The 135841-nt window shown below is 37.0% G+C and overlaps 2 protein-coding genes and 1 pseudogene across 2 annotated transcripts; all 3 read right to left on the bottom strand.

The window, feature by feature from the left end:
• Positions 1-17651: 17651 nt before the first annotated feature.
• LOC138813697 (vomeronasal type-2 receptor 116-like) lies at positions 17652-74908 on the bottom strand. The gene is made up of 9 exons (XM_070002080.1): positions 74793-74908; positions 62633-62921; positions 60115-60912; positions 58699-58926; positions 57634-57757; positions 55613-56512; positions 48509-48618; positions 23368-23491; positions 17652-18337 (listed from the first exon to the last, which is right to left on the bottom strand). Exons 1-9 carry the CDS (start codon positions 74906-74908, stop codon positions 17652-17654), a joined length of 3375 nt encoding a protein of 1124 aa, XP_069858181.1.
• A 3905-nt stretch (positions 74909-78813) lies between these two features.
• LOC138813696 (EEF1A lysine methyltransferase 2-like) lies at positions 78814-98434 on the bottom strand (annotated as a pseudogene).
• A 2358-nt stretch (positions 98435-100792) lies between these two features.
• LOC138813694 (vomeronasal type-2 receptor 116-like) lies at positions 100793-126123 on the bottom strand. Its single transcript, XM_070002079.1, has 6 exons — positions 126008-126123; positions 107716-108001; positions 105821-106627; positions 104182-104409; positions 103107-103230; positions 100793-101715 (listed from the first exon to the last, which is right to left on the bottom strand). Exons 1-6 carry the CDS (start codon positions 126121-126123, stop codon positions 100793-100795), a joined length of 2484 nt encoding a protein of 827 aa, XP_069858180.1.
• Positions 126124-135841: the final 9718 nt, after the last annotated feature.

Below are 135841 nucleotides of genomic sequence, written 5' to 3'. Positions count from 1 at the left end.
GGGAAGGCGGAGGGCGGAAGCTGGCACCATCATCCAGGTGCGGCCTCTCGCAGCTCTCTACAAAACTTCAAGAATATGCATGTGCACAAGAAAAGATCTCATCATTGGCTCATAAAATTGTCCCCAAAGGAATCTTTCATAATGTGGAGCAGACTGGTAACACCTGGATTGTGGAACCTATCTGACATGAAACAATGCCACGAGGCTTAATTTGGAAGAGTAACTGCTTGTGTACACTAAGTGTGTGTGTGTGTGTGTGTGTGTGTGTGTGTGTGTGTGTGTTTGTGTGCGTGTGTGTGCATGACAATCCTAGGGCATATACCTTGACATTGTTCTTGAGCTTTTTGTCTCAAGGCTCACAAACTGCCTCTTCAGCCAGAGCTTCATTTCCAGCTTAATAAAAGCCTCACATATTTTCCTGCCTGGGTTGGTTTCAAACCTCCATCCTCATAAATGCACCCCAGGATTAGTTAGGCTTACAGTCATGAGTCACCCCAAGAAAATTTATCAAGGTTCACAAAATATAGGTGTTACTACACAATGTTCTCAGACTTCTGGTCCAGGGGGTAAGGAAAAATAGTTGCAAACTTTTATATTTTATTTTTTATTAATAAGTTTTTATTGTGAAAATACTGTACATAGGGGTTACAATTACATGAGCGAGGTTATGAATACATTTCTTATCAAGCATTTTTGCCTCCTCCTTTGTTTCTCAGTTGCATCCTTTTAATACAGAACTCATTCCAGTAAGTCACATTCATTTTAGGCACAGCACTCATTTTCCACTGTGACAGCTGAAATGGAAGAGATACAGGCATGCTGGAGTAAAGTGAAGAACTTGTAGACCAGGAAAGAGGAGTTACATAGAAATAAATAGAGTCCTCTTGTGCTAGCAGACAGACAATCACTTAAAAGGAGATGTAAAACAACATTATGAGACTTAGCTGCTCTGGAAGCAATAGTGATGGAGGTCACTGTAGAGAGACAGAGATCATTGATGTGTACACCTAGAGTTCCCTCACTCATCAAACCTCTTGAGAATAAAATTGTAAATGGAAATAAAATATTGAATTACTTATATCTTGTTCTCTTCTTGTCTGGAAGCATGGATGTTACTGTGATCTTTCCCAAAGTATAGAGAGGGAAAAACCCAGTGATCATCACATCTGTGTCCCTATGTGCTCGGTGTTTTATTGTTGAAAAGCAGCTATTACCAGCCAAAGACCTGATAGGGAGGGGAAGAAGGAGAAGGAGGAGTGTGAAAGCCAAAGAGCACATCCTCGAAGGATCTGCCAAGCAGAAATGCTGGCAGGAAGTGATGCCCACAGTTACAGTTATGTATATGTGCATTTGTGTCTTTTCATTGACAAAGATCTTCACTCTTGATCACCATTAATGAAAGAGTCTTATGAGTCCTCAGAAGTAATGTGTAAGACTATCCCCAGGGGCTCTGCATTTGTAGCCTTTCCTCAGGAAGAAAAACATAAGTTAGAAAAGATGTTTGCAGATTTGCCTTCTTCACCGTGCTGGAATTTCATCCAAGACCACAGATAGTGAGAAGCCAGAGGTTGAGCAATCCAAACTCTATTTCAAGAAACTACTTGTTTGAAAGTCATTTGGGATGATGCAACTCGATTGTATGAGATGTTACCAAGGAATGGTGAAATGGCCAGAAAATGTCTGTACCTCTAAGTCGTCTAATAAAGTTATGAGGGCTTCTACTTAGAGGGTCAATTCACACACACATACCCAGGTAAACATCTTCTCTTTGCAAGTGATATCTCATAATTTCAATGCCATCAAGATGCCGCAGAAGGCTTAAAGCAGATTCCAGATCTTGCTTATAGTGAATATGGTTGTGCAGGTAGCATAATTATATCTTACTTTGTAATCTTTTGGGTAAATGCCCAGGAGTGGAATTGCTAAATAATAGGGTAGTACTTTCTTGCATTTGTGTTGTTGTTCATAGGGTATCAACTCAGGGACAGAGAAGTCAGTGTCCCTGAACATTTTTGCTCAAAGTTTATGCTGTAGCAACTTTGAGCCAAAGTGCCACTTCTGGTTTTCTAGTGATTCATTGGAGATAAGGGGCTCTTAGACTTTCCTTCCTGTGCTGGCTTGGAAGAACCATGCCCAGATCTCAGCCTCATGAGTAGCTAGGGTTTCAAGTATGAGCCACAAAATGCATGGCTATGTTTAATTTTTTGAGGAATGATAAAAATTGAGGAATAATGGTTTTTAAAGAACTTAAAATTATTGTAATTTTGCTGCTGTTGTTATTTTTACATTGGATATGCCAATTTTCTTTCCTCCCACCAGAGGCTGGACATTTGCTTTCTTCCATTCATCAGACCTTTCTATTCTATGCTATCCCTTCAGGGGAGAACTATTTGTAGTTTTTCAGGAATCTGCATACTGCTTTCCAGGGTGTTATTACAAGTTTACATTGCCACCAGCAGGGTAGTAGTGTTTGCTTTTGGCCACATCTCCTCCAGCATCTGTTGTTAATAGATTCCTTGACTATAGCCATTCTAACTTGGGTGAGGTTGAATCCCAGTGAAGTTTTGATTTGTATTTCTTTTATGGCTAGAAAATTTGAGCATTTCTTCATATGTATATTGGCCATTCTTTTTTTTAATATATTTTTTATTGTGAGAATACCATGCAGAGGTGTTACAATTACATGGGCAAGATAATGAGTACATTTCTTATCAAGCATTGTTGCCTCCGCTTTGTTTTTCCTTCCCATCCCTTCCCAATCCCCCCTTCTTCCCCTACCGGATCCCCCCCACCAAAGTTGTAAAGTTTGTTTTTCGACATAAAGATTTGTACATCTCATTGTTGCAATGGGTCCACCTGTATCCCTAGTTAAACGATTATTTTGCCCTTCCCCTCCACAAATTATTATTTCCTCTTCAGAGTAGTCTCTCTTTAAGTCTTTAGTGCACTTATACATCAGGTGATTGTTTCTTTGAGAATTTGTTTTTGGGGGATTTAATTTTTTGAGTTATAAGAATATTTTAAATATGAGGCCTCTGCCTTTTGTATGGCTAGTGAAGATCTTCACGTAATCTGTGGGCTTTCTATTGATGTAGCTAGCTTTATCCTTTCCCATGAAGAAGTTATGCAGTTTAATACAATCCCTTTTTTTCCAACATTTCTTTGACTTGTTTCAATAGGTCAGCCAGTGTCAGCATCTATATTCACCCTCCTTCCTCCATCTAGTGCCTCCTAATGACAGCCTCTCAGTTACTCTGATATTATTCATTTGATGTATATAATAATTCTCCAAGGAACCCTCACTGTGATCATGTCATTCATGCATATGTTATACTTCCACTGCCCTCATACATTACTCTTTCCTCATCTTGTCTACCCTCCAACTTTTACTGTGTTAGCCCATATTCATGCATATATATTATATAGTTTGATATTATTCACCTTTTATACTTTTATTTTTTTCTCTCTCCCATATTCTCTTCAAATGGTCTCTTTGATTACAAGCAAGTTTTGTGCATACACAGTATGTATTTATGTGTATGGCCTAGCTTTCCAACATTACAAAAAAGAAAACCTATTACTTTGTACGTCTGAGTTTGTCCTTGACTAGAAATGAGGATTTGCAAATCCACCAATTTCCCTTCACATGACAAAATTTCATTTTTCTTTGAGGCTAAGTGTAAGGGGTGGCCTGATCAGGATATACATAAATAGACATATTTAATTGAATCAAATTCTACAATTATTTTTTGTTTTATTGTAAATAAGCTATACAATAAGTTAGTGACATGAGTAAGGTAATGAGTATATTTATTGTCGAACACAGTTACCCATTTCTTCATTTTTCTTCCATTATCCTTCCTCACCCTTCCTCCAGCCATCCCTCCCAAAGTGGTAAACTCTATTTCTAACTTAGTGTCTTGTGAGTATCATTGTTGAATTAGATCACCCTTTGTTCTTGTTTCAGCATTTTGTTATTCCCTTACCTTCCCAAATCAGATAAATGTATATAGAACACACAGGGTATCAGAATCAAACAGAGGGACTGAGTAATTGTCTGTTCTTTCTCTATAATGTCTAGGCTATGTTCACTCACAGAGTTTCAATCTTCTGGATGGGCTAGCCTAGATTCAAGGATTTCTACTTTGGTTTTTATTTCCCTTCCTTCTAATGGGTCTGTTTTGATATCCTAAAGTTCTTTGTTGTAGCTTTGATTGAGATTTTTTATGGAGTTATTTATTTTATTTTAATATGTTTTTTATTGTAAAAATTCTGTACAAAGGGATTACAGTTACATCAGCAAGGAAATGTGTACATTTCCTATCAAGCATTGTTGCCTCATACTTTGTTTTTCCCCTACCAATCAGTCCCTCCCACCTCCACAACAACACCCCTCCCACTCCATATAAATTTTAAGTTTCATTTTTCAATATAGTGTCTTGGATATCTCATTGTTAAAAGGTATCAAGCTGTATCTCTATTTAGGCATTTGTTATTTCACTTCCCTCCCAAATTACTGAACTGTATATACAAGATGAAGGGCACTGACATCACATACAGTAAAAACAGGGTTTATACCATGGGGGAGGAACATAAACAGAAATAAAAATCACAGGGTATATTATAAATATGTTAGAAACAATAGCAAAAAAGAAAACAAATCATGTGTCCTATCCTGGGGTTCATTTTGCTTAACATCATCTTATCTGGTCATAAGTACATAGCTTTTGATCTTTTCTGCTTTTCCAAGACATATACTAGTTATTACAAATAAGAGAAAACATGGGACCTATGTTTGGGCCTGACTTACGTCACTTAATATAATTTTTTTCAAGTCTTTCCATTTCCTAAAAAATGGGGCAATGCCATTTTTTCTGATGGAGGCATAGAATTCCATTGTGTGTATATACCACATTTTCTTGATCCATTCATCTACTGAGGGACATCTGGGTTGGTTCCATATCTTAGCTATAGTAAGTAATAGTGCAATAAGCATAGTTGTGCTGGTGGCTTTTGTATGGTCTTGTTTATAATCCTTTTGGTAAATGCCCAAAAGTGGGATGGCTCAGTCATAGGGGAGCTCTAAGTGGAATCTTTTGAGGAACTGCCATACTGCTTTCCAAAATGGTGGAAACAGTTTACACTCCCTCCAACAATGCAGTAGGGTTCCCTTCTGGCCACATCCCCTCCAGCATCTGTTATTATTACAGTTCTTGATTGTGGAATCTCAATGTTGTTTTGATTTGAATTTCTTTTATGGCTAGAGATGTTGAGAATTTCTTCTTATGTCTATTGGCCATTCTTATTTCATCTTCAGAGAAGTTTCTCATTTACTATTTAGGGTCTTTTATTGTTTCAGATGAATTTTTGGATTGCTTCTTCTAATACTTTGAAGAATTTGGGGGGAATATTGATAGGCACCACAAGTGAACGAGAGACTGCACCAAGAGACTGTTTACACATAAGGAAGATACAAGATCTTCTCCCCCTCCCAAAAATCAAATAACTCATTCTTCACCCTAATTTTTTTAATTAAAAAATTGTTTTCAAAAGAACAGATATCAGGAACAATGGAATAGAATTGAAAACTCAGAAATGAACCCACAGACCCATAGCCATCTAATTTTCGATAAGGGAGATAAAAACATACAATGGAAGAAAGACAACTTCTTCAGTAAATGGTGCTGGCAAAATTGGTTAACTACTTGTAGAAAACTAAAGCTAGATCCTTATATATCTCCCTGCACCAGAATCAAAGGGATGAAAGACCTCAGAGTCAAAGCAGACACTCTGAAATCATTACAGGATGGAGTAGGAGAAACCCTAGGTCTCCTTGGCACAGACCGAAATTTTCTTAATAGAGACCCAGAAACACAACAAATCAAAGAAAGGTTGAACAAATGGGATTGCATGAAATTGCAGAGCTTCTGCATGGCAAAGGACACAGATAGCAAGATCAATAGAAAGCCCACGGATTGGGAGAAGATCTTCACTAGGCATAAAACAGACAAGGGTCTCATATCTAAAATATACTTGGAACTCAAAAAATTAAATTCCCCAACAACAAATCTTCAAAGAAACAACTGCCCAATAAATAAGTGGGCTAAAGACTTAAAGAGAAACTTCTCTGAAGAGGAAAGAAGGATGGCCAATAGACACATGAAGAAATGCTCAACCTCTCTAGCCATAAAATAAATGCAAATCAAAACATCATTGAGATACCACCTCATCCCAGTTAGAATGCCTATAGACAAGAACTCTAATAACAACAGATGCTGGAGGGGATGTGGCCAGAAGGGAACCTAACTGCATTGTTGTTAGGAGTGTTAAACTTGTTCAACCACTTTGGAAAGTTGTATGGAGGTTCCTCAAAGACTTCACATAGAGCTCCCTTATGACCCAGCAATCCCACTTTTGGGCATTTACCCAAATGGTCACAAATAAGGCCATACTAAAGCTACCAGCACAGCTATGTTTATTGCAGCATTATTTACAATAGCTAAAATATGGAATCAACCCAGATGGCCCTCAGTAGATGAATGGATTAAGAAAATGTGGTATATATACACAATGGAATTCTATGCCTCCATCAGAAAGAATGACAATGCCCCATTTGTTAGGAAATGGAAAGACTTGGAAAAAATTATATTAAGTGAAGTAAGCCAGGCCCAAATAAACATAGATCCCATGATTTCCCTTATTTGCAATAACTAGTATATGTCTGAGTCAAGCAGAAATGGTCAGAGAAATGAACCCTAAAATATTTATTCAATTGTTTTTTTTCATGCAATTGTTTCTAACACATGTATAAGATGATTTCTTTGTTGCTTTATATGTCCCTCTCCCACGGTATAACCCCTGCTTTGCCACTATTTGATTTTGGTATAATTTGTGGAGGGAAGGGAAGAAACAAATCGTTTAAATAGGGATACAGTTGGATCCATTGCAACAATGAGATGTACAACGCCTTATGTCAAAACCAAACTTTACAACTTTAGTGGGAGATGAAGGGGGGAAGAAGATTGGATAGGGGGGTGGGGTGAAGAATAGGAAGTGATGCGAAGCAGAAACAAAGGAGGAGTCTACAATGCTTGATAAGAAATGTACTCATTAACTTGCCCATGCAATTGTAACCTTCTGTACAGTATTTTCACAATTAAAAAAAAAGACTTGGAACAAATTATATTAGGTTAAGTAAGGCAGGCCCAAAGAAACATAGGTCCCATGGTTTCCCTTATTTGCAACAATTAGTTTATGTCTGAGTCAAACAGAAAAGGTCAGATAAGTTGATGTTAGGGAAATGACCCTAAGATATGTATTCAAGTATTTTTTTTTCTTTCTTGCGATTGTTTCTAACACATTTATAAGATTATTTCCTTTTTGCTTTGTATGTCTGTCCCCCACGGTATAACCCCTAGTTTCACTGTATTTGATATTGTTATAATTTGTGGAGGGAAAGGGAAAAAAATCGTTAAAACAGGGATATAGGTGGACACATTGCAACAATGATATGTACAAGTCATTATGTCGAAAAATGACATTCACAACTTTGGTGGGGGCGGAAGGGGCAAGAGGAATCGGTGGCGGCGGTCAGGGGGAAGATGGGAAGGGATGAGAAGGGGAAACAAAGGAGGAGGCTACAATGCTTGTTAAGAAATGTACTCAATATCTTGCCCATGTAATTCTAACCCCTCTGTACGGTATTTTCACAATAAAAAATTGTTTTGTATTTTTTTCTTTCATAATTTTTATTTTATCTGTGTGTGTGTGTGTGTTTGTGTGTGTGTGTTTGTGTCTGTTCTTCTTTTTTATATCTTTTAACCTTTGGTCCTTTTTTGTGTGTGACTAATTGTTATTCTGCCCATCCCCAAATATATACACATTGTCGAATTCTAGACCTTCTCTTTCAATTTGTACATAGTTAATTCAGAAATTGATTACTCAATTCACATCCTCTTAGCCTTAACTTCTTTAACAATAGTATTATTTCTTTATACCTATATAATTTTTAAGTATTCCATTTAAAAATTTTTTATTTTTTATTTTTTCATTTTCTTTTTCTCTCTCTCCTCCTCTCATATTATCCTCTTCTGTCAGTATTATTTATTTATACTTACATAATTTAAGTGTTTCATTTTTTAAATTTAATTTTTTTCCTTTTTTTCTTGTTTCTTTATATCTCTCTTTTCATTCTGTTCTAACCATTTCCTTTCTGAGATCAGGACTTGATTAAATCCAAACTTTCTATTTACCTCTACACATCCCTCTAATCCTATTTTTCCCAAAATTCTCCCTATCTCTAAAAATTTCTGGTCTACCTAATCCCTTTTTATGTTCTTAGCCCATTAATCCATAGTTGTTTGATATTAAATAGATTGTGTTTATCTAGATTATATCTGCAGCCATTTTGACTGTGCAGTTACCACACTCTGGTTGATGCTTGTCTTAAAAGAGCGTTCTAGCATGAAATTGGTGTTACTTTCATACCAAATGGGCAGAACAAGCCAGAAAAATGGCAAGTCCAGGCATCCCAAATCCTACTCATGATAATCAGGCAACAGAACATTTAATGAATAATTCAAATGAGAGTTCCCAAAAAGTTCTACAAACATTACTGGTAAACGTGGTGACTGAATAGATTGAAAGCCTGCAAAGGACTCAGTATGAGTGTGATAGGGAGCTAACCAAATATTAATACATGAACTTCACGAGCATGATAAGGGTAACCAAAAATTAATACAGGAATTGCATGAGTGTAAGGAAGCTAATGAAAGAGTAATACAGAAATTGTGTCAGCTGGATGAGAATAGACAAAGATCAATAGAAGCATTTGTGGAATCCATAAACAGACAGTTGAAGGAATCCAGGGAGACCACAAAAGGTATGCACAATGAAGCCCAACAGAAGGAAAAGGACTCCAGTGAAACCATAACCAATCAACTAAGGGATTTGAGAATAAACAATGAACACCAAATTAAGGAAGTAAAGAAGTCCATACAAGATCTAAAACAAAAACACCAGCAAAGAATTTGAAGCCATCAAAGCTGACCAATTAGAAGGAAAGGAATTAAACAACAGTAAAAGTCTTGACAGTAGATTAGACCATGCAGAAAATTGAATCTTGAGAATTGAAGACAGCCTAGATCTTAGAGAGGAAGAACTGACAACTGTCCAAAACAAATCCCAGAAATATGATGGATCTCTTCAACATTTAGAATACACCATCAGAAGGCCTAATCTGAGGATAATGGGTATAGGGGTGCACCTAGAGACAGAAGTTAATCATATAGGAATTTATTTAACAGGATCTTAGCAGAGAACTTCCCAAACTTGCAAAAAGACAGACCTATTCCTATACAAGAAGTTTTTAGAATCCCAAATAGACCAGACCAGAACAGAACATCTCACAATCACATTATAATACACACAGAATAAATTCAGTCCAAGGAAAGGATCCTAAAGCTGTCAAAGAGAAAAGATCAATCACTTATAAAGGGAAACCAATTAGAATCACCTCAGAATTCTCAGCAGAGACGATTAAAGCAAGAAGAGCCTCGAATGATGTATGTCAGGCCCAAAGACAAATATCAACCAAGAATTCTGTACCCAGCTAAACTCTCATACATAAGGAAAGGCCAAATGAAAACCATTCCATAGCAGATAATCTGAAACAATGTATCTCCACCAAGCCATCCCTACAAAAGATACTTAAAGATGTCCTACACATACAAAACCAACAAGACCACAATAAAGGCCAAGAAACAGCACCCAAACGGAGAAACCAAGAACCAGTGGAAGAACCCAGTTGTCACAGCCCCCAAGAACGTGGATAACATGGCAGGAACTAGCAAACACCTCTCAAACTTAATGACTTAACTCTGCAATTAAGCAATATAGACGGTCTAGTTGGATTAAAAAGCAAGATCATTATATCTGCAGCCTTCAGGAATCACACCTTGCCCATAAAAAATTTTTGAAAGTGAAAGGCTGGAATAAAATGTACAAAGCAAATCCCTCCCCCAAAACCGGTGGGAGTTGAAAGCCTAATTAATATAAGATAAAATATACTTCAAATTAAATTTAGTGAGAAGAGATAAAGAAGGTCATTATATACTAACTAATGGACCTCTCTTTCAGGAGGATATTATAAATCTAAATATTTATTCACCAAACAAATTTATCCAAATTTATCACCCAAATTTATCCAAGAAACACTACTTTCCCTCAAATCCCACATAGATACAAAAACATTAATTGTTGTGGATTTTAACACACTACTATCCCCACTAGATAGATCAACAGGGCAAAAACCCAACAGAGATAATGCAGATATAAACAACTGCATAGTCAACTAGATTTATCAGAATACAGGTTCTTCTCAGCAACAATGGACCATTTTCCAAAATAGACCACATTTTAGGTCACAAAGCAAACTTTTCCAAATTCACAAACATTAAAATTATGCCCTGCATTTTCTCAGACCACAAGGGAATAAAATTAGAACTCAACACCAAAAGGCACCAAAGAAAATCCTGTAACGCATGGAGGCTGAACAACCCACTGTTGAATCACACGTGGTTCATAGAAGAGAATAGAAAGGAAATTCAAATGTTCATAATATTCAAGAAAAATGAGCACACAAATTACCAGCTCTTCTGGGACACAGCAAAGGCAGTACTCAGAGGCAAGTTTATACCTCTGAGCTCCTACATTAACAAATTGGAGAGATCTGAAAGCAACAATTTAATGAGACATCTGTAGCTCCTTGAAAAAGAGCAGCAGCAGACAGAAAGAAATAATTACATTTAAATCAGAATTAAATAAATTAGAATCCAAAAAATAGAATCAACAAAACTGAAAGTTGGTTCTTTGAAAAAATAACAAAATTAACATATCCTTAGCAAATCTTATCACATAAACAAACTCAGAGATGAGAATGGAAGCATCACCACAGAAACAAGCAAGTTTCAGAACAATATTAGGGAATACTTCTCACACCTTTATGCTAATAGTTTTTAGAATCTGGAAGAAATCGACAAATTCCTAGTAAATATTGATTGTCCAAACTAAACCAAGATGAGTTATACTAACTTAACAGACCCATATCAAGGATTGAAATAGAAACAGCAATAAGCCAAGGACTAGATGGATTTACAGTGGAATTCTACAAAGCCTTCAAAGCAGAACTCACAGCCATACTCCTCTTCTTCCAATGAAATTGAAAGCAAAAGTTCACTACCAAACTCTTTCTATGAAACCATCATAACCCCCATCACAAAACCAGGCAGGGACTTATCAAAGAAAGAAAACTATAGACCTATTTCGTTGATGATCATCGAGGCAAGATTTCTTAACAAAATTTTGGCCAATCCACCTCAAAATTCATTAAAAAAAACATGCATCCTTATCAAACAGGATTCATTTAAGGGATGGAAAACTGGTTCAATATAAGCAAATCAATTAATATAATTCATCAGACCACATGGTTATCTCAAAAGATGCAGAAAAAGCATTTGACAAAATCCAACATCCCTTTATGATGAAGGCTCTGGAAAAATTAGGAATCCATGGAACCTTCCTCAATACAATAAAGATTGTATATGAAAAACCTACAGGCAGCATTATACTTAATGGCAAGAAACTAAAGCCATTTCCTCTAAATTCAGGAATGGGACAAGAATGTTCCACACAAGACACAGTTAAGGAGAAAGCCCAGTAGTTACCATAGGCTGTGTATCAGGGAATGAACAGGAGAGCAATTAGGAAGAAAATAAAAAAATGGGGTTGCATAAAAAGAAAACATGCCAGGTGCTGGTGGCTCATGCCTGTAATGCTAACTAGTTAGGAGGCTGAGATCTGAGGATACTGGTTCAAAGCCAGCCCGGGAAGGAAAGTCCCTGAAATTATTATCTCCAAGTAACCACCAGAAAACAGGAAGTGGAACACTGGCTCAAGGGGTAGAGTGCTAGCCTTGAGCTGAAGAACTGAAGGACAGCCCCCAGGTCTGGAGTTCAAGCACCACAAGTGAAAAAATAAAGAAATTAAAAAGATAATATAAGAAACAGAAAGGAAAACTATGTAACAGAAAGAAAAAAGTTTTAAAAAAGAAGAAAAAGAAATTAAATATATGTATATATAGTATAATAGGGAAGAAAGAATTCTATTTATTTGGGGGATCTTGTGTCATCCCTATGATCCTCTTTCCAGTCTCTTGATGGTGTCTTTGGTTTGCTTACATTAGTTGGTTGTTCTTGTAGCTTGGTTGGTTCGCCAAATCAGATTGTTAGAGTGTTAGCTTTATGAGATTGGGTCTTTGGGACCTTCTTTCCAGAATACTTCAGTGGCCACAAGATCTGCTTTATATGTAATGCAGAGAGGAGGTGGCTAGCTTCTATGGTTTGTTGCTGAGAGTGACCTTGATGTGGGTGGGTTTTGGGCTTGGTTAGAATCTTTGGCTTTATATGAAGCTGGGTAGCACCTTTTTGGCTAGACCCTAGTTTGGCCCAACCTGGAGCCACTCTAGGCTTTTATAGCCTGTATACCTTTTTAAAAAAGTGTTTTTTAGTGAAATTTTACAGATTTTTGGCTTTGTAATTCCTGGACCTATCTAAGCTACAGGTTTGGCTGTTCACTGCAGGGGGGCAGGGCTGCCTCTCTGAGCTCACCAGGTAGAGAAAGTTGTTCAGCCCTGGCCTTGTGAGAAATTTCCTTCTCCTGAACCTTCCCTGGGGTGAAGCTGAACCTCACAGGTCCAATTTCTTTGTCCTGTTGAAAAATGTTTGCCACAGTTGCTGTTCCTCAGCTGGAGCTATCCGGTAGCTGTTATGGCAGTATCTATGCCAGTATCAAATACGGCGTTCTTCTCAGGTGGCAGTAGGGAGAGGGCTACCTTCCTAAAGCCTGTTCTGTGAGAAGGAGTGGGGTGTCATTTGTGGGATGCTCATGGTTTCCCTTGGCTTTTTAGACTGTCCTCATCCACATCCCTCAGTGGCCAGCAGGATGTTCATTTCCACTCCTATTCATCCAATTGCCACTAGAGATGAGAGAAGAGATGAGCACTCTTGGTCTCTGGCGCCTTTGCAGCAGCTTTATCTGGCTACTGCTGCCGTTGCCACTGGCAACAGCTTGTACTCAAATCTGTCTTCTCACAGAGATTGCCTGACTTTTTCCTCACTGGGAAGATTCTCTGTACTACTACTTGTCACTTGGTGTGATTTTCCAGTAGTGGCTTTTGTGCTGATGTGTGAAAACTGGTTTCTTGGAGAAAGCTCAATTAGGTCCCAGCTACACCTCTGCCATCTTCCTGCTGGCTCTTGTGGTTATTTAATATAACAAAAATCAAGTAAGTGTAATAAAATCTTTGTTTCATTTTATAGTTACATTAATTGAGGCTGAAAGAAACAATGACCTATGTTTCATCTTCTGCATGTACCTATCCAGTTTTTGGACTTTAATCCAGTGATACAACATAAGTGAATATGTGTGTGTATTTGTGTATGTGTGTGGTGGGTTCCACTATCAAACTCATTTTGAGGTCATATGATCTCTTCTGTTGGTCTTCATGTCTTTGTGCAAGTACAAGCCTGACTTTAATACTAGGGCTCTGTGATATAATTTGAAGTCTGGTGTTGTAATAACGCCTGCATTACTCTTTATGCTTAAGATTGCTTTGGCTTGGGGAGTCTGTTGTGTTTCTGTGTGTATTTTAGGATTGAATTTTCTATTTCTATGATAAAGGACTTTGGTATATTTATAAGGATGTCTTGTATATATGTATGTATATATATATATAATTTTGAGTGATTCAGATGTTCAAAACTTAGTGCTTTTCCTATTTTATGCTCAATAGAGACTTTTTTTCTTATGTCTTGTCCTTTGTGCATAAAACTATGGTTTTCCTTGTAGATCTCTTCCACTTCTTTGGTTGCATTTATTGCTAGGTATTTAAGATACTTTGTATTAGGTGCTATTTGGAATTGGATGGTTTCTCTGACGTATTTCTCAGTCTGGTGATTGCTAGTGTATTGACTGCTTTGCTGAATGGTTTTAACTTAATCTGTGATTATTTGTCACATTTCTAATTCCATTTCTTGGGAATGACATTTTTAACTTAGTAGGTGGCATTTGAGAGATGTCACTCCAGAATTGATTCTATTAACTAACCATTTTCCAGCATAGGAGTTCAATGAAATTTTCAGTAAAATTATTAGGGGTCTGAGCATTTAGGCCCCCAGCTTTACATAGTTTTTACCAAGCCTCTGTCTTTCTTTTCCTTCACCCAAATCAACCACCATCAAACAATTTATTCTGCTCTGGCCCATTTTTTCCCTCCTTAGAAGCTGCTGAGCTGTGGTTTTACACACAGCTAAAAGGAAAGGTTCGAGATTTAGCTGGCCCCAATATCATGCCATTCTGAGGATTCTCACCTTTTTGTCACTAGCAAATTTTTTGTAGTTGTGTTCATTGTTTCTCTGCTAAGGTCAAATCTTTCCATGGGTTTGTGCTGAAGTCTGTTCATATCTGGGATTTCAGAGGATTCAACAACTGTGATGGTCATTGTATTTACCCTATCAAAAATCCACCTGGGCTATTGATTGAATTCAAGCTACTTTGCTTCCCACCCTCAATTTCTTAGCCCTTCTGCTTTAAGTCATGTGTGAGACTGACTATTTTACTACATGATTCCCACAATGAAGAGTAAAAAGTAATGTTACCCCATCCCAATACTGCAAAGTGTCTTCTAGTCTGTGACTTAGGAGGTTTTTGTTCTTGTTTGGTTTTTAACCTTGGTACTGATTCCTGGGCACTAAGTGTCTGCACACTGTTCTTGAGATGTTTGGTCATTGCTAGTAAATTGCCATTTTTAAGCCAAAGTGCTATTTCCAGCTTTTTTGGTAGTTAATTGTAGGTAAGTTGCTCAACATCTTTCCTGTCCAGGTTGCCTTTAAACTGCATTGCTCAGATCTCTGCTTGGTGAATAACTGGTATTATAGACATGAGTCACCAACACCCAGCTCCCTCTGTGTAATTTTGTGATGTTTTCACTTCATGGTTGTGCAAACAAATGGATCTCAATGCTTTTTTATGTTTCCATCACAGCTGTGATTATAGGCATGCATCACTGTTGTGAGTAACATCCACATAGGACTGCAGTGAACTCTCATTTCCTCAACCTTCACCTCTTACAGAGCTGTGATCTGATCACAGATATCTGCCACTCCACCCAGCCAAGGCATCCCAGAACCTTTTTTGCCCCACCTGGTTTCACGGAGGAATATTCCTTTTTTTTTTTGTAGGTCCTTGGGCTTGAACTCTGGGCCTGGGCACTGTCCCTCAGCTCTCCACCTCAAGGTGAGTGCTCTACCACTTGAGCCACAGTGCCACTTCTGGTTTTCTAGTGGTTTATTGGAGATAAGAGTCTCACGGAGATTTCTGCTGGGGCTGGCTTTGAACTGTGATCCTCATATCTCAGCCTCCTGAGTAGATAGGATTATAGGCGTGTGCCACCAGTGCCCTGCCAGAGAAGAATCTTCTTAGTCTCCACTAGGGTTATCAGAATTTCCCATTGGTTTTGGATTAGTATTAATTTTTATACTCTTACAAAAATACACTGAAATTTTCAGTGCAATAACATTAATTACATTTTCATTTGTTAAATATCATGCCTTCAACAAAAGAGTAAGTACACAATATATTTGGCCAAATATTATTATATTGACAACTAAAAATTTAATTTATAGAAAGTTATGGTAAGTTACATAGCCAGGTATCTTTTAGAAATGTAAATGTGAGAAGATGTTTGAAATCAGCCTGGTGAGATAAGTGGACAAGACACTTATTTACAATAAGGTATCAAACAGCTTGGAACTGTGATTCAAATGGTCAAAAACCTTGAGTGAAAAACGTAAAGGACAGTATATGCCTAGGTACAAGTATGTATAAATGAATAAAATTATTACCAGAGGAAATATGTAAAGAATGCTTGAACAGACAAGGAAAGAGTGCAATTGTGACTAGACCTATTAAATATGTGATTCTGGGAATATAGAGTAGAGCCCACTAAACTAAGCTTATTTGAAACAATAAGTAGAGCTTTACTTAACAAGATTTTGAAATGTAGCAAATAAAAATTTTCCTGTGTGACAAATGGTAGGAAATAATATTACAAGAAATAACATTATATATTTAATATTCAAAATTCTTCATTTCAAAGTAATAAGAAATGATTATCAACCATCAAATAAAGAGTATATCCAGGCAAAAAGGGGCTTACTATTATGCATGACAGACTTAATCTTAGGAGAAAATTCAAAAAACTTTAAGCATTATAATCTTAAATCAAAGTTCATTTTTTGTAATATATATATGTCATTCCTAAGGTATATAAGGGAAGCAGTATGAAAGGGAAGGGGAAGACAAGGAAAGAAATGGAGAGAGACAAAGAGAAAGAGAGATTGGGACAGAGAGAAAAGTCATACAAAAGAGACTCAGGATAATTTGGAAAGGTGAATGTGTGAGTAGAAATATACAAGTATTGATAAAACAATATCTAAGGACAACCTTAAAAAATGTAAATTTGTGAAGAGGAAAATATTATTGAAATGCATTTGAGGACTCTGCAACATGGTGGTGTGCAGACAGGAAGTTAATATACTGAAATATTTAGAGGAATAATTGAGAAAGACAATAGATAATCTTTCCAGGCAGGCAGAAAAGGTGAAAAGTTATGTCCATAAGACTGTGTAAGATGATGCTAAGCAAAATGATCCCCAAAATAGAGACACAAGAAGTTTTTTTCTTGTTGGCTCTTTTTTTTATATGTACTATGTGATTTTTTGTTTCTTTTGTATATTCTTCTTCCATGATACAATTCCTGTTTTTATTGGAGCCATGAATCTTGTATATACATATTTCTAATTTGGTGAGGGGAAGAGAAATAACAAAATGCTGAAATAAGGATAGAGGTTGAGCCATTGTAACAATGAGATGTACAAGACACTATGTTGAAAATGAACTTTACAACTTGTGGGGGGAGGGGAGGAGTATTTAGGGTGGTGTGGGGCAAATAGCTGGTAGGGGAAAGGAGGGAGTAACAATGGTCAATAGGAAATGTACTCATTACCTTTCTTATGTAACTGTAACCACTTTGTACAGCAGTTTTTCAATAAAAACTACATATATAAAAACAATAGAGAAAAGAATTTAGGAAGAAGGGATAATATAATTAAGTGCAGATTAAATAGGAAGAACCAAGATATAGATGCAAAACTATAGTATAAATTGTGATTACTATCAATTATGACTACCAATGCTAGGAAATGCACACTAATCCTTACTCTTTGAAGTAAAAATTCTATAATATAAACTATGACAAGAAGAGATAATTACTATTACTACAGATTTAGGTCAGAACTTCTGTATACTAATCAAACTCATGTGCTTAAGCTTAAGAATGCTTTTTCTATGTCATTTATCCCTGAAGCCAAGCAGAGAATTTCTGTTTGGCATCAACAAGATAATATAACACTTTGGGGGGCAAAAATGCTGCCTAGGAGCCCTTGCACTAGAGGTCAAGATGGGGAAGATCTCCACAGCCAACACGACCTTCCTTTGGCACTGTGGTAGACAGGCAGGAAGGTGAGCCACACACTTCAGAACAACAGCATGCTGAAAGTCAGGAACATGGCTTCATTAAACGTGTCAGGCAGGTTCCTGGCCAGAAAAGCCATACTGAAACTGGCCAGGGCCAGGGTTTCCAGATATCCCAGGACATAGTAGAAGGCAGTGAGGGAGCCCTTGTTGCACAGAATGATGACATGGCCATGTTCAGAGTTTGCATCTGTGTCCACAAAGGGAGGAGATGTTCCCAGCCAGAGTCCACAGAGAGTCACCTGGATCAAAGTACAGATGGGGAAGATGAAGTTAGGAACCCCTGATACCAGCAGCCATCTCATCCTTCTTTCTGGGGAAGTGGCCTTAAAGGCCAGAACCACAGTCAACGTTTTGGCCAACACTGTGGAAACAGCCACAGTGAATATAACCCCAAATGTGATCTGCTGCAAGATGCAGGTGGCTGTGTTGGGTTGACCAAGAAAGAGCAAGGAACAGAGGAAACAGAAGATGAGAGCGATGAGCAAGATGTAGCTGAGAGCCCTGTTATTGGCCTTAACAATGGCAGTGTCTTGGTGTTTCACAAACATTCCAAGAACAGCAGCAGTTAGCATAAAGAAACTTAGAGCCATGCAGGCTAGAGCCATGCCCAAGGGAATCTCCAAAAGCCAGGAAACTTGCAGCTCTCCAGAAGCACTGTGTCTCTGTGTGTTGGCATACTGATAATCTGGACACTTAACACATTGTTCCTTATCGGGTGATACATGTATGTTATCATTACTTCTTTTTATTAACCTTGTTTTCTTCACAGAATTTAGGAATTTTTTCACTTAGGTGAAATCCTCATATATCAGCATTTACTATCATAAAAGTGTTTTATGTTTTTTTGTTTTATTTTTCCCCCAAGCCATAACGGCTTCCCAGTTTTATTTTCTTCTTGACTCAGGCTTTTTTATTCAATACTTTTTGCTCAATGATTATCATATGTATTGATAATGTAACAGTTGGGGTAATGCTGTACTTTTTAAATTTTTTTTATGTTTTCTCATGCTCATTAAGAGATCTGCAATCTTATTAAAATTGGAATTATACTGCTTATATTTCCGTATATGTTTCTGTAAGACATTAATTATCCATGTATACTACTATTACTTTTTGTTATGAACCACATTTCCCATAAAGAATTTAGGAAATTTTTCACTTAGGTGAAATCCTCAGATGTCAGCATTTACTACCATAACCGTGTTTTTCTGTTTTTTTCCCAAGCCATAACCTCCTCCCTTTTTTATCTTCTTTTTTTTTTGGGGTTGGGGGTCCAGTCGTGGGGCCTGAACTCTGGGCCTGGGTACTGTCCCTCAGCTCTTCAGCTCAAGGCTAGTGCTCTACCCCTTGAGCCACAGCACCACTTCCAGCTTTTTTCTTTTTGCTTATGTGGTGCTGAAGAATCGAACCCAGGGCCTCATGCATGCAAGGCAAGCACCCTCCACTGAGCCACCTTTCCAACCCCTTTTTTATCTTCTTTATTCAGACTTTCTTGTTTAATATGTTTTGCTCCATGACTATCACATGTATTGATAATGCAACAGTTGGGGTATGGCTATATGTTATTAATTTTTTTATATTTTTTCTGACTCATTAAGAGTCCTGCAATCATATTAAAATTGGAAATATACCACTTACACTGCCCTATATGTTTCTGTAAGACATAAATATTACCCTTTGATATATTATCCTTGATTTTTATCTCATTATTCTTGTTTTGCCTGCTCACCTGTGAGGTTGTAGAAATAGACTGATTAACCTTTTTTAAAATCTAAATATATTTTTTATTGTAAAGATACTCTACAGAGGGATTACAGTTAAATGAGCAAGGTAATGAGTCCATTTCTTATCGAGCACTGTTGCACCCTCCTTTATATTTCCCCTTCAATTCCTTTCTCCCCACCACCTCCCTTCTCCCACTAACCAATCCCCCAAATGGTAAAGTTCGTTTGCAATGTACTTTCTTGTACACCTCATTGTTACAATGTCTCATCCTGTATCCTTACTTCAGAATTTTATTATTTCTTTTACCCTCAGTAAAATATAAAAATGTATATACAAAATGCAGGGGTTGTACCATGGGGAAAGAACATAGAAAAGAAACAAAAAAATCACATATTACACTATAAGTACATTAAGAAGAACAGCAACAAAGATAAAACCTCTTGTGTCCCTATCTTGGGATTAATTTCCCTTAGCATCAGGTTATATGGTCACATGTATATAGTTTTTTACTTCTGCTTGTCATAGACACATAGGAATTATTGCAGATAAGGGATACCATGGGTCATATGTTTCTTTCAGTCTGGCTTACTTCACTTAATATAATTTATTCAGGGTGTCTGCTTTGACTTTGACATCTTTGATACATTTGGAGTTGATTCTGGCACAGGGTGATATATAAAGATCTAACTTTATTTTTCTACACCATTTTGCCTGCACCATTTACTGAAGAGGCTGTCTTTCTTCCATTCTATTTTTTACTCCATTACCAGAGATTAGGTAGCTATAGGTCTGTGGGTTCATTTCTGGGATTTCAATTCTATTCCATTGGTTCTCAGGTCTGCTCTTGTACCAGTACCAAACTGTTTTGATTATTATGGCCTTGTGGTAGAGTTTGAAATTTGGTATTGATATTCTTCCAGCACTGTTCTTTCTGTTGAGGATTGTTTTTGCTATTTGGGGTCTTTTACTGTTCCATATGAATTTTTGGATTGCTTCTGCCATTTCATTGAAGAATGAGGTTGGGATATTGATAGGTATCGCATTGAATTTGTAGATGGCCTTGGGAAGTATTGCCATTTTCAGGATGATAATCTTCCCAATCCAGGAGCATGGGAGGTTTATCCACTTCCTTAGTTCTGCTTTAATTTCCTTTTTTAGGATTTTAATGCTTTCATCATAGAGGTCATTCACTTGTTTAGTTAGCTCCCAGGTATTTTATATTTTTGTGGGGCTATTACAAAAGGAGTTGCTTGTCTGATTTCAGCCGTGCAATTCTCATTATTGGCATACAGGAAATCCATTGATTTTTGAGTGTTAATTTTGTATCTTGCTACTTTGCCAAAGTCTCAAATAATCTCCAGCAATTTGGGAGTAGAGTCCATTGGGTTCTTTAAGTACAAGATCGTGTCATCTGTAAAGGGGGAGAATTTTACTAATTTCCCTATTTGGATCCCCTTTATGTTTGCAACTTGTCTGATTGATCTTGGGGGACATTCTAACACTGAATTGAAGATAAATGAAGAGAGTGGACATCCTTGTTTCATTCCTTAATTAGATGAAATGGCTTTAGCTTTTCCCCCTTAAGTATAATCCTGGCTGTAGGTTTGTCATATACAGCCTTTATTATGTTGAGGAATGTTGCATGGATTCCTAGTTTTTCCAGAGCTTTCATCATAAAAGGTGGTGGATCTTGTCAAATGCTTTTTCTGCATCTATTAGATAATCATGTGGTGCTCTTCTTGATGTGATGAATTACATTAATTGATTTGTGTATGTTGAACCAACTTTGTATTCCTGAAATTAATCCTGTTTGATCATGGTTTATGATGCTTTTTGATGAGTTGTTGAAGTAAATTGGCCAACTTTGTTGAGAAGTTTTGCATCAATGTTCATCAAAGAAATGGGTCTAGAGTTCTATTTTTTTGATGACTGCCTGCCTCATTTGGGATGATGGTTATGCTGACTTCATAGAAAGAGTTTGGTAGTGAACTTTCACTTTCAATTTCATTGAATATTTGGAGGAGTACTGGCATGAGTTCTGCTTTGAAGGCCTTGTAGAATTCAGCTGTAAATCCATCTGGTCCTGGGCTTTTCTTGAGTGAAAGGTCTCTTATTTTTGTTTATATTTCAATGCTTGATATGGGACTATTTTAAGTTGCTTTGACTCATCTTGATTTAGTTTGGGCATGTCAGTATTTGCTAGGAATTGGTCCATTTCTTCAAGATTCTCAAGCTTATTAGGATAATGGTTTGAGAAGTATTGATTTATAATGTTCTGAATCTTGGCTGTTTCTGGGGTGATGCTAACATTCTCATCTCTGAGCTTGTTTGTATGGGTGTGTTCTCTTTTTCAAATAAGATTGGCTATGAGTCTATAAATTTTGTTAATTTTTTTGAAGAAACAACTCTTTGTTTTGTTGATTCTATGGTGTTTTTGGACTCCATTCATGTAATTTTGATTTAATTTTAATTATTTGTTTCCATCTACTGGATTGAGGTTTAGATTGTTGTTCATTTTAAAGGAGCTTCAAGTGCCTTGTTAAATTGTTGGCTTCAGATCTCTCCAATTTATTGATATAGGAACTCAGAGCTATAAACTTGCCTCTGAGTACTGCCTTTGCTGTGTCCCAGAGGTCCTGGTGATTTGTGTGCTCATTTTTGATAAATATTATGAACATTTGAATTTCCTTCCTAATCTCTTCTATGACCCACTGCTGGTTCAATAGTGTATTGTTGAGCCTCCATGCATTACATGATTACCTTTGGTTGCTTTTGGTGTTTAAGTCTAATTTTATTCCCTTGTGGTCTGAGAGAAGGAAGGACATGATTTCAATATTTCTGAATTTGGAAAAATTTGCTTTGTGACCTAAAATGTGGTCTATTTTGGAAAATGTTCCAGGTGCTGCTGAGAAGAACATGTATTCTGAGGCTGCTGGGTGAAATATTCGGTAGATGTCTGTTAATTCCAGTTGATCAATGCAGTTGTTTAGGCCTGAGATTTCCTTGTTGTGTTTTTGCAAGATTGAGGTATCCAGTGGGGATAATGATACGCTAAAATAACCAACAATGTCTTTGGATGTATGTGTGATTTGAGGGAAAGTAGAATTTCTTGGATAAATTTGGTGAGTAGATATTTAGAATGGTAATATTTTACTGAAGGAGAGAACCCTTAATTAGTATGCAATGACCTTCTTTATCTCTTTTCACCAATTTTAATTTGAAATCTATTTGATCTGATATTAGGTTTGCAACTCCTGCCTGTCTATGGGGACGGTTTGCTTGGTAGCTTTTATTCCAGCCTTTCACTTTCAGAGTATGTTTGATTTGTGGGCAAAATGTGTCTTTTGCAGGAAGCAGATAGAAGGACATTTTTTTTTGATCCAACTAGACAGTCTATGTCACATACTTGGAGACTGAAGACCATTACTATTGAAAGAACTGAGAGGTGTTTGGTAGTTCCTGTCATGTTAGCTAACTTCTTGGGGGCTGTGCTAACTGGGTTCTACCTATCCTTGTTTGATTCACATATTGATCAATCTTGGACTCTATACTCATGCTCATTTCTTAAAATGAATCTAGTTTAATGAGCCCTTGCCTAGGCCCAAGAGGAGTTCTAAACACTGAGAAATAAAGAAATGCAAGATCCAAATTTTCTATTTGAGTAAAATGTAAGTTATAAAATTAATACTCTACTTACAGGACATATGTTTAATTTTATGTTAGAGTTCAGAGTGGTCCTAACGATAGTGATAGAAGAATACTGGAGATAACTTCACCTGCAATAAACTAGAAAATCTTTCTAAATATGTAATTCAAAGCCATATTCTGCCATATTATCATTATCAATGCCACCAATTGTCAGAATTCAGTTATTAACACAGAGAAGGGGAATGGGCTCTGTAATCATAATACAACGTTTTTGAATTGATATGTTTGGATTGAGGATAACTTGGGAGATATAAAGGATTTCTTCATAAGTCACGAACTCACCTGTCCCATTACCAATCTCATTTTCTGGACAAGTTGTACAATCAAAACAATAGGCAGCCTTTCCCTTCTGAGGAGATTTCCGGAATCCAGAACCACAATTCTCACTGCAGACAAAGTGAGGAGTCTGAGAAAAGACAGAGATGTGTCAGTAACTGTTCAGACTAGTACCAAATACTACAACAATCCATTCTTTTAAGATGGGATGGTTAAGCATAATGTTTTAAGCAGATCAGTACAGATATTTTATTGAATTCTGTTATAGAATCCATATTCCATGATTTCCAAAAGCTATGAAATTCAATCTTGATTTCTAGCCTGTTTAATTACTGAAAGGTATGGGATTTTTAAAAGGTGGAAAGTAGTGGTGAGAAAGTAATTTCTAGTGCACAGCCCTATGGAATTTCATGTCTATATTAACAGATTAACAACAATACTCAAATATATAATGGGAAATTAAAAGAATAAAAATAATCTAAGCATTGGCAAATACTGTCGAATATAAAGAATAAGCGAAGTTGGACAGTAGTGCCTCACACCTTTATTCTGAACTAGTCATAAGGTTGACACCTGAGGATCATGATTTCAAGGCCAACTGGGCAAGGATGTCTGTGAGTCTCTTATCTCCATTGAACCACCAAAAATGCCAGAAGTGGAGATGTGGCTCAAGTGTTAGAGGACTAGTCAGCAGGAAAAAATTGTTCAGGGACAGCACCCAGACCCTAATATCCTAATACGAGGATGAAAGTAAGAAAGATAAACATAACAGTGACATACAAAACAATGCCATGTATATTCTGTAGCACAGAAGAGAGTAATTCCTTTCCTGGGATCTTTGTTCTCAATTGTGGGCAGCTGCCTCTGGCTATAGTTGTCATACCAGCACTTAAAAAACAGTGCCAGTGGGGCTGGGAAAGTGGCTCAGTGGTAGAATGCTTGCCTTGCATGCATGAGGCCCTGGGTTCGATTCCTCAGTACCACATAAGAAAAAAGAAAAAGGCCAGAAGTGGCGCTGTGGCTCAAGTGGTAGAGCACTAGCCTTGAGCTGAAGAGCTGAGGGACAGGGCCCAGACCCAGAGTTCAGGCCCCACAACCGGACCATCTCCCCCCCAAAAAAAACAGTCCCAGTGATGGAGACAATGACATCAGATAGTTTACTGGAATTTCTTGAAGTTCTGTGTAGTCACTTTTCTTTTCTTTTCTTTTTACCATAGCCACTTATTAATCAGAGACTGTGTTACAGATGAAGCGTCAAGAATTGCATGTGCCCAAGGAAAAAGAACTCATCGTACAGTATTTTGACAATAAAAAACTTATTAAAGATAACAAATAAAGATTAAAAAATTTTAAAAAATAAAAAGTTAAAAAAAGAATAACTCATCTTGGGCAAAAGAATTACCCCACAAGAATTGCTCATAATATTAATCTGCCTGGTAGCAACTGGGTGTATAGTCTATCTGACTTGAAACAATGCCACAAGATTAATTTGGAACAGTAATTGCTTGTTTATATTAACAATGTGTATGTATGTGACTCTGTGTGTGCACATATACAGGTGCACACAAGTTCTAGGTCAGGAAATCAGTGCCTCGGAACTCTTTCAGAGCTTTTTGGCTCAAGGCTCGCTGGAACTTGAGTGACAGATTCATTTTCAGTTTGGGCTGGTTAATTGGAGATAAAAGTCTCACAGATTTTCATGCCTGGGCTGGCTTCAAACCTCCATCCTCAGATATCAGACCCATGAGTGGCATGAGCCACCATAAGAATTTTTATCAACATTCTCAAAATGTAAGTGTTACTAAAGTTATGTAGATCATAGGTAAGGAAATACAGTGACAACCATTTAATGCAGAACTCATGCCACTGACTCAGGTTGATTGTATTAACATCACTTAATTTTCCATATTGACAGCTAAAATGGAGTAGAAACAGGCATGCTAGAGAAATTTGAAGAACTTACATACCTGGAAAGTGGAAGCTACATGGAAGGGAATAGAATCCTTTCTTGCTAGCAGGCAGAAAATTATGTAAAACATAATGTAAAACATTATACAATAACTTATGATTTTTCATTATATAAAACAACATAATGAAACTGAGCTGCTCCAGATGCAATAAAGATGGAGGTCAGTATAAAGAAGAAAGAGATCATTAAGGTGTACATCCAGAGTTCCCTCTCCCATCAGACAGCCCAAAAAACTGGCAAGGAACTGGCAAAAAAGGACCTCTGTTACATTGGTTGTGGGACTGAAAATTTGTTCAGCCAGTCTGGAAAGCATTATGGGGTGGTCCTTAAAACAGCAAGCATAGAACTACCTTATGACAAACCAATGCCATTTCTAAGCACATAGCCAATTGATCATGAACAAGGATATATTAAAGCTACCACCCCAGTTATGTTTTCATTTGTATGACATTAATATTTTATAAAATTTTAATAAATTTTTTTATTTTAATTTTATTGCAAGGGTGATATACAGAAGGGTTAGTTACATAAGTAAGGTAGTAATTACATTTCTTGGAAAATTTGTTACTCCCTCTTATCTTAAAATATTAAAAAAAGTTTAATTAAATATTAAAGAAAAGGTTTCATTATAACATGTCTCTACATTCACTTATGGATTTGATCAGAGCCTTCTACTGTTTGTGTGTGTGTGTTCTTTTTCTTTTATCCTCACCATCACAGATAGTTATCATCATTCCACACTAGCTTCTTGTCATCTATTGTAAGCCCCATAAGTGCCATAAATTCTATAGCAGACAAATAAAAACTCATAATCCTAAAGTCAAAAATCACTATTATTGAACTCACTTAATAAACACTGAAGTTTCTAAAGAAGACGGAAGGAGGAAGATGTTTCAATAAACCAGGATAATAAGGTACATAATGGTAATGTTGAAAATGATTTGTCAATAAAGTCTGGGAAGGCAATTTCTACATATAAGAGTTACAATGCTTGAATGAACAAAACCCTCAGTCCAAAGGATAGTTTTATTCCAAACAAGTCAATTCACTATCAATGGCTTTCAATGAAAGGAATATAAGCCAGATCTACAGAAACATGGGTTGTATGCTTTCTCTGAGTATAGAATGTACCTGTCAATCTACAAGAAAACAAACCAAATGGTAAAAAAACAAAACAACCCTTGCACATGATAAATTGTACAGTTCTCTATGCATTCCCCACAGGGAGAACAACGATTATACTTAGGAGAGGAATTCAGAGATGTAATACTTATGTCCATCTGATCATTTAAAATAATATTTCTCAAAAAGAACTCAGGAAATGGGAACAAGAGAGTTTTATTCTTTGTTGTTGTTTTTGTGAGCCTGGAATCACAGAAATAGTGGAACAAAGGGTGAACAAATGCAGCTGTGCTACTCACTGAACACTCTGTTGAACCTAAACTATAGACCTGGTGGGTGCAGATGGTAAGGAAAAATAGAGGGAAAGGGTGTTCTCTTCATCTTACTTATGTAACTGTAACCTCTCTGTACATCATCTTTATAATAGCAATAAACAGTACATCAAAGTGGGGGAAAGGAGTGGAATAAGGCAGTGCAAGCAAATGAAAGGGAAAAGACAGCAGAAATACCGAGAAATCACCACATCAAATACACCTTAATCAAAGCAATTAAATGTGCTACGTTTGTAATCCAATGATGAAGCAATCATAAGAAGAAGATGACTTAACAATTGTAAATTAGTATGAACACACAATCAAAGCACTTACCTCTGTGTAAGCAGACTTTGAAATGATTGGCAACACAATAATAGCTGCAGATTTCCTGGAGAGACCCTCCAGACCAAGTCAACAGGGAGGTGTATCACAATTAAATTTCACCCTTGATTAGATGAGCCTCACATACACCTACAGAACATTTCACCCAAAATCTGAATAAACAGTCTTTCACCAACATATTCAGCATTCTCCAGGAGAGATCATGGGATAAGATACAAAACAGCCAGATTAAAAAAGCCGCATTATTTCCCATAGCTAAGATATGGAATCAACCCGATGCCTTTCAGTAGATGAATGGACAAAAAATGTGGTCTATATACACAATGGAATTCTATGCCTCCATCAGAAAGAATGGCATTGCACATTTGTTAGGAAATGGAAAGACATGGAAAAAATTATATAAAGTGAAGTAAGCCAGGCCCAAAGATCCATAGGTCCCATGGTTTCCCTTATTTGCAATAACTAGTATATGTCTGAGATAAGCAGAAAATGTCTGATAAGTTGATGTTAGGCGAAAATAACCCCAACATAAGGACTCAAGTGGTTTTTCGTTCTTGCTATTGTTTCTAACATATTTATAAGGTAAATTTTTGTTGCTTTGTATGTCCCTCCCCCATGATATAACCCCTGTTTTCACTGTATTTGATGCTGGTATGATTTGGGGAAAGGAATGGAAAAAACAAGTTGTTTAATAGGGATACAGGTGGACCCATTGCAACAATGAAATGTACAAGATGCTATGTCGAAAACGAACTTTACAACTTTGGCGGAGTGGGGAGGATGTAGTCGTGGATATGGGAAGTCAGGAATGGTAAGGGAAAACCAACAGAGGAAGCAACAATGCTTGATCCTCATTTCCTTGCACATGTATTTGTAACCCCTCTGTAAGTTATTTTCACAATAAAAAATTATTAATGAAAAAGAATGCAAAGTACTTTGTGCACACCTGCAAACCTGTGCACACCCTGTGGTAAGGCCAGAAATTAACAAGAAAAACACCAAAAATATTCACATGACATCAACACATCAACACTAAATGAATTCTTTTCCATTAAGAAATAAAGCCTTTAATTTAAATAAAATAGTCAACTTAATTAAATGATTAATACATGATTAAATGACTTGTTTATCAAGACAAATTTGAAGAAGTGGACTGGGGGGTTGGCTCAGTGGTAGAGCGCTTGCCTTGCATGCATGAGGCCCTGGGTTTGATTCCCAAGCACCACATAAGCAAAAAGGAAAAAAGCTGGAAGTTGTGCTGTAGCCTAAGTGGTAGAGCACTAGCCTTGAACTGAAGATCTGAGGGGCAGTGCCCAGGCCCAGAGTTCAGGCCCACGACCGGACCCAAAAAAATTTTTGAAGAAGTTTACCAATCTTTGGAACAAATACAAATGAAAACAGAGTATCAGAATGTATACAAATAGAAAAAGAGCAATGAAATGAAACTCTAACAGCCTTTGATGGGGTCAGGAATAATGATGCTGAATTAAAGAACCTATGCTGCTGTTCAAGGAAGTAGAAAAACCAACCTAAAATTAGCAGATGGTATGAAATAATCAAGAAGAAAAAGAATTAGAGACTAAAAAATAGCAATAGCAATAATCAATAAAACCAAATGGAGGCTTTACAAGAACAACATGGTGACAAAACTGAAGTAAAATTTGTTAACAAGAAAATGGGTAAGCCATAAAATTCCATATATGAACCCAGACCTCCCATTATTCTGCATGTCAGAATCAGTATGGTATAAATAGCTGTATTACTGAAAAAGCATGTATAGAATATACAGCACAGTCTATATCAATATTCCTACTACTTCCTTCACAGAAATAGAAAAGGCAAACCTGTTTACAAATAAGAAAATCCACCATTCACCAGAGATATTTTAAGACATAAGAACAACACGAAAGCAACCCTATTCTTGTTCTTTGCTTACCCTGCAGCGCTATAAGACCAATGAACATTCTGCCAAAAACAGACACATGATCAAAGAAACATAACACCAAAAATAATTGCAAACCATAGATATCTGATTCTTGGAGAAGGTGTCAAATAATACATGGCCCAAACATGACAGTGTAGCAAGTGGTTGCATTGAGAAACTGGGCATGCCTGTGTGAAACACTCAATCCAGACCATATTATTTTTTTTTATCACAAAATAGATTAGTTCTTAAAAGAGAATTGAACTTTGTAAGTAATAGTGAAAATGTGGGTAAATACAAATACACAGGTAACTTAAACAAAAGTTAATAGCCCATAAAAGAATAGGAATAATTATTCTCTGGTTTGATTAAATGACAGAATCCTTTGTCTCACAAGGCCATCACTTCCACCCCAAGCATGGGAAATGTAAAGTAACAGTGCTTGTATCCAATTGAAAAGCTTCAACCCAATGAAAAAATGATGGGATAATATCTTAGCTATGGTAAATATTGCTGCAATAAACATAGTTGTGCTTGTCACTTTAATATGTCTGTGTTTCTGACATTTGGGTAAATTCCCAAAAGTGGGATTTCTGGGTCCTAGGGGAGCTCTATGTGGCATCTTTTGAGGAACCTCCATACTTGTTTTTCAAAGTGTTGAGCAAGTTTACACTCCCACCAACAAAGCAGTAGGGTTCCCTTTTGGCCATATCCCCTCCAGTATCTGTTGTTAATAGATTTCTTGATTATAGCCATTCTAACTGGGGTGAGGTGGAATCTCAATTTTGTTTTGATTGCATTTCTTTTATGCCATAAAAGTTGAGCATTTCTTCATGTGTCTATTGGCCATCTCATTTCCTCTTCAGAGAAGTCTCTCACAGAATTTAGCCCATTTATTAATTGGGTGGTTGTTTCTTTGAGGATTTGTTGTTGGGGATTTAATTTCTTGAGTTCTAAGAAATAATTTATATTGTCAAAGCTCATAGAATCCCCAAACTTTATAGCCCATGATAATGATAATTTGCCTTGTGAAGGTTAAAATGTGTTTGTGACTTTAATTAAGTATCACTATAACACAGTACTGTGAAATATGTGAAATTCACATAATCACCTATTTCAATAAGAAAATGAGAGAAGTGATGGGTTAGGAGGGATGGGTGACAATGTTGTCAGACAGGTTGTATTCATAAACTGTTTTGTAGAATGTGAACTTCTTTGTACAAGTACTTAAAGATAATAATAATAAAAATGTTTTTTAAAAAAGAAGACTGGAAATATTTCCCTGTCATTCCATTAAAGTCCTCAACTTAAGAGCTTCAAACAAGAAACTACCAGATAAATACATAAGGGAAACACTTGAAGCAACAGACAGAGGTAATGTTTTTCTAAGTAGTACTTCAATAACTTAAGAAAGGAGAGAAAACATGATGAATACTGCCTTATCTGTGGCTCACTTTTAGCTCCTGGTTTCCATATCCAGCACATTAAAAAACTAAGCCAGGCATGGAGACTCAGGACTGTAGTGCAACATGCTCACATGAATGAGATTGGGTACAGTTCACATACAGCCCAGGCATAATTTTAATGAGACCCTCTTAATCAATAGCTGGATGTGGTGGTACATGTTGTCTATTCAAACACTGTGTGTGTATGTCTGTGTCTGTGTTTGTCTCTTATGTGTCTGTGAGTGCTGAAGAGGATGATGGAGATCAGAAGCATTGGGATTCTAAGACTGCTCAGGATAAAAACCATTTCCTGAGACACTGTGTAAATAGAAGAAGCTGCATATGAAGGCATATGCCGGCTGTGGCAACAAACTTCAATAGAAAGATGAGAACCCATGCATGGGCATATAGCAAAAGCAAGATTCTATTAAAGAAATAGTGCAAAGAAGGGCTGGAGATATGGCTCATTCTACAGTACCTGCCTATCATGGTCTCAAGAGAGCATTGACAAATGGTGTGTAACAGAATGAAAGAATCTATATAGTTTACAATGAAGCTGAGGGATGTCACTGAGGCCTTGAGTTCAAGCCATAGTACTGGCACAAAAATGACCAATCAAAGTGAATGGTAGGAATGAAATACAGGTCATATCTAATGGAGGAGGCAGAAGGTTGATGAAGATGTAACAGATTCTACATAACCAACACACTTAATACACACTTATGAATATGGAATAATGAGATCTGTAGAAATCTTTTTAAGAAGGGTTGTTGTTGACCAATTGCTGTGTGTCAAAAGAGGGAGGGATACAGATTGACTCAATGTAGCAATGAGATACAAGACAATATGTTGAAAATGACCCATTTCTTTGATGCACATCGAAGCAAACTTTACAACTTTCTTTACTGGGGGGGGTAGTTGTGGAGGTGGGAGGGAAGGGATGGTAAGGGAAAAACAAAGGAGGAGGCAACAATGCTCAATAGGAAATATACTCATTACATTCTTCAAGTAAATGTAACCCTGTACAGTATTTTTACAATAAAAACCCATACAAAAAAGGGTACAATGTACACACACATGGAAACATAACAATACTTTAAAAATTTCTCTGCTTTTTGATTTTCATTTTTTTAATTTAAATTATCTTTAAGTCACAGTACAGTGGGGTTGCCTTTTAACAAAGCAGTTAATAAATAACATATATCTTGCTCAATACCACCCCTTTCAACAATTCACCCATTCCTCCCCATCCACCTCTCCATTTTTTCTTTTTGTAGGAGATATATTGGATCCATTACTGCATTCTCCTCTTCTCTTTATTTGTCCACCCCTTTCCAATGACTTGATCTGACCCTTTTTGGGAAACTATTTCCTGATGTTTTATTTTGTAGAAAGTTGACTTTGTCTTTGTAGGGAATTACATTATATGAATTCTCCCTTGAATTTACTGTATTCCAGTTAACACATTTGAATACACTTGCATACCATATTTCATAAACAAATTCTAGCTTCCATACATAAAAGAAATCATTCATCCTTTGTTTCTCTGGGCTTGACTTACTTCACTTAGTATATATTTTCCAGGTTCTTCCATCTCATTACAAATGGTACATCAGTCACTCTTACGGATGAACAGAACGTTATTGTGTATCTAGATCACATTCTTGATCCCTTTATACACTGAAGGGCATCGGGGCAGATTCCAGATCTTGGATATAGTTTATGCTATTAAGTTTGGGAACTTGGCAGAAATGGGCCTTTTCCTAGCAAATATTGTCATGCCGAAACTAAACCAAATGAGTTAAACCATCTTAACAGGCCCATATCAAGCATTGAAATAGAAACAGCAATAAAAGACCTCCCATCTAAGAAAAGTTCAGGACCAGATGGTTTTACAGCGGAATTCTACAAGGCCTTCAGACCAGAGCTCACACCAATACTCTTCCAACTCTTCAATGAAATTGTAAGAGAAAGTTTACTACCAAACTCATTCTATAAAGCCATCAAAACCAGGCAGGGTCTCATCAAAGAAAGAGAACTATAGACCTATTTCTTTGATGAACATTGATGCAAAACTTCTCAACAAAATTTTGGCCAATCGACTTCAACAATTCATCCAAAAAATCATATACCATGATCAAACAGGATTCATTTCAGGGATGCAAATCTGGTTCAATATATGCAAATCAATTAACATAATTCATCACATCAACAATAGCAAGGATAAGAACCACATGGTTATCTCAATAGATGCAGAAAAAGCATTCGACAAGATCCAACACCCCTTGATGATGAAGGTCTTGGAAAAATTTGGAATCCATGGAACATTCCTAAACACAATAAAGGTTGTATATGCAAACCTATATCCAGCATTATACTTAATGGTGAAAAACTAAAGCCATTTCCTTTTAACTCAGGAACAAGACAAGGATGTCCACTCTCTCCACTTCTCTTCAATCTAGTATTGGAATGCCTAGCTACAGCAATAAGACAAGATACAAACATAAAAGGGATCCAAATAGGGAAAGATGAAGTAAAACTCTCCTTCTGCAGATGACATGATCTTGTATTTAGAGAATCCCGCGGACTCCACTCCCAAATTACTCAAGTTGATTCAAAACTTTGGCAAGCTATCAGGGTATAAAATTAACCCTTGTAGCATTATTGTATCCTGGTTTATAAACTATTGGGTAAATGTCCAGGAGTGGAATTGCTAAATAATAGGGTAGTTCTATGTAAAATGTTTGTTGTGGTTCCTGGGGTTTCGACTGGAGACCTGGGCATTGTCTCTGAGCTTTTTTGCTCAAAGCTACTGCCTGAGCACATTGGAGCAAGAGTGCCACTGCTGGTTTTCTATTGGTTCATTGGACATAAGCGTTTCTAGGACTTCCCTGCCTGAGCTGATTAAAAAAAAATGCTTAAATCTCAGCTTGCAAGGATGAGCCAGCAGTGTGTGTGGCTATTTTTAACTTTTTGAGGAATGATAATAATTGAGTAATAATGATTTTGAGAAACACATAATTGTTAGGTTTTTATTGCTGTTGTTTGTACTGTGGACCTGCCAATTTGCTTCCTTCCCACAAGAGGCCAGATATTTGCTTTCTTCCATTCATCAGAACTTTCTGCTTTATTCTATCACTTCAGGGGAGAACTATGTTTAGTTTTTAGAGAAATCTATACAGCTTTCCAGAGAGGTTTTACACATTTACATTACCATCAGCACTGTAGTAGAGTTCCCCTTTGGCCACATCCCCTCCAGAACCAGTTGTTATTAGACTTCTTGATGATAGCCATTCTAACTGGGGTGAGGTGAAATCTCAATGTTGTTTTGATGTGCATTTTTTTTTTTATGGCCAGAAAAGTTGAACATTTCTCCATGTGTCTATTGGCCATTCTTATTTCCTTTTCACAGAAGTCTCTCTTTAAGTCTTACCTATGTGTTAATGGGGCAATTGTTTCTTTAAGGATTTGTTTTTGAGGAATTTAATTTTTTGAGTTCTAAGTATATTTTAGATATGAGACCCTTGTCTGTTCTATGGCAAGTTAAGTTCTTCTCCCAATCTGTGAGATTTCTATTGATTTAGCTAGCTATGTCCTTTTCCATGCAGAAGCTCTGCAGTTTAAGGCAATACTATATTTCCAAACTTTCTTTGATTTGTTTCAACAGGTCAGCCAGTTTCAGCATCTACATTCATCCTCTCCCCTTCATCTGTGCTTCCCAATGAGACCCCCTCAGTTGCACTCATATTATTCATTTGAAACTGTTCAAAGGGCACTCACTGTGATAATGTCATTCATGGATATATTAGACTTTCACTAGACTCATATATTACTCTTTCTCATCCTTTCTACCCTCCAGCTTTCATTGAGTTATCCAATATTCATACATATATATATGACATAGCTTGATATTATTCACCCTTTACAATTTTATTGATTCTCTCTTCCCCCTATCCTCTTCAAATAGTACTATGATTACAAGAAAGTTCTGTGTGTGCAAAGTATATACTTACATGTATGTGTAGGTCTAACTATACAATATTACAAAAAAAAAATTGTGCCTGTTGTCCTACTGAGCTTGCCCCTCCCTGGAAATGAGGCTTTGCAGATCCACTCATTTCCCTTCATATGACAAATTTTCATTTTTCCTGGAGGCTAAATGATCAGGGGTGACCTGATCATGATATACATAAAAGGTACTTCTACAGTTAGTTATGCATTTATTTTATTGTAAATATGCTATACAAATGGGTTATAGTTCCATGTGTAAGGTAATGAGTATATTTCTTGTCAAACATTTTACCCATTTCTGTTTTTTTCTTCCATTATCCCTTGTATCTCTCATTCCTCTGGCCTTCCCCACCACAAAAAAAAAGTTGTAAAGTTCATTTTCAAATTAGTTTCTTGTATTATTGTTGCATTGGTTCACCTTTATCTTTGTTTCATCATTTGTTATTCCCCTTCCCTTCACTAAAGCAGATAAATGTGTATATAAAAGACAGGTTATCAGAGTCATCAGAGCGATTAAGTACTTGTCTGCTCTTTCTGTATAATATCTAGTATATCTTCTCTCCCAGAGATTCGATCTTCTGAATGGTCTAGCCTACACTCAAGATTTTCTATTTGGTTTTTCCTTTCCCTTCCTTGTAATGGGTCAGTTTTGATGTCTTGAATTTTTTATAATTTATTTATTTAATTTTTTTAATTATTAATAAGTTTTTTATTGTGAAAATACCACACAGAGGGGTTACAATTACATCAGTAAGGTAATGATTACAATTCTTTTTTTTTTTTTTTGGTCGGTCGTGGGGCTTGAACTCTGGGCCTGGGCGCTGTCCCTCAGCTCTTAAGCTCAAGGTGAGCACTCTACCACTTGAGCTACAGTGCCACTTCCGGTTTTCTGGTGGTTTATTGGAGATAGGAGTCTCACAGTCTTTCCTGCCCGGGCTGGCTTTGAACCGAAATCCTCAGATCTCAGCCTCCTGAGTAGCTAGGATTACAGGTGTGAGCCACCAGCGCCCGGCTATGAGTACAATTCTAATCAAGCATTGTTGCCTCCTCCTTTGTTTCCCCTTACCATCCCTGCTATCCCATCTCCCCCCTCCACCAAAGTTGTCAAGTTCATTTTTCGACATAGCATCTTGTACATTTCATTGTTGCAATGGGTCCACCTGTATCCCTATTTAAACATTTGTTTTTTTGCTTCCCAGCTCCAAATTATACCAACATCAAATACAGTGAAAACAAGGGTTATACCTTGGAGGAGGGACATACAAAGCAACAAATAAATCACCTTATAAATATGTTAAAAAACAATAGCAAGAAAGAAAAAAAACACTTGTGTCCTTACCTTGGGTTCACATCACCTAACGTCAACTTACCTGAACTTTTCTGCTGGTCTCAGACATATACGAGTTACTGCAAATAAGGGAAACCATGGAACCTATGTCACTTTAGGCCTGGATTACTTCACTTAATATAATTTTTCCAAGTCTTTCCATTTCCTAACAAATGGGGCAATGCCATTCTTTCTGATGGAAGCATAGAATTCCATTGTGCATATATACCACATTTTCTTGGTCCATTCACTTACTGAGGGGCATCTGGGTTGATTCCATAACTTAGCTATGGTAAATAATGCTGCAATAAACATTGTTGTGCTGGTAGCTTTAGTATTGTCTTCTTTGTGATCATTTGGGTAAATGCCCAAAAGTGGGATTGCTGGGTCATAGCGGAGCTCTATGTGGAGTCTTTTGAGGAACCTCCATACTACTTTCCAAAGAGGATGAACAAGTTTACACTCCCACCAACAAGCAGTAGTGTTCCCTTCTGGCCACATCCCCTCTAGCATCTTTTGTTGTTAGAGTTCTTGATTATAGCCATTCCAACTGGTGTGAGGTGGTATCTCAGTGTTGTTTTGATTTGCATTTCTTTTATGGATAGACAAGTTGAACATTTCTTCATGTGTCTATTGGCCATCCTTCTTTCCTCTTCAGAGAGTTTCTCTTTTTTTTTTTTTGGTCCGGTCATGGGGCCTGAACTGGGCGCTTCCCTCAGCTCTTCAGCTCAAGGCTAGCACATTACCACTTGAGCCACAGTACCACTTCTGGCATTTTTCTTTTTGCTTATATGGTGCTGACGAATCGAAGGGCCTCATGCATGCAAGGCAAGTGCTCTTCCACTGAGTCACCTTCCCAGCACCAGAGAAATTTCTTTTATTGGGTAGTTATTTCTTTGAGGACTTTTTGTTGGGGGATTAAATTTTTTGAGTTCCAGGTATATATTAGATATGAGACCCTTGTCCATTATATGGCTAGTGAAGATCTTCTCTCATTCAGGGGGCTTTCTATTGGTCTTGCTAGATATGTCCTTTGCCCTGCAGAAGCTCTGCAATTTCATGCAATTCCATTTGTCCAACCTTTCTTGGATTTGGTGTGTTTCTGGGTCTCTATTAAGAAAATTTCAGCCTGTGCCAAAGAGGCCTACAGTTTCTCCTATTCGGTCCTACAATGTTTTCACAGTGTCTGCTTTGATTCTGAGGTCTTTGATCCATTTGGAGTTGTTTCTGGTGCAGAGTGAAATATACAGATCTAGCTTTAGTTTTCTACAAGTGATTAACCACGTTTGCCAGCACCATTTACTGAAGATACTGTCTTTCTTCCATTCTATTTTTAATCTCACTTATCGAAGATTAGATGGCTATAGGTCTGGAGGTTCATTCCTGGGATTTCAATTCTATTCCATTGGGGTCTGTACTTATGCCAGTACCAAGCTGTTTTGATTACCATGGCTTTGTAGTAGAGTTTGAAATTTGGTATTGATATTCCTCCAGCACTGTTCATTCTGCTAAGGATCATTTTTGTTATTCGGGATTTTTTATTATTCCATATGAATTTTTGGATTGCCTCTTCTATTTCCATGAAGAATGAGGTTGGAATATTGATAGTTATCACGTTGAATCTGTAGATAGCCTTGGGAAGTATTGCCATTTTCACAATGTTGATCCTTCGAATCCAGGAGTATGGGAGGTTTTTCCTCTTTCTATGTTCTTTTTAGATTTCCTTTATCAAGTTTTTAAAGTGTTCATCATAGAGATCTTTCACTTCTTTGGTTAAGTTAATTCCTAGTTATTTTATTTTTTGTGTGGCTATTACGAATGGAGTTGCTTTCCTGATTTCAGACACGCTCATCTCATTAATGGCATACAGAAAAGCCATTGATATTTTAGAGTTAATTTTATACCCAGCTACTTTCCCAAAGTTTTGAATCAGCTCGAGTAATTTGGAGTCCATAGGATACTTTAAATACAAAATCATATCATTTGCAAAGAGGGAAAGTTTTACTTCATCTCTCTCTCTATTTGGATCCTTTTATGTTTGCATCTGGTCTTATTGCTCAAGCTAGGCATTCTAATACTAAATTGAAGAGAAGTTGAGAGGGTGGACATCCTTGTCTGGTTCCTGAGTTAAGAGGAAATGGCTTTAGTTTTTCACCATTAAGCATAATGCTGGCTGTAAGTTTGTCATATACAGCCTTTATTGTGTTGAAGAGTGTTCCATGGATTCCTAGTTTTTCCAGAGCCTTCATCATAAAGGGTTCTTGGATCTTGTCAAATGCTTTTTCGGCACATATAGGGATAACCATTTGGTTCTTATCCTTGCTATTGTTGATGTGATGACTTATATTAATTGATTGTGTATATTGAACCAGCTTTGCATCCTGAAATAAATCCTGTTTGATCATGGTGTATGATTTTTTTGATGATTTGTTGAAGTCCATTGGCCAAGACTTTGTTGAGAAGTTTTGCATCAATGTTCCTCAAAGAAATAGGTCTATAGTTCTCTTTCTTTGATGAGTCCATGCCTGGTTTTGGGATGAGGATTGTGGTGGCTTAATAGAAAGGGTTCACTAGTAAACTTTCTATTTCAATTTCATTAAAGCATTGGAAAAGTATTGGTTGAGTTCTGCTTTGAAGGCCTTGTAGAATTCCACTATAAATACATCCAGTCCTGGGCTATTCTTAAATTGGAGCTGTCTTATTTCTGTTTCTATTTTAATGCTTGATATGGGTCTATTAAGTTGGTTTAATTAAATATGGTTTAGTTTGGGCATGTCGGTATTTGTTAGGAAAAGTTCCATTTCTGGTTCTCAAACTTATTAGAATAACAGTTTGAGAATTATTCCAGTATAATATTCTGAATTTTGGTTGTTTCTGTGGTGTTGTTTCCATTCTCACGTCTGAGTATGTTTATTTGGGTGTATTTTTTTTTCTGGTAAGATTTGCTAAGAGTCTATCAATTTTGTTAATTTTTTTTGAAGAACCAACTCATTGTTTTGTTGATACTTTCTATTTTTGGGTTTTTTTATTCTAACTCATTTAATTCAGATTCCATTTTAATTATTTCTTTCTATCTACTGGGTTGGGTTTATGTTGTTGCTCTTTTTCAAGTATGTTCAGATGTCTCATTAAATTATTGGTTTCAGATATCTCCAATTTGTTGATGTAGGAACTCAGAGCTACACATTTACCTCTGAGGACTGCCTTTGCTGTGTCCCAGAAGAGCTGGTAATTTGTGTGCTCATTTTTGTTAAATACCATGAACCTTTGATTTTCCTTTCTATTCTCTTCCATGACCCACTGGTGGTTCAACATTGTGTTGTGCAGTCACCATGTGTTACAGGACTTTCTTTGGTAGCTTTTGTTCTTGAGTTCTAATTTTATTCCTTTGTGGTCTGAGAGAATGCAAGTATAACTTCTATGTTTCTGAATTTGGACAAGTTTGTTTTGTGACCTAAAATATGGTCTATTTTGGAAAATGTTCCATGTGCTGCTGAGAAAAAACGTGTATTCTGATGTTGTTAGGTGAAATATTTGGTAGATGTCTGTTAAATCTAGTTGATCTATGCAGTTGTTTTGATCTGCGGTTTTTTCAGTTGAGCTTTTGCCAAGTTGAACTGTCTATTGGGGATAGTGGTTTGTTAAAGGCCCAAACAATTAATGTCTTTGGATCTATGTGAGATTTGAGGAAAAGTAGTGTGTCTTGGATAAATTTGGGTACTCCGTTGTTTGGCAAATAGATATTTCGAATTGTAAATTCCTCCTGAAGGAGATATCACTTAATTAGAATGTAGCAAACTTCTTTATCTCTTCTCACTAATTTTAATTTGAAGTCTATTTTATCTGATATTAGGATTGCAACTCCCAACTGTATATGGGGACCATTTACTTGGTAGATTTTGTTCCAGTCTTTCACTTTCAAAATATGTTTGTTTTTATGGGGAAGGTGTGACTCATGAAGGCAGCAGAGAGAAGGATCTTGCTTTTAAATCCAACTACATAGTGTATGTTCCTTAATTGGAGAGTTAAGTCCATTTATGTAGGGAGTTAGGACTGAGAGGTGTTTGTTAGTTCCTGTCATGTTATACATCTTTTTGGGGGCTGCGGCAACTGGGTTCCTATGGTTCTTGGATTCACAGTTTGGGTGTGGTTTCTTGGCCCTTATTGTGGCCTTGTTTGTTTTCTATGCGTAGGACATCTTTAAATATCTTTTGTAGGGCTGGTTCAGTGGAGATATATTGTTTCCATTTTTCTTTGCTACGGAGGTTTTTATTTGACCTTCAGTTATGAAAGAGAGTTTAGCTGTGTTCGGTATTCTTGGTTGATAGTTGTTTGTCTTTAGGGCATGACATACATCATTCCAGGCACCTCTTGCTTTAATTGTCTCTGCTGAGAAATCTGAGACTATTCTAATTGGTTTCCCTTCAAAGGTGATTGATCTTTTCTCCTTAACAGTATTAAGTATCCTTTCCTTGGTTTTAACTGATCCTGTGTGGATTTTAATTTAACAGTGGGATATTCTGTTCTGGTGTGGTCTATTTGGGGTTCTAAAAGCTTCTTGTATCTGAATAGGCCTATCTTTTTGCATGTTTGGGAAGTTTTCCACTCAGATCCTGTTAAACAAATTTCCTAGACGATTAACTTCTGTCTCTAGGTGCTCCTGTACACCCATTATCCTCAGATTTGGCCTTCTGATGGTTTCTTTCAAATGTTGAATAGCTCTGTCATGTTTCTTGGATTTGTCTTGGATAGTTGTATGTCCTTTATCTATGCTATCTAGGCTGTCTTCAATCCCAGAGATTCGATCTTCTGCATAGCCTAACCTACTGGCAAGACTTTCTACTTTTTTTCTTTCTTTTCCTTTTAACTGGTCAGCTTTGATGGCTTTCAAATTCTTTTTTGAACCTTTGTTTTAGATCTTGTATGAACTTATTTACTTTCTTATTTCGGTGTTCAGTGTTTATTCTCAAAACACTTATTTCATTGGTTATGGTTTTCTTGGACTCCCATTCCATCTGTTGGGCTTTGTTCAGCATTACCTTTATGATCTCCCTGAATTCTTTTAGCTGTCTGGTTATGGATTCCATGAATGCCTCTATTGATCTTTGTCTATTCTCATACCGCTCTCCCAATTCCTGTATTACTCTATGATTAACTTCCTCATGCTCACTCAATTCCTATAATTCTCTTTGACTGTTCTCAGCCTGCTCATGCAATTCCTGATTTTCTCTTTGGCTGTTCTCAGACTGCTCATGCAATTCTGTATTAATCTTTGAGTAGCTTCTTCACGCTCACAAGATTCTTGTATTAAACTATGGTTTCTCTCCTCTCACTCCTTATTATGCTAACACTGATTCCTTTGCATTTTTTTATTCTTTTCATTCACCATGTTTACCAGTAGTGTTTGTAGAACTTTTTGGGATCTCTCATCTGGTTTATTCATTGACTGTTCTGTCACCTGATTATCCTGAGTGGGAGTTGAGATACTAATCTCAAAGAGTGAAATGGATTGGACAGAATGATAGGATATAAATAGAAAAAAAAACAAGAAAAATGTAAAAACAAAACTTTAAATTTAAAAAACGAAACACAAAAATTATGTAAATTTAAAGAAATGATATTGAGAGAAGAAAAGAATAGGATGAAAGGAGAGGAAGGATAGAAAGGAAACAGGAAAAAATAAAAAATAAAAATTCTTAAAATTGGAATACTTGAAAATTATATAAGTATGAAGAGATAATACTTCTATTAAAGAAGTTGTGAATTGAGTAATAAATTTCTGGATTAAGTATGTACACAATGGGGGTAAGGTTTAATAATCAGCAATGGGTATACATCTGGGGATGAGCAGAACAGCAATTAAGTCATGCAAAAAAGAAAGAAAATCCCCCAACAACATATCCTCAAAGAAACTACTGCCCAATAATTAAGTGGGCTAAAGACTTAAAGAGAAACTTCTGTGAAGAGGAAAGAAGGATGGCCAATAGACACGTGAAGAAATGCTCAACCTCTCTAGCAATAAAAGAAATTCAAATCAAAACAACATTGAGATATCACCTCACTCCAGTTAGAATGGATAAAATCAAGAACTCTAATAACAACAAATGTTGGAGGGGATGTGGACAGAAGGGAATCTAACTGCATTGTTGGTGGGAGTGTAAACTTGTTCAAACACTTTGGAAAGTAGTATGGAGGTTCCTCAAAAGACTCCACATAGAGCTCCCCTATGACCCAGCAATCCCACTTTTGGGCATTAACCCAAATGTTTACAAACAAGACCACACGAAAGCTACCAGCATGACTATGTTTATTGCAGCATTATTTACTATATCTAAGATATGGAACCAACCCAGATGCCCCTCAGTAGATGAATGGAACAAGAAAATGTGGTATATATACACAATGGAATTCTATGCCTCCATCAGAAAGAATGACATTGCCCCATTTGTTAGGAAATGGAAAGACTTGGAAAAAATTATATTAAGTGAAGTAAGCCAGGCCCAAAGAAATATAGGTCTCATGGTTTCCCTTAATTGCAATATCTAGTATATGTCTTTGTCAAGCAGAAAAGGTCAGATAAAATGATGTTAGGGAAATGAACCCTTAGATACCTATTCAAATGTTTTTTTTTTCTTTCATGCGATTGTTTCTAACACATTTATAAGATTATTTCTTTGTTGCTTTGTATGTCCCTCCCTCACAGTATAACCCCTGCTTTCACTGTATTTGATGTCGGTATAATTTGTGGAGGGGAATGGGAATAACAAATCGTTTAAATAGGGATACAGGTGGACCCATTGCAATCATGAGATGTACAAGTCATTATATCAAAAATGAACTTTATAACTTTGGTGGGGGGTGGGGGGCGGAGAGGATAAGGTGGGGGAGCAGGGGAAGGATGGGAAGGGATGGGAAGGGGAAACAAAGGAGGAGGCTACAATGCTTCATAAGAAATATACTCATTATTTTCCCCATGTAATTGTAACCCCTATGTACAGTATTTTCACAATAAAAAAAAAGAGAGGAAAAAAATAAACAAAAAATTACCAAAAGGTCAAAAAAGGCTTTTTTTAAAAACTCACACACACACACACTCACTCTCTCTCACACACACACACACACACACATACACACACACACCTAAAATAAAAATTATGAGAGAAAAAAATAATAGAAAAATATTAAAAAAAGAAAATTTTAAAAAAGGTAGAAAAAAAGTTCTTTGATTTTTTTTGGGGGGTGGGGAGGGGAATATTGTGTTTTTCCCCTGTGTCGGTAACCAGTGACTTGGTGGATTTTCTGGTCTGTTTGTGGTGTTTAGCTTTCTTGTGGCTTGATTGGTTTCTTAAGTCAATTTATTTGAGTAGGCAAAAAAGTACTCTATGTTACTCAGGATTTTGTGATCCTCCTCCCAGGCTAATTGAGTGGCAGAGAGATCTGCTTTGAGTATCACAAAAGAGGGAGATGGCTGTTTCCTCTAAGTTGGAAGTGCTGTGATGAGGCTAGTTTCTGGGTAGGCTTAAGGCCTTTCAGCAAACGTAGGTTTTCTGAGGGCCAGGCTTGTGAGACACTCACAGAGCCCAGCCTGCAGCCAATCTCAGGGTTTATGTTTACTGAGTTTCAGTTGTTTGTCCAGGCTACTATAGGTAGGGGCAGCTTCTGGCTCCAGTGAAAAATGTCTCTCCTCTGGGTGGTGAGCTACCTCTAGCTTGGCGGGGTGACTTTCCTCAGGGTGGAGCTTAGTCAAACAGGTCAAGTCAGCCTTCTGTGACCTACTAAATGACTCTTTTGTTTTCTTCCAAGGCCTGAGTTGGAGTAGCTGCTCAGCTGGGCCTTTGTCAGTATCAAAGTTGGAGATCTCTTGTGGTGGGGGATGGGCTGCCTTCCCTCCTCTGCTCCCTAAGGAAGAGTGAGAATGTAAGAATTTTACTCATGCCAGAGTCTTGGTTTCTGGGTTGTCTCTGGTCTGCGAACTGCAGGATGAAGATATTTTCTCCTTGTCAGTTCTTGCTGATAGTGAGTAGAATTCACTCGCCCACCACGTCTGATGACTTTGTCCTGGACTTTCTCTGTTAGTATGGCAGCTATGGCCACTGTCTCTGTCATTGCTGCCTCCGCAGCAGCATCTACCAACAAGTGCTCAGATCTGTCTCCTTGCCTGGATTTTCCCTCTCTGGCCAAACTCTCTGTACTGTGATGGCACACTTGGTGTGATTCTCTAGCCTAGGACTGTTCACTGGAACACTAAAACTGCTTTCTATGCATGAGCTTGTTTAGCCTCCAGTTTCTCCTCTGCCATCTTCCTCCAAATCTAAGTCTGGAGTTTTTTTTGCTACTACAGCCATGATTACCACAGTCCCAAACTGAGTTGTGTTGCTTCCTCAGACCAGGAGAGAGAGGCACAGGATGGGGAGGCTAGGTTCCTTGGCCACTGCTGCCACTGCCCTGCCTTGGCTGCTGCTGCCACCCCAGGCTGGATGGGTTGCTTATGCAGGCCAGTGCAGGGAGGCTCTATGCCCTGCAGAGAATCTGGGGTTACCCTGGGCTGGGCGCAGTGCTTACAAGGGCCAATGAAGAAAGGTGCTGCGCTGCACTGCAAGCCTGGAGACTTTTGAAGCTACTATCAAAATTACTAGAGTCCCAAACTGTTTTTATTCAGCAGTATTGTTTGTAGAGCATTTTGAGAACTAGTCTCATGATCTTTCATTAACTTCTCTGTTGCCTGTTTGACTTGAATGGTCAAAGAGGTTCCTTGACTTGCCATTTTTCTCTTGTGTTCCCATGGCTTTTTCTTCCCATTTGGGAATGAAAGAAAATTCACCTTACTGGAACACAATTTTAAGACAAGGACAAATGCAGAGCCCGTTAGTTGTGCAGACTTCGGAGGCTAATAACAAACAATGTGTGTTTTCACTCTATGTCACCTCTTTTGGGAATGAGAGTATAACCAATTCAATACCACAACACAACTCTATGACAAGTTTCAACAAGAACCCTGTGGTTGCACAGACTATGTAGGGTCACAATCAAAGATATGTGTTTTCACTGTATCTCTCCTTTATTGGAAATGAAAGTATATACACTTCCACACCAGAGCACAAGTTTAAGACACACCACCCAGAGCCCTGTGGTTGCAAAGATTTTAGAGTTTCACAAAGAAAGATAGGAGTTTTGAGTATATATCTACTTTTTTGGAAATGAAAGTATATGCACTTCCTCCCCAGATCACAATATTAAAACAATCACCAGCCAGGTACTGGTGGTTCATGCCTGTAATCCTAGCTACTCAGAAGGCTGAGATCTGAAGATCGTGGTTCAAAGCCAGCCTGGGTAGGAAAGTCTGTGAGACACTTATCTCCAATTAACCACCAGAAATCCAGAAATGCTGCTGTGGCTCACTTTGTAGAGCACTAGTCTTGAACTGAAGAGCTTAAGGACAGCACACAGAGCACACAAGCCCCACAACTGGCAAAAAAAAACCCCAAGCAACAATTTGGAGCCCCTAAGTTCAGTGGTCTTCCCAGGTTCATACTCAAAATTAGGTATTTTCACTCTATCTCTCCTCTTTTGGAACTGAAAGTTTCTCCTATTCCACAGAAGATCACAATATTAAGGCAAGCTTGAACCCAGAGCCCTCTATTGCACAGACTTTGGAAGTTCACAATCAAAGATAGGTGTTTGCACTACAGCTGTGCTTTTTAGAAAATAAAAGTACAGCCAATTCCACACCAGAACACAATTTTAAGACAAGCAGCAGCCCAAAGCCCTATGTTGCATAGATTTTGGAGGTTCACAGTCAAGGATAGGTGTTTTCACTCTATCTCACTTTATTGGATATGTAAGTAGACCCATTACCAACATGGAGCACAGTTTTAAGGCAAATCCAACCTTGGGCCATGAATTTACACTGATTTTACATGTTCACCATCATAGATAGCTATTCCCCTATTTATTGTGTTTCAGGAGTGGGTATTATATATAGTTCTAATCAATGAACAAGTGTGTTATGAGGTTTAAAGCAATTTGAACCAAAAGGATAGCAACATGAGACACTGTGGTATAGTCTCATTGACTACAGATTTAGTCTAGCTTAATGTCTCACAACTGGGGAGCAACAGAGTAAAGAAAACAAAGAAGGAGTGAAGGACCAGAAATAATTGAAAATGGGTTGTGCTGAAATTAGAGGATAGATTGAGAAATGTAAACAGAATCAGCAGGAGAAAATCAGAGTAAAGTCATGTAGAGAGGAAATGGAATAGAGGGAAGAAAATTAGGACTTACATTCAGAGTAAGAAAAAAGAAGAAACAGAAAGAAGTGGAAAAAAGAAAAGGAAAAATTTATAAACTAAAATTAAAGAGATAAAGTTTAATTATATGAAGTAATGATACTAAAGTTAAAAATATTAAGAATGTGCAGTAGAGAATTGGGTAATCAACTTATATTCGGAATCAAGTACATACACAGTTAAGGAGAAAGCCCAGTAATCACCATAGGCTGTATTTCCAGGAATGAACAGAACAGCACTTAGGAAGAAAAAACCAAATGGGCTTGTATAAAAAGCAAACACAAAAAATCAAAATCAAAAACAAAACTCAAGAAACAGTAAAGAAAATGAATTAACAAAAAGTGAAAATAGTTTAAAAACAATATATATATATATACATATATATATATATATATGTATATATATATATGGAAGAAAAATACTATTTATTTGGGGGAATCTTGTGTGTTCCCTGAGTCCTCTTTTCAATACACCTCTTGATGGGGTATTTGGTGTGCTTGCAGTAGTCAGTTTTTCTTGTAGCTTGGTTGGTACCCCAAATCAGATTGTTTGAATGGGAAGAAATAAGTTCTATTTACAGACTTGGGATCTTGTGGCCTTCTTTCCAGACTAATTTAGTGGCCACAAGATCAGCATTTCATGTAATACAGAGAGGAAGTGGCTGGCTTCTCTAGTTTGTTGCTGAGAGTGACCTTGAGTGCTTGGGGATTGGGACTGGTTGGAATCAATGGCTTTATCTGATGGGGGTAACACATTTTGGTTTGCCCTTTTTTGGATAGTCCATTGTTTGGCCCAAGGTGGAGACACTATGGGCTTTTATAGACTGTTCCCCCTTTCTTAAATGATTTTTAGTGAGATTTTCAGGTTTTTGGCTTTGTAATTCCTGTAGCAGGTTAAGCGGTAGGTTTGGCTGTTTCCGACAGAGGAGGAGGGCTGCCTCTCTGGGCTCACCAGAGTTGTTCAACCCTGGCGCTGTGAGTAGTTTTCTCCTCCTGTGCAAGGAAGCCTTCCTCAGAGTGGAGCTGACTCTCACAGGCCCAATTTCTTTGCCCTGATGAAAAATGGTGCCCCAGTCACTGTTCCTCAGCCTTAGTTATCTGCTGGCTATTATGGCAGGATTTATGCCAGTATCAAATATGGCGTTCTTCTCTGGTGGCAGTAGGGAGGGCCTACCTTCCATAGCCCTTTCTGTGGGAAAGAGTGGGTGTCGTTTGTGGTAAGCTCATGGTTTGCCTTGGCTTTTCAGACTGTCCTGATCTGCAATCCTCAATGGCCAACAGAATGTTGATTTCCACTCCTATTCATCCACTTCCCACTACAGGAAGGGGAGAGATGAGCACTCTCAGCCTCTGGCGCCTTTGTACTTGTTTGTCTGGCCACTGCTGCAGCTGCCACTGGCAAAAGCTTGTACTCCAATATGTCTTCTCATCAGGCTGCCTAAATTTTTCCTCAGTGGGAAGAACCTTTACTATGACTGCTCAATTGGTGTGATTTTCCATTAATGTGTTTTTCTCTGAATTGTGAAAACTGGTTTCTTGGAGAGAGCTCAATTAGGTCCACCTACACCTCTGCCATCTTCCTGCTGGCTCTTGGGCCAGCATGTGTTTGCACAGTAGGCACCTGTGTCAAACTCATTTTGAGGTCTTCTGATCTTTTCTGTTGGTCTTCTTGTTCTTCTTTGTTTGGGCAAGTACAATACTGGCTTTGCACTAGGGCTCCATACATAATTTGAAGTATGGTGTCATAATAACTCCTGAAATACTCTTTATGCTCAAGATTTCTTTGGCTTAGGGGAGTCTGTTTTTCTGTACCAGTAATAGGATTGAATTTTCTTTCTATGATAAATGACTTTGGTATGTTTATAAGGATTTCTTTTAATATACATATTATAATATATAAATACTATATATATGTATATATGTGTATATACATATATATATATATATAATTTTGAGTGATGCAGTTATTTTCACAATAGTCCTTTTCCCAATCTATGGCCAATGGAGATTTTTTCCTTCTATGTCTTCTGATTTTTCATTAAATTATGGTTTTCTTTGTAGATCTCTTTCACTTCCTTGGTTGCATTTATTCCTAGGTATTTAAGATACATTTCTTATGTACTATTTGGAATTTGATGGTGTCTCTGACTTTTTTCTCAGTCTGGTGATGGTTGGTTTATTGACTTCTTTGCTGAGTGGGTTTAACTTAAACTAGTGGTTATTTGTCACAGTTCTCATTTCATTTCTTCTGAGTGACAATTTTAAGCTAGTGAGTGGCTTTTGAGAGATGTCACTGTAGAATTTAATCTATTAAGGACTCATTTTTCCAGCACAGAAGCTAAATACAATCTTCAATGAAACTATTAGGGCTCTGAGCCCTTAGTCTGGTAGCCTCAAACAATTCTTACCAAGACTGTGATTTTGCCTTCTCCCAAATCAACCATCAATTCACAATTTAATCTTCTCTTGTCCATTATTTTCCTCCTTGGAAGCTGCTGAGCTGTGGTTCTATCCAAAGCTAAAATGAAAGCTTAGAGATGTAGCTGGCTCCAAATGTCCTGCCTACCTGAATCCTCTCACCTTAGTTTTACTAGCAAATTATATATAGGTGTGTTCATTGTTTCTCTCCTAAGGTAAAGTCTTTTCATGTGTTTGTGCTGAAGCATATTCATATCTGGGATTTCAGAAAATGCTATTGATTGAATCCAAGTTACTTTGCTTCCCTCCCTCATTTTCTTAGCCCTTCTGCTTTAAGTCATGTGTGAGACAGGCTATTTTAGTAAAGGATACCCACAATGAAGACTAAAAGTTAATTTTACTCCATCCCAAGCCCACTATGTCTCTTCCACTCTGTGAATTAGGAGGTTTTGCTTTTATTTTTGCTTTGTTTTGTCTTTGTTCTACATTGTTGCTGTTCCTGGGCAATCAGGTCCTCCACACTGTTCTTGAGCTTTTTGGTCAATGTTAGTAATCTGCCACTTTGAGCCACAGTGCTATTTCCAGCTCTTTTTTGGTAGTTAATTGTAGATAAATTGCTCGATGTCTTTCCTGACCAGGCTGGCTCTGAACTGAATTGCTCAGATATCAGATTGGTGAATACCAGGTATTACAGACATAAGTCACCAACACCCAGCTTGCTCTGTGTATTTTTTGGGAGTCCGGTCGTGGGGCCTGAACTCTGGGCCTGGGCACTGTCCCTCAGCTCTGCAGCTCAAGGCTAACGTTCTACTACTTGAGACACAGCTCCACTTCCGTCGTTTTTTGTTTTGCTTATGTGGTGCTGAGTAATCAAACCCAGGACCTCATGCCTACAAGGCAAGCACTCTATCACTGAGCCACCTTCCCACCCCCTTGCTCTGTGTATTTTTGAGATAAGTTTTCACTTCATGGCAATGAAAACAAATGGATACATTTCCATCACAGCTGTGATTATAAGCATGCAGCGCTGTTGTGACTAAGATCCACATAGGACTGTCCAGAACCTCTCATTTCCTCAATCTCCACCTCTTACACAGCTGGCATCACAGATATCTGCCACATCACCCAGGCAAGACATCCCAGAACCAATTTTTCCCATGGTGTATTCAGAGAAGAATCTTCTTAGTCTCAACTAGGGTTTTCAGAGTTTCCCATTGGTTTTGGATTAGTATTAATTTTTATACTCCTACAAAAATACATTGAATTTTTCAGTGGATTAAAATTGAATGTATAGTAGCTCTCAGTAAAATAGCCACTTTTGCAAATTTAATTCTGCCAAACTCTGAGTGAAAGATGTTTTTCTACCTTTTTATCTAGTGTCTTATATGATAGATTTCTTGTTCATTGTAGATTTCTTTAGAGATCTTTAATTTGGTTTTGAGTCCTAGGTATTAGTTTTCTTGAAGTCATTATTTTAAGGGATACATGAAATCAATTTTGGACTCATGTTTACTTTAATTTAATTGATTACAAAATGAAGTTTGGTCCAAATACCCAAAAGAGAATGTTATTTTTCCAACTCTAAGTAGATTGGGTTTTAAATTTTATTTTTGTATGTATTTTAAATTTTAACTAGTGTATATATTTAAAATGGGTAACTGGGGCTGGGAAGGTAGCTCATTGGTAGAGGGCTTGCCTTGCATACATGAGGCTCTCGGTTTAATTCCTCAGCACCACATAATCAAAAAGAAAAAAGCCAGAATTGGTGCTGTGGCTCAAGTGGTAGAGCGCTAGACTTGAGCTGAAGATGTGAGGGACAGCACCCAGGCCCAGAGTTCAGGCCCAATGATTAGACCTCCAAAAAAAAATAAAATAAAATAAAATGGGTTTCATTATGATAGTTTTATGAGAGCACATAAAGTCTTTTTTCTAAATGTCTACGGATCCATTATTCTTTATTTCCTCTAAAAATTTAACTGATTCTAATAACTTCCATTATTTTATTTTCATTCATGAATATGATACCCCCAATGTTTGATCGAATATATGTAAACCATTTTAAAGCAAAAAAATGAGCTAAAAACATATGGCATTTGATTCCTATTACCACAAACACACACACACACACACACACACACACACACACACACACACACACTCAATCTCACACACACACACACTCATAAACACACACGCATGCAGATACCCACACACACACAAGATAGTAAACCATGACTCAAAGGCCTAATCCAGCCTACTTCTTATGAGTAATGTATTATTGTAATAACAACAAAAATCTTTCATATGGCTACATTTTCCTTGTTCCTTTCTTTTTTTTAAATTTAATTTTATTTTATTTGTGAATATACTGTACAGAGGGGTTACAATTACATGGGCAGGATAATGCGTACATTTCTTACCAAGCATTGCAGCCTCCTCCTTTGGTTTACCGTTCACATCCCTTCCCAGCCTCCCCCCTCCCCCCAATCCCAATCCTTCTCCTTCCCCCCCAATCCCCGCACAGACGTTGTAAAGCTTGTTTTGGACATGACAACTTGTACTTCTCATTGTTGCAACAGGTCCACCTGTATCCTTAAACAACTGGTTTTTGCCCATCTCCTCCACAAGTTATACTGACATCAAATATAGTGAAAGCATGGGTTATACTGTGGGGGAGGGACATACAAATCAACAAAGAGATAATCTTATAAATGCATTAGAAACACATGCATGAAAGAAAAAAAACATTAAAATACATATCTAAGGGTTCATTTTCCTGACATCACATTATCTGACCTTTTCCGCTTGACTCATACATATACTAGATATTGCAAATAAGGGAAACCATGGGACCTATGTTTCTTTGGGCCTGGCTTACTTCACTTAATATAATTTTTTCCAAGTTTTTCCATTTCCTAACAAATGGGGAAATGTCATTCTTTCTGATGGAGGCATAGAATTCCATTGTGTATATATACCACATTTTCTTAATCCATTCATCTACTGAGGGGCATCTGGGTTGGTTTCATATCTTAGCTATGGTAAATAATGCTGCAATAAACATTGTTGTGCTGGTAGCTTTAGTGTGGTCTTGTTTGTGAACATTTGGGTAAATGCCCACAGGTGGGATTGCTGGGTCATAGGGGAGTTCTATGTGGTGTCTTTTGAGGAACCTCCATACTGCTTTCCAAAGTGGTTGAACAAGTTTACATTCCCACCAACAATGAAGTAAGGTTCCTTTTTGTCCACATCCCCTCCAGCATCTGTTGTTGTTAGAGTTCTTGATTTTTGCCGTTCTAACTGGGGTGAGGTGATATCTCAATGTTGTTTTGATTTGCATTTCTTTTTTGGCTAGGGAAGTTGAACATTTCTTCAAGTGTGTGTTGGCCATCCTTCTTTCTTCTTTAGAGAAGTTTCTCTTTAAGTCTTTCGCCCACTTATTTATTGGGCAGTGGTTTCTTTGAGGATTTGTTCTTGGGGGGTTTAATTTTTTGAGTTCCAAGTATATTTTAGATATGACCCCCTTGTCCGTTGTATGGCTAGTAAAGATCTTCTCCCAATCCGTGGGCTTTCTATTGATCTTGCTAGCTATGTCATTTGCCCTGCAGAAGCTCTGCAACTTTATGCAATCCCATTTGTCCAACCTTTCTTTGATTTGTTGTGTTTCCGGGTCTCTATTCAAAAAATTTCGGCCTAAGCCAAGGAGACCTAGGGTTTCTCCTATTCCATCCTGTAATGTTTTCAGAGTGTCTGCTTTGACTTCAAGGTCTTTGATCCATTTGGAGTTGATTCTGGTGCAGGGTAATATATAAGGATCTAGCTTTAGTTTTCTACATGTAGTTAACCAATTTTGCCAGCACCATTTACTGAAGAGGCTGTCTTTCTTCCATTCTATTGTATTAGCTCCCTTATCGAAGATTAGATGGCTATAGGTCTGTAGGTTCATTTCTGGGTTTTCAATTCTATTTCATTGGTCCTGAGGTCTGTTCTTATGCCAATACCAAGCTGTTTTGATTATTATGGCTTTATAGTAGAGTTTGAAATTTGGTATTGATATTCCTCCAGCAGTGTTCTTTCCGTTGAGGAGCGTTTTTGCTATTCGGGGTCTTTTATTGTTCCATATGAATTTTTGGATTGCCTCTTCTATTTTCTTGAAGAATGAGGTTGGAATTTTGATAGGTAGTGTGTTGAATTTGTAGATTGCCTTGGGAAGTTTTGCCATTTTCACGATGTTAATCTTTCCAATCCAAGAGCATGGGAGGCTTTGCCATTTTTTTAGTTCTGTGTTGATTTCCTTTTTCAAGATTTTAAAGTTTTCATCATAGAGGTCCTTCTCTTCTTTAGTTAAGTTAATTCCTAGGTATTTTATTTTTTGTGGGGCTATTACAAATGGAGTTGCTTTCCTAATTTCAGCCACACTTTTCTCATTGTTGACATACAGAAAAGCCATTGATTTTTGGGGCTTAATTTTATAACCTGCTACTTTGCCAAAGTTTTGAATCAGCTTGAGTAATTTGGGATAGGAGTCTATGGGATTCTTTAAATAGAAGATCATATCATCTGCCCTTGTTCCTTTCTTTTTTTTTTGTCGGTCCTGGGGCTTGAACTCTGGGCCTGGGCGTTGTCCCTCAGCTCTTCAGCTCAAGGCGAGCGCTCTACCACTTGAGCTACAGTGCCACTTCCGGTTTTCTGGTGGTTTTATTGGGAATAGGAGTTTCACGGTCTCTCCTGCCCGGGCCGGCTTTGAACCCCGATCTTCATATCTCAGCCTCCTGAGTAGCTAGGATTACAGGCGTGAGCCACCAGCGCCCGGCCCCTTGTTCCTTTCTTATCTCTGTTCTTCTATTTATTTTTACATGAACTTTTCCTTTATATTCCATTTACTTTCTCCTTGACTCCCATAAATCCAATCTTACTTCAACAAATCAATCCATCGTATGTGTACATTCTTTTCATTTCTTCATTTAAAGAAAATGTGTTGTGTAAGATCACTGAAATTCTAACTCAGAAAAAAATAGCAAATACTACAAAATACTATGTAAAGTCACTGAACTCACATACTCTCCCAATATTTTCACATGACCTAATGAGGATTCTGCATTTTTCTTAATAACAAAAAAATCAACTGTATTAATGAAATTCCTAAAAAAAGAATGAATGCAGTCAAAAACTCAGTAGAAACTGATGAGTATTTTGATTATATCTTGATTGCCATACTGAAGAAGCTGATATTAATTACATTTTCATTTTTTAAACATCATGCTCTCAACAAGAGAACAAGCACACAATATTCTTTTGCCAAAATATTGTTATATTCTCAACTAGAAATTTTTTTTCTAGAAAGCTATAGTAAGTTACATAGCCATGTATTTATTAGAAATGTAAATATGAGAAGAGATTTGAAATCAGCCAGGGAGCAAAGTGTATGAGAGTCTTATTTCCAGTAAGAGGACTAACAGTTAGAAATGCAACTGCAGATCAAGTGGTAAAGAAGCACTGAGAGAAGAGGTGAAGGACAGTATAATTCCTGTTACAAGTATGCATAAATGAATTGAATAATTATCAGAAGAAACAACAAAATAACTCTTGAACAGACAAGAAATGAGTGCAGTTGTGTCTATACCTCTTAAAAATGTAATTATGTAAACATAGCATAGGGCCCACTAAATCAACCTATTTAAAACCATAAATAAAGCTTGCCTTATCAATATTTTGAAATGTGGCAAATAAAAATTTTCTTGTTTTATCAAATTGTAAGAAGTGATGATCTTACAAGAAATAACCATATATACAATATATATAATATTCAAAGTTCTTTGTGGCAAATTAATGAAGAGATAGTATCAGCCAGAAAATGAAGAGTATATGCAGGCAAGAAAGGGCTTACTATTATGCACAACAGACTTTAAACTTAGGAGAAAATTCAAAAAACCTTCTTCATTGTAAACTTAAATCAAAGTGAAATTTTGCAACATATAAAAGTAATTCCCAATTTATATGAGGGAAGCAGTGTGAGAGGGAACAGAAAGACAAAGATGGAGATGGAAAGAGACAAGGAGAAAGAGAGATCAGGACAGAGAGAATGGTCCAAAAAAGAGACTCAGGATAATTTCAAAAGGTGAACATGTGAGTAGAAATATACAAATATTGAACAAAGCAAAATCTAAAGACAACATTATAAATGTAAATTTGTAAAGAGGAAAATATTAATGAACTTTATTGGAGGACTCTACAACATGGTGGTTGGAATACAGGAAGTTAATAAACATAATGATGTAGAGGATTAATTGAGCAAGATAAAGATAATCTTACCAGACTAGCAGAAAAGCTATGTACATGTGACCATATAAGAAGATACTAAGCGAAATAATCCCCAAGATAGGGACAAAATAGTTTTTTTTAACTTCTTCATTGTCATTTTTAATGTACTCCATGAATTTTTTTGTTTCTTTTGTATGTTCTTTCCCCAAGGTATAACCCCTGTTTAGACTGCAATTGATTGGGGTTCACTGGATCTTGCATACACATTTTTCTAATTTGGGAAGGGGAAGGGAAATAATAAAATGCTGAAACAAAGACACATGTTGACCCATTGTAACAATGAGAGGTACAAGGCACTATGTTGAAAATGAACTTTACAACTTGGAGGGGGAGGGCAGGGAAGGGGTAGGGACATGGAGCTGAAGGAATGGTAGGGGAAAACAAAGGAGGGGTTAAAAACGCTCGATAGGATATGTACTCATTAACTTACTCATGTAACTATTAACACTCTGTACAGTATTTTACAATTAAAATATACATATATAAAAGACAATAGAGAAAAGACTTTAGGAAGAGGGGATAATATAATTAAGTACAGATTAAATAGGAAGACCAAGATATAGAAGCAAAACTCCAGTATAAATTATGATTACCATCACTTGTGACTACCATTGCTAGGAAATACACAGTACAGCCTTACTCTTTGAAGTAAAAATTCTATAATATAAACTATGACAAGAAGAGATAATTACTATAAGTAGAGATTTAGATCACACCTTCTGTGTACTAATCAAACCTAGGTACTTAATACTAAGTATGTTTATTTCTCTTACTATGTCTTTTATCCCTGAAACCATGCAGAGAATTTCTATTTGGCATTAACAAGAGTGTATAACACTTTGGTGCAAAAATGCAGCCTAGGAGCCCTGCACCAGAGGCCAAGATGGAGAAGACCTCCACAGCCACCATGACCTTCCCCTTGGCACTGTGGTAGACAGGAAGGAAGGTGAGCCACACACTGCAGAACACCAGCATGCTGAAGGTCAGGAACTTGGCTTCATTGAAGGTATCAGGCAGGTTCCTGGCAAGAAAAGCCACTGTGAAGCTGCACAGGGCCAGAAAGCCCAGGTATCCTAGTGCACAATAGAAGGCAGTGAGGGAGCCCTTGTTGCACAGGATGATGATGTGGCCATGTTCAGAGTGTGCATCTGTGTCCACAAAGGGAGGAGAGGTTCCCAGCCAGAGTCCACCGAGGGTCACCTGAATGAGCGTGCAGATGGGGATGATGAAGTTAGGAGCTCCTGATACCAGCAGCCACCTCATCCTTCTTTCTGGGGAAGTGGCCTTGAAGGCCAGAACCACAGTCACTGTTTTGGCCAACACTGTGGAGACAGCCACAGTGAATAAAACCCCAAATGTGATCTGCTGCAGGATGCAGGTGGCTGTTTTGGGTTGACCAAGAAAGAGCAAAGAACAGAGGAAACAGAAGATGAGGGAGATGAGCAAGATGTAACTGAGCGCCCGGTTATTGGCCTTAACAATGGCAGTGTCTTGGTGTTTCACAAACACCCCAAGAACAACAGCAGTTAGCATAGAGAAACAAAGAGCCATGCAGGCCAGAACCATGCCCAAGGGATCTCCAAAAGCCAGGAAACTTGCAACTCTTAAGAGGCACTGTGTCCTGTGTGTGTTGGCATACTGATGATCTGTACATTTCACACATTGCTCCATATCTGGTGAGAAATGTACAACACCATTACTTTTTTATTAAGCAAGTTTAAGTTTACTTCAAAGAATTTAGGGAATTTTTCTTTTAGGTGAAATTCTCAGATGTCAGCATTCATTATCATAAAAGTGTTTTTGTAATTTTGCAAGCCGTAACTGCTTCCCCTTTTTTTCCTTATTCAGGCATTTTTATTCAATATTTTTTATTATGAAAATACTGTACAGAGGGGTTACAATTACATGGGCAAGATAATGAGTACAGTTCTTATCAAGCATTGTAGCCTCCTCCTTTGTTTCCCCTTCCAATCCCTTCCCATCCTTCCCCCGCCCCCCCACCCAATCATCTCTGCCCCGCACCCCCTCCCCCGCTGCACCAAAGTTGTAAAGTTCATTTTCAACATAACGACTTGTACATCTTTTTAATCAATGACTATCACACATATAGATAAAATAATAGGTGTGTTATTGCAATATCTTATTAAATTTTTTATACTTTTCCTGATGCAAATTAAGATTTGTGTAATCATATTAAAATTGTAAGTATACAGCTTACATTGCCCTATATGTTTCTGTAAGACAGTAATTTTTACCCTGTGGTATATTATCCGTGCTTTCCTCTCATTATGCTTGTCTTGGCTATTCACCTGTGAAGTTGTATGAACAAACTCATCAATCTATGACCCTCTATAATCATTCCTATTTCTTAAACTGATTATAGCTTACTAAGGCCTTGCCCTGTGCCAAGAAGAGTTATGGTCACTGAGAAATAAAGATAAGCAAGATCCAAGTTTTCTGTATGAGTAAAATGTGAGTTTTAAGATGAATACTCTCCTTATACCACTTATGTTTAATTTTATGGTAAAGTTTAGATTTGTCCTAATGATTAGTGATAAGAAGGATTCCTGGAGTAACTTTTCCTGCAATATACCGGAATATCTTTCTAAATATGTAATGTAAAACCATGTTCTATCACATTGCCATTAGCAATACTACCACTTTTCAGAATTTAGTTATTAACAGAGAGAAGGAGAATGAGCTCTGTGATGCTAATACACATATTTTGCATTGACTTGTTTCAATTGAGGATAACTAGGGAGAGATAAATGATTTCTTTATAAGCATGACTCACCTGTCCCATTAGCAATCTCATTTTCTGAGCAAGGTGTACAATCAAAGCAACAGGCAGCCTTTCCCTCCTGAGGAGATTTCCGGAATCCAGGACCACAACTCTCACTGCAGACAGAGTGAGGAGTCTGAGGAAAGGCAGGGTGTGTCAATAACTGTTCCAACACCTACCAAACACTACAACAATCCATATCTTTACAATGGGATGTTTAAGTGTAATGTTTTAAACAGGTAAGTGCATTTGATTTACTGAATTCTGTTATAGATTCCATATTCCATGATTCCCAAAGGCTAGATGCTTCAATCTTGAATTGTAGCCTGTAAGGCATGGGAGTTTTAAAAGGTGGAAAGTAATGATGAGAAAGTAATTTCTAGTCTACAGCGCTATGGGATTTCCTTGAATTCCTGGCACAATATGCTTTCTCCTACTCATCTGTGACATTAGAAAGAGCAAGGGGGAGACCTCCACTTTGTAGGGTTATGTGAGCCACAAGGTCATAATAGCTTTTTTCTTTGTTTTCCAGCATTCATGAGGTGAAAATCTTCTCACAGGTGCATTTAATGATTCCTTTAAACAAAGATCGTTAAGTTTCAGGTCAAATAACCAATGAAAGAATCTCCACAGAAGGGAGCAAAAGAAACATTTCAACCCCATAAATTAACTCTTCAGTTATTTTATTGCAGTGTTAGAATCTCACTGAGAAAAATATATTTTACATCTTATGAAAATATTCCAAATCAACATGTAGAAACATTTTAAACTCTTTTGGTTCTGATCCTTGGGCTTGAAATCAAAGCCTGACCACTGGACTTCAGCTATTTTGACTTAAGTGTAGCACTCCAGTACCTTAATCACAGCTCTACCTCCAAATTTTGAAGGTTTATTGACAATAGAAATATCACAAGTTTCCTGTGTGAGCTAACTGTAAACTATGATATTCCCATCTGAGCTATATTAGACTCTAGGATTATAGGAGAATCTAGCTGGAACTCAACCAGGTACAAATTTAAAGGGTGACTTTTGCCGATTTGTGTGTGTGGGAAATTATTAGGATCAGATCCAACTCACCTCTGTAGTTTCAATGGACCACTGTACCATATCTTCAGATAAAGAGAGTTGATTGGCTTGTGGAGCATATGGAGAAAACTTTCCTACTTTCACCTCAAGTTCAAGACCCTCTGGAAAATTCCAAATATTCAGAATGTCATACTCTGGCTCCAATTTCCTTTGCTTGTCCCAAATTACATGATTTCCAATAGGATTGTAAAACTGGTTATTCTTCAGAAAAGTGAGCAGCTAAAAGTAGACACATCTTATGGTCAAGTGTATTTCAGAGTTAAGACAGAAAGCAAAATATTAAAAGCTCCTGATTGCATTTAATCTCGGAATCTGAATTTGAGAATAGTAGAGATAACTAGTGAAGTATCGCAGAAGAAAATCCATGGAGGAATCAAAATAAGCTTTGTGGAAAAAAAATCTTTCCTGATCACTCAGAAAAAGAGGAGGATTTTCAGAAAAATCAAGTACCACACTTTTGTGAATTTCTGAAGTTTGTGCTTTCTAAATATTTAATACCCAAAATTGAATGTAACTCTGGCACTCATGAAAAACATGAGGAATTGGTTTCAGCAAGTCATCCTTTGCTATGACTGAAGAAACTTGTAAGGAAAAGCTGAATTTTCAGATTTAAAAACAGTAGCTATGAGCATGTTGATACTATTCGTAACTAATGAGTTAATAAAAAGGGTGCTGGTGGCTCAAGGATGTAATACCAGCTGATCAGGAAGCTCAGATCAGAGGATCATGCTTCCAAGCAGGCTGGGGTGAAAGTTCAGTGAGAATGTTGTATCCAATAAACTTTTCAGAAAAAGTCAGAAGTTTTGCTATGCTGAAGTAGTTGTGTGCTAGCCTTGAGCACAGACTCAGCAACTGTGTTCAAGCCCCTGCACTGGCCAAAATTAATTTATAGAAAGATGGAATATATTTTATTCTTGTTACTGGCCTGTTGTTTTCTTCAGAGCATATCCCCACATGTCTAGAATACCTCAAAGACATTGAAACATAAAGAATTCACAGAGTTTGGAAAAGCAACTGAAATACTTAATGTTGTAAATGTGACTATACATTTGTTCAATTTTGTACTTCCAATAGTTTCTCATAATAGAAAGGAAAAAGCTTAAGAGTTGAAACAATTACTTCAAATACTGAAACATATACCCATTAATATCAGTAAGCAAGTTATATATAACATAGGGATATAAATATATATATATGGTGTGTATATATAGACATATATAGACATATATACACACACCATATATATATTTATATCCCTATGTATATATAGACATCTATATACACACACCATATATAAACAAAAACCCACATGTACACCTTCAGAAATACTTAATTTCATTCAGTAAGAAATGCCTCTGGCAAGTGCCTTTGCTCATGGTTTGTGTATTCCAACATAGAAGAACTTACCTGAGTAGAGGAAGGCAGTTCTCCTTTTCTATTTCCTGTTGTTTGAACTTCTGTTTGATGAAGAAGCATCTCATGGAGAGCCTGAGCCACAGCATACACACCGTTGTATATATTGTAACTGTCTACAGACATACTCACGTCAAAACTATGCCCAGGTAACCAATCCAAAGAGGCATCATGAGCACAATTGTCCCATGTTACACAGTCAGACACAGAATCAGAGCAATTAAAAGAGAGAAACCACAGCCTCAAAAGAAAAATGTCTTCTGGGTATTTGGAAGGCTTAACTGCCTTGACAAAATCTGTGAATCCAGAAACATCTACATGATGGTGTGTAAAAATAAGAGGTACATGCAATGATCCTAGCATGAAATATCTCCTTTTCAGGGTGAAATCCCACTGTGAGTTCATGATACAAACTTTCCCATGTGTAATAATTTGCTCAATAAATATCATGAAAATGATCAGTGAATTATTATCACCATATATGATGAGGACACTTGCGGAAGATAGATTAATATAATGATTAACTGCTATGTGTTTATATGCATCTTGGGTGGAGGTCACTAGCTCATAGGCTACACAAATTCTGTTCTTGGCCATCTCTACTTTCAATTCAGCAAGAATCCTTGCCCCATTATCATCTTCTGTGGTCAATAGTCCCACCCAGCTCCAGCTGAAGTGAAGCAGTAAGGAGACCATGGCAGCGGCTATTGATGTGTCCTTTGGGGCAATCTGATAGAGATCAGGAAACTTGTTATGGTCACTCAGGGCATGATCAAAAGGCCCAAAGGTAAACTAAAGGGAATGAAAATTGGATGTTCTGTGAATGAGAAGAATGCCATGCATCACAATCTCAGTCTTTTTATTTTTGCAATTGAGGGAATTTTTCTTTTTTTATTTTTATTGTGAAATTACTGTACAGAGGGGTTATAATTACATGGGCAAGATAATGAGTACATTTCTTATCAAGCATTGTAACCTCCTCCTTTGTTTCTGCTTCTCATCCCTTCCCATTCTCCCCCCGAACCCCCAACTCAATCCTCCCCCCCCCCCACTAAAGTTGTAAACTTCGTTTTTCCACATAAGGACTTGTACATCTCATTGTTGCAAATGGGTCCACCTGTATCCCTATTTAAAATATTTGTTTTGCCCCTTCCCTTCCACAAATTATACTGACATGAAATACAGTGAAAGCAGGGATTATATCATGGGGAAGGGACATACAAAGCAACAAAGAAATAATCTTATAAATTTGTTAGAAAAAAATCACCTGAAAGAAAAAAATTTGAATACCTATCTTAGGGATCATTTCCCTAACATCAACTTATCTGATCTTTTCTGCTTGACTCAGACATATACTAGTTATAGGCACAAAGAAACTTAGGTCCCATGGATTCCCTTATTTACAATCTCAGTCTTGAAGTATGTTAAGAACTAGTTGAAGTAGATGGAAGGTAGGTTTTTTTAGTTTTTGAAAAAATAATTTGTTTTTGAATAGCTGTGTATTTGTAAAATGTTTTTTAGTTTTTGTCACTATTTCCCATCAACACTTCCCATTTGTAACCCCACCCACTCCTCAACTTTCCTAATTCTATTTTCACATATGCCCATTGAATATTATGGTGTATTTCTCCACCCAACCTTTTCCTATTCTTCTGTATTTTTCCCTTAAAACATATCCCACTCAGACAAGATATGCTTCAGTTTTTTGGTGTTCATTTTTCACACTGTTAGTAGATCAGAAAAGATACACTATGGGTTCCACCTCTCTATATATCCTATGTTATTCAGATTAATAAAGTATATATATATATATATATATATATATATATATATACCCATCATATATATATATATATACGTACATATACATGTGTGTGCAATGACTGTGTGACTATTCCATATTTATTTCATATAACATATTCATATTTTAGATGTACCTCTCACATTTGTGAGGATATGGCTATACTTTCTTATTCTGAGCCTGTTTTTTTAATTCAAAATATTATTTTCTGTGTGTGTGTGTGTGTGTGTTTACATATGAATACCAGTACAGGGACACACACTCATACACTCTTGCACTTCCTTGGCCATTTTCCTTAAGACATGTTCTATACCAATGGAGTCACACATTCACCTTGTGCTCCGTGCAGGTTAATTGGAGATACAAGTTTTCTGATTAGCTAGGATTTACTTTGTGTACCATCAGTAACCTGCTCAACATATCTTCACACTGCAAAGCCATCTTCCATTTCCTGATTTGTTAAAGAAAATTACTCATAAAGATTGAAACAATAAATTATCCAATTATTTGCTCAAATCTTTCACCTCTTTTTTCCAAATGATTAAAATTATAGTTCTGACTACCGTTAAGTAATTACACTTTGATATCACAAAATTTGATTTATTTGTGCCTCTTCCTATCATTGTGAGTCTCTTCCTATCATTCTCTTCTAACACCTGAAATGGCATGAATTTAGACATTTTTATATCATTGCACACCTTCCACTCTCACCTGTGGAAATCTGTAGAGTCCCAGCAATGTCCCAATCTGGTCAGATGCTATTCCTGATGGTCCTGTAAGTACTGCTATAGAACTGCTTCCTCTCACACAGGAATAGTTTGGAATTTTATACTTCCCAAAGAGACAAATGAAAGGATTCTTAAACATTGTCCAAGCATTGAAGTGAACATCATAGACATCAAATCCCAGAGTCAGGTTATGTAAAAGATCAGGGTTTTTGTTGATCTCCTCAATCGCAAAAGCCAAACCCAAAACACACTGATAATTCTTGAAGATCAACCTGGATAATGACCAAAGAAAATTTGAAGAAGTATGTCATGTTTAAAACTTCAATATATCAAATGCTTGCTTCTTTGTCAAAGAAAAAGTTAAAATAATACCCCAATTAGAATGGAATGTAAATGTAGTCTCCTATGCTTACTTATAGAATTCAGATACTTATTTAATTTGAGGGAGAGCTTGTTTTCCTCATTACCACATGTACCACAGCAAAAGGCTGCTGTGTGTTGGATTAAGTTTTCATGAGGCAGCAAATGTTGTGTTTCTTTACATTGGTGCAACTAGCTACACCAGTATAGAAAATATTTCTCGCATTTTCAGTCACTCAGCTAGTTTTGTGATTATATGACAGGTCAGGCAAACTAAGGAATGTTTAATTTAAGAGCAGTATTCAGAAGCAAAGTGTTATTTATGAATGAGACTATAGCAAGGTCTGTTCACAGACATAACATATGGAATAGCTCATACTGATAACAACCAGGAAAAGAGCAGACCTATAAGGGGAGGGATTTTTCTTTTTCTTTATGTAACAAAACAAAAGGGATGCATCCAATTTCAAGGAATTCATTTTGGAGAGAGAAACCCCTTACTTGAGGGTTGAGGAATGAATTGTAGGTAAGCTTTGCAGAATTTCCAGTTCCAAGTCCTCCATGGTAAAATGCACTGATCACTATTCTCTTCCCAATATATTTAAATAGAGACTCTCAAAAGGAACCAAAGTAGCAAAATAAAGAGGAACAAAGTACTATTCCTTCTTTCTTTCTCCAAGTCCTGTCTGTGTGCGCCAAAGTATGTGTCAATGTGTGTTTTTGTGTATTTATATGCACGCTTTTAAGTGTGAAGATTATACATAAATTAATATAATGAAATCAACTGGTATTGTTTAAATGGAAACAATGAAGGCATGTTGGAAATCCTAATGAAAGGATCAACTTGTTCATTATATGCTGTAGGTATATGTGAAGTGATCATGTAAGCCTATCATATTCTGAAATGTTATAAACAGAAGAAAATAGTGAGCTTGAGAAAAATCTAATTGCACATACACATATGGAATAATAAAATGTAGGGATGAATATGTTTTAAAAAGCTTTTTTAAAAGTTGAAGAGAGTATTTTCAAGGAAGCAAAACAAATGTAGAGATACCTAGAAAGTAAAAGGCCTAAAGGTGAAAGGATAATCAATTTTTTATTAGACTTGGGGCTGAAATCTGGGCCTTGGAGCTGTCTCTCAGCTCAAGGCTAGCACACGATCACTTGAGCCACAACTCCACTTCTAGCTTGTTCTGCTTATGTGATGCTGAGGAATTGAACCCAGGGCCTCATGCATGTGAGGCAAGCAAGCTACCAAAAAGCCACCTTCCCAGCCAAGGATAATAAAATTATTGAACATAACATCTACAGCAGCCTTTCTATGCATGAAGCACTCACAAGTTAATGACATATACAGGATGATTTTCTAAACTAGAACAGAAATGGGACCCATATGCTATATGTGTGCACCCATTTTCATAACAGCTAACTCCTCAGCAGAGTCCATATAAGTCAAGAGAGCATGGCAAGAGATCTTTACAATTCTGAAGAAAAAAAAATCTAAATTATCCACCAAGAGTATTGCACCTAGCAAAGATACCCTGTAGAAATGAAGGAAGGATAAAGATGTTCTCAGAGAAGCACAGTTAAGAGAATTTATCTACACTAAACTTTTCCTACAAGAAATACTAAAGTAAGTTTTTCAGACCACAAAACAGAACCATTAAAGAACAAAAAAATATACATGAATGTATAGCCTCTGTCCTGTCAACATAATCAAAGCTGAGTACAACCAAATGAGTCACAGAAAATAAACTCATGGAAACTAAGCAATTCATTGATGAGACTTCAGCAGTTATTTGAAGAGAGAGATAAAAATCGAAATTTAATTGTTTCTGGGATTCAATGTGAAAGAACAACTAAAATATCAACTCCTTTGGCACACAACCAAGGTAGATCTCAGAAGACGATTCAAGTCTTTCATCAACAAATTAGAAAAATCTCACATCAATACCTCAATGATGCACCTCAATGCAGACATGACACTTCGAAGAAGATGGTGGCATCATCACAAGTAAACTCCTTAGATTTATCTAAGAAAAACAGCTATATAGATTCCTTGCATCCATTTTACCTCACGAGAGCCAAAAAATCAAACATTAAAGAGATGGGGACTCACTCAAATACATAAGAAATCTCACAACAGAAACACAGAGCAGAAAAAATAAGACAACATGCAGACTACTGCTGAGTGGCTGCAACCTTTGCCCTTAGCCTTCTCAGGCAGCCCAGGGAGACCCAAACATGAAGTGCCACAGATCAAATCTTAAACGGAGAACAATGTGATACTGACAAAATCACACAGCAAACACTAACCCTAGAAACACAAGGATAGAAAGAATGGCAGACATGAAAATCAGCTTGCAGACCCTTAAGGAGTGGCTGCTGTTACTCCCACACAACACAAAGGAGCAGAGAAACACCAGAGAACAAGGGTAGGGGGAAATAGAAAAAGGAGATTGATAATGCCACATCCAGAAACAGGGGCCCCTCAATAAGACTTCTGCTGCCCAGCTCAAAACTGAGCTCAGAATCTGTTTGTGCCTCCTCAGGGACTGCTTTCTTGGAGGAAGAGTTCCAGGTGGTTACCTAAATTGCCCATAAAAATGAATGCAACTGAAATGGCAACAAAGCCTCCAACTCAGGAAAAGCCCAGGACCAGATGGATTCACAGCAGAAATCTTTAAGTCTTCAAGTAGGAACTCACTCCTATGCACCAAAAACTCTTCAATGAAACAGAAAGGGAAAGATCAATACCAAAGTATTTCTATGAAACAAACATAACACTCATCCCCAAGCCAGATAGGAACCCATCAATAAAAGAGAACTATAGACCCATTTCTCCAATAGACGTTGATGTAAAACATCTCAACAAACTTCCGGCCAACCAATTTCAATATGTAATAAAAAAAATCCGATACCTTATGTTCAAATTGAATTCATTCCAGGATTGCTAACTTGGTTCCATATACAAAAGTCAATTAATGTAATTCAGCACAGAAACAGAAGCAAAGATGAGAAGCACATGATCTTTTCAATATATTCAGAAAAATGATTTGAGAAGATTCAACACCACTTCATGATAAAATGTCTAGAGAAGCTATGAATCCATGGAAAGTTCCTGAACATAATAAAGGCTATACTTCATAGAAAAATTTAAAGCCATTCCCTCTAAATTCATAACAACACTAGGATGACTTTTCTCTGAATTCCTATTGAACATACTGCTGGAATACCTAGGAAGAGAAATACGGCAGGAGAAACACATAAATGGATCCAGATAGGGAAGATGAAGTAAAGGTATCCCTCTTGGTGAGCAATACAATCCTGTACTTAAAGAATCATATAGAATTCCTCTCTCCAAGCTACTTGAGTTGATTCAAATGGTGGCAAAGGAACAAGCTATGAAATCTAACAACAAAAATCCATAGCATTCATCTATTCCAACAATGAGAAGTGTGATACTGAAATCAAGAAAGAAACACAATTTGTAATAGCCTCACAAAATACTTAGGAATTAACCAAAGATGGGAAGGACTTATATTGTGAAAACTTTTCAACCTCCTATAAAGACATTGAAGCTGACTTAAGGAAATGGAAAAACATCCCATGCTCCTGGTTTGGAAGAATTAACATCATAAAAACGGCAATTCTGCCCAGAGCAATATACAAATTCACTGCAATGCCAATAAAAATATCTGTAACTTTCTTCAAAGAATTAGAGAAATCAATCGAAATAATCATATGGAATAATAAAGATCGTGAATAGCAATAAAGACATCCTTAGCAGGAGGAACAGTACTGGAGTACTGGAGGAATATCAGTACCAAAGTCAAAGCATTATTAGAAAACCATAGTAATAAAAACATCTTGGTACTGGCAAACAATAGGCCTGAAACTTAAACAGACCAGAAGACGCAGAAACAATCCCACAATCATATAGCCACTTAATATTTTATAAGGGAGCCAAAAACACAGCTTCTAAAAAAGTTAGCCTCTTACAGAAACAGTGCTGGCAAAATTGGCTATCTACATGCAGAAAACAGAGTCTTTATACCCATATATCACATTGTACCAGAATCAACTTTAAATGGACCACATAGTTTAATGTGAGGCCAGACACTGTTAAAATATTACAGGAAGTACTAGGGAAACACCTAAGCCTTCTAGCCACAGAGTAAAACAATCTAAACAAAGATACATAATCACAACAAATCAAAGAAAGCCTGGATAAATGGGACTGTATTGAACTGAATAGATTCTGAATAGCAAGGGACAAAGCTAGGAAGATATATGAACAGAACACAGAATGGTAGAATATCTTGACTAGCTATACATTGATAAAGAGGTCATGTCTAACATATACTCAGAGCTAAAATTTAGCAAGACAGAAGGAAACTCCCAAACTCAACAACCCAAGAGAGAATTAAGAGAGACTTCTCAGACAAAGAAAATCATGGTCAATAGATACATGAAGTAGTGTGTCCAAAACCTCAGAAAATACTACATTTGTCTTTCATTTGTTTCTGCTGTGGTTTATTCCCAATGGTCAGAGTTTCTGAATTCTGTATCCTTTTTCTTCGACATAAGTTTATCTGATTTGTGAAATGAAGGGGAATCAGAGAAACAGAGGGACAGAGTGAACCAGTGCAACAGTGATACTCACTAGACACTATGTTGGAAATAGAACTTTCAACCTGGGGAGGACGGAAATTGGGGGAGGAAAAGTGGGGAAACCAAGGAAAGGGTATCACTGTGTAAATAGAAATGTACTCATTACATGTGTACCTGTAACCTCTCTTTGCATCACCTTTCCAATAAAATAAAATTTAAAAAGAAGAAATGCAATTCAAAATAACAGTAGGATTCTACCTAGTCTAGTTACAATGGCCATTATCTGGAAAACTCACAATAACAGAGGTTGGCAGGGATGTGGCTCAAATAAACCCAATTATAGTTTTTGTGGGAATGTTATTGTTTAGTCACTCTGGAAAGCACTATGGAAGTTCCTTAAAAGACTAACTATAGAACTTCCCTATTACCCAGCAATTCCACTTGTTGGCATTTATTTGATGGATCACAAATCAAACCACTCTAATCCCCCCCCCAAAAAAAACATGTTAAATCAGCATTTTTTACGAAAGCCATGATATGGAATCATCCCTGATATCTCTCAGTGGATGAATAAACAAGAAAACATGGTCTGTTTATGTATACACACACACACACATACACATTCACAATGGTAATATACTTATCTGTCAGGAAGAATGATACTTTAACTTTCTTAAAGAAATGAAAAATTTTGGAAAAATTATATTAAGCAAAGTAAGAAATATGGGTTGCATTGTTTCCCTCATTCATGGTAACTAGAATGTCCCTATAAATCTATAAGTATAAAAACTAAAACCAATAAATAGTATTATACATATTTATGCAAAGACACTGGGACATGGTAATTTATACAGAACCCTAGACATTAATATATGGAGGCAAAAGGAGGCTATGCATTAAGAGTGGTGGAAAAAGGCTCAATGGGTATGTAAAGATGACTATATAAAATAATCTTCTAGGAAATGAACTCCAAAAGAAGGAAGCAGAAGCTATTTTTTTTCAATTTTCAATTGTTGCTTTTTTGTTTTCTTTACTTATTGTTTGATAGTTAGTTTGTATTTTGGAGGGTAAGGGAGAACATAAAAATATGGAACAAGGATGAACTAACACAACAGTAATATTCACTAGACACTGTGCAAAGTGAACTGGATATGTTGTGGATGGAGATGGTAGGGAAATACGTGGAGAAACTGATGAAAGAACAGATGTGATTCAAAAGGAATTGTGCTCATTACTCATGTACCTGTAACCCCTCTGCATATCAACTCTACAATAAAAATAATCTATGATAAATACATTTAAAACCCATAAATAAAATAAACAGGCCTTTCACACGCAATTAAAAGTGTGGGATGTGGTTAGGTTGGAAGTGGTGTGTGAGAATGTTAAAAGGAGGGATATTTTGGAAGGGATTGGAAGGGGAAACAAAGGAGGAGGCTACAATGCTTAATAAGAAATGTACTCATTATCTTGTCCATGTATTTGTTACCCCTCTGTACAGTATTTTCACGATTAAAAAATGCATTGTTTTCTGGTGAGAGTGACTATACCAGTGAGATAAGCATGTCCTGTCATTGTGATTATACAATTAGGATACACTAATGTTACCACTATAATCACATGTATTGCAGCTTTATACTATAGCGAAGATAAAAAAGCAGCCCAGATGTCCCTCAATGCACTACTGGAACAAGAAAATGTAGTCAATATATACAATAGAATTCTGCTCAACCAATACAAAGAATGGCATCAAACCATTCCTAAAAAAATGGAAAGATTTGGAGAGAACTACATTAAGTCAAGTAACCCAGACACAGAGAACCATAAATTGTATGATGTCATATATTAGTAGGAACTAGAACATGTCTGGGTGGCACCAAAGCATTTATAATTGAATTAACTGATCTATAATTGAATCTATGGAAAACACAAATAGTAAAATTTTTAGAAAGATAGAGTCAAAGTCCAAGACATGAATACTTGGAATAACTGTGCAGGGTATATGTATATATAAAGTGTACATTCATTATTAATATCAAAAATATATATAATCCAAAATTAAGAAAAGGAGATTTTCAAGCCCAATGACTAATAAAAAAAAGAAAAGAAAAAGAGGGAGTGGGGTTGGAGGTATGGGTGCGAATTTTAAACAGGGTGACATGGTTCAAGGGACACTATATTCATAAATGGATCTGTTGAATGGCAGCACTTTGTAATACTACCAAAAGAAAATAAAATTTTAGAAATGTATAAAACTTACTGCTGAGAGTGATTATACAAGTGAGTTTAGTAGGTTCTAACAATGTAAATGTGGTAGACAAATATTACACATAATTCTTATGAAGAAGAGAAAATTAGTAACATCTAGAAATTTCCATAGAACAATTTAAAATTAAATATTAAAGTTACAAATGATGAAAGGAATACAATGAAGTTGCCATTTTCATTTGTATGACTTTAATATATATTTTTTAAATATGTTTTATATTTTTTATTTTTAAGATACTGTATAGAGGTGTTAAAGTTACATGAGTAAGATAAAGAGTACATTTCCTATGGAGCATTAAAATATTTTTTATTTTAATTTTATTTCAAGGAGATACACAGAGTGGATACAGTTTCATAAGTAAGGTAGTGATTACATATCTTGTCTAGCTTGTTACCCCTTCTCATCTTAAAATATTAAGTGAAAAATTTTCATTAAAACTTAAATGAAAAGATTTCATTATGACACGTCTCTCATTCACTTATGAATTTGCTCATAGTCTTGTACTACTTGTGTGTGCATATTTTCTTTTCTTTTCTCCTTAACATCACAGGTAGTTGTCATCATTCCAAAACAGATTGTTTTAATCTATTTTAAGTTTCACAAGTACCACAAAATCTGTAGCAGACAAATAAATCTTATAATCCAAAAGTCCAAAAGTAAGTATTAGTGAACAATGAATTCTCTAAGAAAGAGGAAGCATAGAAGAAGATTCAGTAAACGTGGAGAAGTTACACAATAGAAACAGTGTGACATGATGTGTCAATGACTGGCAATTGAAATGCAGTACATTCTACCAGTAAGTGTTAGAATGGCTGAATGAATAAAACCTCCAGTCCAAACGAAATGTTGATTCCAACAAATTCAATTCACTTTCAATGAATGGCCTTCAGTGAGAGTAAGAAAATAATGTAAACCATACCCAGAGAAACAGAAATTTCATGGTTTCTCTGAGTGTAGTAGCTAGAATGTACTTATAGATCTACAAGTAAATGAAAAACGGTAAAAAAAAAAAAAAGAAAACAACAAAAAACCTTGCACATCATAAATTATACAGGTTTCTAGGCATTCCCCACATTGAGAACAAGGGGATCGTACTCAGGAGAGAAACACAAAGATGTAATACCTATATGATCATTAAAAATAATATTTTTCAAAAAAGAACTCAAGGAAATGGAAACAAAAGAGATTTTTTCTTTATTAATGTTTTTGTGGCCATGGAGTCACAGAAATGGTGGGACAAAGAATGAACAAATACAGTAGTGCTACTCACTAGACACTATGTTGAAAATAAGCTATGGAACTGGAGGGTGAGGATGGGAGAGAAAAATAGCGAGAGAAATGGTGACATTGTTCGAAAAGACATATTCTCTTCAACTTATGTAACTGTAACCTCTCTGTACATCATCTATATAATAGCAATAAACAATACATCAAAGAGAAAAGGGAGTGGAAGAAGGTAGTCCATGCAAATGAAAAGGAAAAGTAGGCAGATTTGTCCTTATAATATCATCAAACAGATTTTAATCAAACAACCAAATGTGCCAAGTTTGTAATGCGATGATGAAGCAATCAGATCAAAAAGATAACATAACAATTGTAAAAGTATACTAACTCATGGTCAAAGCACTTAACTCTATATAAGCAGACTTCAAGCTAATCCTCCATACAATAATAGCTGAAGATTTCCTAGAGAGACATTTAGATCAAGTAAACGGGGAGGTACAGAACATTTCACCCAATGTCTGAATAATCCATCTCTCATCAACATATTGAGCATTCTCCAGAAGAGATGGGATACAACACAAAACAGCCAGATTTTAAAATTATGAAAAGTAAATTGAACTCCCCTAAAAACCACACTGTGGTAAGGCTAGAAATTGACAAGGAAAACACTGAAAGAAAATATCCCCATAACATCTAAATGAAATGCCTTGTTTCTCAATCAGAAACAAAGAATTTATTTTAATTAAGACCACTCAATGTAATTAAATGATTAATACATATTAAATGATTAGTTTTTCAAAGCATATGTCAAGAAGTTTGTTGAACTTTGGAACAATCTATATCTATATCTATATCTATATATAAAGAGCAATGAAATGTAATAGTAACAACCTTTATTGCAATCAAGAATAGAGATGCTATATTGGAGAACCTATGCGGCATCTCAAGGAGCTAGAAAAATAAAACCAAAATTAGTAGAAGGAATGAAATAATGAAAATGAAAAGGAACTAGGGACAAAAAATAAATAAGAGACTAGAAACAAACAATAAAGCCAAAAGGAGATACTGCAAGAACAACAAGGTGATAAAACTGAAGTAAAGCAACAAAATTCCACATATCAACTTACACTTCCAATTGTTCTGGATGCCAGAATCAGTATAGTGAAAATACCTGTACTAGTGCAAAATCATGTACAGAAGATTCAATACAGTCTATATCAAAATTGCTGAGGAAGAACAAATGCAATAGTAATGTTCACATGACAATGTTGGAACTGATCTGTATAGCTTGGTGGGGGTTTTGGGGGAAAGGTAAAAATGGGAGAAAATTGAGGAAAGGGGTAACAAAGTTGACAATAAATGTATTCACTACATTACTTATGTAAAAAAAACCTCCATGTACATCACCTTGAGAATAATATACAAATGAAAAAATATATATAAATATTCTGAGACTAGTCATATGAAATGAAAATTCTATTATTTCCTTTACAGAAATTAAAAAGTCAGAACAAAATCTTATGAAAAGGAACCTTCAATTAGCCAAAGTTATATTAATACAAAAAAACAACCCGAAAAATATCCAATCAAGGAACAGAAATTTGTGATGAAATGTACTCATTACCTTACTTATGTAACTGTAACCCCTCTGTACAATATCTTTACAATAAAAATATATATTAAAAATGTAAAAAATTAGAAATAGAAATCACAACAGATAAAGGATATTCAATCATTTGGACAAACTTGGCACCCATTAACTTTTCATTAACCCTGAGAAAACTTGCACTTTTGGTAATGTCATATAAAAATTAAAGTTTGGAGATCTTCAAGAAATTAAAAGTATCTCTACTGGTGGTTTATACCTGAAATCCTAGCTAAAGAAGAAGCTGACAGCTAAAGGTCCTGAGTCAAAGCAAACTGTCAGAAAATAGTCCATGCCATATTTTATCTTCTACCAAGCAACATAAAGCTACAAGTGGAGGTGTAGCTCAAGTGGAATAGTGTCAGTTTTGAGATAAAAATGCATGCAGGAGTCAAAAGTAAGTCAATCACTAGTGGTTTATTCCTAGCTAGCTCAGTAAAGTGAAACTGAGTAGAAGAAATTAGAGCTATGGGAGGGAAAAATCATGTGTGACACTATATGGTAATGTTTATAAACAAGAGTGAATATAATCAAAGTATGTGATATGAAGTGTGGAACTACAACCTGGACTAGATACTTGGCAAAAGCACCCTATTTTATCAAAATTGGCAAGTATCATCTAACCTAAGTGGGCATAGACATGAGTCAAATCTCTCACCTACTGATGTCTAACTGCAGTGAACTCTTTGTCTACAAGAAAACCTTAGTCAATCAATTCTATCTGGAGTCAATAGCATACATGTTATCAACCTAGACCAGACTTTATTTGTATCTAGGCTTAACAAAGAAACATCCATCGGCTAAAACTATATTATTCTACTTCTCTATATTAGCACCTTAACAGAAGTACTAAAATATATTCTGGAAAATTAAAAGAGTGAAACTCAGCAAAACATGGGGAAATAGTGTAGAATATAAAGAATAAGCTAAGCCAGACATTAATGCTTCACAACTTTATTCTCAACTACTCATAAGGCTGAGACCTGAGGATCATGTTTTCAAGGCAGCCTGGGAAGGAATATCAGTGAGACTCTTATCTCCATTTAACTAGGAAAAGATGCCAGAAGTGGAGCTGTGCCTCAAATGCTCGAGCACTAGCCTTCAACAAAAATGTTCAGGAACAGCCCACAGGCCCTGAGTTCCCAGTACCAGCACAAAAGTAAGAAAGATAAACATATTAGTGACATATAAATGAATCCATTTATTGTCTATAAGACAGAAGAGAGTAATTCCTATCCTGAGATCTCTGCTCTCAATCATGAGCAGCTGCCTCTGGCTATAGTTGTCATACCAGCACTTAAGTATATATATATATATATATATATATATATATATATATATATATACATATATGAATCAGATAATTTGAGAGAGTTCCTTGAAGTTCTGTGCAATCATTTTTCTTTTCTCTTTCTTTTAGTATACCACTTATTAGTGAGACTCTGAGTTATAGACAAAAACCTTCAAGAATATGCATATTCTTGAAGAATATTCCCAAGAACTAGTCTTGGGAACATAAAATTCTCCCACAAGAATCTTTCATAATATTGAACTGTCTTGTAACCCTGGGTGGTGGAGCATATCTAACATGAAACAATACTAAAATACATAGTTTGGAACAGTAACTGGTTGTGTAAACTAAGAATGTGTGACTGTATAAGTGTGTGTGCACACGACAATGTGTGTTTGTGCCTGTTCTAGGCATGAAATCAGTGCCTGGACACTTCATTTTTCACAGTGACAGCTGAAATGGAGGAGAAACAGGTATGTTGGAGAAAAGTAAAGAGGTTACAGATATGGAAAGGAGAAACTACGTGGAAGGAAATGGAGCCCTCTCCTGCCAGCATACAGAAAATCAGTCTATTAGAGATGAAGGCAAAATAATGAAGCTGAGCTGCTTCTGGAGCAATTAGGATGGAGGTCAGTATAGAAGAGATAGAGATGATTGATGTGCACACCCAGAGTTCCTTCACCCATGGAATGTGCTTGCTCAGAATAGTAATAGAGATAAAATCTGAAATTACTTACAACTTGTTCTCTTCTAGCCTGGAAGCATGGCTGTTACTGTGATCTATTCCCAAAGTGTACATGGGGATAAGCCCAGTTATCATCACATCTCCATCCATGTGTGCTCGCTGCTTCATTGTAGAAAAGCAGGTAGTGTCAGCCAAGGACCTGATAGGGAGGGGAAGATGGAGAAGGAAAATTATTAAAGTGAAAGTGTACATCACTGCAGCATCTGCCAAGCAGAAATTCTGGCTGGAATTGAGAATCACAATTTCACAGATATTCTTATATCTTTGTATATGTGCATATGTGTCTTTATTGACAGAGATCTACACTATAGCTTACCTATAATTAAAGTCTATCTGAGTCTTCAGAAGTAATGTGTAAGAATATTCCCAAGGGCTATGCATTAGTAGCCCTGCATTAAGTAGAAAAATACAAGTTAGAAACATGTTTTCAGATGTGCTTTCTTTACTGCAGGTGCTGTGATTTCATCCAAACACAGATAGTGAGACCCCAGAGATGGAGTTATCTTAGTTGTAATTTGCCCAAAGTCAGTGTCAAGAAAGTATTTGCATATAAGTCATTTGGGATGATGCAAATGGATTGCATGAGATGATGCCATATCAAGTGAATGGAGAAATGGCCAGAGAAAGTGTATGTCTCTGAGTTGTCAACTGAATTATGAGGGCATTATAGTTAAGAGTGTGAATTTACATGTACCATATCCAGGCAAATAACCTCTCTTTTGATATCTCATAGCTTCATCACCATAAAAACACCAGCAGTATCCAGAGGAGAAGCTGGGGGCTAATCAAGCCCTCGTATAGAAAGAAGTTTTAAGTAATATAATTCATCATATCAACAAGAGCAAGGACTTGAACCACATGATTATTTCAGTAGATGCAGAAAAAGCATCGGACAAAATCCAACACCATTTTATGATGAAATTCTTAAAAAACTAGGAATCCATGGAACATTCCTCAATATAAAAAAGTCTGTATATTACAAACCTACAACCAACATTATACTGAATGATGAAAAAAATAAGTCATTTCCTCTAAACTCAGGAACAAGATAATGATGTACACTCTCTCCACTTCTCTTCAATTTATTATTAGAATGCTCAGGTACAGCAATAAGACAAGGTGTAAACTTAAAGAGGATAGAAATAGGGAAAGATGAAGTAAAACTCTCTCTCTTTGCAGATGGCATGACCTTGTGTTTAAAAAATTCCACGGACTCCACTTCCAAATTACTCAAGCTGATTCAAAACTTTGGCAAAGCAGCAGGGTATAAAATTAACCCTCGTTTAAATAGGGATACAGGTGGACTCATTGCAACAATGAGATATACAAGTCGTTATGTAGAAAATGAACTTTACAACTTTTGTTGGGGGGGAGAGGAGGATTGGGTGGGGGACGGGTGCCATAAGGGCAGGAATGGGAAGGGAAAACAAAGGACGAGGCTACAACGCTTGATAAAAAATGTACTCATTATCTTCCCCATGTAATTGTAACCCCTCTGTACAGTATTTTCACAATAAAAAAATAATCCCACAGACTGCACTCCCAAATTTCATGAGCTGATTTGAAACTTTGGCAAAGTAGCAGGGTATAAATTTAACCCTCAAAAAAAATAAACTTTACAGTTTAGGCCGAGGGAGGGGAGGGAATGTAGCCTTGGAGATGGGAGGGAAGGGAGGGGAGGGGGTAAACTAACAAAGAGGCAAGAATGCTTGATAAGAAATGTACTCATTACCTTGCTTATGTGATTGTAACCCCTCTGTACAGTATTTGCACAATAATAACTTCTTTAAAAACTATAAAATAAATAATAAATTTTACTTAGAACTGAAATAATTAAATTCCTAACAATAAATCCCCAAAGAAACAACTGCCCAATAAATAAGTGGGCTAAAGACTTAAAGAGAAACTTCTCTGAAGAATGACCAATAGACACATGAAGAAATGCTCAACCTCTCTACTCATAAAAGAAATACAAATCAAAACAATATTGAGATTCCACCTCATCCCAGTTAGAGTGGGTATAATCAAGCAATCTAATAACAACAGATGCTGGAGGGGATGTGGCCAAAAGGGAATGCTTCTGAATTGTTGGTGGTAGTGTAAACTTTTTCAAACACTTTGTAAAGCAAAATGGAGGTTCCTCAAAAGACTCCCATATAGCTCCCCTATGATGCTGCAATCCCACATTTGGTCATTTACCCAAATGATCAAAAACAGGGCATACCAATGCTCCCAGGAAAACTATTTTTTCACAACATTATTTACTAAGATATGAAACCAATGCAAATGCCCCTCAATAGATTAATGGATCAAGAAAATATGATATATATGTATATATATGCATATATATGTATCTATATATGAAAACACATATACACATCTATATAGGTACATATATGTATCTATATATACAGATATATAGATATAGATATAAAGTGGAATTCTATGCCTCTATCAGAAAGAATGACATCACCTCATTTATTGGGAAATGGAAAAACTTGAAAAAATTATATTTTGAAGTAAGCCAGGCCCAAAGAGACATAGGTCCCATGGTTTCCATTATTTGCAATATCTAGTACATATCTAGGACAAACACTAAAGTTAAAATCTATGTACATATGACCATATAAGATGATGTTTTGGGTTTTTTTATTGTGAAAATACCATACAGAGGAGTTACAATTACATGGGCGAGGCAAGAGACAATGAGTACATTTCTTATCAAACATTGTTGCCTCCTCCTTTGTGTCCCCTTCCTATCCCTTCCCATCCTTCCCCCCCCATACTGCCCACCCCAACTCCGCTCCTGGCCAAAGTTTAAAGTTCATTTTTTGACATAACGTCTTGTACATATCATTTTTGCAATGGGTCCATCTGTATCCCTATTTAAGTAATTTGTTTTTATCCCTTCCCCTCCACAAATTATACCAACATCAAATACCATGAAAGCAGAGGTTATACTGTGGAGGAGGGACATACAAACAACAAAGAAATCATCTTATACATATGGTAGAAATAATCTCAAGAAAAAAATTGAATCCTTATCTTGGGGTTCATTTTGTCTAACATCAACTTATCTGACCTTTTCTGCTTGTCTCAGACATATACTAGTTATTGAAAATAAGGGAAACCAATGGACCGATGTGTCTTTTGCCTGACTTACTTCACTTAATATAACTTTTTCCAAGTCTTTCCATTTCCTGACAAATGGAGTAATGTCATTCTTTCTGATGGAAGCATAGAATTCCATTGTGTATATATACCACATTTTTTTGATCCATTCATCTACTGAGGAGCATCTGCTTTTATTCCATATTTTAGCTATGGTAAATGAACACCAAAATAAGAACACAATTTTTTTCTTTTTTTAATCTTAATTTTTATTTTTTGTGAACATACTGTACAGAGGGGTTACAATTACATGGGCAAGATAATGAATACACTTCTTATCAAGCATTGCAGCCTCTTCCTTTGTTTACCCTTCACATCCCTTCCCAGTCTCCCCCCCCTCCCCACCCAATCTTCCCCCCCCCATCAAAGTTGTAAAGTTCATTTTCGACCTGACAACTTGTACTTCTCATAGATTTTTTTTCTTTCTTGCTATTGTTTCTATCATATTTATAATGTGCCTTGTGATTTTTTGTTTATTTGTATGTTTCTCCCCCATGGTATAACTCCTGTTTTCAGTGCATCTTTTTTTTTTTTGAACATTTGTTTACTACTTTAAAGCTTTTATCTGGTCAGAAATTACAGGACATTATACTAAGCTAAAAATAAAAATATTTAAATCTTAAATCCAAATGAATATTCATAATTAATCTTAGTCAGTCTTTAAATGCCAGTCACTCATATGCTCATGATATTTTTTAGGTCATTTCTTTTCCATTATAGGTATTCCAACATATATATCCTGCATACTTACTAAGCATTTATTTCAACTTGTTTTCGCTGTGACAGAATGTTTTGCTGTGTCTCTTCGTTTAAAAAGATATCTGAATTTGTCCAAGGAAGTCTCAAGTTTTTTGTAAAACTAATGATGTTACACTATTTGCAGGTCTAACTCCAAAGCTGAAAGTGGGTATGGGCAGCTCTTCAAAAATTTCAAATCCTGGGCTGGGAAGGTGGCTCAGTGGTAGAGTGCTTGCATTGGATGCCTGAGGCCCTGGGTTCAATTCCTCAGCACCACATAAGCAAAGAGAAAAAAGCCACAAGTGGCGCTGTGGCTCAAGTGGTAGAGCGCTAGCTTTGAGCTGAAGAGCTCAGGGACAGAGCCCAGGCCCAGAGTTCAGGCCCCAAGACTGAAACCCCTCCCCCCCCAAAAAAATTGAAATCCTTTGCAAAATTCATCCAGCAATTCTTCCTTGGTCCAATTACAAGAGGTTATTAGAAAAAAGCCATTTACTTTCAACACCCCAGAGAGAGATTTCACGTACTGCTTCCTCTTCTCAGCTGCACTGTCAGGATTAATGCTTATGGAATCAAAAGTCCCTTTTTCTACACAAATATGAAATCCAGAAAGCTTTGTGGAAAGATTCAAAAAGTATTCTACCTTCAACTTTATGTTAGATAATCCTTCTTTGTAGTACTTCTAGAAAGCTGAATTGCAGGAGAGTAATCAATTCCAGTAATATTACATAAACCAAGTTTTGCAAGTTTAACCAGGAAAACACAATTTCCAGTCCCGTTATTAAGTACTGAAGCATTCAATGGAACTTGTGCTTCTGAATCCACCTTATTAGTCGATTATACTCTCTTTCCCAAATCAGATTTTCTCTTGTATCTCCATATTCTTGGAATATTTGAAGTTCTATCTGGTCCCCAGTGCCAATGGGACGAAGCCATCCTCGATGGGATTGCTCAGTCAGGACCGTGCGATAGCCAAAACATTGCTGCTGTCCGCTCTGTGATCATCTTGCTTGGCGCTCTGATCTTCACGGCATCTTGTACATACAATTCTCTAATTCAGAGAGGGGAAGGGAAAAAACAAAATGCTTAAACAGGGATACTTTGGCGGGGAGGGGATGGGAATAATTGTGGAGGTGGGAGAGAAGGCATGGTAGGGGAAAAACAAAGGAGGAGGTAACAATGCTCCATAGTAATTGTACTCATTACCCGGGTCATGTAATTAAACCTTTCTGTACAGTATTTTTATAATACAAAACGTCCAAAACAAAAAACCCAGTCAAGCCACAGGAAAACCAAACTCAGAAGCAAACAAGAAACTCCACCAAGAGACTGGCTGTGGACACAGAGGAGACACAAAAAAAAAAATCAAAGAACTCTTATTACTTCCAAATTTTTCAAATTAAAAAAAAATTTTCTTGTTTTTGTTTTAGGTGTGTATGCTTTTTTAATCTTTTTACGCTTTTTCCCTTTTGCTTTTTTTGGGTAATTTTTGTGTGACTTAATTGTTGTTCTGCTCATCCACAGATACATACCCATCTTTGAATATTAGACTTTATCATTCATTATGTGCATACCTAAATCAGAAATTGATTGTTCAATTCACAAACACACAGCCTAATCTCCTTTAATAGAAGGATTTTTTCTTTATACTTATATAATTTTAAGTGCTTCATGTTTTAAATTTTTATTGAGAAAATACTGTACAGAAGGGTTACAATTACATGGGCAAGATAGTGAGTACATTTCTTACCAAGCATTGTAGCCTCCTCCTTTGTTTACCCTTCACATCCCTTTGCATCCTCCCTATGCCCCCACCCAATCCTTGCCCCCCAAGTTGTAAAGTTCGTTTTTGACATGACAACATGAACATCTCATTGTTGCAACAGGTCCACTTGTGTCCTTATTTAAACGACTCGTTTTTCCCCTTCCGCTCCACAAATACAGTGAAATCAGGGGTTATACTGTGGGGGAGGGATATACAAAGAAACAAAGAAATAATTTTATAATTGCGATAGAAACAAATGCATGAAAGAAAAAAAACATTTAAAATAGATACCTTAGGATTAATTTTCCTAACATCAACTTATCTGACCTTTTCTGCTTGACTCATACACATACTAGATATTGCAAATAAGGGAAACTATGGGACCTATGTTACTTTGGGCTTGGCTTACTTCACTTAATATAACTTTTTCCAAGTCATTCCATTTCCTACCAAATGGGGCAATGTCATTCTTTCTGATGGAGGCATAAAATTCCATTGTGTATATATACCACATTTTCTTGATCCATTCATCTACTGAGGGGCATCTAGGTTGGATCCAGATCTTAGCTATGGTAAATAATGCTGCAATAAACATAGTTGTGCTGGTAGCTTCAGTGTGGTCTTGTTTGTAAACATTTGGATAAATGCCCACAAGTGGGACTGCTAGGTCATAGGGGAGCTCTATGTGGAGTCTTTTGAGGAATCTCCATACTACTTTCCAAAGTGGTTGAACAAGTTTACACTCCCACCAACAATGAAGTAAGGTTCCCTTTTGTCCACATCCCCTCCAGCATCTGTTGTTGTTAGAGTTCTTGATTTTTGTCATTCTAACTGTGCTGAGGTGGTATCTTAATGTGGTTTTGATTTGCATTTCTTTTATGGCTAGGGAGGTTGAGCATTTCTTCATGTATCAATTGTCCATCCTTCTTTCTTCTTCAGAGAAGTTTCTCTTTAAGTCATTAGCCCACTTATTTATTGGGCAGTTGTTTCTTTGAGGATTTGTTGTTGGGAGATTTAATTTTTTGAGTTCCAAGTATATTTTAGATATGAGCCCCTTGTGCGTTGTATGGCTAGTAAAGATCTTCTCCCAATCCGTGGGCTTTCTATTGATCTTGCTAGCTATGTCCTTTGCTATGCAGAAGGTCTGCAACTTCATGCAATCCCATTTGTCCAACCTTTCTTTGATTTGTTGTGTTTCCGGGTGTCTATTATGAAAATTTCAGCATGTGCCAAGGAGACCTAGGGTTTCTCCTATTTCATCCTGTAATGTTTTCAGAGTGTCTGCTTTGACTCTGAGGTCTTTTATCCATTTGGAGTTGATTCTGGTGCCGGGTGCTAGATAAGGATCTAGCTTTAGTTTTCTACAAGTAGTTAACCAATTTTGCCAGCACCATTTACTGAAGAGGTTGTCTTTCTTCCATTCTATTATTTTAGATCCCTTATCAAAGATTAGTTGGCTATAGGTCTGTAGGTTCATTTCTGGGTTTTCACTTCTATTCCATTGGTCCTGAGGTCTGTTCTTGTGCCATTACCAACCTGTTTTGATTACTATGGCTTTATAGTAGAGTTTGAAATTTGGTATTGATTTTCCTCCAGCAGTGTTCTTTCCATTGAGGAGTATTTTTGCTATTCGGGGTCTTTTATTGTTCCATATGAATTTTTTGGATTGCCTCTTCTATTTCCTTGAAGAATGAAGTTGGAATTTTGATACATTTCCAATTGAATTTGTAGATAGCTTTGGGAAGTATTGCCATTTTCACGATGTTAATCTTTCCAATACAGTAGCATGGGAGTTTTTCCCATTTTCTAAGTTCTGTTTTGATTTCCTTTTTCAAGATTTTAAAGTTTTCATCATAGAGGTCCTTCTCTTCTTTGGTTAAGTTAATTCCTAGGCATTTTATTTTTTGTGGGGCTATTACAAATGGAGTTGCTTTCCTAATTTCAGCCACACTTTACTCATTGTTGACATACAGAAAAGCCATTGGTTTTTGAGGGTTAATTTTATACCCTGCTACTTTGCCAAAGTTTTGAATCAGCTTGAGTAATTTGGGAGTGGAGTCTATGGGATTCTTTAAGTACAAGATCATGTCATCTGCAAAGAGGGAGAGTTTTATTTCTTCTATCCCTATTTGGATCCCCTTTATACCTGTAGCTTGTCTTATTGCTGTAGCTAGGCATTCTAACACTAGGTTGAAGAGAAGTGGAGAGAGTGGACATCCTTGTCTTCTTCCTGAGTTAAGAGGAAATGGCTTTAGTTTTTCACCATTAAGTATAATGTTGGCTGAAGGTTTGTCATATACAGCCTTTATTGTATTGAGGAATGTTCCATGGATTCCTAATTTTTCCAAGACCTTCATCATAAAGGGATGTTGGATCTTGTCGAATGCTTTTTCTGCATCTATTGAGATAACCATGTCATTCTTATCCTTGCTCCTGTTGATGTGATGAACAATATTAATTGATTTACGTATATTGAACCAGCTTTGCATCCCTGAAATGAATCCTGTTTGATCATGATGTATGATTTTTTGGATGAATTGTTGAAGTCGATTGGCCAAAATTTTGTTTAGATATTTTGTATAAATGTTCATCAAAGAAATGGGTCTATAGTTCTCTTTCTTTGATGAGTCCCTGCCTGGTTTTGGGATGAGGGTTATGATGGCTTCATAGAATGTGTTCGATAGTGAGCTTTCTCTTTCAATTTCATTGAAGAGTTGGAGGAGTATTGGTGTGAGCTCTGCTTTGAAGGCCTTGTAGAATTCCGCTGTAAAACCATCTGGTCCTGGACTTTTCTTAGCTGGGAGGTCACTTATTGCTGTTTCTAATTCAACGCTTGATATGGGCCTGTTAAGCTGGTTTAACTCATCTTGGTTTAGTTTTGACATGTCAATATTTGCTAGGAAAAGGCCCATTTCTGCCAAGTTCTCAAACTTATTAGCATAAAGTTTTTAGAAGTATTCCCTTAAAATGTTCTGAATCTTGGTTGTTTCAGTGGTGATGTTTCCATTCTCCTCTCTGAGTTTATTTATTTGGGTGTGTTCTCTTCTTTTTCTGATAATATTTGCTAAGGGTCTGTCAATTTGTTAAGTTTTTCGAAGAACCAACTCTTTGTTTTGTTGATTCTTTGTATAGACTTTTTGGATTCTAAGTCATTTAATTTTAATTATTTCTTTCCATCTACTGGATTGGGGTTTATCTTGCTGTTCTTTTTTAAGGAGGTGCAGATGTCTCACTAAATTGTTGGTTTCTCCAATTTGTTGATGTAGGAACTCATATTAATAAACTTGCCTCTGAATACTGCCTTTCCTGTGTCCCAGAGGAGCTGGTAATTTGTGTGCTCATTTTGTTGAATAGCATGAACATTTGAAATTCCTTTCTAATCTCTTCCTGACCCACTCATGATTCAGCAGTGTGTTGTTCACCCTCCATGTGTTACTTGACTTTCGTTGTTGGCTTTTGGTGTTGAGTTTTAATTTTGTTCTCTTCTGGTTGGAGAGAATGCAAGGTATAACTTCAATGTTTCTGAATTTGGACAAGTTTGTTTTTTGGCCTAAAATGTGGTCTATTTTAGAAAATGTTCCATGTGCTGCTGAGAAAAACGTATATACTGATGCTGCTGGGTGAAATATTCAGTAGATTTCTGTTAAATTTAGTTGATCTATGCAGTTGTTTAGATCTGCAGTTTCTATGTTGAGTTTTTGCTGAGTTGAACTATCTAGTGGGGAGAGTGGTGTGTTAAAATCCCCAACAATTAATGTCTTTGGATCTATGTGGTATTTGAGGGAAAGTATTATTTCTTGGATAAATTTGGGTGCTCATTGTTTGGCGAATAGATATTTAGAATTGTAATATCCTCCTGAAGGAGAGATCCCTTAATTAGTATGTAGCGACCTTCTTTATCTCGTCTCACAAATTTTAATTAGAAGTCTATTTTATCTGATATGAGGATTGCAACTCCCGCCTGTTTATGGGGGCCGTTTGCTTGGTAGATTTTGTTTCAGCCTTTAACATTGAAAATGTGTTTGTTTTTATGGACAAGATGTGACTTCTGAAGGCAGCACATAGAAGGATCTTATTTTTAAATCCAACTAGACAGTCTATGTCCCTTAATTGGAGAGTTCAGTCCATTAATGTTAAGAGATAGGACTGAGAGATATATGGGACTTCCTGCCATGTTATCCACCTTTTTGGGGGCTGTGAAAACTGGGTTCTTCCTATGGTTCTTGGATTCTCCGTTTGGGTGCAGTTTCTTGGCCTTTATTGTGGTCTTGTTGGTTTTCTATGTGTAGGATGTCTTTAAGAATATGTTGTAGGCCTGGTTTGGGGGAGATGTATTGTTTCAATTTTTCTTGCTATGGAAGGTTTTATTTGGCCTTCAGTTATGAAGGAGATTTTAGCTGAGTACAGTATTCTTGGTCGATAATTGTTTGTTTTTAGGGCATGGCATACATCATTCCAGGCTCTTCTTGCTTTGATTGTCTCTGCTGAGAAATCTGAGGTGATTCTAATTGGTTTCCTTTATAGGTGATTAATCTTTTCTCCTTGACAGCTTTAAGGATCTTTTCCTTGGTCTGAATTGATCCTGTGTGGATTATAATGTGAAGGAGCAATATCCTATTCTGGTCTGGTCTATTTGGAGTTCTAAAAGCTTCTTGTATTTGAATAGGCCTATCTTTTTGCATGTTTGGGAAGTTCTCTGCTAGGATCCTGTTAAACAAATTTTCTAGACCATTAACTTCTGTTTCTAGGTGCTCCTCTACACCAATTATACTTAGATTAGGCCTTCTGGTGGTGTCTTCCAATTGTTGGATAGATCTATCATAATTCTTGGATTGGTCTTAGATATTTGTATGTTCTTTCTCTATAATGTCTAGGCTGTCTTCAATCCCCGAGATTCGTTCTTCTGCACGGTCTTACCTGATGTCGAGACTTTCTACTTTGCTTTTTATTTCTTTTCCTTCTAATTGGTCAGCTTTGATGGCTTCAAATTCTTTGTTGAAGCTTTTTTTTAGATCTTGTATGAACTTCTTTGCTTCCTTAATTTGGTGTTCAGTGTTTATTCTCAAATCACTTAGTTGATTGGTTATGGTTTCCTTGGACTCCCACTCCTTCTGTTGGGTTCCATTCCGCATTCCCTTTTTGGTTTCCCTGACTTACTTCAGCTCTTCATTAATGGACTCCATTTATGCCTTTAGTCATCTTTGTGTATTCTCATCCTGCTCTCTCAATTCCTGTATTACTCTTTGATTAGCTTCCTCCTGTTTGTGAGATTCCTCTAGTTCTCTTTGAGTGTTCTCAGCCTGCTCATGCCATTCCTGCCTTTCTCTTTGAGTATTCTCAAGCTGCTCACACAAATCCTGTATCAGTTTTTCAGTAGCTTCCTCACGCTTATGATATTCCTATATAAACTTTTGGATTGCCTCCTCTCTCTCCCTATCACGCTCATGCAGAGTCCTTTGTGTTTTCAATATTTTAATTTATCATGTTTGCCAGCAGTGTTTGTAGAGCTATATGGGAACTCTCCTCTGGATTATGCATTATCTGTTCTGTCCCCTGGTTTTCATGAGTGGGAGTTGAGATACCTGAACTTGCCATTTTTCTTGTGTTTTTCCGGCTTTCTCTGCCCATTTAGAATGAAAATAGCACCAGTTTTGTGCTAGAACACTATCTTAAGGCAAGCATCAACCAAAGTCTGTATTTGCACAGTCAATTGTCTGCAGATACAATATAGTTCAACAGATACATCTATTAAACATCAAACAGCTATATATGAATGGGCTACGAACTGCAAAGAAGAATTTGGTCTACCAGAAATTATTAGCTTTAGGAAGAGATGTGGGCAAAAAATAGGAATAGAGAGATGTGGGAAGGCACAGAGAGTGTTAACTAAGTCCTAATCTCAAAGTAGGAAATCAGTTGGATAGGATGAGTGTAGACAGAGGGAAAAAAAAAAGAAGAAAGAGAAAGGGAACAAAAAGAGACCAGAAAAAATAGAAAGGTAAAAATTAGAAATATTATACAGGACCAAAAACTAACTATTCAGAGAAGAACATGAATATAATGAGAGAAGGGGAGGGATATAAAGGAGATGTGAAAAACTTAAAAATGAAAATACTTCAAATATTATATAGGTATAAAGAGCTAATAGTGTTATAAAGGAATTTAAGTCTAAGAGGTTTTGAATTGAGTAATAAATTTGTGGATTAAGTGTGTACACAATGGTGGATAAGGTCTAATATTCGACTATGGGTTTATCTGAGGATGTGCAGAACAGCAATTAGGTCACATAAAGAATGAAAGAGAAGAACAGGTGAAAATGATAAGAAAGAAAGAAGAAAAGATCAGAAGTTCAGTAGAGCTAAACAAAAAATAAAACAAAACAAAGAAAACAAAAAACAACAACAAAAAATGGAAGAAAACACACACACACTTATACCTCTAAAATAAAATTCTAAGAGGAAAAATAATTATTAGAAAACAATTTTTTTTCAAAAAAGGTAAAAATTAAAGATTAAAAAATATTTAGAAAAAAAATTTTTTTATAGAAGGTTCAACAACAACAACAAAATTTCTTTGATTTTTCTGGGAGGGGTGGGAAAAATCCTGTGTCTCCCTTGTGTCTGTAACCAGCCTCTTGTTGGAGTCTCTTGTCTGCCTTTGTTCCGGGGATTTGGTTGGTTACTTAATTCAGTTTCTTTGAACAGTCAGAAAAAATGCTCTGTGATCTTCCTTCCAGGTTAGTTCCATGGGAGGAGATGGCTTTTTCCTTGAGTTTGGAGATTCTGTGATGAGGCTAGGTTCTGGGTAGAGTTGAGACCTTTCAGCAAACAATAGCTTTTCTCAGGGGCTGGTTTGTGAGAAACTCACAGAGCCCAGCCTAGAGCCACTCTCAGGGTTTCTGTTTACTGAATTTCAGTTGATTGTCCAGGCTGCTAAAGGGAGGGGCAGCCTCTGGCTCTGATTACCCGGTGAAGAAAGCCACTCCTGGGGCTGACGCCCGAGCTGGGTGACTTTTTCCTGGGTGGAGCTGAGTCTGGCAGGTCAGGTTAGGCTCTTGTGACCTGCTAGATGACTCTAGATTTATTCCAGGGCCTGAGTTGGAGCTAGCAGCTCTGCCAAGCTTTGTCAGTATCCAAGATGGAGATCTCCGGTACTGGGGGAGGAGGGGTGGCCTTCCCTCCTCTGCTCCCTGAGAAGGAGTGAGGATGTCAGGCTTCTACTCATGCCGAGTCTTGGTTCCTGGGTTGTCTCTGGTCTGCGAACTGCAAGATGAAGATGTCTGCTCCTTGTTGGTTCTTGCTGGTGTTGAGTGGAATCTGTTCGCTGCCATGTCTGGCTCCTTCATCCCGGACTCTCTGTCATTCAGGTATGGCGGCGGCAGTTGCCACAGCCACCACTGCCGCCACCGCGGCGGCTGCTGGCAAATGCTCAGGGCTGTCTCCTTGCCTGTATTTTTTCTCTCTCTCTCTCTTTTTATTGTGACAATACTGTACAGAGGGGTTACAATTACATGGGCAAGATAGTGGGTACATTTCTAATCAAGCATTGTAGCCTCCTCCTTTGTTTACCCTTCCCATACCTGCCCATCCTCCCTCCCCTCACCTAATCCTCTCCCCCCAAGTTGTAAAATAAGCTTTTGACATGACAACTTGTACTTCTCATTGTTGCAACAGGTCCACCAGTATCCTTATTTAAATGACTTGTTTTTCCCCTTTCCCTCCACAAATTATACCGCCATCAAATACAGTGAAAGCAGTGGTTATACTGTGGGGAAGGGACAAACAGAGCAACAAAGAAATAATCTTATAATTGCATTAGAAACAAATGCATGAAAGAAAAAAACATTTAAAATACATATATTAGGGTTTATTTTCCTAACATCACCTTATCTGACCTTTTCTGCTTGATTCATACAACTCTCTGTCCTGTGAAGGCACACTTGGTGTGATTCCCTGGCTTAGGACTCTTCACTGGAACTCTAAAACTGCTTTCTATGCCAGAGCTTGTTTAGCCTTCAGCTTCTCCTCCGCCATCTTCCTGGAACTCCCCTCATGTTTTAATTTTTAAGTTTTTCATTTGTCCTTTTTTCTTTCTTCCTCTCCTTCTATCCTTCTCCTTTCTCAATATTATTTCTTTGTATTTATAATTTTTAATTTTTAAATTTAATTTTTTTCATTTTCCTTGTTCTTTATTTCTCTCCTCCTTTCCTTCTATCTTCTACCTCTCTCTGAATTACATCTTGGTTAAATTCCTTCTCCCTTTTTCCCTCCTCACATTCTTCTAATCTTATTTTCTCTCCACAATGCTCCCTAAACCTATTAGTTTCTGCTCTGGTGACTCCTTTGACATTTGTAGTCAATTGATCCACATTTGTTTGTTGTTGAACTAGATTTTATCTGTTGAAATAATATATATATATATATATATATATATATATATATATGTACTCATTTGCACTGTGTTAAACAATCTGTGCAACTACATGATTCTGGTTGATGCTTGCCTAAAAATAGTGTTCTAGCACAAAATTGGTTTTGCTTTCATACTAAATGGGCAGCACAAGATGGAGAAACAAGAAAAATGGCAAATCCAAGTATCTCAACTCCCACTCATGATAATCAGACAGAGCAGTTAATGAATAATTCATAGAAGAGTTTGCAAAATGCTCTACAAACACTACTTGTAAACATGATGAAGGAAAATATTAAAAGCCTGCAACGGACTCTGAGTATGATAGGGAAATGGGTCAGGAGGATAAGGAAAAGTGTGTGCATGATGAGGATAAACAAAGATTAATACAAGCATTGTGTGAGCATGATGAGTCTAAAGAATAATATATGAATCCCATGAGCATGATGACTTTAACCAAAGATAAATACAGGAATTATGTGAGCAGGAGGAAGCTAATCAAAGATTAGTACAGGAATTGCATGAGAAGACGAGAGTAGACAAAGATTAATGGAAGCATTCATGGAATCCACAGACAGCAAAAGGAATCCAGGGAGGCAATAAAGGAAATGCTGAATGGAGCACATAAGAAGGAAAGGGATTCCAATGAAACCATAAGCAATCAACTAAGGGATTTGAGAAAGAAATTGAAAACAAATTAAGGAATTAAAAACTCCATAAAGATCTAAAACAAAGGTCCAACAAAGAATTTGAAGCTATCAAAGCCAACCAATTAGAAGGAAAAGAGATAAAAAAAAGTAGAAAGTATTGGCAGTAGGATAGACCATGCAGAAGATCGAATCTCAGGGACTGAAAATCACCTAGATCTTAAAGAGAAAGAACAGACAACTGTTTAAGACAAATCCAAGAACTATGATAGATCAATTCAATATTGAAAACACACCACTAAAAGGCCTAATCTGATGATAATAGGTGTAGAGGAGCTCCTAGAGAAAAAAGTTAATGGCGTAGGAAATTCATTTAAAAGAATCCTAGCAGAGAACTTACCAAACATGTACAAAAATAGGCCTATTCAGATACAAGGAGCCTTTAGAACACCAAATAGACCAGACCAGAACAGGACATCCCACTGTCACATTATAATTTGCATAGGATCAATTCAGACCAAGGAAAGGATACTTAAAGCTATCAAGGAGAAAAGATCAATTAACTATGAAGGGAAACCAAACAGAATAACTTCAGATTTCTCAACAGCGACAATTAAAGAAAGAGCTTGGAATGATTGATATATGCCATGCATTAAAGACAAAAAACTATCAACTAATATTTCATTACCTACCTCAATTCTCCTTCATAATAGAAGGTCAAATATAAATCTTCTATAGCAATAAAAACTAAAATAATGTATATCCACCAAACCAGCTCTACCAAAGATACTTTAAAGTGTCCTACAGAAAGAAAACCAACAAGAGCACAATAAATGCCAAGAACCATCCCCCAAACAGGGAATCCAGGAATCACAGGAGGAAACCAATTGGACAGCCACAAAGAAGGTTGACAACATGGCAGGAACTACCAAACACCTCTCAGTCTTATCTCTCAATATTAATGGAATTAACTCCTCAATTAAATGTTATAGACTGTCTAGTTGAAAGAAAAAGCCAGATCCTTGTATCTGCTGCCTTCAAGACACACCTAGCCCACAAAAAACAAAAATATTTTGAAACTGAAAGGCTGGAATGAAATCTACCAAGCAAACAGCCCGCATAAACAGGCCAGAGTTGAAATCCTATCAGATAACGTGGACTTCAAATTAAAATAAGTGAGAAGAGATAAATAAGTCATTACATACTAATTAAGGTATATTGTTTTCAGGAGGATATTACAATTCTAAATAGCTAGTTACCAAAAATGGAGCACCCAAATTTATCCAAGAAACACTACTTTCCCTCAAATCTCACATAGATCAAAAGACATTAATTGTTGGAGACTTTTAACACACCACTCACCTCCCTGGATAGATCAACCTGGCAACAACTCAGTAGAGAAACCTGAGATCAAAACAATTGCATAAATCAACCAGACTTAACCAACTTATACAGAATATTTCACACAGCATTATCAGAGAATATTTCTCAGCAGTACATGAAACATTCTCCAACATAGAACACATTCTAGGTCACAAAGCAAATTTGTCCAAATTCAGAAAAATTGAAAATGTGCCTTGCATTCTGTCAGACAAGGTAATAAAATTAGAACTCAAAACCAAAAACCAGCAACGAAATTCCTGTAAAATGTGGAGGCTGAACAACACACTGTTGAAACACCAGTGGGTAATGGAAGAGAAATTCAAATGTTCCTGATATTCAACAAAAAATACCATCTCCTCTGGGATCCACCAAAGGCAATACTTACAAGCAAGTTTATAGCTCTGAGTTCCTCTATCAACAAATTGGAGACATCTGAAAGAAACAATTTAATGAGACATATGAATTTCCTTGTAAAAGAGCAACAAGCTAAATCTCAATCCAGTAGATGGAAAGAAATAATTAAAATTAAATCAGAATTAAATTAATTAAAATCCAAAAAAAATCCAAAAAATCATACACCACGATCAAACAGGATTCATTTCAGGGATGCAAAGCTGGTTCAATATACACAAATCAATTAATATTATTCATCACATCAACAGGATCAAGAATAAGAACCACATGGTTATCTCAATAAATGCAGAAAAAGCATTCGACAAGATCCAACACCCCTTTATGATGAAGGTTATGGAAAAATTAGGAATCCATGGAACATTCCTCAATACAATAAAGGCTGTATATGACAAACCTACAGCCAGCATTATACTCAATGGTGAAAAACTAAAGCCATTTCCTCTTAACTTAGGAACAAGACAAGGATGCCCACTCTCTCCACTTCTCTTCAATCTAGTATTAGAATGCCTACCTACAGCAATAAGACAAGATGCAGACATAAAGGGGATCCAAATAGGGAAAGAAGAAATAAAACTCTCCCTCTTTGCAGACGACATGATCTTGTATTTAAAGAATCCATAGACTCCACTCCCAAATTACTCAAGCTGATTCAAAATTTTGGCAAAGTCGCAGGTTATAAAATTAAGCCCCAAAAATCAATGGCTTTTCTGTTTGTCAACAATGAGAAAAGTGTGGCTGAAATTAGGAAAGCAACTCCATTTGTAATAGCCCCACAAAAAATAAAATACCTAGGAATTAACTTAACTAAAGAAGTGAAGGACCTCTATGATGAAAACTTTAAAATCTTGAAAAAGGAAATCAACACAGAACTAAAAAACTGGCAAAGCCTCCCATGCTCCTGGATTGGAAAGATTAACATCGTGAAAATGACAATACTTCCCAAGGCTATCTACAAATTCATCGCAATACCTATCAACATTCCAACCTCATTCTTCAAGGAAATAGAAGAGGCAATCCAAAAATTCATATGGAACAATAAAATACCCCGAATTCCAAAAACGCTCCTCAATGGAAAGAACACTGCTGGAGGAATATCAATACCAAATTTCAAACTCTACTATAAAGCCATAATAATCAAAACAGCTTGGTATTGGCATAAGAACAGACCTCAGGACCAATGGAATAGAATTGAAAACCCAGAAATGAACCTACAGATCTATAGCCATCTAATCTTCGATAAGGGAGCTAATACAATAGAATGGAAGAAAGACAGCCTCTTCAGTAAATGGTGCTGGCAAAATTGGTTAACTACATGTAGAAAACTAAACCTCGATCCTTATATATCACCCTGCACGAGAATCAACTCCAAATGGATCAAAGACCTTGAAGTCAAAGCAGACACTCTGAAAACATTACAGGATGAAATAGGAGAAACCCTAGGTCTCCTTGGCTCAGGCCGAAATTTTTTGAATAGAGACCCGGAAACACAACAAATCAAAGTAAGGTTGGACAGATGGGATTGCATGAAGTTGCAGACCTTCTGCAGGGCAAATGACATAGCTAGCAAGATCAATAGAAAGCCCACAGATTGGGAGAAGATCTTTACTAGCCATACAATGGACAAGGGGCTCATATCTAAAATATACTTGGAACTCAAAAAATTAAACCCCCCAACAACAAATCCTCAAAGAAACCACTGCCCAATAAATAAGTGGGCGAAAGACTTAAAGAGAATCTTCTCTAAAGAAGAAAGAAGGATGGCCAATAGACACATGAAGAAATGTTCAACATCCCTAGCCATAAAAGAAATGCAAATCAAAACAACATTGAGATATCACCTCACCCCAGTTAGAACGGCAAAAATCAAGAACTCTAACAACAGATGCTGGAGGGGATGTGGACAGAAAGGAACCTTACGTCATTGTTGGTGGGAATGTAAACTTGTTCAACCACTTTGGAAAGCAGTATGGAGGTTCCTCAAAAGACTTCACATAGAACTCCCCTATGACCCAGCAATCCCACTTGTGGGCATTTACCCAAATGTTTACAAACAAGACCACACTAAAGCTACCAGCACAACAATGTTTATTGCAGCATTATTTACCATAGCTAAGATCCGGAACCATCCCAGATGCCTCTCAGTAGATGAATGGATCAAGTAAATGTGGTATATATACACAATGGAATTCTATGCCTCCATCAGAAAGAATGACATTGCCCCATTTGTTTGGAAATGGAAAAACTTGGAAAAAATTATATTAAGTGAAGCAAGCCAGGCCCAAAGAACATAGGTCCCATGGTTTCCCTTATTTGCAATATCTAGTATATGTATGAGTCAAGCGGAAAAGGTCAGATAATGTGATGTCAGGACAATGAACCCTTAGATATGTATTTTAATGTTTTTTTTCTTTCATGCATGTGTTTCTAATGCATTTATAAGATTATCTCTTTGTTGCTTTGTATGTCCCTCCCCCACAATATAACCCATGCTTTTACTATATTTGATGTCAGTATAACTTGTGGAGGAGATGGGGAAAAACCAGTTGTTTAAGGATACAGGTGGACCTTTTGCAACAATGAGAAGTACAAGCTGTCATGTGCAAAATGAGCTTTACAATGTCGGTGAGGGGGGGGGAGGGGGGAGAAGGAGAAGGATTTGGATTAGGGGGGAGGGGGCAGGCTGGGAAGGAATGTGAAGGGTAAACAAAGGAGGAGGCTGCAATGCTTGGTAAGAAATGTACGCATTATCCTGCCCAAGTAATTGTAACCCCTCTGTACAGTATGTTCACAAATAAAAAAATTAAATTATGAAAAAAAGAACCTCGGGGAAGGTAGGGAGGGAAGGGATGGCAGGGGGAAAACAATGGAGAGGGTAACAATGGTCAATAGGAAGTGTACTCATTACCTCACTCATGTAACCGTAACCCTCTGTATAGTATCTTTACAATAAAAAAAGGCACAACTGTGAAGCATCTGCTTCACAGGTTTGTGACCCACAGTTTCAGTTTTGTATATGCATATATATGTTTTTTTATTGACAGAAATCTACACTATAGCTCACCTCTAATGAAATCCTCTTGTGAGTCCTCAGAATAATGTGTAAGACTATTCTCAGGAGCTCTGCATTTGTAGCCTTGCCTCAGGAAGAAAAACATGAGTTAAAATATATGTTTGTAGATTTTTCTTCTTCATCACAAGTGATGTGATTTCATCTAAGACCAAAGATAGTGAAGCCCCAGAGATTGAGTTATCTTGGATGGAGTTCGTCAAAAATCTGTGTCTAGAAACTATTTTCATGAAAGCCAGTTGGGATGTTGCAATTCTAGCAAGAGATGATGCCCTGTCATGTGAACGTTGAAATTGCCAGAAAAAGTCTATGCATTGAGTTGTCAACAGAAGTTATGAGGGCATTGTGCTTAGAGGGTTAATTCACGCACACCATATCCAGGAAAACATCCTCTCTTTGTAAATGATACCTCATAGTTTCAAAGCCATAAAGATGACAGCAGAAGGCTTTATACCAACACAAACTCACTAAAGAAGAAAGACACCCCTGTTCCCACCTGTTTGACACAGCCTCCAAACATGTCTAAGGGAAATTCAAACTAAGGCATCAAAGTCCTGTATTGATCTAGAAATCTAGTAGAAGTAGAAAAATCAGAGATGTGAAGAGACAGGAAGCATCTCCCATTTTTTATGAATGAGAACAAATATTGTTGAAATACTCAATTTACAAAGAAACTCGCAGATTCATTTCCCTTCATAATTCCAATTTTATCCTTCACAAAAAAAATTTTCATAAATTTTTTTGGATTCACACAATGAAAGAATTAAACCATGAGGAGAAAGCACAATTATGACAATATGGCAAACCTGATTTCAAACACAACCACTGAAACTAAGTCAAGATGTTGCCAATAGCATGTGGAAAACAGTAAATATTATAGATAATCCAGAACAATCCCACAGAGCTACAGTCAACTGATTGTTAACAACATGGCCAATTACGTATAATGCACACAACATTGCTCTGTAACAAATGTTGTTTGTAAAACAGTCTTGCCACTTGTTGAAGACTGGAAATAATTCCCAGTTTATTCCATTAAATTCCTCAAAACTTAAGAGCTTCAAGCATGAAACTACCAGGTAGATACAAAAGAGAAACAATTGAAACAACAGATAGAGTTAATTTTCTTCTATTCCATATTGCAATAGCTTAGAGAGAAGAGGAAACCTTGATGAATGCGGCCTGGTCTATGGCTCAGTTTTAGATCCTCCATTCCATATCCAGTACATTAAAGTACTGAGTCAGCCATGAAGGCTCATGACTATAGTGTATACTGCTCCCATGGCTGAGATAGAGATCACAGTTCACCGACAGCCTTGGCACAATTTTCATAAGACCCTCTTAATCAGTAGCTTGGTGGGATGGTATATGCTTTGTATTAACCTATTTGTGTGTGTGTGTGTGTGTGTGTGTGTGTGTGTGTGTGTGTGTGTGTGTGTGTTTATATCTGTGTGTCTGTGTGGATGTATGTGGGTGTGATTGTGTTGAGAGGGAGGGCTGAGATCAGGAGGATTGTGATTCCAAGCTAGCCAAGGCTAGAAATTTCCTGACATTCTATGTAAATAGAAGAAGCTGAATACTGAGGCAAATGCCAGGCATTCCAGATGTGGCAGCAAACATCAATAGAAAGACTAGAGCTCAAGCCTGGACATATAGCAAAACAAGACACTCACAAAAAACGTGTAAAGGTAGGATGGAGAAATGGCTCATTCTCCAGTACTTCCTATCATAGTCCTTAAGAAAGCATTTACAAGTGGGTGTATGTCAGAATGAAAGAATCTGCACAGACCACAAAGAAGCTAAGGGATGTCACTCAGGCTCTGAGTTGAAGCCATAATACTGACACAAAAATGATGAACAAAAATGAATGGTGGGAAAAAATACAGGTCATGTTTTGTGGTAGAGACAGAAGGTCAATGGTAATGTAAGTGTTTTCCTATAAAAAAGATATTTAATATGTATTTATGAACATGGGCTAATAAAAATTGTAATAATCATTTTAAAAAGTGATGGTGTTTAAGGATGTTATTTGTTGTATTTCTAAAAAAAGTACATTATATAAATATACACATGGACACATCAAAATATTTTTAAAGCTTTACCTTTTATATTTATTTTTTAAATTAAAATTATCTTTTGATCATTGTACAATGGAGTTGCCTTAAACAAAGCAGTTTATGAATGACATATATATCTTTATCAATGGCACCCCTTTCAACCTTTCATTCATCCCTCCTTATCCACCTCTTCCATCTTTTCACTTTGTTGGATAGGTATCTTTTATCAAACATTTGCTGGGCAAGTGCTACCAACTCAGATAACACCTTTCCCTCAATACCTTCTAACTGGCTGGGAACATGGCTGAGTGGTAGAGTGCTTGCCTAGCATGAATGAAGCCCTGGGTTCAATTCCTCAGTACCACAAAAACTGAAAAAGCCAGAAGTGGGCCTGTGGCTAAAGGTGGTAGAATGTGACCCTCACACAACTCTGGACCCACAACTCCTAGTCCGAAAACCTTCTAACTTTTGTAGCTTTCTTCTAATATCTGGGCCCCACTGGGTAACAGAGGCCATATTTAAGGCTCTTTGATTCTCTGGGACCTCAGGATCTAGATGTATAAGTCCTATAAGCCTCCAAGAGACATTCTAGAAAAGCAGAAGAGGACTCACTGGGGAGCTGGCTTCCATCTTCTGCCCATATCCCTTCTAACAGAGTCTGGCAATAATTGGTAAGCATCTGCTTACTTCAATTGCTGTTGTAATCCCAGCTTAGGCAAGTCAGGGGAAAGACTTGCTCCAAACAGACTGGGTCATCTGTGGGTAAACCACCTGGTCCAAGGACCACTGCCAAGGTACTATGCCGCATTCACTCCCTTTCCTCTAAGGTGAAAACACCTGTAAAAGTTGCTGACAATCATCCCAGGTGGACTGGTGTGTAAAAAAAAACTATCTTTAATAATGAGATGAGCCCCTGGGATTTTTCAGAGAAGGACAGATTATGCTGTTTCTCATTACACAGATAAGTAATTGTAAAGGGAACATACACTAGAAAGTGTGCTTGCCCACCATCTCCCCCATGCGCCTATCTCAAGGATATTAAGGGGACTGTACCACCTTGTACTACCGCAGGCTGGTACAAGGAAAAACTTCTGATATGGGAGGTACTTAACATTGGAAGTGGTGATGACAGAATGGGAGGGAGAGTACACCAGTTGGTCTTCCTATAGGGGATCCTGTAACACTGGGGGAGAAGGTTTTTCAGTTATGAGAACTTTAGGCCATTGTTCTATCCTAGAAAAAAAGGAGTAAGCAGAGGTATATACAAGACATGGATAGAGTTATTATCAAACACACACAGACAAATAGCCACAGTGTCTGTGGAGAGTGTGCATAGGTGAGGTACTTCACCTGGAGAATTTTGGGAAGTGGACTTCACAGAAGTAAAGCCTGTAAAGTATGCGTATCAGTATCTGTTAGTACTAGTGGACACTTTTTCAGGCTGAACAGAGGCATTCCCAACAAAAACTGAAACCTGTCAGGTAACAGTAAAAAATTTACTCCATGAAATAATTTCTCAATTTGGCTTACACTTAGCAGTGGAGTCCGACAGTGGCCTGGACTTTATGCCTAAGTTACTCAATTGTTGGCTAAGGCCCTAGGAATAAATTTGAAGTTCCATTTTATTTATAGACCTCAGAGTTCAGGGGAGATGGAAAGAATGAATAGGACCTTAAAGGAATCTTTAGCTAAATTAGTTACAGAGACTGACCATGATTGGGTAAGCCTCCTCGTTGCTCCCTTCGAGCAAGATACACCCCTTATGTTAGAGGATTCACTCCTTTTGAAATAATTTATGGTAGACCATTCCCTTTGGTTCCTAAACTTGGGAGAGCTATATTTACAGAAATGTGTAACCACAATAATGTACTGTCCCTGCAGGCTTTGCAACATATTCTTTTGCATAGCAGAGGCCCACCAGCCTCCTGAGGAAAACTGTACCCGTTCTTTCCTGCCTGGACTGCTGATGTGGGTAAAAGACATCATGTTCCTGAATTAGAACCCAAGTGGCAAGGACTTTACTCAGTAGTGCTAGCACGAAAACAGCATTGGATCCATCAATCTCAAGTGAATCAGGCAGTGGAAAAATATTCCTAGAAGGCTGCAAGGTGGACTGCTCAGAGACACTCAGATGATCCCTTAAAGATAAGACTTACCAAGTGTTAAATATTGTTAACTAGTGTGTTTATATGGTTTGCTCCTTATTATGTGTTAAATTTTAAGCCTGTTCAATGAGGGAGAGAAGGAAAAATTTAGGATTTGTTCAGAAAGAATCAATGATTTGATTGGACATGAAAACCATTGGGGACTGAAATAACCTGTGGGCCCCAATAATCAGCAGGGCCCAATAGTCAGCATGGCCGGTGGCCCGGCCGACTGGAGGGGGCAGGCCATCAATTGGCAAGCTTCACCACTCCACAGACCAGGCCACCTTGACAGAGCAGGATTTCAGAGGCTGACATCACCACCCTATGAGGCATTGCGGGAGGGCTGCCATGCTGCTGAAAGGGGGTGGGGCATCGAGCGGAAGGAATAGGTGTGAAAGGGGTGGGCATGCTACTGGAGGGGTGGAAGGTTGAGCCCCACATGGTGAGCTGAAGAAGTGATTGCAAAGTGGGCAGCTTGGGGAGGAGCAGGAATGACAGTTGGAATACAGTTAAGGGAAGAACCATTAGGAAAAGGCCGTTAGTTAAGTTAGTTAGTTAGTTAGTTAGTTAGTTAGTGTAGAGGGAGGAGAGTAGTAGGAGTGAAGGGAGAGATAGCAGGAGGGAAAGGCCCGCTAGAACAGAGCAGGGCAGGCCTGTGGAGGACAGGGCAAGCCTTGAGAGGTCCCGGTTTTTGGGGGTTTTTTTGTAAGTTCTTCCCGAATGGTACAAACCCTGTTGTCGCTGTATTTGATTCTGGTGCCCTGCATCTTGTATAAACATTATCTTTTTCTAATTTGAGTAGGGGAAGGGAAATAGCGAAATGCTGAAATAAGGATACAGGATGACCCATTGTTACAATGAAATGTACAAGACAGCATGTTGAGTACAAACTTTACAACTTTGTATGTGGGTGGGGGGAATTGAGGAGGGGCAAGGAAAGGGATGGTCAGGGAAATATAAAAGAGGGTGTAAGCTCAATAGGAAATGAACTCATTACCTTGCTCATGTAATTGTGACCCCTCTGTACAGTATCTTTACAATAAAATACATATTAAAAATTAAAAAGCATGCCCTCAACAAAAGAATATGCACACAGCATATTTTGCAATACCTTGTTATATTTTCAATTAAAATTTACATAATAGAAAACCATAGTCAATTATATTGTCATTTTTTTATTGGAAATGTAAATGTGAGAAGAGGTTTGAAGTCAGCCTGAGCAGAAAAGTCAATGAGACTCTTCTTTCCAAGTAAAGACCAAAAAGATAGGAATGGAAGTTCCACTGGTGAAGCAGTATTTAGTGACAAAGACAAGGGGCAGTTTAGGCCCTGAGTTGAAGCATGTATAAATAAATTTAATTAATATCAGAAGAAACACATTATGAACAGTTAAAGAGACAGGAAACAAGTAAGTTTCGTCTATATGCCTTAAATATGTAAACGTGAAAATAGAATAGAAGCTAGTACATCAATCTATTTGAAATAATAACTAATGCTTTCCTGATCAAATTAAGAATTTAAAAAGTGACAGATAAAATGTTGATGAATCACCAGATTGTAAGAAATGAAAACATTATAAGAAATAATATTTGATATTTTAACATTCAAAATTTTATGTATCAAATTAATAGAGTGCTTAAACAACAATACATTTAAAAAGTATATCTAGGCATTGAGGAATAAACTATCATGCATTACACATTTTCATATTAAGAGAAAAGTCAAAAATCTTATACATTTAATCTTAAAAATAAGCTTATTTTTGTAACATATACACTCATTCTTAAAGTTATATGAGGGAAGTAGGGTAAGAGAGAGGAAGAGTAGTAATAGAGGAGATGGAGAAAGACAAAGACAAAGAGACAGACAGAGATTAGAGGACTTTACAAAATTGTGGTGTGTAGAAAGGAAGTTAGCATACTTAAACATTTGGAAAAATGATTGAAAGACAATAATGAACACACTAAAGTGGAGATGATAAAATTAAGCCTTGATTAAACTAGAAGAATAAAAATATAAAAGAATTCCAATTTAAATAGTGATCAACACCACTTGTGACTACAAATCCTACAAAAATATACAATAGGTACTAACATATTGAAATTAAAAAATCTATAATGTTTATTACTAGAAGGGGAAATTACTGTGGATTTAAAAATCAGAGCTTCTGAATAATAATCAAAAAATGAGTTTAATCTTAATAATGCTTGTTTTTCCTCCCATGTTTTTTATCCCTGAAACCATGCAGAGAATTTCTATTTGACAATTCCAAGATGATGTAGCACTTTGGAGCAAAAATACAGACTAGGAGTCCTGCCCCAGAGGCCAAGATGGAGAAGACCTCCACTGCCACCATGACCTTCCCTTTGGCACTGTGGTAGACAGGCAGGAAGGTGATCCACACACTGCAGAACACCAGCATGCTGAATGTCAGGAACTTGGCTTCATTAAAGGTGTCAGGCAGGTTCCTAGCCAGAAAAGCTACAGTGAAGCTGGCCAAGGCCAGGAATCCCAGGTATCCCAGGACACAGTAGAAGGCAGTGAGGGAGCCCTTGTTGCACAGGATGATGATATGACCATGTTCAGAGTGTACATCTGTGTCAACAAAGGGAGGAGAGGTTCCCAGCCAGAGTCCACAGAGTGTTATCTGGATAAGGGTGCAGATGGGGATGATGGATTTAGGAGCCCCTGATACCAGCAGCCACCTTATTTTTCTCCCTGGAGAAGTGGCCTTGAAGGCCAGAACCACAGTCACTGTTTTGGCCAATACTGTGGAAACAGCCACAGTGAACAAAACCCCAAATGTGATCTGCTGTAGGATGCATGTTACTGCTTTGGGTCGGCCAAGAAAGAGCAAGGAACAGAGGAAACAAAAGATGAGGGAGATGAGCAAGTTATAGCTGAGAGCCCTGTTATTGGCCTTAACAATGGCAGTGTCTTGGTGTTTCAAAAACATCCCAAGAACAGCAACAGTGAGCATAGAGAAGCAAAGAGCTATGCAGGCCAGAGCCAAGCCCAAGGGATCTCCAAAAGCCAGGAAACTTGCAACTCTCAGGAGGCACTTAGTCCTATGTGTGTTGGCATACTGATGATCTTCACACCTCAAACAATGCTCCATATCTGTTGAGAAGTATATACTATGGTTAGTTATTGTTATGAATGAGGTTAGTTCTTGTTATGAATTTCTTTTCCTTCACACAATTTAGGAAATTTTTCATTTACAGTAATTCTAAAATGTCAGCATTTACTATCATAAAATTATTTGCAATAACTAGTATATGTCTAATACAAGTATAAAAGGTCAAAAGTTATATACATATGACCATATAAGATTATGTAAAGTGAAATGAACTCCAAGACAAGGATATAATTTGTTTCTTCTTTCTCGCTTTTGTTTTTAACATACTTATAATGTACTATGTGATGTTTTTTGTTTCTTTTATATGTTCCTGCAGCATGGTATAATCCTTGTTTTCATTGTATTCAATTCTGGTGCCCTGCTTCATTTATATACACTTTTCTGATTTGGAGAGGGGAAGGGAAAAACAAAACACTTAAATAGGGATACAGGTCGACCCATTGTAACAATGAGATGAACAAGACACTATGTTGAAAACGAACTTTACAAATTCTGTTTGGGGTGTGGGGGGTAGAGGGGAGGTTTGGGGAGGTGGAAAGGAAGGAATGGTAGGGGAAAATCAAAGGAGGAGGCAACAATTCTACATAGGAAATGTACTCATTATCTTACTCATGTAACTATAACCCCTCTGTACAGTACTTTTACGATGAAAAACATAAAAATAAATGTATATGTGCTTTTCTAAACATTTTTCCATTTCCATGTTCTTCATTTGTTTTTTTATTAAACACTTACACTCTTAGTAACAGAATTGTGCACAGTTCTGCAATCTTATCGATAATTGTAATCTTATAGAATACAGTTTCCTGCATGTCTTTGTAAAACATTCACTTATCCCCATGGCCCCTTACCCTTGAATTGATCACATTTTGTTTGTGTCACCTGCTCACCTGTTAAACAGTGGGAATGGAGTGACCACTATGGACACTTTACAGTCATGCTTGCTTCTTAAACTAACTCCACCATTCTGGGCACTTGCCTCAGGCTAAGACTAGTTCTGGGCACTGAGAAATAAAGATATGCAAGATCTCTTTTTTTGTGTAGGTAAAATTTAACCTTTAAGATGAACATTGTCCTTAATAAGACATGTTTAATTACAGATTAGAGTATATACTTGTCCTAATGATTAGTGATAAGAAGGATTTCTTGGTATTACATTCACTGAAATGGACTAGAAAATATTACTGAATATGTAATCCAAAGCCATGACATTATATTCCAACTAGTAATAACACCACTTGTCAAAATGAAATTATGATCAGAGAGAAGGAAAACAGGCATTGTAATCCCAATATACAACATTGGCTGGACTTGTTTAGATTGAGGAAACCTAAGAAGAGATGAACAGTTGCTTCATAATTCATGGACTTACTTGTCCCATTAGCAATCTCATTCTCTGGGCAAGGGGTACAATCAAAGCAACAGGCAGCCTTTCCCTCCTGAGGAGATTTCCTGAATCCAGGATCACAACTCTTACTGCAGACAGAGTGAGGAGTCTGAGGAAAATCAATGATGTGTAGAAACTGTTCAGATTTACACCTCAAATTTCACAAAGTCCATTGTTTTAATTAATGGATTAGTAAACATAATGCTTCTATGCAGGTGAGTGCAGTTGATTAAATATATTATGTCATAGAGCCCATATTCCATGATTCACAAAGACATATGGGCTACAACCTTGATTTCTAGCCTGTTGAGTTATTGCAAAGAATGAGATCTTTAAAAGGTGGAAAGTAGTGGTGAGAAAGTAATTTCTAGTGTATAGCCCTCTGGGATTTTCTTGAGTTCAGGTCATTATATCTTGTCTCCTATTCATCTGTGACATGGAAAAGAGAAGAAGGAAGACCTCCTTTTTATAGTGTTGTGGGAACCCCAGGCCCATGGTATCTTCCACTTTGTTTGCCAGTGGCCATGATGTGGGAATAGTCTCACAGGTACCTTCAAGGATGGTACCTTCATCAAAGATGGGTAAGTAGCAGATCAATTAACCCTTGAGTGAACCACTTCAGAAGGGAGCAAAATGAATTTTAATACCACATAAGTGACTCCTCAGGTACTTTATCACAAAGCTAGAAATCCACGAGCAAAATTTAATTTATACCATATGGCAATATTTGAAATCATCATTGAAAAACCCAATTTATTGTTTTGATTCTGGGGCTTGAACTCAAGATCTGGGCACTGGATTTTGGCTGTTCTTGCTTAAGGTTAGCAATCTACTACTTGAGTCACAGTTATACTCCAGATTTTTGTGGTTAATTGGAGGTCACAGTCCCACAGATTACCCTGGGTAGGCTGACATATTAAACCATGATATTCACATCCCAGATATATGAGTAGCTAGGATTATGGGAGAAAATTGCAGGAACTCAGGCAGGTGTACATTTGAAGAGAGGCTTTTGCTTATTTTTGTGTTATTAAAATTATTAGGATTAGATCCTACCCACCTCTGTAGCTTCAATGGCCCACTCTACCATATTTTCAAACAAAGACAATTGATTGCCAAGGGGACCATAGGGAGAAAACTTTCCTACTTTCACAGCAAGTTCCAGCCCTTCTGGAAAATTCCAAATGTTCAGAATGTCATACTCTGGTTCCAATTTCCTTTTCTCATCCAAAATCACTTGATCTCCACTGGGATTGTGAAACTGGATGCTCTTCAGTAAAGGGTGCAACTAAAAGAGAGACATCATCTTATGTTGAAGTACATCCCAGAGTTAAGACAGAAAACCTGAACTAAGAAAAGTTACCAATTGCCTTTTAATGTCTGAGTCTGAATTCAAGAATAACACAGAAGAAAACATGGAGGAACAAAAATAATTTTTTGAAATAACCTTTCTTGATCACTCAGAAAAAGAATAGAAGGGCTTTTTACAAGAGAAACCATTTTGCTACAGCTTACCCCAACAACTACTTTTATGAATATCTAAAGTTTTAGGTTGCAAAATTTTTAATACCAAATGTTGAATGAATCTAAGTCACTTATGAAAAATATGTTCAGCTGGTCATCCTTTGATATGATTGAAGAAATTCAAGGGGAAAAGCTGAATTTATAATTTTCAAAACACTAGCTATTGACATGTTCAGATTATTGGTAACTAAAGGAATTCATAAGAAGTATGCTAGTGGCTCAAGAATGTAGTCCTTGCTAGTCAAGGGGCACAGATCAGACGATCTCACTACAAAGCCAGCTGGAACAGGAAAGCCCTTGAAAAACTTGTCTTCCATAACCTATTCAGAAGAAGCTGGAAGTAGTGCTTTGTTTCAGTGGTTGAGCAGTAGCCTTGAGCACAAATAGACTCAGAGACATAGCCCATGTCCTAATTTCAATCCCCTGAATAGACAAAAAATCATGTATTGAAATACAGAATATATTTTATCCTTGTTATGGACCTGTTGTTTCCCTAAGAGCATATACCCACAACTATAGAGTTCCTCAAAGACCTATAAACAAAAAGCATATCCTAAGGTTTTGAAAAGCACCTGAAATATTTATTTTTTAATATTAATCTATGTTTATTCAATTTTGTGTTTACAGTAGTTTCTGTCAATAAAAAGGAAAAAGCTTAATATTTGAGAAAATTGCTTCCAATACAGACATACATATATATAAATAAATATATATATATAAATTCATTACTATTAGCAACCAAGATATGTATGACATGTTTACAAACACACACACACACACGCACATATATATATATATATATGTATTCATTTATATACACAAACACACATGCATACTTACAGAAATTTTAATTTCGTACAGTAAGAAACCCCTCTGGAAGCTGGGTGCTGGTGGCTCAAACCTGTAATCCTAGCTACTCAGGAGGCTGAGATCTGAGGATCACAGTTCAAAGCCAGCCCAGGCAGGAAAGTCCATGAAACTCTTATCTCCAATAAACCACTCAGAAAACCAGATGTGGCACTATAGCTCAAATGGTAGAGTGCTCGCCTTGAGCTGAAGTGCTGAGGGACAGCACTCAGGCACAGAGTTCAAGCCCCACAACCGACAAAAAAAAGAAACCCCTCTAGAAAGAGTTTTTCCTCTAGGCATGTTCCCTCTAACATAGAAGACATTACCTGTGCTGGGGAAAGCACTGTTTCTTTTCTATTTCCCAGTGTTTGCACTTCTGTTTCATGAAGAAGCAGCTTATGGAGAGCCTGGGCCACAGAGTACACAGCATTGTATACATTGTAACTGTCTCCAGACATAGTCATGTCAAAAATATGCCCAGGCAACCAATCCAAAGAAGCATCATGAGCACAGTTGTCCCATGTCACACAGTCAGTCTCAGAATCTGAGCAATTAAATGACAGAAACCACAGCTTCGCAAGAACAAAGTCTTCAGGGTATTTGGAAGGATGAATTGCTTTGACAAAATCTGTAAATCCAGAAACATCTGCATAATGGTGCGTAAAAATAAGAGGTACATGCAATGAGCCTAGCATGAAATATTTCCTTTTCAGGGTGAAATCCCACTGTGAGTTCATGATACAAACTTTGCCTGTTATGAGTACTTGCTCAATACCCAACATTAAAGCTTTTAGTGAATCTTGATCACCATATATAATGAGAACACGTGCTGAAGCTTTATTTATGTCGTTGTAATTTCCCATGATATTGTATAAATGTTGCAGGTCTTGGCTTGAGATCACTACCTCATAGGCCACACAAAGTCTGTTCTTGGCCATCTCTTCTTTTAATTCAGCAAGAACCGACACACCATTCTCATTTTGTGAGGTCATCAGTCCCACCCAGTTCCAGCTGAAGTGAAGCAGTAAGGACACCATAGCAGTGGTTATTGAGGTGTCCTTTTTGGCCATCTGATAGAGAGCAGGAAACTTGTTATGGTCACTCAGGGATTGATCAAATGAACCAATGGTAAACTAAAGGGAAAAAAGTTGAATGCTCCATGAATGAGAAGATCGCCATGCATCACAATCTCTGAAGTATGTAAAGAACCAGTTGGTGGAAGGTAGATTTTGTTATAATTTTTGAAAAATAATTTAATTGTTTTAATAGTTGTAAAACATATGCATTCATTTGTAAAGTGTCTCTTGATCTTTGCCACTATTTCTATCTACTTCACATCTATATCATTCCCACGCACTCCCTGACTTTCTTAATTCAATTTTCACATGTGTCCATTGACTATATTATGTTTGTTTTCCTACCCATACATTCTGTAATCATCTGCCTTTTTATCTTATCACCTACCCCACTAAGTCAAGATAAGTTTCAGTTTTCTGGTGCTCATTTCTGGTGTCACTAGACCAGGAAAATTACAGCATGGGGTTCTACCCCTACGTATACCATGCTTTACTCTCATAGATTATCTATTTATGTAAATGGCTATGACTATTCCATATTTATATCATATTACCTATTCATATTTTAGATCTAATTTTCACAGGTGAGAGAATGCATTGACCCCTTCTCATTGTGAACAATACTTACTTCAACATAATATCTTGTGTGTGTGTGTGTGTGTGTGTGTGTGTGCATGGCACCAACCAATGGTCTTTTGCATTTATTTGGCTTTCATCCTCAAGACTGGTGCTGTATCTCTTGACTCATTCATTTTGTTCTCTTTCTGGTGAACTGGAGATACAAGTTTCCTGAGCTGCTAAGATTACAAGTGTGAGCCATCAATACTGTGCTCAACGTATCTTCACACTGCAAAGTCATTTTCCATTTTCTGGTTTATTAAAGAAATTCATTGATGAAACAATAAATTATCCATTTGTCTGTTTGAACTCTTCCATTTTATTTTCCAGACAGTGGATATAGATAGATATTTAGATTGATTGATGTTTAGATAGATGGATAGATTCCCCAATCTTTGAGTACTTGGCTTTGATACCACAAAATTTAATAGCTTTATAAGTCCTGTCTCTTCCTATAATTTTCTGGTAACACCTGGAATGACACCAAATTACGCATTTTTATATCCTTCCATACTTCCTACTCTCACCTGTGGAAATCTGTACAGTCCCAGCAATGTCCCAATCTGGTCAGATGTTATTACTGATGGTCCTGTAAGCACTGCTATAGACCTGCTGCCTCTCATACAGGAGTAGTTTGGAATCTTGTAATTCCCAAAGAGCCAAGTGAAGGGCTTCCTAAACACTTTCCAACCTCTGAATTGAACATCATAGACATCGAATCCCAGAGTCATGTTGGGTAAAAGAGAAGGGTTTTTGTTGATCTGCTCAATAGCAAAAGCCAAGGCCAAAACAAGCTGATAATCCTTTAAGATCCTGCATAATGAGCATAGAAATTGAGTCATTTTTTCAAAACTTAAAGCTTTGATGGATTGAATACTTGTTTCTTTGCCAATGAATATATCAAAACACTATCCCCAGTTGCGATGGAATGCGAATGTAAAGACGTATGGTTGTGTATAGAATTATGTAAGTATATGAAGGCAATTTTTTCCATGAATTATATTGAGAAATGCTTTTGTAAGCCATGAGAGAGAGAGAACTTCCCCCCGTTATCACATGAACAGCAGCAAAAATATGTTGTCTGTGGATTAGGTTTTGGTGAGGCTGAAAATATTCTGTTAAGGGCAATTCGGTCCACCTGTGTGAAAAATAAATCTTGTGTTTTGAGTCACTAAGTTTATATTATGTACTTATGTGACAGGCCAGTATAATGAATAATCAATTTAAGAGCAACTTTCAGAAGCAAAGGACTTTTAGTTGGCAATTTTGGGGCTTGAACTCTAGGTGCTGTCCCTCAGCTTTTTAGCTCAAGGCTAGCACTCTACCACTTGAGCCACAGCACCACTTCTGGCTTTTTCTGTTTATGTGTTGCTGAGGAATTGAACCCAGGGCCTCATGCATGCAAGGCAAGCACTCTATCACTGAGCCACCTTCCTAGCCTGCAAAAAGTATTTTTATGGAAGAACCTATAGCAGGGTGTGCTAACAGACACTAACTATTGAACAGTTCTTCCTGTAATATCAACCAGAAAAAGAGCTCAAATATGAGATGAGGGAGTTTTATTATTATGTATGTAGCAAAACAAAAAGAATGTATCCAATTCCAAGTAACTCCTTATGGAGAGAGGAACCTCCAACATGGGTGATGAAGAGAGAATTGTAAGCAAGCTTTATATTGAAATCCCAATTCTAAGTCCATCATGGTTCAATGCTATGATCACAATTCTCTTCCCAGAATATTCAGATTGTGATACTGAAAAGTATTTTTCTTTCTTTCTCTCTGTCTTGTCCGTGTGCAAGGGTGTGTTTCTGCCTGTACATATTCTAAAGAAATTAATATAATGAAATCAAAAGGCATTGTTATACAAAGGAAATAATGAAGGCATGATGGAAATATAGAAAGAATGACTCAACATTTAGTGTGGGTATATGTGAAAGCTTATCATGTTAGTGAAGTCTTCAAAACAGAACAGAATAGTGAGCTTGAACAAAAGTTGATTAAACATGCATCTATAGAGGTTTAAACTGTTAGTTAGAAAGAAGATGTATGAAAAATATTTGTCAAAATTTGACAAGAATATTTTCCAAAAAGTAACTTACAGTTTTTGGAATTCAGTAGATGTTTGGGCATGCAAAAAATTTTAAATGTATGTTCTAAATGCATATGGCAGAATTTAAAATTCCTAATGTAAACAAGGACACAATGTAAGATACCTAACAATGGAAGTATAATCAAAGTTTTGACCATGACATCTACAGTGTTATGAACAAGTTCTCACAAGTGAAATACATTTAAATGAAATATTCTTTAGGCTAAAACAGAAATTGGACCCATAACTTACAGTTGGACCCGTGTTTTCCTAACTGCTGACTCCTCATTAGAATCCATAAGAGTCAGGAGAACATTTCATGAGACTTTTACAGTACTAAAGATAAAAATATCTAAATTATACACTAAGACTATTGAATTACAAAGATATCCTTTAGTAATGTAGAAGGTATATGTTCTCAGACAAGACCAATTAAGAGAATGTATCTCCACCATGCCTTTCCTTTAAGAAATATCAAAGTAAATTTTCAGTCTATGTACTACATAATTTCTTTTTTAATTGTGAAAATACCTAAAGAGGGGTTACAATTACATGGACCTGGTAATGAGTGCATTTCTTCTTTTGTCCCCCCCCCTTTGGTTTATTCCCTGTTGTCACTGTATTTGATTTTGGTACCCTGGGTATTGTATATACATTTATCTAAACAAGAGAAGGGAAGGTGAGCAACAAAATAGTAAGACAAAGGACAAAGGGGGAACCAATGCAACAGCAATACTCATAAGACAATATGTTGGATATGATCTGTACAACTTGGGGGGAGCTTGGAGGCAGCAAGCAGGGAGGGAGATAAATGAGAGAGGAGTTACAAGTTATACAAGAAATGTGATCATTATCTTACTTATATAACTGTAACCCCTCTGTACAGCACCTTGACAATAAAATGTAAAAAGGAGAAAAAAAAAGTAAAAAAGAGAGACAAAACCATTACTAATCAAGGAAAAGACCCGAGGAAGTATACTCAACAAGTATACTCAACATGAAAACCCATCATAGAAAATGCTAAAACTCATGGAAAGTGAACAATTCAATATTGAGTAATCAGGAGGTCTTCAAAGATGCAATAAAGGAAATTTACTATATTCTAGGATTCAATGCAAATGAAACACCAACTCAATGTGGGTACAACAAAGGCAGTGCTCAGATGACAGTCCATATCCATGATTACTTGCATCAACAAATTAGAAAACTATCAAGTCAAGACTTTACTGACACACATCTAAAATAGGCCTGATACTTCTAGAAAGGTAGTGGTGAGGTGGTAGTGTCATCACAGGTGAATTACCAAGCTATCTCTGACCAAATAGAAATTTAGGTTCCTAGACCACACTCCACCTTCTGAGATCCATACCAATCAAAGTTTAAATGGACAGAGTCATTCTAAGACAGAAGAAGCTATCCCACCACAATAATGCAAAAGCAGAAAACAGCAAGGCAGCATGCACAACCCCACTGAACTACTGGAATCTAGGCCCTGTGCTGCCACAGATTAGGCAGGGAGACCAAAAAGAGGAGCGAGACACCACACAGTGGGGGCGGGTGGAGGAGACAGAGGAGAGTAGGGAGTAAATCAAGGAAAGGTGTTAGACATTGCCACATGAGGACACAGAAGTCCCTCACCAAGACTTCACTGGCCCATACTGGTTCCAGAATCTGTGAGTACACATAGAGGGACCCCAGTCTTAGAAGACCAGCTTCCTTTGGTGACCCAAAGTGCCCTGACTGAGTCCCTCCGGTAGCTGAAGAGAAGGGGAACCTATTTGAAGAAAAAAAAAACAAATTCTTTTCCCATTCCTTTTGCAGCTATAGAGGAAAGTTCCCCAGAATACTTCTCTGCCCCTCTGCTAGCAAACTACAGCTTCCAACTCAAAACTCTTGCTGGCTGACAACAACAGGGCACATAGCCAGGGAAGCATCTGTGAAAAGAACACCAGGACCTGTCCCTGTGCCAGCAAAGAACCACTCCCAATTTGCCCTAAATCTCCCATGTGTGGTCAGCAACACTTCTGGGAACAAATGCAGCCAGGGAGGTACCTGGAAAAATAATACCAGGACCTGTTCTACACAGGAAATTAATAAAAATTATTACATCCCCCATTATGTTCTCCATCCCATCATCTCTGATGGGAACACCTACATTTAACTCCAGTAACAACTAGAATCAAGTTGCAATTGGCAACTAAGGATCTTCCTCTAAAGGATCCTAAGTCAGGCCATTCCCAATGAAATTGTAGTGCAGAACAGCCCTGATTTCTGACACACTGAGCTGTGAATCTGCTTTTATACTTTTTCTCTTCCCGCACTCTTCTGAGAATGAAAATCTCCAAGATAAAAACCTGGGTCTTCAGATATGATGATTTGAAATATGTGTTCATACAAGATGATTTGTTGTTTGTAAAACAAACACATAAGCTAAACTACTCTTCATTATATAGCCTTTCTCTCTTCATAAGTAGAGCTGAAATCCAACAGTGGATAGCAATTACCTTATGTCTTTTAGAGAAGACAGCATTAGGGCTAAAAGAGCTTATTCCAGAAAATATCCAGACAAAGAGTACATGAATAGGAGCTGAGAATACACTTGAAAAGATACACTAAAAGTATTGCTGATAAACTTCATTAATGACAATTGAAATTAGGCATAAGAAAATTTGTGTGTGTGAGATCAGGCTAACCAAAAATTAATGGAAGTATTCATGGAAAACACAAGCAAGAACCTCATACCCTTGGGAAGGCACGAGCAAACCAAACGTCAAATTAATAGAGAGAAACAGGTAACAAAAATTAGATTAGAAAAAGGAACTAATGAGTAAATATGCCATAGAATGGATCAACTAAAAAAAAAGTAGTTCTTTGAAAAAATTATCAAACTTGACACTTAGCAAATTCTACTTAGAAAAGAAGTGAACAAACCTAAATTTACAAAATTAGATGGGAAATTGTGAACATCACAAGAGCAATATGCAAGATTCACAGTATTAGTAGGGGATTTTTCTCAGACCCTTATACCAATAAATTTGAGAACTTGGGAGAAATGGAAGCATCCCTAGGGAACATTGATAACCCCAAACTGAACCAAGAAGATTTAAGTCAAATAAATAGTCCCAAAACAAGTAAGTAATGAAATTCAAATGGCAATCAAGAACCTTCCATTAAAATAAAGCCCAGGACATTGGCCCATTTGTTAGGAAATGGAAAAACTTGGAAAAAATTATATTAAGTGAAGTAAGCCAGGCCCAAAGAAACATAGGTCCCATGGTTTCCCTTATTTGCAATATCTAGTAATGTATGAGTCAAGCGGAAAAGGTCAGATAATATGATGTTAGGAAAATAAACCCTTAGATATGTATTCTAATGTTTTTTTCTTCCATGCATTTGTTTCTAATGCATTTATAAGATTATCTCTTTGTTGCTTTCTATGTCCCTCCCCCACAGTATAACCCTGCTTTCGCTATATTTGATGTCAGTATAACTTGTGGAGGAGATGGGGAAAAACAAGTTATTTAAGGATACAGGTGGACCTGTTGCAACAATGAGAAGTACAAGTTGTCATGTCGAAAACGAGCTTACAACGTTGGTGCGGGGGGGGGGGGTGAAGGATGGGAGGATCGGGTGAGGGGGTGGGGGGGAGGCTGGGAAGGGATGTGAAGGGTAAACAAAGGAGGAGGCTGCAATGCTTGATAAGAAATGTATGCATTATCCTCCCCATGTAATTGTAACCCCTCTGTACAGTATGTTCACAAAAAAATAAAATTAAATTAAAAATAAAATAAAATAAAGAACAGGATAAAGTGAATTCAGAGCTGTATTATATAAGAATTTCAGAGAAGAATCCATTCCCATACTCCTCACATTATTGAATGAAATAAAAAGAGAAAGATCACTACCAAACTCATTCTATAAAGCTAGCATCATGTTCATCAGAAAACCAGGTAGAAACCCATCAAAAAAAGAGATAAATATAGACTCATCTCTTTGATGAACATTGACCGAAAGTCCTCAACAAAATTCTGGCCAACTGAATTCAACAACTGACCCAACCCTGTCCACCCCCCCAAAATTAAACATTATTATCAAATGGATTCATTCCAGGGTTGTAAATTTGGTACAATATATGGAAGCCAATTAATGTAATTCACCACATCAACAGAAGCAAGGAAAAAACCACATGATCATGTCAAAGGCTCAGAGAAAACACTTGGCAAAAATGCAATACCCCTTTACAATAAGCTCTACCAAAGGTAGGAATCCAGGGAATATTACTCAAGATAATAAAGGCTGTATATGGGCTGGGAAGGCGGCTCAGTGGTAGAGCGCTTGCCTTGCATTTTTGAGGACCTGGGTTCGATTCCTCAGCACCACATAAGCAAAAAGAAAAAAAACTGGAAGTGTCACTGTGGCTCAAGTGGTAGAGAGCTAGCCTTGAGCTGAAGAGTCGAGGGACAGTGCCCAGACCCAGAGTTCAGGCCCATGACTGGACTCAAAGAAAATTTAAAAAATTAAAAAATAAATAAATAAATAAAGGCTGTATATGACAAACCTAGATCCAGAAATATACTTAATGTGGAAAAGTTAAAACCATTCCCTATAAAATTGTGAACAAAATATGGATGCACACTCTATCCACTCTTCTTCAATGAAATATTGGAATTCCTAGCAAGAGCAATAAAGTAGGAGAAGCACATAAAGGGAATCAAAATCAAAGAAGAAATTCATATTTTTCATATTTGCAGATGTTTTGATCCTGTATTTAAAGAATCCTGTAGATTCCATAGGATTCTTACTGAGTTGATTGGAAACTCTGGCAAAGTAGCAGGGCATAAAATCAACCCACAAAAGTCAGTAGCCTTCGTGTGTGCCAACAATGAGGTGAGTGATACTGATTCAGAAAAACAGTTCTATTTGTAATAGCCTCAGAAAAATAAAATACTTTGGATTCATCCAAAGATGGGAAGCATGTATATTATGAAAACTTTAAGATGCTGAAAAAGAAAATGAAATAGACTTAAGGAAATGGGAAAATATGTCATGCTTCTGGTCTGGGTGAATTAAAGTCATTGTTAGATAAATTACATCACAGCTGAGGAAAGAGAGAGCAACATGTGGTATTCAGGCAAAGGAAAGGTTTATTTTCCTGCTCCAGGCTGCCTCTGGTCAAGTTGGAAGCCTGAGCAGCAGGGATAAAATTTAGGCAGAGAGGGAGAGGAAGTGGAGAGGGAGTAGGGGATGTAGATGAGGAGGTGGGAGGAATGGGATGATAGGGGGATAACAAAGGAGGAGGCAGCGATGCTGGAAAAGAAATCTACTCATCACCTTGCTCATGTAACTGTAAACCCTCTGTACAATATTTTCACAATAAAAACATTAAAAAAAAAGAGTTGAACCACAGCCTGGCGACGACTTATCAAGATCAGGGGCGGGAGAAGGTGTGACAACACCAGATGCTGATGTGGCCTCAGGGAAGGAAGAAGGTGACTGCCTCCAAGTGTGCCATTTATCTAGGTGAGACAAGTACTGAGGGAAGACAACCAAGAGGAGGGTGGAGTCTGCCCCACCTTCCCAGGGTGGACCTTACAGTCATGAAAATGGCAATTCTGCTTAGAGCAATATACTAATTCAATGTAATATCCATCAAAATCCCAATGATTGTCTTCAAAGAAATAGAGAACACAATCCAAATATTCATATGGAATAAAAGATTGAGAATAGGAAAAAATCCTTAACAGGAAGAAGAGTGCTGGGAAAATATCAACACCAAACTTCAAGTTTTATTACAAACCCATAGCAAAACACAAATCTTGGTGTTGACACAAGAATTGGCCTCAGCATTCCTGGAACAGAAGACAAGACAGAAATAAGCCCACAAACATATGGCCATCTAATATTTGATAATGTGCCAAAACACATCTTGGAAGAAAGCCTTTGTATGAATGTTATGGAAATATTCAATTTCTATAGTAAAATAACTGAAACTAGATACCCATAGAACCCTTTGCACCAGGATCATGTCTAAATGGATCAAAGACCTCAATATAAAGCCAGATACTATGCAAGTGATACACGATAGGGTAGGGGAGATGCACGACTTTTAAGCATGGGGCCAAATCCTCAAAGCAAACATTTAGAATCAGAACAAATCAAAGAATGGCTAGATAAATGGGATTGTACCAAAGCAAACAGTGTCTGGTAGAAAGGAATATAGAGAATAAGATAAATAGAAAGCCCACAGAATGGGAGAAAATCTTAACGGGCTATACATTAGACAAAGGTCTTATATCCAGAGTACACATAGAGATAAAAAATTAAACCCTACAAAATAAGGTTCCCCAAACTCAACAGCCCAATCTGTAAATGGGATAAAGATTGAAAGAGACACTTCATACAGGAAAAAAAAGAATAGTCAATAAACACATAAATAACTGTTCAACATGTCTAGCCAAAAAAGAAATGTAAATCAAAATAACATTGAGATTCCACTTCATTTCAGTTAGAATGGCCTTTATCAACAAAACTGACAATAACAAATGATGGTAGGAATGTGGCCCAAAAGCAACCCTATTAAACTGTTGCTGGGAGCGTAATCTTGTTCAACCAGTATGGAAAACAGTATGGAGGTTCCTTTCTTAAAAGACTAAATATAAAGCTTCCATATGACCCAGCAATTCCTCTCCTGGGCATTTAACCAATGGACCAAAAATCAGGTCAAACTAACACCGTAAGAACAACTACGTTCAAGGGAGAATTTATAACCAAGATATAAAATCAACCTAGATGTTCGTTGGTGGAAAAAAGAACAAGAAAATGTGGGAAATATGCGCAATGCAATTCTACTCATCCATCAGAAAGGATGCTACTGTACCATTTGTAGGAACTAGAAAGTTTCAGAAAATTAAAGTAAGCAAAGTAAGTCAGAGCCAAAGAAATAAAGGCTTCATGTTTTTCCTCATTTTTGGTAACTAGGACATGTCTATAAATCTAAAAATAAGCACACTAAGTCACTTAAACAGATAAATAAATGTGCACATACTTGGAGATTATTAATTATTTAGGGACCTAGACAATAACATAAAGAGGCCAAAGGAGAATATGCACAGGAATGGTGGACACAGTCCTCGTACCTATGTACAAGTTACTATGTAAATAATATAGTTTGAAGTGAACTGTAGGGAAAGGAAATAGAATGTATTTTTACTTCACATTGTGTCTGCATTTTACTCTCTTTACCTTTTGTCTTATATTTTGTTTGTATTTGGGAGGGTAAGAGAGAGCTCATAAAAACTGGAACAGATGAGAGGTGTGAGTGGCTCATGCCTTTAATCCTATTTACTCAGAACACTAATATCTGAGGATTGTTGTTCAAAACCAGCCCAGGCAGACAAGAGTGTGACATTTGTATTTCCAGTAAACCATGAGAAAACCAGAAGTGGTGCTGTGGCTCAAGTAGTCAAGCACTAGCCTTGAGCTGAAGAGCTGAGGGGCAGCACACATGTCCAGTGTTCAAGCCCTAAGACCAACAAAAAGAGAGGAACAGGATGAACAAGTTCAACACTGATTCTCACTAGACACTATGTGGAAAATGAACTGGCCATTTGTGGTTGTAGTCAGAAGAGAAAGAGTGAGACAGTGATGGGAAGGGAGACATGGTTCAAATGAATTGTACTCATTACTGATTACCTAACTCAGGTAACTGTAACCCTTTTCTATATCAACTCTACAGAAACACTAAAAATAAAAAACTAATAAATAAAATAAAATAAAATAAATGAACAGACCCATCACAAACAATGTTATTGAATTAAAAATAAGAGACCTCCTTTCCAGAAGCCTAGGACCAGATGGCTTTATATCTGAATCCTAAAAGACCTTGAAAGGAGAATTATCACCAATACTTCTCAAAGTCTTGAAATACAAAGGGACAGAACATTACTCATTTTGTGCAGCCAGCAATATACTCATTTCCAAACCTGATAAGATCACATCAAGAAAAGAGAACTTCAGACTTATCTCCTTGATGAACATTGATGCAACAGTTCTCAAATCAATACTAGTAAATGGAATCCAAAAAGTGATGAAAAATTCATACACTAAGATCAAAGTGGATCTATCCCAGTGATGCAAAGCTGGTTTAACACAGGTAAGTCAATCGACTAATTAAAACACATCAGCAGAAGCAAGGGCAAGAAGACATAAGCATCTTGATTGATGCAGAAAAAAGCCTTTGATAAGATCCAAAATCCATTGGTGATAAACACTCGGGAGAAGCAAGGAATCCTTGGAACAGTCCTCACTAATAAAGGCTGTATAAGAGAAACCTATAGCCAGCATTATGCTCAATGTTGGACAAGTACAGACATTTCCTCTAAAATCATGAACAAGACAAGGATATCCATTCTCTCCATTTCTCTTCAACATAGTATTGGAATTCTTAGGAAGAGTAGTATGCAAGAGACAAACAGGATACCAAAAGGGTAGCAAGAAGTAAACCTATCCCTTCTCACAAATGATCTCATAAAGTACATAATGGACTCCAAAATCTCCTATCCCAAGGTACAAGATTTGACCTAGAACTTTCGCAAAAGAGCCAGGTATGAAGTCAACCCCAGAATATTGTCTCTTTCTTTATGCTACTGTCAAGAGGATCAAGGCTGAAATTCAAAAAGAAACCTGATTTGTAATTTCCTCAAATTATCCAATAGGTGAAGGACCTCTATAGTGAAAACCTTAAAATTTGAAAAAGAAAATCTAAAACTACTTAAGCAGATGGACAAGATCTGTTAAACTCATCGATTGAAAGAGGAAGCATTGTGAAAAAAATCACAATAATGTCCAAAGTAATTTACAAATGCAATGCAATATCCATCTAAATTCCAACAAAATTCTTCAAAGAGAGAAATAAAGCAATCCAGAAATTTATGGAAAATAAAAATGACAATGCATACCAAAGCAATTCTTAGCAGTCAGAACAGTGCTGGAAGAATAACATTACCAAAGTTTAAACTCTACTGTAGAGTCATAGTAATGAAAAAAGCTTAGTCCTGGCAAAAATAGACACCAGAAAATCAATGGAACAGAATAGAAGACTCAGAAATGAACTCAAAGACCTGTATCCATCAGATATTTGATAAAGGAGCCCAAATTATAGGCTGAACAAATGATGCTGGAAAAATTGAACATCCATGTGCAGAAAACTGAAACTAGATATCCATACATCACCTTATACAAACATCAATTCAAACTGGATGAAAGACTTCACTGTAAGGGCAGAAATTGTGAGAGTTTTATAGGAAAGGGAACAAATAAAATCTTTCTGAGGAAAATTCCAGAATCAGAACTAAAATAGAATGGATTAAAGGGTCAACAACTAACTTAAAGTTTTCTGGACTGCAAAGGGCATAGCTAACAAGCTACATAGGAAAAAAATAAAAAATTGTGAGGTTTTGTTTACCAGCTATCCCCGGAGAAGGGCTCATATACAATATATACTTTGAGATCAAAACATTGAATCATCAATTGAACAGCAACCCAAGTAATAAAATAGAATTAGAGAAGATTATGAAAGAGAATATAAATAGAAAGATGAGGGAACGGGAGATTTTTTTCCAACTATCCATCATGAAAGACCTCATAACCAAAATACACTTAGAGCTCAAAATATAGTTAAAACTCAAAAAATATACTTATCCCTCAAAGAAACAGCAACCTGAATAATAAATTAGGTAAAGAATTTAAGAGAGACTTCTTATCTCATTGCTGCAAGGGTCCACCTGTATCCCTATTTAAACAATTTGTTTTTTCCCTTCCCCTCCCTAAATAATACCAACATCAAATACATTGAAAACCGGGATTATACAGGGGGGGTGGGAGGGGGGCTGGGATTGGGAGGGTGGGGGGACTTGAGGGGGTCAGATGGGAAGGGATGGTAAGGGGAAACAAAGGAGGAGGCAACAATGCTTGATAAGAAATGTACTCATTACCTTGCTCATGTAATTGTAACCCCTCTCTATGGTATTTTCACTATAAAAAATATATTGAAATACAGAAAAAGAGACTTCTCAGAGGAAGAAGTAAGAATGGCTATTAGCCAAATGAAAAATGTTCATCAGTCCTGGTCATAAAGGAAATGCAAATCAAAACAACACTGCCATTGCACCTCACCCTATTTGGAACGCAAACTTTAAAGAATACAATAACCAATGTGGGCAAGGATGTGGTCAAAAGGGAACTCTATTACATTGTTGGTGGGAATGTAAATTTGTTCAACCAATCTGAAGCAGTATGGAGGATCCTCAAAAAACTAAAAATAGAACAGCTTTAGAATCCAGCATCTCCACTTCTGGGAGATCCTATACAGCACGAAACAAGGATACACTAATGCTATTAGCACAGTCATATTTATTGCAGCTTTCTTTACAATAGTCATGATAGGAAAGCAGCCAAGATGTCCCTCAGTAGACAAGTGGATAAAGAAATTGTGGTCTATTTACACAATGGAATTGCTCTTCTATTACAAAGAACGGCATTAAACACTTAGAGACACTTGGAGAAGTTTATGTTAAGTGAAGTAAACCAGACCCAGAGAAATACAGGTTGCATGATTTCCCTCATTAGTGGGAACTAGAATATTACTGGGCAGCAACAAAGCTTTTAGCCATGGGTTAATTGAGATATAATTTAATCTATTAAGAACACAAATAATGTAATTCCTTAGAAAGTAAGTCAAAACCCACAAAAGGAGTAATGGAATACTTGTGTGATGTATACACATAAATAAACATAAAGTATACAAGAATTGTTAGATGGCAAAAATTCTATAAATTATCTAAAATCATGAAAGGTGAATGAAATTGTGTGGTAGCAGGTGTGAGTAAGAATGTTCATAGTGGTGGGCACTGGTGGCTCATTCCTGTAATACTAGCTACTCAGGAGGCTGAGAATCTGAGGATTGTGGTTCAGAGCCAGCCTGGGCAGGAAAGTCCATGAGACTCTTATCTTCAATAAACCACCAGAAAAAGGGAAGTAGCACTGTGGCTCCAGTGGTAGAGCACTAGCCTTGAGGTGAAGAGCTCAGGAAAAGCACCAAGGCCCAGAGTTCAAGGCCTACAACCTACAAAAACATGTTAACAGGGGTGAAATTGATCAAGGGGTATAGTATCAAGAGGCTCTGTTGAATGGAAACTCTTTTGTACAACTACCTAAAGAAAATAAAATTTAGAAAAATTGTATGGAATTTACTAGTAAATGTGATGATACATTTGAGCTGAAAATGTTCTAACATTGTAAATATACTAGAGAAATCATGCATGTCAATCTTATGAAGAGGGAAAATTATTAATATACCTCATTATTGCTATAATACACAGATATTCAATATTATAAATGATGGAAAAAATACAAAGCAGTGATAATTTTGATTTGTATTTCTTGAATATTTTAATCTTAATATGGTACAAGAAAAATTTTCACAAATATTTAAATAAAAAAGTTTCATTACAGCATTTCTGTAATTAACTTAAGGATTTGGTCAAATACCTCCACTACTTGTCTGTGTATTTTCACTTCTTTCATTCTTATCATCATGTATAATTGTCTTCCGTCCAAAATTGCTTGTTGTAACCTATATTAATCTCCCTAAGTTCCACAGAATATATAACAGACAAATGAAACCTTGTGATCCAAAAGTCAAAACTCACTACTATTGAACTCACTAAACAATGAAGTCTCTAAAAGGAGAGAAAGGGTAGAAGAAGCTTCAATTGACTTGTCGTACTTACTTAATGGCAGTAGTGAGAAGTGATTTGTCAATAATGACTGGGTATGGAAATGTAGAAAACTCTACCAATAAGAGTTAGAATGGCTGAATGAATGAAGCCTCCAGTCCAAATGATAGGTTGATTCCAAGAAACTCAATTCACTATCAATGGCCCTCAATGACTTTAAGAAAGGAAGGTAAGCCAGACCCAGAGAAACATAGGTTACATGGTTCTCTGAGTGCAGTGGGTATAATGTACCTATAAAATCTACAAGTAAATAAAATCAATGGTGAAAGACAAACCACATGGACATGATAAATTACACAGGTCTCTAGGCATTCCTCACAGTGAGAACAAAAGAGAATATTCTGTGAAAAGGAATATGAAGGCAAGGTGCAATACCTATGTGCAACTGATGATATAAAACAAGATTTGTCTAAATCAATTGCAGGAAACAGAAAACAGGTTTTTCTTGTATATTGCTGTTTTGGTTTACCATTTGTTTGTTCACTCATGTGTCTTAGGATAGGCATGAAGCCACAGAAATGGTGGAACAATGGGTAAACAAAAGAAATGGTGGGACAAAGGTTAATTGTGTGGAATATAAACTGTAGAAATGGTAGGTGCAGATGGGAGGGAAATAGTGAGGGAAGGGGAGATATTGTTCAAAAAGAAACATATTCTTTGGGGCTGAGAAGATGGCTCAGTGGTAGAGTGCTTGCCTTGCCTGCATGAGGCCCTGGTTTCGATTCCTCAGCACCACATAAGCAGAAAAAAAAAGCCAGAAGTGGCACTGTGGCTCAAGTGGTAGAGTGCTAGCCTTGAGCTGAGGAGCTGAGGGATAGTGCCCAGGCCCAGAGTTCATGCCCCACAACCAGACCCCCCCCAAATAAGAAAAATATTCTTCATCTTACTTATGAAACTATAACCCCTCTGTACATCATTTTTACAATAGCAATAAACAACATATAGAATGAAAAAAAAAGAGTGGAATAAGGCAGTCTATGGAAATGAAAGCCAAAGGAGCACAAAAGTATCCATAATGTATCACATCAAATAGTCTTTAATCAAAACAACCAAATGTGATAAATTCTAATGCAACAATGATGGGATCAAATCAACAAGGTGACATAACCATTGAGAATATGTATTAACACACCCTTCAAACACAACTCTGTTTAAGCCAATTTTGAGATAGTACTAATACAATAATAGCTGAGGATTTTCTAAAGATCATACAGACAAAATCCACAGCGAGTTATAAGAATTATTTTTCAACCTTGATTTGATGAGCCTCATGTACATCTACAGAACATTTTCTCCAATGTCTAAATAAATCATCTTTCATCAACATACTGACCATACTCAAGGAGAGATCAGGGGATAGGAAAAAGAAGAAAGCAGATTTTAAACATTCTGAATGTATATCAGGCACACATGCAGCTAACACTGCAATTAGACTGGAAATTAACATGGAAATATGCATGTAACCTGAAAATGAAGTGAGTTATTTTTCAACCATAAATAAATAATTTAATGTAATCAAAAGCATTCAAGTTAAGGTTAATGCATGATGAATAAGCTACTTTGCAAGGAAAATTTCAAGAATTAAACTGATCATTGGAACAAACAAAAATCAAAACAGTATATGGGAATTCTATAGATATAGAGGAGGAATAAATTGAAGCTGTAACAACCTTTGTGAAATCAGGAGTACAGATATTTTACTAAAGAACTATGCTGCATATCCAGGAATTAGAAAAAGAAACTCAAACTTAGTGGAAGAGAGGAAAGAATCAAGTAGAAGAAAAAGAATTAGAGTATGGAAACTCACTAGCAATAATCAATAATGAAAGAGTAGATTCTACACAAACAACAGAGTGATAAGACTGACCTAGAAATCGTGAACCATCTAAGGGGGAAAATTACACATGTCAGCACATATCTGCATGCCAGAATCAGTATGGTGAAATTTGCTACATGATTGAAAAGTCATCTACAGTTTCAGTTCACTTTCTATCAAAATTCCTATCACTTTCTTCACAAAAACAGAAGTGGCAAAATGAAATTTTATGAAAAAGGAAATCCTCAATTATCCGGAGCTATGTTCAGAAATAAGAGTAATTCTGAATAACCCTATACCTATATTACACTTCTACTGCCATGACAGAATCACTGAAAAAAATTCTGATGAAAACAGACACATAGATCAAAGAAACATAAGATGAAGAAGAAATTGTAAACAACAACAGTATTTGATTCTTGGAGAAGTTGCCAAATAATATATAGCCTAAACATGGCACCCTGAGCAAAAGGCATTGTGAAATACATATCCTGGTGTGAAACACTGAAATTAGATACTGCAAATTTTTTAACTCAAAATTAATTAGTTCATAAGACTGGAACTTTGCAAGTAATAGAGAAAAATGCAGGTAAACATATATACCAAAGTATCTTAAAAAGACTTAAACAGCAATAAAAGTACAGCAAGAACTAAGCTCTAATTTCACTAACTTGTGGAATCTTTTGTCTCATTTGCAAGGCCCTAAATTCCACTCTGAGTACTGAAGATGTAAAATAGCTGTGGTTGTTTCCAATGGAAACTCTTCAGCACAATGAAAGAATCTGTAGGACAGAGAAATGAATAGTTAAAAATCTTGCTCGTTATTCACCTCACAGAGGATTAATAGCAAGTGTCAACTGACTCAAAAACTTAAATATCAATAGGAACAAAATCCAAACGAAGAACAAACCCTTAAAAAATTAAAAAGTACAAATAAAAAATCAATAGTGAAAGAAGAATTCCACCATTTGAGCAAATCCTCAGTTACACATCAACCCTGACAAAATTTGCATGATCATTGAAAATATATAACAGTTACAAATTGGAGATTCCTGAAGAAATTAAAACTGCTTCTACTGGTGGCTTATGCCTGCAGAAAGGCAGAGAAACAAGGATCCTAATTCAAAGCAAGGTGGGGCAGACACTCTTTCTCTCAAGTCAACCAAGAAAAAGCTAGAAGTGGAGGGCTAGCTCAAGTGGTAGAGTATCAGCTGTGAGGGCAAAAACCAAGCAAGAGTACAAAGCAAGCCAATCACTAGTGCCTCCTTCCTAGTTACCTCTGAAAGAAATTAGAGATATGGGAGAGAAAGAAGGCTGTCAGTCAAGATATACAAAAGAGTATATGACATGCGGTATGGAAATACAATAGGAACCAATTATTTGGGACAAGCAACATATTATATCCAAATTAGTAAACATCACCTTAACATCATAGGGCACAGATTTGAAGCACATCTCTAACTACTTATGTCTAATTGCAAGGCTCTATTTATGTACAAGAAAGACTTATTGGATAAATCTTGCTGTCTGTTATCAATACCATGCATAAAATGTTATTGAATCTGACCACACTTTACTACATATATGTGGGTAGCTAAGAAAACTCCACTGGCTGAACCATATTACTGAATGGGACTATATTAGCATGCTCACAAAAGTCCTCAGATATATTTTTGGTATTAGGAGAATGAACATCATCTGAGCATGAGTAAAGAGTGGGGAATAAAAATGATGAGTTAAGCTAGGCACTAGTGGCTCATGAGTGTAGTCTTAACTATTTAGGAGACTGAGATCTGAGGATAGTGTTTTGAAGCCAGCTTGAGCAGGAATTCAACTACCCAAAATGCCAGATGTGGAGCTGTGGCTTAAGTGATAGAGCACTGTCCTTACGCAAAAATGTTCAGGGATGATGCCAAGAGTCTGAGCTGCCAGCACCAGTACAAAAGTAAGATAAACATGCCAGTGACATATAAAGTAAGGACTTAAACCATCTAAAGCACAGAAGAGAGCAATTCCTATCTTGTGATCTCTGCTCTCAAATGTGGGCAGCTCTCTCAGGCTATACCTGTCACATAAGTACTTGAAAGGGAGTGCCCATGACTGAGACAATGACATTTGTCTTGAATAGGAATCAGCTTGCTAAAATTTCTAGAAGTTCTTAACAGTCATTATTCTTTTCTTACTATTTTTAAGATAGCTATTTCTAGTGAGACTGAGTGTTAGAGACCAAATTCCAGATTATGCATGTGCACAAGTAAAGCATATCTCATTCTGGGCAGATAAAACTAACCCACAAGGATTCTTTATAATGCTGAGCTGCCTGGTTAATGCCCGGTTTGTGGAGCCTAGCTGACATATAATAATGATACAAGGCTTATTTTGGAAGAGAAACTACTTGTCTATAGTAAGAATGTGTGTGTGTGTGTGTGTGTGTGTGTGTGTGTGTGTGTGTGTTTATGGAAGTCCTGTGATATGAAATTACTGCCTGGACACTGTCTTTGAGATTTTTAGCTCCAGGATTACACTCTGACAATCCATAGCATCACTTCCATCTTTGGCTGGTAAATTGGAGATAAAAGTCTCACAATTTTCCTGCCTGGCCTGGCTGCAAATCTTGATCTTCAGATATCAGTGCCATGAGTAGTTAGGATCATAGGCATGAGCCTCCAACCTACAATACAAAATCTTATCAACGTTCTCAACATATAGGTGTTACTAAAGCAAAATTCTTAGAGTACTAGCATGGGAGGAAGAAACATAGGAACAGCCTTTCAGTAAAGATGTCATGCCAGTGACTCAGGTTGATTGTAATAGCATTACATTATGCAATCACAGCTGAAATAAAGGATAAACAGGGATGCTTAATAATAAAGTGAAGAATATATAGAACTGGAAAAGAGAAGCTGTATTGAATGCAAGAGAATCCTCTTCTACTAGCAGGCAGAACATCACTCAACAGTACATGTTAAACAAAACAATGAAACTAAGCTGTTCTTGGAACAATAGGGATGAAGAGCAGTGTGAAGGGAGAACATTAATGTGTGCACCCAGAGTTCTTTCAACCATTGTACATCTTCAGAATATAACAGCAACTGGGAATAAAATGATGAGTTACTTACGGTGTGAGGTCACCTTGCCTGGAATCTTCACTGCTACCATGATCAATTCCCAAAATGTAGAGAGGGAAAAACCCAGCGATCATCACATCTCCATCCATGTGTGCTCGTTGCTTCATTGTGGAAAAGCAGCTGCTGCCAGCCAAGGACCTAACAAGGAGGGGAAGCTGGAGAAGAAGGAGGGTGATAGTCAGAAGGAACATCCCTGATTCCTCTGCCAAGCAAAAATTCTGGCTGGAAGTGAGACCCAAAGTTTCAGATACATATCTTCATAAATCATTTTATTTGTTCCTATGTGTCTTTTTTGGACAGAGATCTACATTATAGCTCACTATACATCAAAGCTTCTTGTGCATCCCCTGAAGTAATTTGTAAAATTATTCCCTGCAGCTCTACACCTGTGGCCTTCATCCAGGCAAAAAACATGAGTTGGAAGCATGTTTACAGGTGAGCTTTCTTCACGCCAGATGCTATGATTTCCTTCAAGCTCACAGATAGTGAGACCCCAGAGATTGAGTTATCTTGGAAGTTTAGTTTTGTCCAACATCTGTGTCAAGACACTATTTGCCTGAAAGCTATCTGGGATGATGCAACTGGATTTTCTCAGAGGATGCAATGTGCTGTGCATGGTGAAATGTCCCGAAAAAGTCTATGCCTGTGAGATGACAACTAAAGTTATGAGGGCATCATCCCATTCACACATAATGTTGATGACAGCTACAGAATATCGGTGGTTGATAGAAGCCAGTTTTAATAAGTATTCCAAGTGTAGTAGACCCCACAAATGCTCCCCATTTAATGTTAACTGAGGAAGCAATGATGCTGCAGAAACCAACTGTACACATAATTTAGTACATAAATCAATTGTTCAAACTGCATAATTTTCTTGACTGATGAAAGAAAAAAAACAGATACAAGTTTGGTGTCAGTGGCTTCTATCTGTAACTGTAGATACTCAGGAAGCTGGGAGGTGAGAATTGTGGTTCGAAAGCATCCCAGAGGGGAATGTCTGTGAGTAGGTTAACTTCAATTAACTACCAAAAATTCTGAAACAGTGCCGTGTCTCACCTGGAGAGCATTGTCCCCGAGTACAAAAACCCAAGGACAGTGTCTGGTCCCTAAGTTCTAGCCCCAGGACAGGCACATATGTACACATATATTCATGTGTGTGTGCATGCATACTGCCCCCCCACACTACACATAGACATGGACCCAAATATCACATCTTTGCAAATAATACCCTATAGTTTAAACAGCCAAAAGATTCTAATAGAAGGCTTTACACCAAGATAAACTCACTGATGAATAAGAGGTCCATGTAATACACCATCTGCCACAGCCTCCAAAGACAAGTACTAGAAGCTTAGATAATACACTGAATTCCTTTGCCAGTCCTGAAAACCAAAGAAGAAAGAACCAGGGATGATCATAGTAGATGACAGAACTCCCCTTTTCATGGATGAAAATAACAAAAAAATTCAACAAAAATGAATGGTGGGAACAAAACACACATCATGTCTTCTGTTGGAGTCAATGGGTTAATGGTGATTGCTAATATCTTCAACACAATCAAAGTATTGATATTCATTTTTGAAAATAGGATCATGAAATTTGTAGAAATTATTTTAATGAAAAGAGGGGTTATTTGGAATGTATCTAAAAAGAGAATGTTGTATATATATGTATATATATATGTATATGGAAACATCAAAATACATTAAAATGTCTTTAAATTCTGTTTTTTTTACTTTTTTTAAATTATAACTTATCTTGAAGTCATTGTACAAAGTAGTTGCCTTTGATCAAAGCAGTATTAACTCATCCCTCTCTTATCCTCCTCTTCATCTTCATTTTGTGGAATCCACATTGGTTATGTGACTGCATTCTCACCTTCCCTTCATTTGTCCAACACTTTCCCCTGACTGAACCCTACAACTTTTAAGTACTTGCTTCCTGGTATTTTATTTTGCAGAACATTGACTTTGTCATTATAAGGAATTACAGTATGTGAGTTCTTCCTTGAATCTACATTATTTCAGTTAATACATTTGAATACACTTGCATACTGTCCAACACATTTAGTTTATAAGCTAATTCTACCTTCCTTGTATACTTTATTTCTCTGCTCTTGACTGATTTCACTTAATATAATTTTTATCAGGTCTTTCCATTTCATTACAAATGGTACATCATCCATTCTAATGATGATGAATGAAATCCCCATTGTGCATACAGAACACATTTTCATGATCGAAACTTGCATTGAAGTCCATCTGAGTGGAATATATAACTTGGTTATTGTCAATAGTACTTCAATAAATATAGTTGTGCTGATAGATTTAATGTATTCATGTTTGTAATCTATTGGGTACATGCCCAGTAGTGGAATTGGTGGATAATAGGGTAAATCTATACTGAATTGTTTTGCTGTTTATCTTTGTGGGCTTTCCACTCAGGGTCTGATCTCTTATTCTCACAGATTGTGCTCTACCAACTGCAAGTGCAGTTCCTCTTCTGGTTTTCTGGTGGTTTCTTGCAGATAAAAAATCTTTTCACTTTCCTGGCAGGGCTGGCTTTAAATTTCCTTCCTCACGTCTCAGCCTCCATAATAGCTGGGACTGCAGGTGTGAGCCTCTGATGGCTAGCTATGTTTAAGTGTTTGAGGAAAGACAATGATTGAGGAATAAGTATGTTTGAGAATCTCAAAAATCATTATAAATTTTTTACTCTGAATCTGTCAGTTCACTTTCCTACTACAACAGGGCAAAGAATTGCTTTCTTCCACTCACCATCACTTTCTGTCTTATGCCATCCCTTCTTACACTTTTTTTCTTCATTTTATCCTCTCTTGTTGAGATGAAAACTCGATGTGGTTTGATTTGCATTTCATTAATATTTGAAGTTGAACATATTTCCCATCAATTTGGCCATTTGAACCTCTTGGAAACTGTGCATAGATCTGTCACATATTAACAAAGTAAGCTATTTTATTTTGTCGGTCCTGGGGCCTGAATTCTGGGCCTGGGTGCTATCCCTCAGCTTTTCAGCTCTAGGCTACCACTCTACCACTTGAGCCAAGCACCACTTCCAGCTTTTTCATTTTATGTGGTGCTGAGGAATCGAACCCAGGGCCTCATGCATGCAAAGCAAGCACTCTACCACTGAACCACCTTCCCAGCCCAGAGTAAGCTATTTTTAAAGTTTTTTTCCTTGAGTTCTTGAAGCTCTATTTATGTAATTTGGATATCAACCTCATATATTGAAAATGTTCTTTCCCATTCTGTACATTTTTCTCTGCACATTGTTCAGTTCTTCTTTAGGAGAGTAGAATTTGATTTGGGGGTAATTGCCTGTTTCTATTCTCATTTCCTGTGATTTTGAGGTTTTCTCAAGATAATTCCTTCACAAATCCAATACTGAGCATTTCCCTTGAGGTTTCCTCCAGTAGTTTCACATTTCCAGGTCTCAAATAGGAGCATTTCATCCATTTTGTCTTGATCTTGGTAATGAACAGGAGGTGGAAGTAGGATGATGCTTCATTGTTGCATTCCTAGATATCTAATTTTTAGACTCCATTTCTGGAACAAAACTTTGAAATCACCTTCTTTACAATGCTTTTGCTTACCTTGGCAAAAATAAGATTATAGAACTATGTATTATGTGAATGCGATAGTGATTCTTAATTTTTTTTAACTTTATTCTTATTACATGGTTGATGTGCAAACGGTTTGCAATTACATGAGTTAGTTGATGGTGCATTTTATTTTATACAGTGTGCTCTGTTCCCTCATTCTCTCTCAGACCCTCCCTCTTATCTCCAATCATAAATTGTGCAGTTCAGCTTCATCAGTGTCCTGTGAGCTCCTCTCCTATACTTTGTCACTCTTTTTCCCTCAAAATCTTTGCTCTCTCCTCCTTGCTCTGGAAGATACTCACATGAGCACACCATACATATGGGAAAGAAGACAGAATTGTCACAAACTAAGAACTAAAACAAAATATGGCATGTGTTTCCATATCTTGAAGTTTGTATCAGTATGTATATTATTTTAAATAGTTAGGAAAAGGCACTTAGGCATTGTGCCTTTGTGATTCTCTCCTAGAAGTTTCCTCTTTTGTTCTCACTGTATGAGAGTATTTAGAATCCGGTATAATTTGTCACATCCCATTGCACTTTAGATCTAGCATACAAATATCAGAGAGAACATGCACCATGTGTCTTTCTTAGCTTGGCAACCACACTTAACATGATCTGTTCTAGTTCCATACAATTCCCTACAAATTGACATTATTTTACTCTATCTAATGGCTGTGTAAAATTCCACTATATACAAGTATCACATTGCTTTGGATCCACTCATCTATTGCAGGGTATCTGGGATGTTTCCCTATCTTGCCTATTTTGAATAGTGTGATGATGAACATAGATGTGCAGGTGTCCTTATCATATCTTGGCTCATGATTTTCAGGATATAGATCCCTAGGAGTGGTATCACTGGGTTGTTGTGAAAGGCTATGATTAGTTTTATGAGGAATCTCCAGGCTGCTTTTTAGAATGGTTGTATTCATGATCACAACAACAGTGTAGTACATTTCTTTTTTCCCTATATTCCAACTAACATTTGCTGTTTAAATTACAATGTTGGCCAGTTGTACCAGGGTGAGATAGAATCTCATAGTTGTTTTGATTTTAATTTGCTTTATGAGCAGAGGTGATGAGCATTTCCTCATGTGTTTCTTGACATTCTTACCTTTTCTTCAGAGAAGTCTCTCCTTTGGTTCCTTTGCCCATTTGGTGAATGGTTTATTAGTATTTTTTGTTTTGTTTTGTTTTTGCTGGTCATGGGGAGTGAACTCTTGGCCTGGGCCCTGTCCTTCAGCTTGTCAGCTCAAGGCTAGCACTCTACCACTTGAGCCACAGCACCACTTCCAGCTTTTTCTGCTTATGTGGTTCTGAGGAGTGAAACCCATAGCCTCATGCATACAAGGCAAGCATTCTACCACTGAGCTACTTTCCCAGCCTGGTTTATTAATTTTAAGAGGAATTAATTTCTTGGAGTCACTGTATTTATTGGCTATTAGTCCTATGTCTGATGTATTTCTTGTAAATATCATTTCCCAGGTGGCTGGTTGTCTTTCTATTTTAGTAACAATGTTCTTAGCTGTGTATTGTGAAATCGCAAGAAAAAGGCAAGGCTTCTGAGATGTCAACTAGTTATAAGGGCATCAGACTCAGAGTGCAATACATACACACAATATCCATAAGACCCACAGAACATTGGTAGATGATACAAGCCATTTTCAATAAGAATTCTGTATGCAGAAACACCCACAAATGAACTCATTTACTATTGCTTAAGAAGCAATGATACTGATGAGACCAACAATATACCTAATTCAATATGGAGATAGAATTGGGGGAGAAGCACACAATCCTGCAAAGAAAAACTAGGTACAAGCTAGGTCCAAGTGGCTTATCCCTTTATCTTTAGATAATCATGAGGCTGGGATTGGAGAGGAGGAAATTTGTGTGTGGCTTATCTTCAATTAAGTACTCAAAAAGCTAGAAACAGAGACGTGTCTGAAGTAGAAAGCATTATGCTTGAACACAGAACCTCAGATCATTGTCCAAGCCTTGAGTACTAGCCTCTGGCTGCTACCCATATGTGCCCTCATGTGCTCCTATGCTCACATGTGCATGTGCACTCACAAATACACGCACACACACACGCACGCGCGCGCGCACACACACACACACACACACACACACACACACCAGATACAGATGAGAAGCTAAACATCCTCTCTTTGTAAATGATACCTCATAGTTTAAATGCCTTAAAGATGCCAGCAGAAGACTTTACAACAAACCCACTGATAAAGAAAGTGACCTTTGTAACAAGTGGTTTGCCAAAACCTCCAAAGACATCTAGGGGAAATTGAACCTAATACATTGAAGTCCTCTATCAGTCAGGGTATAGAAGAAAGAATCAGAGAAGATACTAGAAGTTGAAAGACCTCCCATTTTCATGGATGATAATGAATATTGTGAGATGCCAAATTTACACAGAAACTCCGATTCAAACTCCGATTCAAATTCCAATGTTGTCCCTCACAAAAATAGAAAAATCTCTTAAAATTTAGGTGGATTCACAAACACAACAGCAATATTCACTAGATACCAGGTGGAAAATGAACTGGATATGTTGCAGGTGGAGATGGGTGGGAAAGACAGTGATAGAGTGATAAAAGGGCAGACATAAATCAAAAAGAACTGTACTCTTTACACATGTACCTGTAACTCCTCTGCATATCAATTCTATAATAATATAACATATGATAAATAAATGAAAAAACCCATAAATAAAATAAACAGGCTCTTCAAAAGCAATGAAATTGCATTGGCCATAACAGACCTCTCTCCCCAGAAATGCCCAGCACCTGATGCCTTTACAAAGAAATTCTAAAAGACCTTTAAAGGAGAATTTTCACCAGTATTCCTCAAACACTTCAAAGAACTAGAAAGGGAAGGAACACTTCTCATTCTATGAATCCAGAATTACACTCATCTCCAAACAAGACAAGGCTACATTGAGAAGACAATTCTATATCTTTCTCCTCAATAAACATTGACGTGTTACCTCTCAAAAAAATACTGGCAAATAGAAACCAACAACTGATCCAGAATTTCATAAATAATGATTAAAGAGGATTCAAAACAAGGATGCAAATCTGCTTTAACATCTAAGCACATCAACACAAGCAAGGGGAAAATCCACATGATTATCTCAACTGGAGAAGAAAAAACCTTTGATGATATCCACACCCCTTTATGATAAAAGGTCTGGGGAAGCTAGGAATCTTTGGAACATTCATCAATATAATATAGACTGCGTATGAACAATCTAAAGCAAGCTTTATGCTTAATGGTGAACAACTAAAGATATTTCCCTAAATTCAGGAACAAAAGAAACATGTACACTCTCTGCATTCTTCTTCAACATGGTATTGGAATTTCTAGCAAAAGCAGTATGCAGGGGGAAAGCATACAGGTGAACATATAGGGAAGGAAGAGTAAAACCATCAGTAAAACAATCCCTTTTTACAGATGAAATGATCATGTACTTAAGCAAATCTAAAATCTCCTTTTCTGTAGATACTAAAATTGATCCTGAACTTTGATAAAATAGCCAGATACAATATCAACTCACAAAAATTAATTGCCTGTCTCTTTGCCATTGAGAGTATATCAAGGCTGAAATTATAATAGTACCCCATTTGCAATTGCCTCAAAAAATAAAATACCTGAGAATGAACCAATAGGGGAAAGATTTCTATAGTGAAAACTTTAACAATTTGAAAAAGGAAAGTAAGGAAGATTTAAGAAGATGGAAAGATATTCTGTGCTCCTGGCCTGGAAAAATTAGCATTGTGGAAATGGAAAAACTGCCCCAAGTATTTTACAAATTCATTGCAATATCCAAAAATACCCCCCAAAATGATTCAAAGGCAGAGGAAGCAATCCAAAATCTCATAGAGAATTAGTAAAATCTGTGGAAAGCAAAGCAATTCTTAATGGTCAAAACTGTGTTGGACAAATAGCAATACTGAACCTCAAGCTGTATTAGAGAGGCATACTAATAAAAACAGCATGGTACTGGCAAAAAGATAAACCAGAGAACCAATGGAAGATAAGAACCTGAAATGAACACAAAGACCTATAGCATCTCATATTTGATAAAGGGGCCAAAAATATAGGCAGAAAGATTGACGCTGGCAAAAAAAAAGGATGCAGGAAATTTAAACTAGATATCTATACATCATCTTGCACCAACATCATTTTAAATTGGATCCAAGACCTCAATGTAAAGCCAGAAAACATCAAACTTTTACAGGGAAGGGGAGGGCCCCTCAGAACAGATTAAAAACTTTCTAAGTTAAATTTCTGAATCAGAACAAATAAATTGATAAATTGATAAATGGGACTATACCAAACAAATTTTTCTGCACTGCAAATCACATAGGTAACAAGCTAAACAGAAAGAGCACAGACGAGGTGATTTTTACCAGCTATCCATCTGAGAAATGGCCTATATCCAAAATATATGTGGAGCTCAAAATGCTGATTACTCCAAGATTCATCAACCGAACTAATAAATTAGCTAATGACTCAAGAGAAATATCTCAGAAGAGATAAGAATGATCAACAGACATAAAATAAATATTCACCATCTCTTACCATAAAGGAAACTCAAATCAGTACCAAACTGGGATTGCACCTCAACCCAATTTGAATGGTCATTATCAAGGAAACAATAAGAAATTCTGGCAAAAAAAAGTCCAAAAGGAACTTTACCTTTTTGGTTGTAGTACTGAAAATTAGTTCAGCCAGTCTGGAAAGCAGTATGAAGGCTCCTTAAAACACCAAACACCAAAACTTATGAAGTTCTGGGAGAAAGGTGGCAGAAAAGTAGGTTAGGGCTAAACAAGGTCTTGTGTAGAAACCAGTTTTAGTGTTCCAGTGAAAAGTCCAAGGCTAGAGAGCCACACCAAGTGTGCCATCATCATACAGAAGGTCACAAAATCCTGGGGAGGAATGTCATAAAGTCCCTGTTAAGGCAGAGCATCATTCTTGCAGCTCAAACAAACTGATTTAAGAAACCAATCAAGCTACAGGAAAATCAAAACCCACAAACAAACCAGAGACCAGAGCATGAGACTGGTTATGGACAGTAGAGAAATACAAGATAACCCCCCACACACACACACACAGAAAAAGTTGAAGAACTCTTTTTTGTACCTAATTTTTAACATTTAAAGAAATTCTTTTCTGGAGGCTAGGAAGGGATGTGAAGGGTAAACAAAGGAAGAGGCTGCAATGCTTGGTAAGAAATGTATGCATTATCCTGCCCATGTAATTGTAACCCCTCTGTACAGTATGTTCACAGATAAAATTAAATTAAATTTAAAAAAAAATTCTTTTCTATTTTCTTCATCATTTTCATTTTAGGGCTTTTTAAAAATTTAATTTGATTTTTACTCTTTATCTTTTTGGTCCTTTTTGGTTTTTTGCTTTACTGAATTGCTGTTCTTTTCAACCCCAGATATATACTCTTCTTTGATTATTAGACTTTATACTTCATTGTGTGCATACTTAATTCAGATTTGGATTACGCAATTCAAAATCTCTCAGACTTAACTCCTATCATTGTAGTATTGATTTCTTTATACTTATATAGTTTTAAGTGTTTACTTTTTAAATTTTTTATTTTTCATTTTTTCCTTTTCCTTGATCTTGGTTCTCCTTTCCTTCTATACTTTCCTCTCTCTGAATTCAGGTCTTAGTTATCTTTTCTTTCACCCTTTCCCACCCTGCATTCCTCTATTATTTTTTTCTCCTCACAATTCTCCATAAACCTATTAATTTTTGGTCTGTTGACTCCTTCTTTGATTTTCTTAGTCTGCTAATCCCTCTTTGTGGCTGAACTAGATTGTATCTGTTTAGCTAGGTTGTATCTGTACTTATTTTTACTGCATCAAACAATCTGTGCAATTACAGACGTCTGGTTGATGTTTGCCTTAAAACAGTGTTCTAGCGAAGACCTAATTTTTCTTTCATACTCAAATGGGCAGAACAAGCAAGAGAAACAAGAAAAATGGCAAGTCCAGGTATCTCAACTCCCAATAATGATAATCAGGCAACAGAGTGTTGTGGCCAGATAAGGATCCACAAAGACCACCAAGGAGCTGATTCCCATGTGAGTACAAGATCGTCGTTTATTGTAAGCTTGAGCCTGGACTCACAACCATCACTGATGCAGCAAGTCAGAGTTGAGA

This window comes from Dipodomys merriami, unplaced genomic scaffold (assembly GCF_024711535.1).
Source record: "Dipodomys merriami isolate MVZ:Mamm:240054 unplaced genomic scaffold, mDipMer1.0.p SCAF_6, whole genome shotgun sequence".
In the NCBI taxonomy this organism is placed as follows: domain Eukaryota; kingdom Metazoa; phylum Chordata; class Mammalia; order Rodentia; family Heteromyidae; genus Dipodomys; species Dipodomys merriami.
This window is presented reverse-complemented; position numbering and strand designations above follow the sequence as displayed.

Excerpts from the sequence above, each read along its gene's own strand:
- LOC138813697 (XM_070002080.1), bottom strand. The coding sequence starts at position 74,908 with ATGAAGCAGCGAGCACACATGGATGGAGATGTGATGATAACTGGGCTT. Across the intron at positions 57,758-58,698 it reads GGTCCATTGAAACTACAGAG|ACTCCTCACTCTGTCTGCAG; the intron begins GTGAGTTGGATC and ends GCCTTTCCTCAG. Across the intron at positions 56,513-57,633 it reads TGAGATTGCTAATGGGACAG|ATATGGAGCAATGTGTGAAA; the intron begins GTGAGTCATGCT and ends ATTTCTCACCAG.
- LOC138813694 (XM_070002079.1), bottom strand. The coding sequence starts at position 126,123 with ATGAAGCAACGAGCACACATGGATGGAGATGTGATGATCGCTGGGTTT. Across the intron at positions 108,002-126,007 it reads AGGCAAGGTGACCTCACACC|GATCTTAAAGGATTATCAGC; the intron begins GTAAGTAACTCA and ends CTCATTATGCAG. Across the intron at positions 104,410-105,820 it reads CAGTGCTTTCCCCAGCACAG|TTGCACCCTTTACTGAAGAG; the intron begins GTAATGTCTTCT and ends TCTCTCTTTTAG.